The following is a 108,813-nucleotide window of genomic DNA, read 5'->3' as shown; positions in this document are numbered from 1 at the left end:
AACCGATAAAACGTGTGGCTATAACTTCATTATTGAGTCCCCCAGTTGAGACGTCCGTTCTCTCACCGCTTCAGTAGCTGAGATCTCCGTCTTCTCTCGAGTAGTACCGAGACTGATATTTCTTAGTGTCTCATGTCACGCTATGAAATTTGAATTTGCAACTGAATGAGTATGTGTTAAATTAAGTTAGATATGTCTGCTTACAGTACAGATGAATCATTGAAGATCCTCTGGGAATGATTTTGAAAACTTCAACTGTGTTTAATTTCAGTAACATTGTCAAATAAGTTCAATGTAGAGTTTGCCAGTCGAAGAGACGAAGCCTGACATCGTCCTTGGGTACGCCCTGAGTTTCCAATGGAAGTTAGATCATTCTCATTCCCACTCATCGGAGAATCTAACGTTTGTATTGAAATTATTGTCAGTGCTATATTTTAGAGAGTAATTATTCTCCTAAAAGAACATGCCAGTCACTTATCGTCCTAGTTTTTGAAGAAGTTGTAAGAGTGACGTTATCACCTGGTGTGTTTGACGTCAATTTCACTCTTGCCGTGCAAGCTCGAATACTGAATAGACTGTAAACAACAGCCTTAACATAGTTGAAAGTCTCATGTCCCAAGTGAACACTTAACCAAGGAAATTGAAAAAGTTATACAAGTTATGGTAACAGAAAATAAATAAAAATTAAGAATTATAAAGAAAACCTCTTACACATATTTATTAGATAGTTAAATAAATAAGACTTGTTTACTTCCTCCCTTACACCTGTACTCTTCTAGCTCAGTCATAAGTAAGATACAGGTGTAGAGATTGAAGTATGGATGGTACACAAATTCCTCTAAGGATCAATGTCATATGATATACTCTAAGAGTACAGCTATGTAAAAAGAACACCCAGAAATTCAAGGCGTGGGTTAGGTCAAACGATGAGCAGGACAGGAGGATGTATGCAAGAGCCAGGAACCAAGCAAAGGCAGAGTGCAGAAGGGCTGAAAGGGAGTTCCAGAGGCTGGTTATAAGTGAGGTCGGGTCAAACCCAAAGGTGTTTTACCGCTATGCAAAGTCGAAATTGAAAACGCGAGTAGGAGTATCACACCTGAGGCTTGAAGATGGTAGTTATGCAGATTCGGACCAGGATAAAGATGAGGCATTGAACAGCTTCTTTTCCTCAGTGTTCACAAGAGAGGATGCGATTAACCTTCCTGCGTCTGAGGTCAGACGGTTCGACACAGCACTGACCCACATTGTGTTTACTGAAGACGTTATAAGAAATAAACTGTCAAAGCTAAAAGTTCATAAGAGTCCCGGTCCTGACATAGTGGATCCCAGAGCGCGAAGAGAGTTGTGAAACGAGCTTACCTAGCCCCTGAAGATCCTGTTCTATAAATGCCTGGATGAACAAAAGGTCCCCAGTGATTGGAAAATGGCTCAAGGTAATGGATATTTGGACCCATATTCTGGAACAGAGAGGTTAATATCGACAATATATACAATTGCAGAGTTTCAGTTGTTTCTCTTACTTTGACAACACAACATACATACTGTATATCGTTTCTCATTCTTGATCTGTTTTTTTCGTTTTTGTATTTATTTATGGTTATTATTAATTTTATTTTATTTATTATTATTATTATTATTATTATTATTATTATTATTATTAGTATTAGTATTAGTATTATTATTATTATATTTTCGCCACCCAGGCCCTGATGTCCGTCAGTGACCTGTGCTCGGGTGGATTAATCCCCGTAAAAAAAAAAGGGGGCTCGTGACAGTGTAGCCCATAAAAGGCTGAAAATTAAACTGGAAGGGTATGAGACTCGGGGAAATGTCCCAGTGTGGATAGATGACTTTCTACATAACCGCAAGCAGTGTGTGGTGGTTAATGGCACGAAATCATCATCTGTACCCGTCACAAGCAGGCTACCACAGGGCAGTGTATTGGTCCCGCTGTTGTTTGTTTGCTTCATAAATGACATGCCTGAAGTTGTACACTCCTCCATGCAAATGTTAGCTGATGACACCAAGTTATTTCGAGAAATTAAGATCCAAGCAGACTGTGAAGAGCTGCAGAAGGATCGCTGTGAGCTCCAAGAATGGTCGAAGAAATGGCTGCTAAGATTCAATGTCACGAAGTGTAAGAGGATGCACCTGGGACATACCAACGATAAGGGGGCGTATCATATGTCCCAAAGGAATGAAAAAACTGCATTAATTGAGACTGAATGTGAAAAGAACCTAGGTGTGTATGTTGACAATGAGCTGAAGTTCTCGGGCCATTGCGAGAAGAAGGTAAATCAGGCAAATAGATTATTAGGTCTTATGAGAAGGTCGTTCAGATATCTAGACGGTCCGTCCCTCGTAACGATCTTCAAGAGTGAAGTGCTTTCCTATCTGGAGTACTGTCACCCCGGCTGGTCCTCGAGATAGACTAGGGACTGTCAGTTGATTGAAAATGTCCAAAGGAGGGCCACCAGACTGGTGCCTGCACTACGACACCTCAGCTACCCTGAGAGATTGGAGCGCCTGAACTTGCCTAGCTTATACTACAGACGGGCAAGGGGCGACCTAATTGACGTGTATAAGCATCTCGAGGGGCACTACTCAGTCGAGTGTCCTTGTCTGGAGCTGGCGGACGCTCGCCCCACAGGGGGTCACAGCTCAAGGTTGAAGAAGCCGCAAGCCCAGAAAACTGTGAGGGGTATCCTTTTCGGAGTGAGAGTTATGAACTCTTGGAATTATCTGCCAGAGAGTGTTGTGGCGGCACCGAGTGTGAGCTCTTTCAAGACCAGACTTGATCAACACTGGAGCAGGTTCAGATACATTCAGGAGCCGGTGCATGCCCGGTACTTGCCAACAGTGCGTAACAGATACGTGACCGACCGTCCAAGCGGCTAACGAGCCGATCAGTGGTGAAGAGGATAAAAGTAAAAGTGTACAAATACAAGCAAAAGATCATTATTTGTTTCAGCGCACTAATTCTACTCACACTCATCAGTTATTGTGTCACATCATTGTGCAGACATGTAATACAAGACTTCAAAAAAATAATAAATACCAGTATCATGGCTCATCACCTTGTACTTAAGTAACACAGGTACAAGTACAGGGACGGACTTGACAGGAACAATAGCCAGTCATCATCTTACAACACAGACGTACACTCGGTAAACAGTAGTATCTTTCAAGAGGGGGCCGATAAATTTGGAACTGAACCATCTTGTCTTGCTAGGGTTGTGAAACATTTCCTACCTATTATGGTAGGCCTAATTTAGTTACTTCATTCGAAATATAAAATTAATTCGTTGCATTATGATTGGTAAATAACAGTATGCCCCATGTGCCTTTATTAAAAACCTTCGTTCGTGGTGTCAATTTGTTTCACACAAGAATTATAAAGACACTTTTTTACCGAGTGTACAAGTCACTCAAAAACTATCTCTCGGTAAGGTTACCCAAATCCTACGTCAGTTGTCATATTTTTTCAACACAATTTTGTATAAATAGTTTTTGAGTGACTGTACAGTACATGTTAATTTCCTTCACATAGAAATTAAACCAGGTTATGTGGGGAGCTATATATTGTTGCGTCACACTGTCTTATCATCTTAATATTTCATCATAGTCAAGAGGTGTGTGTGTGTTTGTGTTTATCCCCAATCTGTCTAGAGGCCTGTATACTGTAGATCAAGAGACCTGTTTCATTTACTCTCCTCCCAAACACTGCAGGGAGAGGTGGCCGCCTCTCACCACATTGAGACTCATTAAGTGCTGGTCTTGGTCCCTGGCATGTTGGTGATAATTATGATATAATACACCACCGCGAAGCTCACAAATATCACGGGAAAACCAACCCGTCCCAGCTGGTTGAGTTGTGCGGCTCTCCTGGGCCTCCTGAAGCACCTACTGGCCCTCCTGCAGGTGGTGGTCGGGGTGGTGTTGGACAACCATGATTGAAAGGGGGGCTTTATGGTGTCATCAGCGGAGGTTTTCACGTTTGTCCTCATCTCTGTGGCTCCTTCAGGTAGTTTATCGTTTTGCTCCTGTAGAAGTGACAAGGATGTGTTGGCTTACATGACGCGCACACACACACACACACACACACACACACACACACACACTATATTGTGACACTCAAACTATTTTTTTTTTGTAACTAGTTAAACATGTAGATATGACTGTTGTTGTGCAAATACTTGATGTAAATGTTTGCTTGCGGAGCTGATAGTGTGTGTGTGTGTGTGTGTGTTAAGTACCCTTGCATATATCTAATTGTGTTGTAGGAGCAGGTAAAGACGTGTATAAATAGATCACTGCCCAAAGAGTGTTAAAACATAAGCACTGGCTGTCCCATGACCACATCAGCTGGAGACCCACGATGCACTCCTCTATAAAACAAGGTAATGCAGGTGACAGTTCCACGCCTCGCCGTAATTTATGTACCTTAACGGTCAGCGAGCGGTCACGTTAACTTCCTGAAGCCGAGGAAGGACAACGATTAAGGACCAGTATAAATTTGCGATATCAATTTGAACATAATTTCCATCTACTTTGTGTTATTTAGATTTATATGAATCAGATATTTTTTAATAAATTATAAACGGAACCTGGTTTGTTTATAGAAGCACCGCCACGTGCTATATACAGGTTACACCCAAAGATTAATGTCAGTGATGTAAATAAATACTAAATTACCTTTGTAAAACTTGTAATATATCATAATTACAATAGGACCTCTTACCAGCGGACTGTTTGGTGCCAATAGCCGGCGGTAATGAGAGGGTTTTCACAAGCTACACATCATATACATCTGGGGCCGTATGGGGGCAGCAATTAAAATCGAATAAGATTTAATGTAAAATATTAATCAGTAAGACGAATTAATTAAATACTGGGGGTAATTATTATCGTAATAGATGGCAGGGCAGTACAGTACTTACAATAAAAAATATGAACTTTATCTCATAGTCACCAGGTGGTGTGGGCAGCAGTCATGTGTTCTGGACCACCCTGTATGTAACCTTCCCAGCTGACCTCTTTTTGTTTTGTTTTTAGTGCCACCACAACACCACATTATGCTCCTTATTGGCTCACACTAATAACTTTATTGATCTTGCAAAAAAATGTACACAACATCTCCACGGGTAAAAGTCATATTTCTTCACAGAGCCAAACACCAGTTGGCACGGGGCACGCTGAGGGAACTTATGAAAAGGACAGACACTTACCCGACCACTCTCCCACACGGGCCAATCACCCTGAGCCTTGTAGACACACTCGGTCAGCATGCGTTGCTCAATCACAAGCTCAGGGGCGTGCTGTATAATATTAATTTTCAATGAATGAAAAAGACTTCTCACATTGCAGATTCTACCCTTAGCTCTTCCTAATGAAAGTGGATTAATGCCCGTCCGCTAGTGGAAGGTGTCAGATACACGAAGGTCCGCAAATAGGAAGTTTTATTATAAAGGAAACAAAATGTATGAGGAGCCTGAGCTCATGTGTACGTGTCCTCTTTCATCTTCCCTTGACACTCTCACCGAACCTGGAGGATAAACTAACCTTAATAAGAAGCCAGTTGATGAAGATGATGGTTATGATGATGAGGAAGAGCAGGAGGATACAGAACACATACCACACGTCCACCAACTTCACGTACGACGTCTGGGGGACGTTGTTGTTGGTCTGAGGAACCACAAGGGGAGATTATGTTGTATGTTTCTCCTTCCTCTCTTCCCTCCTACTTCTCCTAACTCCATTCCCCTCCTTTCCTACCTCCTTCCCTCCCTCTCTTCACTCCCTCACTCCTTCTCTCCTTGTGAAATGTATCCTTAATATTCCTTTTCTAACCCCCACGACGAAGACCATTCTCTCTTGGCACCTGTACTGTGTTGAGGAGACTTTATGAAATGATGTAGATTGCAGGTGAAATATTTCATACGCTTAGGAGTATTGGCGAGTCTTAGTATTTTTTGCGATAAGAAAATATTCCATAGATTTAAACTAAACATACATGGACCCCCCAAAAGTATTAATAGTCATGACTCCAAGTAGAAGAACCTTCCATCCAGCACCGCTAAGTACTCACCTGGGCAAAGAAGGTTGCCACCACCAGGAGTGTAGTGAGGCAGACCATCACCCTGTCAGAGAAGTCATCGAGAGGGAAGTAGAGAGTGAAGTAGCCGATGGTGACCAAGGTGAAGGTGGGCACGTAGGTGGAGCAGATGAAGTAGGTGGCCAGGTTGTCCAATGTTAGCGTGATCTTCAGGATACTATGGTCTTTCTGTAGGTTTAGGACAATTTTATATCTACAACAACAAGCTTGGGACATCATCTACAGCAACAGGTTTAGATGTATATATCTACATCAGAGTTAAAACACAACTTCTTTGATTCTGTAATAAATTAATTCCTGTAATTATACTATATGACGGAGGCGCCACCTACTGTTGTCATAGAGGGTTAGCTTCACCTACACCTTTAATATGTGTGACTTGATACACCTGTATGACCTCTCCCCTCGGGTATTACTGTACACTACCTGTACCATAGCTTCTGACGCACGCAGGGGCAGTGGACCGTCTTACTCAGATGATGGACCATGGTACAGTAACACCGCTTCTTGTCCGACCACCAAAGTTAAACAACGTTGGATCTGGTCAGTACTTTGACGGGTGACTGCCTGGCCCTAAGACCACCAGATGCTGCTGGTTTAAAGACTACTGGAATCAAGCCTCTCTTGACCATTTATGCTGTCTTTGGTCAAATTGGTGGGCCATGGTACTTACCCAGGGATGGTGGACCACGGTACTTACCCAGGGATAGTGGACCATGGTATTTACCCAGGGATGGTGGACCATGGTACTTACCCAAGGATGGTGGACCATACTCTCGGAGGTGAGGAAATACTGCCTGAGGCGTCTCTCACCCACGAACTTGATAGAAGAGTTGGGAGCGTCGAGGGTGACGACTGACAAGGGGACGTCAAGCAGCCCAATGGCCTGACGGGACAGACGAATGTTTACAAACAACTCAGCTCTTCTGATATTTCACGAGTTTGTTTTTAATATCTATAACTGATTAACGCTGATACATAAGGAGTTAGCTGTTGAACGTTTATACTCTACGAGTTTGTTTTTTAACATGTTAACTGATAACGTTGACACTACAGACACTCGTACCTTGTACAGCTCCATAAAACATTCCTATTAATATTTTGATCGTTCACGAAATACAGGCAACACTGTCCTACTGAAAGATCTTTTGATGAGTATTAGTACATTAGTTAGCTCTTAAGCTGTCCCCCCAACAATTAACTTGTCAAATTAATTCAAAATAAAAAGAAAGATTGAGGATGTGCTACAGTGAAAGGTTGATACAGTAATAAGATTATTCTAAATATCCGCAGTAAAGTCTGAACCCATATACAGTAACATAATTATTCACTTTAATTGGTAAATGGTGAAACAATAACATGAAACTATAATAGAAAGGAAGAGAAACAGTGAGTGAGAAATAACAGGTGAAGATAAAGAAGGTAGTGAGAGCGAGAACCTACTATCTCACACCGCTGCTGGTCGAAGGGGAAGGTGAAGAGGTTGAACTGACACAGAGAGGTGACCGTGATCTTCTTCATTAGAACCAGCGGGTTGTCCTCCCCCGAGTACATCAGCTCTGTCAGGTGTCAACACGTATGCACAACTCAATGTACATGACTGACTCTTGTTACCGTACTGTGTGTGTTACTTTAGTTGGTGTACAATGTGTGTGTGTAAGACAAGTAGAGAAATCAGTAATCGTGATGATTTTTATTTTGCCACTTACAGCGGCTAGTTTATTGTGCACCCCCTACTCATCGTGAGGTAGTATAAGGGTAGAGTAAGAGGCCCCACACTACAGGAGGTAACAAGACTGTGTAGGATCATATAACATTAATATACCTTATGATAATAGACCATGTGTGTGGAATATCGTATTTTACAAGTCTTATAAACAGGCATCGGGATCAGCAGAGACTTTACTCACACCACTATTAACTTCCAAAAAATGGCATCAACATTACACCTTAACAACTGATCTGCTGGGAGTATGTTTCTGCATCAAATGTTCACTTTAACAGCTAACCATTGTAACAAAGCACCTACCCTTCCTGGAGTTGGCTGCCTCCGGTGTTCCACACAACTGGCCACCAGTGGAGACGCGTCAACTTTCTAACACTGATCATCAGATGACATCGTAACAGAAAAACTTAGATAAATTTGTCCCTTGACATACCTCTATAAGCGTACTCCAGGTCGTCTGGGAGGGGCGGCGCGGACTTAACCACATTTATTTTACTCAAACTGGTCATCACCTCACACGATGTTCCCGCTGCACCTTGCAGTAGGAAGTTGGGCGTCCAGATTTTTTCTTCTATTCTATTGAGTTTTGAAGAGTCCTTAAGGTTTCGATATTTTAATCTTGAGTCCCTCCAACGGTATTTCATCACCATATCGACGGTGAGCTCAAATCCAGGGAGATCGACGTCTCTAATGTGTAGTATGGTTAACTCAAGAGTGACGATGAGGGCTTGGGAGGTGTCAGTGCGGGGTGGGAAGGTCATATTAGAGTACCCGCTGGGTAGGGACAGGACGCTGCATAAGGACTCGTCTGACCAGTCCTTACAGTCTGGCTTTAGGTCACACCTGTCTCTCATTTCCACACAGCTGCCGTCACTGCATGTGAACTGCATGTCTTTACACGTCGTCAATATGAGCGTGGGTGAAGATTGACCGCATACGTCGTTCTTAACAGTCCACGTGTTGAGGCCAAATGGGAAGTCCCCGGGGTACCGAGCTTTTACCGTGGCACTTGTTCCCACCATGTCAAGGCGCCTCATTTCCCATGTTCCGAAGTCGCCAGTCCGGCTGGGTGGATGCTTGATGATTTCTGAAGTTTCTTGCCCTGTGATGGTAACATTACCATTGTCATACGTGAGGTAAAAATATAAGTCGAACAAGGAATACTTGCATAGGCCCCGGACACGTATGACTGGAGCGTTTTGTAAGTGGCAGACGATGGACGAGGAGGTGTAGCAGGAGGTAGGCAGCCAGGCGCCGTTATGTCCTTGAGGGTCATGAAGCTCCGCCACCACAGACACGCACTTTTCCTTAGGGTCACTCACTTCCCACTTAGAGGAAAAGTTGGTGTATTGTAGAGGAATGTTAGAGGTGTGGTGACGCCAGGCGTGTGTGCCCTCCTCCCACACCACACCCACCCAAACGCTGCCAGACTGTTCTTCATACTGCAGCACACGATCTACTAAAGCCTTGTTGTCCAACTCGTTGGCTGGCACCTTAATGCTGCCCCCGATTTTGCCACAATGAATCACCGAGCCCCAGTAATTCACTGGACCACGAAAGGTCAGAGAAAAGGGACGGAAGCCGGAACAAAAACTCTCATCAACTTCTACTTCCTCAATGTCCACCTCGCTCACCTCAAATTGTCTGTGAATATCCGTAAACTCGATGAAGGGTTTAGCGTTGGTTACCATGGGTTTACAGGAGGTGAAGTTGACCATGGCTTCTGTGGAAAGTGTATGGTTGTACAGCCTGAGGTCCACTACTGAGCCTCGGAGACTCTTGATGGCGTTGAAGCCGCCCCCCAACCTCGTCTGTGTCTGGCCCACGTAGAGGAGCCCTCCACCGCGGATGACAGGTGTGTGGGGGGGAGGTGTTAAGTCCCCGATGTGGATGTGGCCATCCTTCACCAGCACCCAGCTGATCTTCGGTAGGTCCACCAGGAGGCATACTGAGTACATTACCCCAAGCACTACCTCCTCCAGGCTTACACTCGCCCGCACCTCCCCGGAGAAGGTCAAGATGAGTCGCGTGGGTTTAAAGGTCATCACTGAGAATGGTAAAATACGGCGTGAAAATATTTTAGAAATTTTGTTCTTGCATATGAAAACAACAGTTGTTTTATGTTCTCACACTCTTTTTCATTGTTTTTAAATTCCACAAGAAATATTTCACCATCTACTCATCAACAGGCTTCAAGAGTAATATATATATATATATATATATATATATATATATATATATATATATATATATATTTATATATTTATATTTATATTTACATATATATATATATATATATATATATATATATATATATATATATATATATATATATATATATATATATATATATATAATTTTTTTTTTCAGTAATAATAATTCTATAGTCCACCCAAGAAACAATTTACTCATTAATAACTCCTGGGGGTTTTGGTTCACGGCGTAAGAGAGGAGGGGAGTAACGCTTCTAGGCTGGATGACTCGCACCCTCAGGCAGATGGTGAGAGTGTCCAGGGCCGGGAAGGCACCGCGGTACAACAGGAAACTCTCCGTCATAGCTGGTCCCCGTCGCTGAAACGTCGACGATGTCATCTTCTGCCCGCCTGCAAACATATGGTTAGGTGAGAGCACGTACCTACCTGGTTGGTCAGGTTAGGTGAGAGCACGTACCTACCTGGTTGGTCAGGTTAGGTGAGAGCACGTACCTACCTGGTTGGTCAGGTTAGGTTAGAGCACGTACCTACCTGGTTGGTTTGGTCTAGGGTCAGGTTAGGTTAGAGCACGTACCTACCTGGTTGGTCAGGTTAGGTGAGAGCACGTACCTACCTGGTTGGTCAGGTTAGGTAGAGCACGTACCTACCTGGCTGGTCAGGTTAGGTTGGTCACCTGGGGTTGGTTAGGTAGAGCACGTACCTACCTGGTTGGTTAGGTTAGTGAGTATAATGCACCTACCTGGGTTGGTTAGGCTAGGTGAGCACGCACCTACCCTGGCTGGTCAGGCCAGTTAGAGCACGTACCTACCTGGCTGGTCAGGTTAGGTTGTATACACGTACCTACTTCCTGGTTGGTTAGGCTTAGGTGAGAGCACGTACCTACCTGGTTGGTTAGGTTAGGTGAGGAGCACGTACTACCTGGTTGGTTAGGTTAGGTGAGAGCACGTACCACCTGGCTGGTCAGGCTAGGGTTAGAGCATGTACCTACCTGGCTGGTTAGGTTAGGTGAGAGCACGTACCTACCTGGGCTGGTTGTTGTGGGGTTAGCAGGAGCACGCACCCACCTGGTTGGCTAGGTTATAAGCCAGGAGCACGTACCTACCTGGTTGGTTGTGTTGCCAGAGCACGTACCCACCTGGCTGGTCAGGTTAGGTTTTCAGAGCACGTACCTACCTGGTTGGTCAGGTTAGGTTAGAGCACGTACCTACCTGGTTGGTCAGGTTAGGTTAGAGCACGTACCTACCTGGTTGGTTAGGTTAGGTGAGAGCACGTACCTACCTGGTTGGTCAGGTTAGGTTAGAGCACGTACCTACCTGGTTGGTCAGGTTAGGTGAGAGCACGTACCTACCTGGTTGGTCAGGTTAGGTTAGAGCACGTACCTACCTGGTTGGTTCAGGTTAGGTTAGAGCACGTACCTACCTGGTTAGGTTAGGTTAGAGCACGTACCTACCTGGTTAGGTTAGGTGAGACGTACCTGGTTGGTCAGGGGTTAGAGCACGTACCTACCTGGTTGGTCAGGTTGGGGTTAATTACCTACCTGGTTGGTTAGGTTAGGTTAGAGCACGTACCTACCTGGTTGGTCAGGTTAGGGTTAGAGCACGTACCTACCTGGTTGGTTAGGTTAGGTTGGCGCTGGTCAGGTTAGGTTAGAGCACGTACCTACCTGGTTGGTTAGGTTAGGTGAGAGCACGTACCTACCTGGTTGGTCAGGTTAGGTTAGAGCACGTACCTACCTGGTTGGTCAGGTTAGGTTAGAGCACGTACCTACCTGGTTGGTTAGGTTAGGTTAGAGCACGTACCTACCTGGTTGGTCAGGTTAGGTTAGAGCACGTACCTACCTGGTTGGTCAGGTTAGGTTAGAGCACGTACCTACCTGGTTGGTTAGGTTAGGTGAGAGCACGTACCTACCTGGTTGGTTAGGTTAGGTGAGAGCACGTACCTACCTGGTTGACTGAAAGTAAAGCATAAACATAACCTGTAAATACACCATAATTACACTTAAACTTTACCTTAAGACCTCAAGGACGTAAGTTCTCTTAACACTTGTTAGAAGATGAAATTATGTTAGAGAATCCTTCCAACGATTCTCTACCTTTAAGACTCTCGAGGTGTGCTTAATATGGTAATGTGCTTAGTGAGATCAATGTTGTTGCACTTACTGAGGGAAAACGTGAGTCCAGGTGAGAGAAGGAAGAGCGTCAGGACCAGAGAGGTGAGGGCCAACAGGTGATAAGGGCTACCTGCACCCACACCTGTCACTATCACCCCCATCACATCAGCGACCACCTGAAAGACAAGGAACCTAATCAAACAACACATCAGGTGAACCTCTCAGATGAAGGAACCTAATCAAACAACACATCAGGTGAACCTCTCAGATGACTCCTATACAATGTACAAAATATTCATCCACGTGAGTCTTAGCATCACGGGTAACGGTAGAGGTTGACAGCTGATATGAAATTACGATTCACACACGCTGAGAAACAGGATGAAGCCTCCTTTAAACCCTGAAATAACCCCACCACTAACGTTTGCTCCTGGTAGTTTCTGACTTACACTCAATTTGTTTAGGTAATATTGTAGTGACATTGAGCAGTAAAACCACGAAGAAATGTGAGCTGCCTAAAGTTACTAGACGACTCTATATATTTTGTGAGGGAAATTTGAGGGACCCCGCAAGTGTGGGACCCCGGCCAGTCGACTAATTGGCCATCTCCTAAGGCTGTCCATTAGAGTGAATATATTCAAGTATGGCAAACTATGGTGTAATGGTCAGCATGCTCGATTCGCATGCGAGCAGAGCTGGGTTCGATCCCGGGATGGGCAAGTTTCTATACGCCATTTGCCTCTGTCTGCCCAGCATTAATTGGGAACCTGGATGATAATAGAGTTGCTGAGCATGTTTCGGGGTAATGCTTATCCAGTGCAGTTGGCGAGTCTTTTCGAACTATTCCTTGACACTGGTTAATGCAACTCGTTAACTTAGGGTGTGGTTGTTGTGTTGGCGACAACTTCTCCACCTTAAACAAATTTACTCCGAGATGGCACTTGGGCCGGCCATCCTCGTTACACGAGGATCACTAATTATTGCGGCTTGTGGTGTAATGATCGGTATGCTCGCCTTGCAAGAGACTGGTACCGAGTTCGATCCCCGGCAAGTTGAAACTTTTTTCTTTTCTTTTTCTTTTTTTACGGTGATTAGCCCACCCGGACACGGGTCACTGACCCACATCGGGGCCGGGGGGGGGGGGGTTAATAATAATAATAATAATAATAATAATAATAATAATAATAATAATTAGTTCATAGTAAATAAAATTTATAATAAAAAATAAAATAATAATAACAATAATAATAATTGCAACAACACTGATAATAATAAAATAATAATAATAATAATAATAATAAAATAATAATAATAATAATAATAATAATAATAATAATAATAATAATAATAATAATAATAATAATAATAATAATAAAGAACCATAAAGAAATACAAAAATGAAAAAAGATCAATAGTGAGAAACGCTATACAGTATGTACAGTATGTACAGTAATTGTGAACCTGGATGGTAATCTATTTGTGGATCGTGTTCCGAGGTAATGGTTAGCCAGTGCATTTGTCGTGCTGTTCGGTATTATTGGATTATTCCTTGAAGCTGACTGGGTCATGCAGCTTGTGGTTGTTGTGTTGGCCCTGAGGACGGCCATCCTCCAACAAGAGAGGCAACCATTATGTGTGTGTGGCGGTACGGTTCTATTGTATGAATGTAATAGTATTTCTTATATCACCAATACCAGTAATAAAATACTGTTCCTTATTTCTTAGGTGGCACAGTAAGTGTAGGTTATTGCCTCCGTAGAAGGTAATATATCATAGCTACACCAGCCGAGCTCACTATTATAACCAGGTCCTACACACATACCTGCTGCCTAACAAATTGACATTATTTACCTTATAGCCACCCCACGATTATGGATCACCTAAAGATTAGACCGAAGCTTATTTCACCATAAGATTTACTACCCTAATCCAACCTAATGTAACTTAACACCCTAAAGGTAGCTGGGGTCTAAATAATCAGATAATCCATGGCTGGAATATCTGTATCATGAAATTCTAAGATGCATTAGGCAGCTCCATGTAAACTCTTCTTGACTGACTGATTGAGAAAATAAGAATTATTCTCTCCGTCCACAGGACCTTTCTCGTGTGGGTTGTGTCTTGATGTTTATTAGCTGCCTCCTTCCTCCTTCCCTTACTCCTCCTCCACCCCTGCTCTTCCTCCTCCACCCCGACACTTTTTCCTCCTCCTCCCCCTTCCCCCTACTCCCGTGCCCCCCACTGCACTCATGGTTCGTGCCCATCAACCGTTCGTCACCAACCACAAACGCCGATAACATACGAAATCCAGACATTTATATAATAAAACCTCAATACAGTACTTACATGACACACACACCATTACAGGTCGTAGATCAGTTAAGGGTGAAGACAGAATATTGGTCATCACACCAAACACATTACATTATATCACCACCGAGTTAGATTATTGTTTGGTCGTGTTTTGTGTGAACCAGAGATGAAACTCAAGGAAATCCTTCTTTTCATACATACATACATAAATACATACACATACATACATACATAAATAGATACACACATACATACATAGAAAACTCAGTTTGTGAAAAAGATCGAGGTGTATTTGTTAGCAACGACTTGAAACCTAGAAAACAATGTATTAGCGTTCGCAACAAGGCAAACAGGATTCTTGGGTTCATATCTAGGTCTGTGAGTAACAGAACTGCTGACGTTATCTTGAAACTTTACCTAGCATTAGTGAGGCCACACATGGATTATGCGGTTCAGTTCTGGTGTCCTTATTATAGAATGGACATAGATTCTTTGAGAGAGTACAAAGAAGAATGACAAAAATGATCCATAATATTAGAAACCTTCCATATGAAGAAAGACTGAAAAGCTTAGGCTTACATTCATTAGAGAGGCGTAGAGTTAGGGGAGATATGATAGAGGTGTACAAGTGGGTAAGTGGGATTAACAAGGGTAAAATGGAAGATGTTCTGAAGCTCAGTAATAACGAAATAACTAGAACAAATGGCTTTAAATTAGATAAATTCCGATTCAGAAAGGATATAGGCAAGCACTGGTTTGGAAATAGAGTTGTGGATATGTGGAATAGACTACCGAGTGCTATAGTAGGATCGGGGACGCTAGGGAGCTTCAAGACGAAGTTGGATAGGCACATGGAAGTGCTGGGATGGGTGTGAAAGGGATCTGCCCTGTATGGGCCAGTCGGCCTCCTGCAGTATCCCACTTTCTTATGTTCTTATGTTCTTATACATACATACATACATACATAAATACATACATACATAATTATGGTTGCCCCTCGTGTAACGAGGATGGCCGGCCCAAGGGCCACCTCGGCGTGAATTTGTTTAAGATGTAGAAGCTGTCGCCAACACAACAACCACACCCTAAGTTAACGAGCTGCATGACCCAGTGTCAAGGAATAGTTCGAGAAGACCTGACAACTCGCCAACTGCTCTGGCTAACCATTACCCCGGAACACGATCCGCAAATCGATTAACATCCAGGTCCCCAATTACTGCTGAGTAGACAGAGGCAAATGGCTTAAAGAAACTTGCCCATAGTTTCACCCTGCCCGTGTGAAACATATATACATACATACTATGTGTGAGGGGATGTATTACTGTGTGTTTGTGATACATACATACATACATCCTACTGTGTGTGTGACGTACATACATACATACATACTACTGTGTGTGTGTGTGTGTGTGTGTGTGTGTCGGACATTATGATCCAGCCTTGATATAAACAGTAAATATATCACAATAATATCCCATGAATTATATATACTGTACTCTGGCTCCCTGGGTCATAGCTAAGGGAGGCGCTGAATGGTGAGCATTTTGTCCCCATTACCGACACACCTTTATTGTTCATCGTCGTCCAGGCTAAAAAAATATATCAGGTGAAGAATAGACCCCCTAGCGTCTTTCACCTTGGAGGGGTAGGTGTTTGGTTAGGATAAATTAGGTTAGGTTCAGTTAAATTAGGTTTCGTTAGGTTAGGTTAGATTAGGTTTCGTTAGGTTAGGTTAGATTAGGTATATACTGCAGGTCTGGGGGGAGGAGGTATATACTGCAGGTCTGGGGGGAGGAGGTATATACTGCAGGTCTGGGGGAGGAGGTATATACTGCAGGTCTGGGGAGGTCTGGGGGGAGGAGGTATATACTGCAGGTCTGGGGGGAGGAGGTATACTGCAGGTCTGGGGGGACTGCAGGTCTGGGGGAGGTAGGTCTGTATACTGCAGGTCTGGGGGAGGAGGTATATACTGCAGGTCTGGGGAGGTATACTGGGTAGGTATATACTGCAGGTCTGGGGGAGGAGTATATGCAGGTCTGGGGAGGTATATACTGCAGGTCTGGGGAGGAGGTATATACTGCAGGTCTGGGGAGGTATATACTGCAGGTCTGGGGGAGGAGCAGGTATATACTGCAGGTCTGGGGGGAGGTATACTACTGCAGGTCTGGGGGTCTGGGAGGAGGGTATATATACTGCAGGTCTGCAGGTCTGGGGGAGGAGGTATATACTGCAGGTCTGGGGAGGAGGTATATACTGCAGGTCTGGGGAGGAGGTATATACTGCAGGTCTGGGGGAGGAGGTATATGCAGGTCTGGGGAGGAGGTATATACTGCAGGTCTGGGGAGGAGGTATATACTGCAGGTCTGGGGGAGGAGGTATATATACTGCAGGTCTGGGGAGGTATATACTGCAGGTCTGGGGAGGAGGCATATGCACTGCAGGTCTGGGGAGGATATACTGCAGGTCTGGGGGATACTGCAGTATCTGCAGGTCTGGGGAGGAGGTATATACTGCAGGTCTGGGGAGAGGGTATATAATGCAGGTCTGGGGGAGGGCAGGTAGGTATATACTGCAGGTCTGGGGAGGAGGTATATACTGCAGGTCTGGGGAGGAGGTATATACTGCAGGTCTGGGGGAGGTCTGCAGGTCTGGGGAGGTATATACTGCAGGTCTGGGGGAGGTATATACTGCAGGTCTGGGGGAGGAGGTATATTGCAGGTCTGGGGAGGAGGTCTGGGGGAGGAGGTATATACTGCAGGTCTGGGGAGGAGGTATATACTGCAGGTCTGGGGGACTGCAGGTCTGGGGAGGAGGTATATACTGCAGGTCTGGGGAGGAGGTATATACTGCAGGTCTGGGGAGGAGGTATATAGGTCTGCTGCAGGTCTGGGGGAGGAGGTATATGCTGCAGGTCTGGGGGAGGAGGTATATACTGCAGGTCTGGGGGAGGAGGTACAGGTCTGGGGAGAGGTGCAGGTCTGGGGAGGTACTGCAGGTCTGGGGGAGGTATATACTGCAGGTCTGCAGGGGGAGGAGGGTATATACAGGTCTGCTGCAGGTCTGGGGGGTATATACTGCAGGTCTGGGGGAGTACTGCAGGTCTGGGGAGGAGGTATATACTGCAGGTCTGGGGAGGAGGTATATACTGCAGGTCTGGGGGAGGTATATACTGCAGGTCTGGGGGAGGAGGTATATACTGCAGGTCTGGGGAGGTATATACTGCAGGTCTGGGGAGGAGGTATATACTGCAGGTCTGGGGGGAGGTATATACTGCAGGTCTGGGGGGGTATATACTGCAGGTCTGGGGAGGAGGTATATACTGCAGGTCTGGGGGAGGAGGTATATACTGCAGGTCTGGGGGAGGAGGTATATACTGCAGGTCTGGGGAGGTATATACTGCAGGTCTGGGGAGGTCTGCAGGGAGGTATATACTGCAGGTCTGGGGAGGTATATACTGCAGGTCTGGGGAGTAGGTATATACTGCAGGTCTGGGGAGGAGGTATATACTGCAGGTCTGGGGGAGGAGGTATATACTGCAGGTCTGGGGAGGAGGTATATACTGCAGGTCTCTGGGTACTGCAGGTCTGAGGTATATACTGCAGGTCTGGGGAGGAGGTATATACTGCAGGTCTGGGGGAGGAGGTTATACTGCAGGTCTGGGGGAGGAGGTATATACTGCAGGTCTGGAGGGAGGAGGTATATACTGCAGGTCTGGGGGAGGTATATACTGCAGGTCTGGGGGAGGTATATACTGCAGGTAGGAGGTATATACTTGCAGGTCTGGGGGGGAGGAGGTATATACTGCAGGTCTGGGGGGAGGAGATATATACTGCAGGTCTGGAGGGAGGAGGTATATACTGCAGGTCTGGGGGGAGGAGATATATACTGCAGGTCTGGGGGGAGGAGATATACCACTGCCCATATCATCAAGCGACACACTAACAAAAATATGATAATATTTATTAATTCAACGTCTTTTTTTTAATACTTTATGTGTGTTTGAGAAGAAAACATTGAATAATTTTTAGACATTTATTCTAGATAACGTGAAGATTAGACGTCCCCATTAGGTTCCAGTCTATACTCAGCTGAAATATTTTATTGTTTATGTTTTATTATATGTAAAATGCAATTTATTTTTTCAGAATATCACAGAACAAAGTGTACAGAAGTGTGGCAAAGTACTGTACAGTCAAACAGGAAACAGTACTATCATAAAACAACAGAAAACGGTAACACTGATCTCTTGACGACAAGATTCTCACTCGACAGTAAGAACGTGACAGCAAGAATAAACTGGAAGTAAGAAACGACAGACACTAAGACAGAGAAGGTACACAGACTGTATCTTAATATCAACAACACAGACAAAACACCGAAAAGACACAACGACGAACATACTACACAGACAACAACTTAAAGGCACCACAGACACAAAAAAGACTAACCATAAACATAACACAGACACCAAGTACCGAACAGAAAGACAACCATATAGACACAGACAAGGACTGAACGACGCTAAGGACACACACAGACACACACAGACACACACACAGACACACACACAGACACGCACAGACACCAACACAGAGGGCATCACAGACCACAGACGAGGGTAATTCAACATGGGAGGTAAACCAAGTAAAAAGAAGCTGGTACCTAACAGACCGCCGCCTAAGACACCAGCGATGGGTCCTCTCCCTACCAGGATGGTGGCCAAGACCGAGAGGAACTTGGTGCCTCCTGACGGTGGATGGGGGTGGATGGTGGTACTCGGGGCTTGTATAACTGTGGTGAGTACATAGAGAGTACATAGATAGATAGATTATATCTATTATATGTCAATGAGAGAGAGAGAGAGAGAGAGAGAGAGAGAGAGAGAGAGAGAGATAATGCTCTCTTAATACGATATATTACAGGTGTGACAAATTATATTGTAAGGTAAGAGAAATATCTAAAACCTTAATGAGATAAAAGTGTGTTACTTGTTACTGAACATTATGTACGGTATTTTGTTTTAAAGGCGCTGAAGAAAGCACTGGACGTCACCCACTTAACTATGCATACAAGGTCATCTGTTAGTGAGGTCTGTTGTGTGAGACCGTCGATGTTATCCCGAGTGGAGACACGTGGAGTATAAGATCTAGGGACGTGTTTTTTTTCTTTTTCTGAGATAAAATCATCAACGGATAATAAAAAAAATAGTTTGAGCTAGTACGGAGACCTGAAGTACCTCGTAACTGATAGTGTTAGTCAGATGAAATATTGTTCATACCTACACGCACTCAGACAAGATAATCCTTAACAATAAGTCTGTAATATTGTTAGCAGTCACCATGACAAATAAATGTCATACAGAACAAAAGTTTACGATAAAGTTAACCTTCAAGCGTCAGTCTCAGTAGATTAGCTCGAGGGGCGAAATAAGTTCATGTGTGACTGATCACTTCAGTTGTTGCCACAAATAGTACTGTTGTAATCAACCTGTGATGTCCATGATGAAATCCGCCATTAATCTCTCATATCATACCAAAACCAAACACTTCAGGTATGTCACATCACTGGCGAAACTCCTCGAAAACCAGATAATTATGTTCTCTTCTCCCAGCAGATGAAAAGATAATGCAGAAACCTTGGAGAATCCTGACCATGATTAAAAATGTCTTGTATAGTTGTTATAGTTATTGGTGATTATATTATGAAGACAATATATTGTGTACTTACTTTATGTAGTAGGTAGTTGGCAGCTACCAAACAGGGAGGTACTACCGCCTGGGAAGATATTGGAAGCATAATGTGTTGTCTAATGGTAGACCCTGCTGCCATATGGCATCACGAAAATTTTGACCAAACCCCAGGTTGCTGATCTGACTTTCTGTCTCATTTACACACAATTGCAGGGTCTCAATTGTTTCTCTTATTTGACAACACAACTTACATATAGCGTTTCTCACTATTGATTTTTGTTTTCATTTTTATATTTCTTTGTAGTTTTTATTATTATTATTATTATTAGTATTAGTATTTTTTTTATTGTTATCATTATTATTTACTTTTACTTTTTATTTTAAAATTTATTTACTATGAATAATTATTACAGCCCCGGCCCCGATGCTGGTCAGTGACCTGTGCCCGTGTGGACTAATTCCAGTAAAAAAAAATATTAAATAAAATAATATTAGGGTGGTAAATCTTAATAAGGTAGGGGCTAATCTTCAGGTGATTTAATTTGTTCCCTTAACCATAAGTTCCGTGGCGAAGAAAAATATCCTAATGTAACCCAATTTAACCTTAAATAAGTTATTCTAGTTTTACTTAACCTATCTTTGTTTAACCTAATTTATCCTACGTTAATCCGATGTAACCTAACCTATCGTAAATTAACCCAATCTAACTTAATCTGTCCCAACTTAACCCAATCTAATCTCATATAACCTATTCTAGTTTAACCTAACTTAGCCTAGTTTAATCTGGTCTAGTCTAGATTAACCTAACCTATCATAACTTTACTTAATCCTAACCAGACCAAACCTAACCTTACCTTATATATCCTACCTTGATCTGTCGTAACGTTACCCAGTCTACCATAACTTGACTCTGTACTCTGAGTTCAAGAGTCGTCTTTTCTTTCTAGTGTGAGCATTTATACCCTCCCCCCCGGTGGGCGGGAATCCGACCTTCGTAGGGCGGAAGAAGTTAACCCCTGTGATAGATTACTGTGTTAGTAGTTCGTGGCCCGTAAAACGTACTTGTTGGTACTGCACGTCTGTCACTTAGTCCAGATAGACAGCAAGTACGGTTTTTCTTCTTATTTTATAGACAGCAAGAGACAGCAGACAGACAGCAAGTTCGGTCGTTCTTTGTAGACACCAAGTCCATCAATGTTTAGTCTGCAGACGGCATGTCCGGCAGTTTTAAGTTGGAAAATACTACGCCTGGCAATCCTTAAGACATTGATTTTAAACCTCAGCTATAAGTTACTGTCTAAAGGAGTGGTGCCCAACCTTTTGTAGGTTCTGGGCCACATTTATCATTGTAAATATAGTGGAGGGCGCCAAATCTAGATATACATTCAAGAAACAAATATCTCATATATACTGTACAGTTATTTGCAGTTTTACACGTCCAACTGTTGCCAGTTACATACTCTGGGACAGGACGTGTGGATTTACCCCAGTGAGATGGCTGACTTACTCTGGGCCGGTCTGGGGTAAATACACACGTCCTGTACACGACAGTTGTATCAAGTTATTATATATGTTCATTAATTTCATTCTTACAAAGATTCCCAACTAATTCACAATTATCTAATGAACTCTTGTGGGCTCCATGATATGGTTCCGCCGGTGGGACCACTGGTCTAAAGTAACCCTCATTTATGCCAACTATTCCGTTTTCTTGATTTTTTTTCGATTTTTACTATAAAATTTCATGGCCCTGTTTATTCGTGAAAAAATCCGAGATCTTCAAATATCAATTGGCACAATTCATGAAGTGCCATTAGTGATTTTCAGTTTACTTACTTTTATGTTTGTATTATGTAAACTAGTGTTAGTGAATGTGTGTTTGTCTGTGTATGTTGTGTTTGTGAACGCCTCGATGTTTAGTGTTTGTGATTGAATAAGTTTAAATTTGTTTGGTGATTGTACTTTTGTGTGTGTGTGTGTGTGTGTAACTTCAGTAACAACATCAACTTGATAAAATAGTAGAAAAGTAACTTACACACTACAGTAATTCCTCCCACGTTCAAGGATTTGCCGTATTGGACTGTGCAGAGGCAGACGGGAGGAAGGTGCAGCCAGAACTAATAAGTGTGTACAGTACAGGCAGAGTTGCACGCTTTACGCCTGAGAGTTCTTGTGCGCAAACTCAATTCAAGGTGTGATAAATTCTCCGAGGGTTTAATCTCTTAATGAACACCTTTAGAGGGGGTTCTTCCCAGATTTTTGTTTACGAATAGAGACACTTGTAACAACTTGTACAAGGTGAGGTAACATTATGAAGGATGAAGCTGTGACGATCATTATGTGTTAGTTACCAAAAACTGTATGAACAATGCGAAGTAATAAAATACACGTGATATGTTTATCTTGGTAAAATATCTAGAAACATTCAATTAGATACAGTGGAGAGGACCAGTGATCATGGTGTATAGTAGAACACAGGTTTACGTCTTAACAACCTCAGTGAGATAATGTTTCTCATCCGCTGCTTCTGGTGAGAAATGTGGCACTTTATACTTTAAACAATTTTAACGTTGGCAAAAACTGTACCATCGCATTCAAGGAAAACAATTTACCTAAAGGCACGACGTAACACACACTTGACTAAATGCTCGGCCAACTTCGTGACATCTACTTAACAAAGACTTAGCGAGGTTTTCGATGTAACCATGAGAACAATATCGGTAAAATAAAGATTAATATGACATTTTTAAGACAATCAATTTGACCCTCACCTGCTTATTTGTTTATTTTACCTAATATTATTTATTTATTTATTTTTTCAAGAAAATTACACCTAACTTTTCCTGGCCAAACCTACTACATCTACTAAGAATTTTGAAGTTAATTCAACGTATCCAAACATAACAACACTGGACTACAGAATGGATATAGAATCCCTTATAGAAAGCATTCAGAGGAGGATGGCAATACTGTACTAATCCCGGGCATTAGGAACCTTGAGTACAGAGACAGGTTAAAAGCATCTTAATTTACACACCTTCAAGAGACGTAGAGTGAGGGGCGATATGATCGAGGTGTATAAAATGGAAGTCAGGATGAAACAAAGGTGATATAACAAAGGTACTCAAACTATCTAACCAGGAGCGAACTTGTAGCAATAATTTTGATTTATACAAATTTAGATTTAGGCGCGAGATAGGTAAACATTGGTTTGGAAATAGAGTAGTGGATGAGTGGAATAAGTTACCAAACATCATCATTAACTCGAATACGCTGGATAGCTTGAAACATAGGTTGGATGGATATATGAGCGATAGGGGTTGGGTGCAGACGGGACTGCCCAGTATGGGCCAGTAGGCCTGCTGCAGTTTCCTCCATTCTTATGTTCTTATGTTGCGTATAATGAAACCATTCTACACGTGGCCTAGCAAATGAGCCGCGGCGTTTCTGCTAGGCCACTATTATTTGGGTATCTTTAGGAATTTATTATTTTATTTTATTTTATTATTATTGGTGTATTAATATTATTATTATTATTATCATCATTATTATTATTATTATTACTGGGCGAGTAGTCGAGATGAAATTTTTATACTCATGAATGATAAGATAAATTTCTAGGCTATCTTATCTTTCTGATTCTTGGTTGTTAGTGGGGCCTCTTGCGTGAGGTCAGTTGTATAATTGTAGGCTACTGAGCGTAGCCTGGTGTCATCTGTGTTCTCAAAACCAAACTGCAGTACAGGTATCAACAACCTACATCATGGGCTTCCAGGTGTGTAATCTTTAAAAAGTCACGTAAATATATAAGTTTATTTGATCCAGTGTCCAGGAATATATTTAAAAAAAAGAATTGTGACTTTGACACTGAATACTCGTAATCTATTTCAATATTCTAAAATAATATATGAGTGTTTAGTCTGTTTGTGTAGTACACTCATTTGTCCCAATTTTAGAAAATTGTGGGTGGGGGTGTTTTTTCCCATTATTTTGTTACTCCTAAATTCATTGGTGCCAGAATTAATGAAATCCAACATGTTCTAGTGGTCGCGAATCCAAATATAAAAAATGAATTTTTGCGAAAAAACGTCAAAACTCAAGCTTTTTCTCTTATAGATCAGCAATCGCGCTGCTTTTCTCTACTTAACCCTAATAGCTGGCTAGAGCAGCTATTCGGCTTTCCATTGACACCTAATTCGATTGCATGCACCTCTTAGTTGACCTTCTAGTTCAGGTCAAAGGCTTTACCTGCGTTAAGGGAACCACATTCCAAAATATTCATAGTTTTGACTTCCATTTATTCGAAAACACATATCAATATTTTGCCGTCACAGTCTTTTCCATGATATATTTCCCTCTTAAAAAAACAAACATCATTGAAATAGGTCAATAACTCTAGGAGGAGATGCAATTTGAAAGTTCAATCCCCCCTCTATTCAACTCTCACAGTTGCATCAGAGCAGACTTGCTGAAGCCACTCATCTGCTTCCTGTGCTTTTCCACAAGTTGCATGACATCCTGCAGCTGCTGCTCATCCTTCGTGACTGAACCAATGAAGTCCTGCATAAGCTTTATTCCCATTTCGGCCACGTCATTGGTTACCTTCAGGCTTCTGGAGAAATCTTTCAGCTTCATGAACTCTTCGTTTTTCTCCCAGTCTTCCACCGGTGACATCAGCCATGCTGTGCCGCACACATGATGCTCCTTGAAGATCATCCATGAAAGGTTCATCTATCAGGTCGGAAAGCCGTGTAGTCTGTTGGATGACCAAGTTGTCGTTGGCGTAGTCGTTCGTTTCTTCTAGGCAGCTCAATTTGGTCGCCATCTCCTTTTCCTCTGCCGCACTCAACTTCTCGCTGCACAGCGACAGAACGACGGTCTGTGGCCTTAGATACCACAAGTGGCGGCTCGCGACCGCCAGCGCCGCATCAGCCACCTCACAGTCCACGGCCCTGTAGCGGAGGAGTTCGTGATGCAGTTGCAGGTCATTCACAGGCCCATCCTCGGCTACTGGTGATTTCAGCCACGCCGGTGTGTACAGCAGAGACACAAAGATCGCCATCCTCTGCAGCTTGACGCACAGGTCATTGCTGAGCTCTAGCTGGTGGCTAAACATGTAGATCTTGAGGTAGTATATGATCTTCGCCATCCAGCGAGCGTGGTGACATGCGCCAGGACGCAGAAAGTGCGTGCCGCGCGGAGGATTCACACCGAGGACGAGGAGCGTTAGTTCTGCCGCTTCTCGGTAATCCTCTCTGGCCCATTCTGTGACGGTCAGCAGGTAGCTAACGGTCCTGTGTCGGAGGTGACTGAGCCAGTCAGACTCTGGTAGATTTGCAATGTCCAGCCTGAGATACTGAGAGTGATCTAGTTGACTCCACCTTTTCTTAAGAGTCTGGAAGAGAGGGTCCGTAGGGGCCGATGTTTTGCCGAAGATGTTGCTGGCAGCGGCTCTCACCACCAGTTCCATGACGTGGTGTCTGCACCCAAGCCTCAAAAGCTGTTTTTCCAGCAGCGCCTCCAGATGGACAACCGCACCTTGGACTCGCCCTGTGTTGGACGACGTTGTATCAAAGCACAGTGCCTTGACGTTTGAAGCTCAGCTCCAGTCCTCGATAGCACGAGCTGTTGCGCGTGCCTGGGTCAGGCCAGTGCCGTCCTTCACTGGCAAGACAGCAAGCAGCTTCCCTTCCTCAAAAATCTTATCGTTATCACTCATGAACGCTTTTCTTTCTCCGCGTTGGTCTTGATAGAAGGCGATGTCTTGTTGTTTGTCGGCCGGTGTAAGCAGCCGGTTCTTCTCGATGTCCTCTACGGCGTCCGGTGCTCCGATGTCCCACAACAGGTCAAGTTGAGACTTGAAGTTTTCAACCTTGTCCTTTGCAGCCCTGTCCCGACTTTTTTGTAGACTTCTCCAGTGCTCCCATAACCTTGTCAGCTTCTCCCGGCACCCCCTCTCTGAGATAGTCTTGATGCGAGCTAAATTCCAGAACGTGAGTACGTTTCTCACTGTTTCTTTAAACGTCTCCTGTCTGTCACCAGATTCATTCACTGTGTGAAAGAAGAACTTCAGGACTTGACGCATCGTCGGGAGTTTACTGCCTCTAATTGACGATGCTGGCTGGCCTACTAGATAGATTTCAGTGGCAGAATGGGTAGTGGATGATGTTGGCCTGACAGTCCCCTTAGCATTCTCCCCCGACTGCGACTCACTCTCTTCCATGATTGTATGTATATAAACAGATGAACTCTGTAAGAAAAAAACGTTTTGTAATAAAACAAAATAGGCAAACAAAATAGGGTCACATAAGAGCAATTTAATCACCTGTAGAAAATACAACATAAATAGATAACCATAAATTTACTGCCACACTATATAGCAGATTTGAGTAAATTATAAAATAACACCACAGTACCAACAACAACACAACACATGTCAAAACACTGCAAAGAAGGGCAGGGTTTTAAAGCTGCCAATGTCAACCTAGTGAATTTATAACTCCGTTAACGCAGGTAGGCTACAGCCTTTGACCTGACTTAGAAGGTCAAATAAGAGGTGCATGCAATCGAATTAGGTGTCAATGGAAAGCCGAATAGCTGCTCTAGCCAGCTATTAGGGTTAAGTAGAGAAAAGCAGCGCGATTGCTGATCTATAAGAGAAAAAGCTTGAGTTTTGACGTTTTTTCGCAAAAATTCATTTTTTATATTTGGATTCGCGACCCCTAGAACATGTTGGATTTAATTAATTCTGGCACCAATGAATTCAGGAGTAACAAAATAATGGGAAAAAACACCCCTACGCACAATTTTAAAAAAGTGTGAAAAAATGAGCAACCCTAGTGTGTACTGTATGTTTATGGTTGTAATGTACACCTGTATACAATAGGCCTATGTGTTTGTGTGTATGTTGATATTCTTTTTATGATTTGGTTGTGAGTGAAAATATCTGTGTATATGATTTTAATGATGGGGAAATAGAACGCACTGATCTTAAAATTTGACCTTCCGTATAATGCGTATTTTTATGTTTTTTATTTTTATCCTCTCCGCCACTGATCGGCTCGTTAACCGCTTTGGCGATCGGTCACGTCTCTGTTACACATTGTTGGCAAGTACTGGGCATGCACCGGCTCCTGAATGTATCTGAACCTGCTCCAGTGTTGGTCAAGTCTGGTCTTGAAACAGCTCACACTGGGTGCCGTCACAACGCTCTCTGGCAGGTTGTTCCAAGAGTTCAAAACTCTCTCTCCAAAAAAGTTTCGCCCTCACAGTTTTCTGGACTTGTGGCTTCTTCAACCTTGAGCTGTGACCCCTTGTGGGGCGAGCGTCCGCCAGCTCCAAGTAAGGACACTCGACTGAGTAGTGCCTCTTGAGATGTTTATAATATGTGAGCTACAGACTTACTTTTTGGTGTTAATACTCAAGTATAGGATCAAGGAATACAATAAAGCCAATATTTTCCATATAAGTGGTGCCAGTCATATGGCTTTACAGCATGGCCGCCATTCGTTTAAATGTTTAACCAAATTATTCTTTATTTTTTTCTGCACATGATTGGAGCAGAAACGTGTTGCAAATAACTGTTGTTGCTATCAGTGTAAAGGAACTGACCAATGACAACATAACATATGTTGTTAACCGCTGCTGTGTTGTCATGTACATTGTTTTCCTCATTTTTTCAGGTATTTATTGACTTGTTAAAAGAAGCTAGACAAGCGACTAAAATTAATGAAGGGTGAAGTGACATCTGTTGTGCCAACTAACATTGGTTGAAATAAATGTATCTTTTGCGAAGGAGAGAAGGATTTGCCATGCCCAGCTGAATATGTCGATAGATTTGGTGAAAAGGGATATAACATTAGCAAAAAACCTTGTGGAATTCCACAAATTGGATCAATTGCCAACCAGAGTGGAACTCAATTGGCTTGCCGAAGGTGATGGTCTCTAAGCAATATTCATGCGAAGACGTGCAAAGTTCTATTGACTCTGTTCTTCAAATTTCAATGATAAAAACCTCAGACGGGTGTCAAAGCGCAAAAGCAGTGAAGCTGCAGAAGTACCAGACAAATTCACCCAAACAAAAATGTCAGACGAGAGGCAAGCCATTACGCAATGCTTCCTCAATGAAAGTTCATGCACACATGAAACAATGTGCACAGAACCTACAAGATGAAAAGATAAAGACGGAGCTGAGTCAGTTAAAGGTCATAGCTCTTGAGGCTAAGTATCACTCAAAATGTCTGGTGGCCTTTTGTAATCGTGACAGACCGAGTACATCTAAAAAAAAAGAACTGATCCCACAGCTGATGATTGTAACACTGCATTTGCTGAGCTATGTTCGTACATGTGAGAAATCCTTGACAATGATGAGTCTACACCTGACTTCCAGTTATTTGCATTTAAAAATCTCTATCTGTCGAAAGTCCAGCAGCTGAGTTGCTTGAATGAGGATAAGTCACCAAGTTTCCATGCTTATAGTTTCAAGAACAGTCTAGATATCTGAACGACCTTCTCATAAGACCTAATAATTTATTTGCCTGATTTACCTTCTTCTCGCAATGGCCCGAGAACTTCAGCTCATTGTCAACATACACACCTAGGTTCTTTTCACATTCAGTCTTAATTAATGCAGTTTCTTCATTCCTTTGGGACATATGATACGCCCCCTTATCGTTGGTATGTCCCAGGTGCATCCTCTTACACTTCGTGACATTGAATCTTAGCAGCCATTTCTTCGACCATTCTTGGAGCTCACAGCGATCCTTCTGCAGCTCTTCACAGTCTGCTTGGATCTTAATTTCTCGAAATAACTTGGTGTCATCAGCTAACATTTGCATGGAGGAATGTACAATTTCAGGCATGTCATTTATGAAGCAAACAAACAACAGCGGGACCAATACACTGCCCTGTGGTAGCCCGCTTGTGACGGGTACACATGATGATTTCGTGCCTTTAATCACCACACACTGCTTGCGGTCATGTAGAAAATCTTATATCTACGCTAGAACATTTCTGCGAATCCCGTACCCTTCCAGTTTAATTTGAAGCTTTTCATGGGGTACACTGTCGAAAGCCTTGGCAAATTCTAGGTATATATTGTCGATGTTACCATCCCGTTCCAGAATATGGGTCCAAATATCCAGTACCTTGAGTAATTGTGTTAAGCAGGAGCGCCCCGGCATAAAACCGTGTTGGCAATCCTTTACAAGGTTGTTTTGTAGTAGATGTTCCATCGTGACATCTCTGATAATGCTTTACATACTATGCTGGTCAGGTTCACCGGTCTATAGTTGTTCGTGGGGTGACGATCGTCCTTCTTGAAGATAGGACTCGCATAAGCCATTTTCCAATCACTGGGGACCTTTTGTTCATCCAGGAATTTACAAAACATGATCTTCAGGGGCTCGGCAAGCTCTTTGCACAACTCTCTTAGCACTCTGGGATCCACCATGTCAGGGCCGGGACTCTTTTGAACATTTAGCTTTGACAGTTTATTTCTTATAACCTCTTCTGTGAACACAATGTGGGTCAGTGCTGTGTCGAACTGTCTGTCCTCAAACGCAGGAAGGTTAATTGCATCCTCTCTTGTGAACAGAGGAAAAGAAGCTGTTCAATGCCTCAGTTTTGTCCCGGTCAGAATCTGCGTAACTACCATCTTCAAGCCTCAGGTGTGATACTCCTACTCGCGTTTTTAATTTCGACTTTGCATAGCGGTAAAACGCCTTTCATTTTGACTTGACCTCGCTTGCAACCAGCCTTTGGAACTCCTTTTCAGCCCTTCTACACTCTGCCTTTGCTTGGTTTCTGGCTCTTGCATACATCCTCCTGTCTTGCTCATCTTTTGACCTAACCCATGCCTTGAATTTCTGGGTTTTCTTCTTAACTTTGTCGACCGCAGCATGGTTCATGTGTAGGGATCCCCTCGTATTCCTAGAGGCACTGGGTTTGGTCTTCGGTATATGTTTATCGATCAAATGGGTCACTTTACTAGCTATGATATTCAGCATAGTGTCTGCTTTCTTGTGCCTTAGTGAGTCAGGCCAGTGGATACCCCTCATTCCCTCCCTTATCCCGTCGTAATTTCCCTTGTAATATTTGCACCTTGGCCTGGCTTTGTCATGAACTAGGTAACAGATAAATCTGAATGACAACATTACATGGTGGCTGGTGCCAACGGGGGCTAGATGTTCCAGTTTGGCCACCATACCCTCCTCGTTTGTTATGATGAGGTCCAGTGCCTTGGGTGTTTGCTCCTCTCTGTAACGTGACGGGTCTTTAATATGCTGGAACAGAAAATTATCTCAGAGTTTCTACAAAAAGAGTAGCAGGGTTATTTAAGTCATTTGGCGTGAACTCGTTTTTCTAGTCGATGTCTCCACAGTTAAAGTCCCCCATGATAAGGAGGTGGCTAGGGTTGAGCATCGTTGCGTTGTCTATTAAGGCTCTTAAGTTCCTTTGATTTAGTAAGCTACAGTTTGGGGATCTGTAGATACATCCGATAATAAGTAAGTCTCCTCCATTTAATTTAATTTTACACCACTTGGATTCTTCAAAAACGTTCTCTCCCTGTACCTTCGCCTGGCTGGCTCTAAAAATGAGCTGAAGTTCTCGGGCCATTACGAGAAGAAGGTAAATCAGGCAACTAAATTATTGGGTCTCATAAGAAGGTCATTCGGATATCTAGACCAGTGGTTCTCAACCTTGTTTGCCCCATGCACCCCTTTCACCATATGTCAGAATGTCATTCCCCCCTCCTTTCCAAGATTGTCTGCCTCAAAAAGTGCATTCCAAATATTATGCATATAATACTGAAAATCCTTTATTTTTTCCATATTAGTATCAGTTTCCCCCCCCTGAAAACCTGAGGGGGGGAAATTCTCCCCTGGTTGAGAACCCCTGATCTAGACTGTCCGTCCCTCGTAACGATCTTCAAGAGTGAAGTGCTTCCCCATCTGGAGTACTGTCACCCCGTCCGGTCCCCGAGATATGCTAGGGACTGTCAGTTGGTTAAAATGTTCAAAGGAGGGCCACCAGACTGGTGCCTGCACTTCGGCACCTCAACAACCCTGAGAGATAGGAGCGCCTGAACTTTTTGTTACTTTTATCCTCTTCACCACTGATCGGCTCATTAGCCACTTGGGCGATCGGTCACGTCTCTTATTACTTTTACTTTTCTTTTTATACTACAGACGGGCAAGGGGTGACCTAATTGAGGTGTATAAGCATCTCAAGGGGCACTACTCAGTCGAATGTCCTTACTTGGAGCTGGCGGACGCTCTCCCCCAAGGGGTCACAGCTCAAGATTGAAGAAGCCGCAGCTTCAGAAAACTGTAAGGGGTAACTTTTCCGGAGTGAGAGTTGTGAACTCTACCAGAAAGTGTTGTGACGGCACCGAGTGTGAGCTCTTTCAAGACCAGACTTGACCAACACTGGAGCAGGTTCAGGTTCATTCAGGAGCCGGTGCATGCCCAGTACTAGCCAACAGTGCGTAAACGTGACCGATTTCCCAAGCGGCTAACGAGCCGATCAATTGGTGAAGAGGATAAAAGAAAAAGAAAAGTAACAGAAACGTGACCGATCGCCCAAGTGGCTAATGAGCGGATCAGTGGTGAAAATGATAAAAGTGAAAGTCAAAAAGTGACGGATTGCCCAAGCGGCTAACGAGCAAGCCGATCAGTAGTGTAGAGGATAAAAGTAAGTAAAAGCACTGTTGGCAAGTACTGGGCATGCACTGGTCTTGAAAGAGCTCACACTCGGTGCCGTCACAACACTCTCTGGCGGATTGTTCCAAGAGTTCACAACTCTCCGTAAAAGTTACCCCTCACAGTTTTCTAAACCTGCGGCTTCTTCAACCTTAAGCTGTGACCAGTTGTGGGGCGAGCGTCAGCCACCTCCAGGTAAAGATAATCGACTGAACCTTAAGCTCACAGTTTACTTCTGTTATTTTGAAATTTCTATTGTGTACTTTACATTGTTTTACACTTCTATGAATGAAAGGCAATTGAAGTGATTATATGAATCACTTGCATTGCTTTTCATTTCATATTTGCTTGGAGTTTGGGGTATTTCGGTCGACTCTGGTTGTCAACACTCGTCTGCTAGTTTGTTCACAACTGATGTGCTCGACCCGATTGTACTCTCACGTCCTCAAAAAAACGTAAAACTACACCATAACACTTCATGAAAGAGGCATTCGTTGGGTATTTTTTGTTTTCACACCACACATTCCTACCACTAATCTATTATCATATTCGAATAAGACGTCAAATTATAAGATAATTTTCATCTATTACATTACCGTCGAAAATGTATAATAACGGAGATAGCGTATCCAAAATTTTCTCTATTTTCTTCCCTTAATCTAACACCATTATCGTATACCTCACCTCCCACACTGCGGGTCTCCTTCATAAATCATCACGCCCATGCGCTCCCGTACACATCACGCGGCCAATCAAAAGAGTTTTTTCTTTTGCAATCAATTAAAATTATTTTTGGTTTAATTCGCGGTATTTTTGGCCCAATCAAAATCGATTTTTATTTTGGGTCTCATATTTCCAAATTCATATTCATTTCCGACCATGGAAGTCTGCGATGGGTGTCACTTAAATTATATGGAGCTGATTGCGAGTTTTTGGGAAAAAACGAAGAAACTTTAGCATTTATTTTATCGCATGGTGTTCAGTAAAGTGTCTTAAGTGCAAGACTGACTGTATATATTGCAAAGACCAACATATGTGGCGTTGTGTAAGAATCTCAGAATCCAACGACGAACAAGAACCAGGCCAATAAGGTAAGAAATAGGTGATTCCATCATATGGTGAGAGTCAGTTAGGTTAGGTTTGGTTTTTGGTTTTCTGGTGTTTTTGGTGTATTTTTTATTCACTTAGCCATTTTTTTTTCAGAAAACGTCCCACGAAAAAAAACCCGGCCAATTTCCGACGGAAATGAAGGTCATATTCGGTCTAAACGCACACAAATACACTAGAAAAATATATTTTTGACCGGTCCGACTAATTACCCAAATGTACCCAAATATAGCCGGAATGAAGTCAAATAATGGTCCTTGATGAATATATCGGACTGCCAATCACTTCTCGACTAGTATTTGGTGTCACGAAGTAAAAAAAAATTGGTTAACTTAATTTAATCTGAGTTAATAGATCAAGTGCATGTACCTAACCTAACCTAACCTAACCTAACCTAACCTAATCTAATCTAATCTAATCTAATCTAATCTAACCTAACCTAACCTAACCTAACCTAACCTAACCTAACCTAACCTAACCTAACCTAACCTAACCTAACCTAACCTAACCCAACCCAACCCAACCCAACCCAACACAACTCAGATTAAATTAAGTTTACCAATTTTTTTTTGACTTTATGACACCAAATAATAATCGAGAAGTGATTCACAGCCCGAATTACGCTTGTACGACCATCATTTGACTTCATTGCGGCTACATTTGGGTACATTTGGGTAATTCCTCGCTCCGTCGGTACATGCACGCGATCTATTAACTCAGATTAAAGTAAGTTTTCCAATTTTTTGTGACTTTCTGACACCAAATACTAGTCGAGAAGTGATTGGCAGTCCGATTTATTCATCTAGGACCATTATTTGACTTCATTCCGGCTATATTTGGCTACATTTGGGTAATTAGTCGGACCCTTTTTAACTTCCTAACAGAGTGTGGTGCGCTTATTTAAATTAACCATTCATTGGTACCAGATATCAAAATAAGTACATTCTGTGGTCAAATTATCGTTTCAGGGATCCAGCGATTTTTTATACATATATCTATTTTTAATTTTGTTTAGACTTTAGTTTAACAAATTTATTGACAAAGCTTGGAGTACAGTTTGCCTTTTCAGAGTAATTCAGTCGGGTCTTGACACTGAGGGTGGTATCACTTCTCACTACCACGCAGGACAGAGGTTCATACACAAAATATACATCATATTCATTGACAGTATATGTAGGTCAGATTCATGTGGGTAATGTCACTGTTCACTGCCATGCAGGACAGAGGTTCGTACACAAAGAAATACATCATATTCTTTAGCAGTATATATAGGTCAGAGTCATGTGGGTGATGTCACTGTTCGCTGCCGTGCAAGACAGTGGTCCATATACACTGTACATTGGACGTCATATTCTAATTGAAGACTAATCAGTGTGAGCTAGCAAATTTGGGATAAGCAGCAAGAATGTTCCCAAGCACCCCAATTCAATACATAGTAATTACAAAGTTCATGATAAAATAAGCCAGGTGGCCTGAAGTCTTTGACAGTGTCACATTCAATAATATAGTATTCAAGTGTATGCTTTAAAGGTTTATCACAAAGTTTACATGCTGAGTGTTCCGGTATGGGTACAGCGTTACTAACTTGCCAGATGTGTCTGTATCTTAACCTAATTCTGGCCACAACTACATCACTTTGTCTGGTTCTGTCCTTATGCTGGCCATACCGGTACCTCGCGTCACAAAATTTATCATATTTACTAGTGCTACAACTGCCAGGTCTCTCTGCATTTCTCAGTTCTTCTACTGTAGATCAGAGTTCATGATTCTGACTTAAATGTTTTTAAGTACAGCATTGGGCAGGCCAAGGTCATGGCCAACATTTTCTTTCTTACATGCCTCATTGGCATGTGTCAGCACGGTCTTGATACCTAACTCCAACATGGGACGGAATCCACACAAATTCGATACGAGAGTTGTTCTCATTGGCAGTTATCACATTTCTTTTAATATCACATACAACTTTAGACATAGAACCTGACGGGCTGTTCATTGATTTCAAAGCACTTTGAGAGTCACAGAATATCACCCCACCTCCATTTTCTTTAAGGTAGTCTGTGGCTAAGTAAATTCCAGTTAGTTCAGTTTGTGTTGTGCTGGCCCAGTTGTTCAGCCTTTGCTTGTTTGACACTCATCTCTTTTTCTTTATATACAGTACAATATTAGAATTGCACAGCCTGTTCTACCTGTGTTTGTCTGTACAGAACCATCAGTAAAAGCATAATATTCACTTGATTTAATACTTTTTATGTGTCTGTTAATAGTTTCTAGTGTGACACATCTCAGTACATCGGTGTTTAACATTTGCTTACTACCAACAGGAGTGTAATTAATAGGAACTGATATATCCAGCCAAGGAGGAATGGCATTAATGGGTTCGTCTGGGGTGATTGGGACATTCAGTTTCAAGAGATCTGCAACACTTTTATGAAGCCACGCCCCAAAGAGAGAGTTTTGTGGAAGGTTAGCGAGATAGTCGGGATTACTTAGATAGAACATCAACTCAGTTTGAGCTGTAGTTTGGGGACCATTGTTCTTCAAAACCTTGACACAAAACATGGTATTAAGTAGAGCTATCCTCTCAGATAGGGAGGGCAGTCTGAGCTCTTTCCTCATGTTTACAATTCTGGTTGATTTTGGGCTTCCTAGAATGATGCGCATGGCTTCATTTTGCACTACCCTAAGGCTGTTGAGTTGTTTAGGTGGAATAGTCACAAGATGGAGAGCATGATAGTCGACTACAGAATGAATGAAGTGAAGATAGAAAGTACGAGCATAGATGATGTTAATTCCATAGCCCTTGCCAACAAGGGTTTTGAGGGGTTTAATCCGCTGCATTAGTTTGGCACGAAGGTTGCCGACAAAGTTTGCATCATTCACACAAATTCCAAGATATTTATATGAGCTACTTAGTTCCAAGGAGATGCTGTTAATGTTAAAGTCAAGAAGCAGTGGGTGAGCAGGACGAGGATTGAGGACCCTCGTCTTGTCAACAGATATTATGAGACCACATTCCACAGTCCTTCGAGCAAATACATCCAGCTAGGCTTGGAGCCTGAGCTTGGTCTGGGTCATAATGCAGATATCATCAGCATAGCATATTACAGCCTCGTTTGGCTGAACTGGAATGTCAGCAATAAGCTTGTGCATCAGTACAGTATATTAAAGAGCATAGGACTTAACACTCCTCCCTGAGGCATGCCAAGCTCAAATGATCTCATTCTGGCACTTTTGACTCCCTTAAACAGAACACTGGCATACCTGTTGGACAGATAACCCTTTATCCATGTCAGGAGGTTACCTTGGATGCCAAAATTAGCTAGTTGCTCAAGTATAATGTCTCTTTTAGTTGCATCAAAGGTTGATTTAAGGTCTATGAAGGCTGTTTGTGTCTTATCTTTTGAGTGAACAAGATATTCTGCAACATGTTTGTGTGCTATGCCCGGGCATGAACCCATACAGATTAGGGGCCAGTTTGTCTTTGACTTGAAACATGAGACGGTTGAGAACAACTCTTTCAAGGACTTTACACATACAGGATGTGAGTGAAATTGGCCTGAAGTTTGGAGAGTTAGCTTTAGGGATTGGTACTATGTTTCCATCAGATGGGTGGGGGTAAGTTGTTCCATACCTTCACACCGTGATATTTTATGGAGGTCTGGGACTGAGAGGAGTGCATGGGGGGTGGTTTAGTAGCTCTGGGTGCCTTAAGTTGTATCTCTGATTCTTCCAGAACTGGAAATAATTATTGTCAAGCAAGTGATTGATAGATTTGTAAACAAAGAGGGCACAGCAGTAGGTGTTAATATCTTCGAATTTTAACATTTTCAATATAGCAAATTTTTCGTTTGTGTGATCTGTTTTTTCAAGTAGGTCATTGTCCATACAACTCTCTTTTGTGCAGTAACCAGAGATTGTGTTTTTGAAGAGCCAGAGGCCCATAGTGTGTGACAGTGTATCAGGTGTTGGTAAACAAGATCATGATAGATTTCTTTCATTGCTGTGAGAGTGAGTGACTGTCGAGTGTGATACATGATACCACACTGTTTATTGACTTTACTGTGAATGGCTTGTATGTGGTTTCTCCAGTTAAGTTTCTCATCAACAATAACTCCGAGGAATTTAGTATTTTGTTCACGTTTGAGGACTGTATTACCAAGGTACAGGGGGTCCAAGTCTGTGGGTAACTATATTTTATGGTAACGTACTGAGGATAACACCTCAGTATTAGTAACAATGTACTTATTTCTAATGTGGTCCTTATTATAATAATAATTGATATTCAGTCAATTTGACCAAGGGCAGCAGACAAGGCCATGAGAGTTTGTTTCCAGTGGAGTCCTTATATTGGCAGCATGTGGCATTCTTAGGTTATGGCAGTCACCCATCTAAGTACAGTCATGTACCAACATTGTTTAACTTTGCTGATTGGACAAGAAGTGGTGTTTCCAACATTGTACTATCACATGCTTCAAAATGGTTGCTGGCAGCAAGTTGAAAGAAAATAGGATACAAACAGGACTAGAAGTTAAAATTTACAAAGAACAATAATAAATTTTTACAAAGAACAATAATAAATTTTTACAAAGAACAATAATAAATTTGTGACTACAGTACAAATGTGACAAACACCTAGCATAAGACAGAATAGTGGGTCTTTTACCCAATTCAGTATATGTATACTGTACCTCAGTCATAGGTAAAAATTACAAAAAGTTGATGAGTACAGGAATTATGCATGACAGTGCAGGCACTGCAGGTATTATTTGCACCCAAAACTTAGCCTAACCTCACTTCACACATTATTTGATCCCAAAATCTAACCTAACTACACTATTTGAATCCAAAATCTAATCCAGTAGGGTTAAAGAATCCTTAGCAATGATAATGAGAATTAAATAACCAAAAGAAATTTTATGTTTTCCATGGTGATTTTAAAGAATATGACCTTTATTTTCATCACTGTTGTATATTTATGAAGATATGACATTGATTTGTGGAAAGTGGGCAAGTCTTTGAAAATGAGGGAAAATGTGGGGTTAAAACAGCAAAAAATTAAACAACCATACCTCAGAGAACCAGTGATGTTAACTCCCCAGGGTGTTGTGTGAGATCATATGGAGGAAGTTTTTAAATTACTAGCTAATGACATATTAACTGGGCTTAACTTTCTCCATGGGCCTCAGTAGACTTCTTAGTTTACAAAAACCCATTTTCTATGTCCATGTTTGAACAATGACAACTGCACGACTTGGCTAAGTTCTGCTGAGCTCAAGTGGTAATGTTGACAAAATGGAAGATTATGTGGCAGTCAAGACTTTCCTTTTTCAGTGTACCCTGAACAAGTGTCTCCTGTGAAGGATGTTCTCATTTGCTTAACTTATTCAGTTGGGTCTCTGAGTACATATTATTTAATCAGTAGACCTGCCACGTAGCTACCCTATCCCAGCTTGGTTAGAAAACAGGGTTTTGTGATCTGTTCTTATTTTGGGTGGTGAACTACTGAATGTTGTTCTACCAAGGACTTTAACAGACCCCTACTAATTTGAGCTAGTACAGTAGTCTTTTACATAAAATAAAAGTTTTTTGATTTAATTTGGGAGTTCTTGTTTTAATTTAAATGGAAAATTAAATAAATTATTAGTTGTTTTTCATTTGACTAAGTTTCTAGTGTGTGATGCATTTAGTAAAATTTCTGTTCATTACAGGGTTAAAAAATGCACAGATCATTTTGTTCTCAGCTGAAAACTTATTTCATCCAGACAAAGTGCTGTAGTCTAGGAGCAGTGTCCAACATGTCTTCAGCTCAACCAAAAGTAAGCACTGATATTGAATGAATGAAAGCCATTCTCTTTTGTCGGATCACCAGTATGGCTTTCATCAGGTGAGATCTACTGGTGATCTGCTCTCCTATTGCACCCATCTTTGGTCATCCTCTCTTAGGGATTATGGGGAAACTTTCGTCGTGGCCCTCGACATCTCCAAAGCATTTGACAGGGTATGGCACAAGTCATTGCTTTCTAAGCTTCCCTCTTATGGTTTCTCTCCCCCACTTTGTTTTCTAATCTCTAGCTTCCCTGAGAACCGATCCATGGCAGTTGTTGTCGAGGGATTGATCTCTCGCTCTTTCTCTACCAGTAGTGGTGTCCCATAGGGTTCTGTTCTTTCACCTACTCTCTTCCTTCTTTTTATCAATGATTTACTTGACACTACAATTAATTCTATCCATTCTTACGCTGATGATTCTACTCTTCACTCTTCTTCACATTTTCCCCTTCCTCCTAACTCTCAACTAGATCTGTTTCTAGAGCTGATATCATTACTTCTATCAATGCGGATCTGTGCATCATCTCTGAATGGGTAGGTAGAAACTTGGTTAAATTCAATAGTAATAAAACTCAGTATTTACCAATTACACTTTCTAAATTAGATGATCTCCCACCAATTACATTTCACAACGTTATCATTCTGCCAAATTCTGAAATAGATATGCTAGGCCTCACCATTTCCTCCAATATGTCATGAAAGTCACACATCCTTAACATAGTAAAGGTGCCTCCCGAAAGTTGGGAATGCTGTACAGATGCCGTAGCTACTTCACTCCTGAGCAGTTGCTCCAAGTATATAAGGCAATGTTCGGTGGATTTGGCATCCTGTGTACTGCCGGCAAGGCCGTGGGCTCGAAGCACACGTTTTGCCCGTGGTGGATGTTGGTCACACTAGAATAAGCCGTTATAGTACATCCTTCTTTCCTCACACAGCCAAACTTTGGAATGCTCTGCTTTCTTCTGTGTTTCCATACCTATACAATGTCTCACTTTAAAAAGCTGGTTTTCCGGCATCTTCGTGGTGTAGATTAACACAGTATAACCTTTTTCTTCTCCATTTTTAATTTCTTTCTGTTCTTATTTTTTCGCCCCCTGGGCCCCGTTGTGGGTCGTTCGACCTGTGCCCAGGTGAGCTAATTCCCGTAAAAAAATAAAATAAATAAATAAAATGATGGAGAGAGAGTTTGTTTTTGCTCTTAGTTTTGTCCACCCTGTATTTCAGCAGGAAAGGGCCTTACTGTTTGTCTCATGAAAACATATACAGTATGCATATACCCTGTACTGTATACTGAAATTTGGGTGTCATATTAAGTGAACCTTTCATTATATTTTGGCAGTTTGAAATCTTGCTTTTGCACCTACTATGTTGCTCTTTTATGTGCTGCTTTTTATGTAGAATTTTTATTGTAATTGCAATAATTGTACTAACTAAGTACATGTACTGTATTGTGGGATCTCTTGTGCCTCTGCCTCTTAATGTGATAATCTTTACCACATGTCACCTAATTTCTCATTGAGTGCTTTCACAGGTTTCTTTCAGGACATATATTATGTTCTGCCTCAATTTCTTAACGTGTAGCATTTGCTTCTTGAGTGTTTTAGGATAGTTTCTCATCAGAGCGTGGGAAATGGTCTTATCTGGAATCACTGTGGTTCAGTGTTTTCCTTGTTTGCATGAGTTAGTCATGATTATCTGATGGCATTTTTAGGGGTAAAACCGGAATGGAATGTCTCTTCCCCTCCTCAATCACCATAAACCCTGGGTGCTAACCCAGAATATGTACAGTACTGTATTAGAGAACGGAGGAAGGGTACAGGTCTGGTGACTGGATAGAGGATACCCTTCCTAACATGAATCCACAGGGTGGGAACAGCTGGCAAGGCAGGGTCACAACTCCTTGAAGTAATCAAAGACTACCTGCCCACCTCAACTATCCACTTACTGTTATATTATTTTTACACAATATAATAAACATTATACAGTATTAGGTATAACATACACCTAGTACCTTTACACCTTCCCTTGGGCAGGAAATGAGATGTCCAAGTTCAGTCCTTTATTTTATGTGTCAAATGTTTTTTAGAGAAGGATTGTGATATTTTCACTAGAGGAGAGTTTTATGTGCCTTCCTTATCTTGTCTTTTGGGGGGAGGGGGGTGTCAATAAAGGGGTTCTTAGCTCATACATATAATTATATGTTGAAGTTGTTTGAATGAATTTTGCTCCAGTGGAGGCATATGTGCTCTACAAACATAAGATTATTTTTTTTTTTTTTTTAGTTACTGAATAATGATTTTCTTAATAAGGGTGTGGAGATGGTGGTGGAGCCAGTTTCATGTCTCCATGATGAACCAGTGAGCATCAGAGTGCATGGACTTAATCCAGGCCAGGATGTTACTCTGCAAGCATCTATGAAGGATTCCAAAGGGATTAACTTCCTTTCTTATGCCCATTATAGGTATGTTACATTATGCAATTTTTTAAACCACATACAGGTATTTATGTGCAATTTTTAAGAACAGTGCGTGATAAATTGTTTGTAGTCTTTTCATCCAAAAAACAAGTATGAATTGTATTCATCATCCAAGAAGCTTCTCTGTTCCACTACTGAATTCCAGTATGAGTCAGGGCAGGTATACATTTGAATAATTTTAATGTAGTTAAAGTGCCTATTTATACCCATTGTTGTTGGCAGCAATTTTTTTTTTTTTTTTAACCAATAGATTTCATCTCTCCGGTGATTCAGAAAATGACACAACAGAGGCGTCCACAATAGCACAATCAATACCACTTTTTTTTACGGGGATTAGCCCGCCAGGGCACAGGTCACTGACCCACATCGGGGCCTGGGGAGCGAAATTGTAATAATTATTCATAGTAAATAAAAATGTTAATAAAAAGTAAAATAAAATAATAATGATAACAATAATAAAAATAACACTTATAATAATAATAAAAAAGAACTAAAAAGAAATACAAAAATGAAAGAAAAAGATCAATAGTAGTGAGAAACGATATATGTATGTTGTGTTGTCAATGGTAAGAGAAACAATTGAGACCCTGCAATTGTGTGTAAATGAGGCAGAAAGTCAGATCAGCAACCTGGGACTTGGTCATAATTTTCGTGATGCCATATGGCAGCAGGGTCTACCATTAGACAACACATTATGCTTCCAATATCTTCCTTATTTAACACTCACTCCATGGCTTATTTAACACTCACTCCATGGCTTATTTAACACTCACTCCATGGCTTATTTAAACTCACTCCATGGCTTATTTAACACTCACTCCATGGCTTATTTAACACTCACTCTATGGCTTATTTAACACTCACTCCATGGCTTATTTAACACTCATTCCATGGCTTATTTAACACTCACTCCATGACTTATTTAATCTATTAACATTTAAGCAGTGGATAAAGGTTCCCTAATCCTCCCCATATACACAAAAACTGGAATTAAAGAAGCATGGAAACATCTGTTGAGGTTGGATGCTGTTTAAAATTGAAGGTCAGCTAACATCACCAGAGGTTATTTGTTACAAAATGGCAGCTGACAACATATGAGGTTTCAACTTTTACCCCCATTTTTTTCCCTACCATCACTTATGGGAAGGGAGTTAGTGAGGGATTTAAGAGTTGATCTAACTTTTCCTCTTCAAAATTCACCTTTCTTAAAAAAAGATACTGGAGATGGTGATAACATTTGTTTAGACATTGGAGGGGTGGGGGTGTTGGTGGTACATTACATTGATAATGTGCTGATCTCTGACCTTCCAAATTATGTCATACTTTTATCCTCTTCGCCACTTAACTCCTCGTTAGCTACTTGGGCAATCGGTCACGTCTCTGTTATGCACTGTTGGCAAGTACTAGGCATGCACTGGCTCCTGGATGTATCTGAACCTGCTCCAGTGCTGGTCAAGTCTGGTCTTGAAACAGCTCACACTCGGTGCCGTTACAACTTTCTCTGGCAGGTTGTTCCATGAGTTCACAACTCTCGCTCTGAAAAAGTTCACCCTAGCAGATTTCTGGACTTGCGGCATCTTCAACCTTGAGCTGTGTCCCCTTGTGGGGCTAGCATCCGCCAACTCTAGGTCAGAACACTTGACTGAGTAGTGCCCTTTTAGATGTTTATACACCTCAATTAGGTACCCCCTTGCCCATCTGTAGTATAAGCTAGGCAATTGCTGGCACTCTAATCTCTCTGGGTAGCTGAGGTGCCGAAGTGCTGGCACCAGTCTGGTGGCCCTCTTTTGGACATTTTCAATCAGCTGACAGTCCCTAGCATATCTCGGGGATGAGACGAGGTGACAGTACTCCAGATGGGGAATCACCTCGCTCTCGAAAATCATTACGAGGGACAGACCATATAGATATCTGATTATCTGAACGACCTTATGAGACCTAATAATTTAGTTGCTTGGTTGGCCTTCTTCTCACAATGGCCCACGAACTTCAGTTCATTGTTAACATATACACCTAGGTCCTTTTAGCATTCAGTCTTAACCCCTATGCCCCTGGCTAGGGTGCCGCTGGCCGTACCCCCCACTCACGGTAAATCAAGAAAAATCAACTTTTCCAAAAATAATTTTTAACGTTTTTAAATGATAAAACAAATAAAAAGAAGTAATAAAAACTATATATTGACCCTCATATCATCCAAATATTTAAAGATCCAACAGTTTTTTAACATCTTTTTAAAAACTTTTTAATGGTACCTTGATCCATCAATTAGCACACTGGCCTAACGTTACCTGGCAAAAACACTGCCCAGATGATACAAGACCATTTTCTATCATGTGAACAGAAGCATTATCCATGACTATAATTCTCTCTCTATCTCTCTCTCTCTCTCATTTATTTATTTATTTATTTATTTTAGACTTTCCAAATTCTTTTGCAAAATCAAAGGTAGATCCTGGCAAACTTTTCCGATAATGCAGATTGATTATTATCCTAAAACTTGTTATCCAAACTAGCATGCTAGTTATGAAGATTTTTTTTTTTTAATATATAGAACCGTGAATATTATTTCCATAGTACAGGATGTAGATTAGTGTTTTCCTATTGCAAATTCATAGATGGTTTATCACAGATTTAGGAAAAATTTGAAACTGGCATGGAAAAGTCCTGGAATTTTCATACTAGATTTTTCCATTGCATGTTAAAAGTTAGTTATCTTTGTGTCACTCAAGTGCATGAGGAAGAATTTATATAAAACCTTCACCTTGTCAGGTAAGTGGTATTCATAAGTGACTGTCCTTATCCAATGGAATTTCCAAAATAATGGCCCTACGAAATTACATGTTAGTGTGTTACCAGTATTGTATTTTATTTTATTTTATTTTTTTACTAAAACATGAACATTAATTTCCATAACAATCCTGCTGTTTGTAGGGTCTAGTACAGTAAACTGCCCCTCAGTACAGCTGGGTGTGATCTTACAATTGCCCATCCCTTCCTCTACGTACTGTTGCCCTAAAAAGGAAAAATAATTAAAATGTACTTTCTAGAGGCAAAATGTTTAAGACGGTTCTTTTTACATAGTCAGTGTACACATTGTGCCAACTCTGTGAAGAATTCTTGATTTCAGCATCAATCTGCTATTTCTTATTTGGTTACCAGATGACTCAAACCTAAGGGTTATAATATATAAAGATACATAATTTAGTAATACTGGGGGTCACCGGGTAACGAACGGGTTCCGTTCCTGAGGACGCTCTTAAGTCTGATTTGTACACTCGCACCAAAAAGTATCGGTGCAGGGTGAGATCGAAGACTTCCGAAACGATACGTATACACTGTGATATGTCGGGAAGGTTGGTAAGTGTATCCTCATAACCCCCCCCCTCCACTAGGTGTTGCCATATGGCTAACAATCAGTGTGTTTGTTTCCTCTTTTCGGATTGTTGCTTTGTGTCGACTGAATGATGAGCGAGGGCTCGGTCTCGGTGAACGTGGGTATAAAACGGAGGCAATATGAAGCAGTACTACTGGCTGCAGTAGAGATCTACACATGCCAGACAACATGGAAACCTCAAAGGGAACACGAGGAGCTATTATTGCCCTTCATAACGAAGGGTTCGGCGTCACAGATATTAGCCGGAGGGTTGGTGTCCACAGGAACACCGCTGCACGATGGATTCGGCGATACCACGAAACTGGTACTACAGACGACGGGGGGGTTGAACAATTGGCAAATAAGCCTTTACCTACCGGAAATTATTATCAAAGGGCCCGTAAAGTATTACATTTTGATAACACAATGTTCAGTATACAATGACATTATGAAACGGATCAATATGTGGGTGCTTCTATACAGTGGTCCCTCGGTTAACGAACACAATCCGTTCCAGCAGGTTGTTCGTTAACCGAAACCATTGTTTCAATGGGTTTTTGGGTAATTGGTTCCAGCTCACCGAAAATTGCCTAAATTCAACAAAAATGGTAGAAAAGTTCACTTACTTTGAGGTGTGTATGTAGAAGGCTCCTGGATAATGATGATGATGATGATGGGAATTAGAATGGGGGTGGAGGAGGAGGAAGAAGAGAAGGCATTGGGGTGGAAGAGAAGTTCACCCCATGGCACCATTTCACCCATAAAATTTTAGTTCTCTTGGTGTATTTCAAGATTATTTTCTTTAAATCAACACTGCACTGCATTATATATTGTCAATATGTAAAATATATTTCAAAATGACCAATAATTTGCTTGGAAACACCGAAAAAAAGCGTTTAGTTGAAGAGAGTCTCAAGCAAGATGTTACCTCCAGTGAAAACAGAGAGAGACTAACGCCTGTTTGCTGTGTTACGAGGCTGGATGTCGCGCATTAAACTAGTCACTTTACCTTCAATTATGTTCAATAATTGTTAAAATGACTAACAAATTGAATATTAAACTTTTAAAATTATTGAATAGTATAAACTTCTTGATATTTACTAAAATAGTAAGGAATTTAAGCCCTAGAACCGATTAATGTATTGGCGGACTAATACTAAAGCTGGTTGACCGGCCAGTGCAAGCAAAAACATGTTGAGGTCGGTTCGTAAGAAATTCGTTAACTGAATTTTTTTTCGTTAACCGAATTTAAGAATCTTATGGGAGGCAGTTCGTTAACCGAGGGACCACTGTATTGATATTTGTGAGATTCGAAACTTGTGGAATGAGACAGACGAAATATATCTCCAAACATTAACGGTCGCAGCTCAGCAGGATTACAGGGTTGCCAACATACGGCTGGAAGAACTCGCCTTTCCCAAGACCTGTCGTCACTGGTCTCAAATTGTTCAAACTACAGTATGCACCGATACTTTTTGTTGCGAGTGTACATAAGTTGGAACACATTTTATGTGCATATCGTACTTACAGAACAATGTTTAAAATCCCACTGTATCAGAGCCTAAGTCCTTATATACATCTAATATCTCTTAATGTAAGACAAAAGAAGAAATAGAATAACAAAACACAGTAAACGAAAGTCAAAATTAAGTCATCGGGCAAATAAAATACCTGTAATATTAATTTTAAGATTAAACCCGTTCGTATCGGCGGGCTCTCCTAAGGCAGATGTTCGTAATTCGGGAACCCCCTGTATTTTGGAGAAATAGGGTTTATAGAATCGTAATATAGGTGACAATTATATTAATATTAATTCCAACAGAGCAGACAGCAGTGGACAAGTTGACGTGAGTAAATTGGAGTCTTTGGGTGGTCACTACAAGGGAATTTTTCCAATGGGGCTCATTGGCAGCCTTGTACCAGCACCTAATGAATACAAATATACTCGCTTCTTCAAGAGGGATGTGGAAAACCCCAACATTGTAAGTGTGAAAATTTTCCTCTAAGTAAAAGATGATTATTATAGTACAGGTTGTACCTCTCTAGTCCGGCAACCTCGGGACCTGACCGGTGCCGGACCATGGAAATTCACCCTTTTCCTGGATAGATAGTGACTTATGCTTATGCCTGGAAGCACTAGCACCACTTTCTCTGCGTCATGGTCTCTTTGAAGACATATTGAAGGGTTAAATGTCGTATAGTAGCTTCTCAAATTTCGCGAGTTTTTAATTCTTAACGTATTTTATTGGAACACACAAAAAAATAAATAAATAAAAATTTTAACGGCGGAAACTTGAATTTCGACGGGTTTGAACAGCCCGCCAACGTGCAGACGACGTGCATAATCGTGTAAACAGCGTCATTTCTCTTACAAAAGATTCATTATTGTTAATTACTGAATGTCTTTTTTATTGAATTAATGTTTGTGTGTGCAAAATGAGCAATAAAATTCATTAATAATACGTAGAATATTAAAACACACGAAGAAATGACACAACATTGTTTTCGTTGATTACAAAACCAGTGACTGACTGGTTCTACATATAAAACTGAAGAAAATAAGACCTTGGTTGTAGCTGTAGTAAAATTAATATGGTTGTTTTAAATAATGTTATTTAATGTTAATAAATGGAACAATAGAAGTAGCTAACGATAATGGTAAAGAAAAAGAGAGATCGCATATGTAAGTGCGCATGCGCACACGTGAAAACATATCGTCATTACTTTACATAAGAATATGAAAGCAACACTTATTTACTGTTCATATATATTTTAATTAATGTTTCTGAATTTGTTTTTATTGAATTAATGTACGTGTGTGCAAAATTAACAATACAATTTATTAATAATACGTGGAATATTAGAGGAGACGAGACGGCTGCCGGCATTGTTTATGTTAAAGCTTACGAAACCAGTGACTGATTGGTTCTACATATAAAACTGAAGAAAATAAGACCCTGAGTTTAGCTGTAGTAAAATTAATGTAAAAAATGAATATGGTTGCTTGAAGTACCTGTAATGTTATTTAATGTTAATAAATGGAACAATATAAGTAGCTAACCATTAATGGTAAAAAAAAAAGTGAGACTGCTCGTGTGTAAGTGCGCACATATGAAAATTTATCGTCATTACTTTACATAAGAATATGAAAGCAACACTTATTTACTGCTCATATATTTATTGAAGGGTTAAATGTTGTACTCTGTATAGACAAGCAGAGAGAGAGAGAGAGAGTGCAGCCGAACTGCCGGATGTAAACAAACCTTAATTTCCCGCGGCTATTTTTTTTTTTTAAGGGGATTAGCCCACCCGGGCATAGGTCACTGACCCACATTGGGGCCTGAGGGGCAAAAATTTAATACTCCTGTAATAATAATAATAATTCAGAGAAATAAAAAAAAAAAAAAAAAAAAAAAGCTGCCTATCTACCTATTGGACAAACTAAAATCGTTCCGGACCACGGGAGTTTCTGGACCAAAGAATGCCGGACTAGAGAGGTACAACCTGTACTGGCATACCCTGATATACAAAAGGATTACGTTTGTAATAAAGCTTTCATAGATAAATATTATGTAGATCGATGCACATTTTCACATAAACTCCCGTTACACCGGGTGTTTCGGAAATGCATTTTATTATTCTGGCGGAGTATTCCTGAGACATGCATAAGATAAATTAATTCATGACCATACTATCAATACCTCATAGTTTGGAGTTGTAACACATGACAGTTGGGGTTGAAATGTGATAAAATCTACCAAGTATAAATGAAATATCCAGTGTTGTGAGTACAATTTATTACAATCCATACGATATGATATTAATTTTACAGTAAATGTTCAAAGTTCCGGTCCAGATGACTATCATATGTGTTCGAAGACTCCAGGGGTGTTGCAAATACTTTTGGCACTGTCTTGCACTCGACGCCACAATTTCTCACGAGTTAATACCTCTGTAGCATACTTACACTTTGCTTTTAATGTGACCCCACAAGTAGAAGTCAAGGGAATTTAAGTCAGGTGATCGAGGTGGCCATGGAACAGGGCTGCCACACTGTATTCACCTGTCAGGATAACTGACGTATAGGAATTCCGTTGTTATTTTAACAAAATGAGCTGGGGCACCATCATGCATGTACCACAGTTGTTGATGTATCCTGATGAACACATCCTACAGCATCACTGGCAAAGTGTCCTCAAGAAAATGAGTGTATGTTTTACCTGTCAGTCACTAGGGTAGCAGATATGGGCCAGTAAGGTAGTCACCAATAATTCTGGCCCAAACATCGATTGCAAATTGTACCTGATGAGATGTATGTGTCATTGCATGTGGATTGTCAACAGGTCAAGTATGCATATTGTGCACATTGACTATGCCATTCCTTGCGAACGTTGCTTCATCTGTTAAAAGCACCAGAGATGGAAGTAAATGGTTTAGAGCATGCTGCCTTACCAACCATTGACAGAACTGCAGCCGCCGAGGATACGTAGTTATTTTGAATTTGAAGGTGGAAGGGATGAAGCTGATGTTTGTGTAGGGTCTTCTAAACGGTAGACACCGACACCTGCACATCAACGGCGATTTATCTATTACAGTGAACCCTCACTTTACGCGGTTAATTCAACCCACAGGGTACTGTGGAAAGTAAGAAACACGTAAAGTGAACAACATAACATATGGGATTAAATGAAATAGAGACCGGCTGACCCCCAAACTCCACTTTTTCCGACACAATACCTATGTTCTCGTAAAAATAACATCTTAATTTTATGATGGTACATGCACACAATTAATACTTAAGAGAAATAGAGAAATACAGTCGCCAAGTTAATGTCCATTCAAATAATGGACTCAACTCCCTCCCCCTCTTCTCACACTACACTCGCTGGCTCTTCCCTCTCTGAGAAATTTTGGGGGAAAACCACTAGATTTTAAGGTATAGTAATAAATAATACCTCAAACTAAAGTTAGGATAATATAATTGACATTGCTGGATTCCTTGTAAGACCAGGAATATTTTGAATATAAATGTCATATATTTTGCACAAAAGATAACATATTTACTCAGAGTAAACAAAATACTTACATTAGATCTAAAATTTGTATGTCTAATGCAAAATCTATGATGTTTATATTCAAAATGATCATCAAATTGTAAGAATTCCAGCAATGTAAATTATATTCTGGCCGGGTAATTTGTATGAATTTTATGAGCTAAAACAAATATCTTCAGTTAATAAAAAAAAAAATATTCTTAAGACACTATCTGTCAATCAAAGTACCCCACCTTGCCTCCCCCCCTCTTCCAACCGCGCCAGATGGTCGGTCGGTCCCTCCCTCCCCACCAACCCTCCCTACCAGATAAATGTGTGGGAGAAACCAGAATATTTACCTTTTTAGTAATAAATAATACCTCAGACTAAAGTTAGGATAATATAATTGACATTGCTGGATTCCTTGTAAGACCAGGAATATTTTGAATATAAATGTCATATATTTTGCACAAAAGATAACATTTACTCAGAGTAAACAAAATACTTACATTAGATCTAAAATTTGTATGTCTAATGCAAAATCTATGATGTTTATATTCAAAATGATCATCAAATTGTAAGAATTCCAGCAATGTAAATTATATTCTGGCCCGGTAATTTGTATGAATTTTATGAGCTAAAACAAATATCTTCAATAAATAAACAAAATATACTTCCGAAATACTATCTGTCAATCAAAATACCCCACCTCCTCCCCTCTTCCCACCTGCTCCCTGGGTCCCTCCCTCCCTCTCTACCCCTCACCTCCACCTTCCCTCCCTACCAGAGAAATGATTGGGTTATAACAGTATATTTACATATTTAGTAATAAATAATACCTCAGACTAAAGTTAGGATAATATAATTGACATTGCTGGATTCCTTGCAAGACCAGGAATATTTTGAATATACACTTCATATATTTTGCACAAAAGATAACATATTTGCTCTGAGTAAAGAAAATACTTGCATTAGATCTAAAATTTGTATGTCTAATGCAAAATCTATGATGCTTATATTCAAAATGATCATCAAATTGTAAGAATTCCAGCAATGTAAATTATATTCTGGCCGGATAATTTGTATGAATTTTATGAGCTAAATAAAAAAATTATACTTCACCCTCGTAAAGGGATACATGCACCGCGGAATGTGAGCATCCTGGGTTCTGGCAGGGCACCGCGTAAACGTGGGAACGCGGAATGTGGGACCGCGTAAAGCGAGGGTTGACTGTACCTGTCCCAGGATTATCCGCTCCTCTGCTTCGAGTATGTGCCTGAATTGTGGTCTCCCTCTGTCAATTGCAACTACACGAAATTAAAAGGTACCATTTTCTCGTAACCGACGATCAGGAACGAGAAACGTTGGACTTGAAGGCATCCTACAGTCTGGATATTGTTTCCTTTACAGCAATACATAAGAGCATTGAAAGTCAAATTAAAGCATTGAAATTATATTTCCACAACTTTTAAGGTTTCTTATGTAAACAAACACTGTGACAGCCTGTGCTCAGTTGAGAATTATGAATATTTGACTGAAATTTAAGAAACGGGTAATATCTGTATCTCATTAAGCGTTAATTCACTTAAATTCAGTTTAGCAATAGAAAATTTTTGATACCCTTTCTTACTTAACATAAAGTAAAAATTCAGTTTAGCAATAGCTTGACTCACTGGTCTGTGAGATGGCATGTTGCCTCTGTTACATTAATGAAATAAAAAATTGTGGGATAAGCATTGCAATACAGGTGTACCTCGATAACCGATGCATATAGGGACCTGGAAAAGTCGTTGGTTAGTGAATCAATGGTTATCGAAGCAATTAATTCCATAAGAATACCCCCTGTATAACAAATTCCGGGGTTTAGGGACCGGCCACCCTCCAAAAACTCCCATCTACCCTTCATATATCTCTACTGCACACTGTCAAGCAAGAAAATAAAGCAGACATATAAAGCAAGCATAATAAGCCTTAAATAAGCAATGTAAAGCATAAATTGAGACTTAGTTACCTATGTTGAAGATGATAGAGACAGTCTAGGGTGGCAAGTTCAAGTATCTATCGCCTGTATTATTAAATAACATCTTCCCTTGAAGAGGGTGGTCGTCTTTCAACCTGAGTTTTAAACTAAATGAGTCCTGAGGGACACCGCAGTACAGTACTTAATGGGGCGGTGTGGCGATAAAATTAACTAATTCCAATAAAATTAATTTATAATATTGGAATTAGTTAATTTTACCGCCACACCACCCCGTTAAGTACAGTAGGTTCTCAAATTTCGCGAGTTTTTAATTCGACATTTTTTATTTGGACAAAAAAACACTACACAATTTCAAATTTCGACGGCGGAAACTCAGATTGTGATTGGTTTGAGACAAGACGGCATTGTTTTCGTTAATGTTTACAAAACCAGAGAATGACTGGTTCTACATATAAAACTGAAGAAAATAAGACCCTGGTTGTAGCTGTAGTAAAATTAATGTAAAAAAATTAATATGACTGTTTTAAGTAATGTTATTTAATGTTAATAAATGGAACAATAGAAGTAGCTAACCATTAATGGTAAAGAAAAAAGTGAGACTGCGCGTATGTAAGTGCGCAAATGTGAAAACATATCGTCATTACTCTACATAAGAATATGAAAGCAGCACTTATTTACTGTTCATATATGTTTTAATTAATGTGTCTGAATTTTAAAAAAAATTCTACTCACCAGTGGTGGTAAAGTTGAAAACATAAGGACAGCCAATGTAGTTGTGTGTGTTTTTACTCGGATGACGAAGTTGCCAAGTCATAATGTTCAACTCTAGCTGAAGCTGTAGAACATAAGAACTTTTGCTGTGTTGTTTTTAGTTTGTATTTAACTTTATCTGTGTTATTTTTGTTGATTTATTAGGATGTTGCTTTATTACAGGTAATAATTTGCCAAAAAAGTAGGGTAAATAATACAAAATTTAGCCAAACATCGAAAGTACCAGATTCAAATTATTTTCTCCATAGGAAGTTGTATTTAAATTTGGAAGATTTGAATTTCGCGAGGTTTTTACAGTCTAAAATGGTGTCCAAATATGAGAGCCTACTGTACAGTACTGCGGTGTCCCTCAGGACTCATTTAGTTTAAAACTCGGGTTGAAACGCGACGACCCTCTTCAAGGGAAGATGTTTAATAATACGTACGGGTGTATCACTCTTTGCTGGTCCATCACCACTCTTATTATGTCTTATCACATCACATCAAGCTGGCCTGCACAAGAGGAACTATCACTGGGACGTTTAGGCATGACTGAGTAGCACACTAAGTCGGAAATAATGAAAAAACACGAAGAGACAAATAGTAAATGTAAACAAGAGCAAAGATGGCAGGAATGAGTTTGGGCAGTGCACATTGCCCTCTGGTGACAATAATTCACCATGCTACCGCTCGCCAAATTTAAAACAACTCTGCTGAAAGTCTGAGCTCCATTGTATAAACGAAACTTGTGGGGTATTTCCCCTAAATTTAATCAGTGGTCAACTGGAAGCCGGTTTTTGGAGTACACCTATACCCTTGTATAGCCCAAAAATAATGAAAATATATTATAAAACTATAAAATAAGAAAACTGAAGAGCATATGTGTGTATGTTTGGGAAGTGAATGTATGCATGGACTTGTGGAGGCAATGGGTTGTAACTGTATCACCAACCCACGCTCCCTTTCCCAGTGTGACATCACAGCACACACACACACACACACACACATACATACATACATACATACATGCATATACGTCTCGGAGTCAGCTGGGTGACTGCTTGGCTGAATGGTGTCGTGTCTCCTAGATTATGGTTTTAGTGTGGAAGGAGCTATTTTTTCGTACATAAAATATGTGTTATTATATTTTATGATATACTGTATATGTACTGTATCAAATTTATTTTTTATCTTAGTAAGTTTTGCTCATATTTGACGTATGTAATTTGAAATTTGTTCAAATTAGGTTTGCTTTTTGCTCACTGAGTCGTTTAACTCTGAACCACATTGTTTATATAGAAGTTTGGTGTTAAATCAATCATTTAACTTCAAAACCATTTGTAGCAAACTTATTATTATTATTAGGGAGTACAGTAATGTACTCATTTATTTGAGTAGGATGATAAATTTTCCACAACTAAAGTACCAACTGTTTGTTCGTTGTGGTATGTGCAATACCTACGACACAATTATTTTTTAAATTAGTTTATCAATGTTTTTTATTATACAGTCAACCCTCGCTTTACGCGGTCCCACTTTACGCGTTTCCACGTTTACGCGGTACCCTGCCGAAACCGGAATGCTCACTTGCCGCGGTGCGTGTACCCCTTTACGCGGAGAGCGGCTGGCGAGCCGCGCCATTTTTGGATCCAAACCTCCCGCCCTCTCCCGCCATCCGCCATGTTGTGTAAGCGGCGCGAGTAGGTTGCGCAGTGTGTGTCTTTGTTGCGTTATCACTGACGTCATATGACGTATCGGACTGTAATTGGGCCATGCATCCTTACCTCCCTCCGCTGCTAGCTATGATTGGTTTAAAGTAATATGACGTGTCCACCCGCGGGAGGGAGGGAGGAAAGACGACGCTTGACCTAGCCGCGGCAGTTTCATCCCTCCAGGCCACACCGTGTATACGTGAATCCATTGTTCTGTAAAATGGCTTCCGCCGGACCACCGCCCCCAGAGAGAAACCTTTCCTTACCTGGACCCAGCCGCCCTAAGCCAAAGAAGACACGACGTTCCATAAGCTACGAAATTAAGTATAAGATCATACAAGAGTTGGAGAAAGGAACAAGACAGGTTGATCTCGCGCGCCAGCATGGTGTTAACGAGTCTACGATCAGGACAATTAAGAAGGATGCAGCCAAGATAAAGGAGCACATGAACATCACAAAGTCTACAGGTGCTTCTATGATCAAGCATTGCCACAACCAGGTGCTTCTCAAGACAGAAAAATTACTTGTGAGCTACTTGGTGCATCAGGCGCGACGGAACTTGGCGGTGGACGCGCGCTCAGTTAAGGAGTACGCACGTGAACTGTATGCTGCAGTGTCATGAAAGATGGGAATTACAGAGCCCAAACCCTTTAATGCTTCCTCTGGGTGGTTACAGAGGTTCAAGAAGAGAAACAAGATCACCAATATCAACATTGGTGGTGAAGAAGCTAGTGCTGACCGTGTTGCGGCTAGGGAATTTCCTCTGTTTTTACGTGAGATTATGGAGGAAGGACAGTACACCGACGACCAGGTGTTTAACATGGACGAATCTGGTCTTTTTTGGAAAAAACTACCTTCCAAGACCTTCGTTGTGAAGAATGCCAGCAAGTGTCGGGGCCGGAAGTTGCAGAAGGAGCGCATCACCGTCCTGTTTACCACCAATGCCTCCGGTACCTGTAAGCTCAAGTTATCGGTGATCCACACAGCACGCAAGCCGCACGCCTACAAGAGCATGGACATGACCAAGCTAAATGTCCACTGGCTGACCGCACGTAAGGTGTGGATGTTCTCTACACTGTCCCTCTCCTGGTTTGATGACTGTTTCGTTCCCGATGTGAAGAAATTCTGTGAGCAACAGAATGTGCCATTCAAGATTTTGTTGCTGCTGGACAACGCACCAGGACACTCACCCCTACTGTTAGATCGTCACCCCAACATAAAAGTGGTCTTCCTTTCTCCCAACACTACGTCTATATTACAGCCCATGGACCAAGAGTTAATCTGTAATGTAAAAACTGCATTCTCTACTAAAAAATTCAAGCTCCTGAACGACTACACCAACACCAAGGAAGAGTTGCGTAACCTGAGTGACACCACCACCGATAGCAAGAGCGAAGACAACGAGGATCAACAGTTGGCAGAGCAAGAAGTACTTTTAAAACAATTCTGGAGAATATTCAACATCAAGAAAGCTGTGGACTTCTTGGTGGAGGCATGGGATCAGCTGTCTGTAGCAACTGTTCGTCACGCATGGAGACATGTGTTGCAAGGCATTCCGGGCGTTAGGCAGAGTCAATCTGTGACTGGTGAGGTTCAGACTGTTGCAGTAGCAGTGGACCTTGCCAGAGAAGCTGCGCAGAGTGTTACAGCTGCAGGCTTCTCCGAGACCACCAACGACGACATCCTGGAGGTGATAAGGGATCCTGATATGACTGTCGACGACATGGTAGATGATGATGACGTCAGTGAAGAGGCAGGTGGTGCGTCATCCCAAGAAGAACACCGCTTATCCCATAGTAATGATAGGGGTGCCATCGAGTGTATCGAGAAAGCCAAGCTCCTCCTTTCCGACGACCCTGACGCAAACAGGTATGAAATCTTCACTACCCAGCTGTTGCAGACTATGGAGCCCTACATCAAGGTTTATCACGACAACATAAACACCAGCCGTCAGCAAAGCATAACAGAGTTCTTCGCCCGCAACCCACCACAGCCAGCCCAAGCCAGTGATAGTGACAGAGGTAGAGACAGTGATGATGACTTTGAGGGATTTGTCAGGGAGGCACTAGTAAGTGTGGATTACACCGATGAAGACTCACCTGAGGGCCAGTAGCCTGCCCTCTGCCTCGGAACCAGCCTCCATTCCCCTACGCCGACCCATCTCTTCTACTAACATAAGTGTTAACCCCAACCTTGTTTTTTTCTAACCTAACCTTCAGTTTATTCTTCTCTTATTGACTGTTCCCTTCTATATTATGTGTGGGTGAATACCATCATAAAGTTAAGAGGTTATTTTTAGTAAAACGTAGGTATTGTGTCGGGAAAAAGTGGAGTTTCGGGGTCGGCCCGGTCTCTATTTCAATTAATCCCATATGTTATGTTGTTCACTTTACACGTTTCTCACTTTACGCGGGCCGCCGTGGGTTGAATTAACCGCGTAAAGTGAGGGTTCACTGTACAACATTTAGGTATGATATTTATGTTAATATTAGCAGCTTTACCTGGTGAGAGATTTAACTCTCAACTCAGTATTGAGAGGAACATCATTTACAAGCCCCAACCTAACCTGGCCCATTGCTTTACTATGATTTTATTATAACTGTAAAGGCAGTCCATCTTCATTATTGTTTCTATTACTGTACTGTACTGTAATGTTTAGAAGGGAACCATATGTTCAGGTAGTATCCATGCCCCTCAGTCGTCAAAGAGGCAATGATTCTATGTGGCTGAATAATCAGGAAGGATATTTTCTAAAGTTATTAAATTTATGGTTGTAGGTGAAGATGACAGTGCACAAGGGTCACCTGAGTGATGAGGCACTGTGTTCCCCTGTTGTAGGTGAACCCTTGGCCACCTTGACACACCTGCGGCATTACATGTCACCGGGGGTCCAGCGCATTCCTGTTAGATTCGGAAAGGTTCGAGGTTGCCTATTCCTGCCTCCAGGTATGTTATATAATTTTTTAAGCTCTTACTGTATATGCTGTAGTATATAGTTCTAGGATTAATCAAGATTTGTACATAATTGCAGGAAATGGTCCTTTCCCTGGAGTGATAGACATGTTTGGGTCAGCAGGCGGCTTACTGGAATATCGATCAGCACAACTTGCTTCAAGAGGCTTTGCATCCCTTGCACTTGCTTTCTTTGCATATGATGACTTGCCCAAACATCTTGAGGAATTTAATATTGCCTACTTTGAGGAAGCTGTAGAATTCTTGTTAAAACAAGAGAAGGTAAGTAACATATCTCCCTCGGTTGCTCAGATTTATGTTAAGGTTGCTCCATAAATAGCACACACCATTTCAATATTTTTAGTTGGGCATGGAACAGTATTAGTAAAGTAATTAGTTGTGTGTTGATAATTAGACAAACTTTTCAGAGGTGGATGTACTGTTAAATCAGAATAATAGTGCAAGAAAATGGATGTTAACTGATATGAATGTTAAGGAATCACTCTGTGTTCTATAAATCAGTTGGGGAAATATGTGTAGTGCATTTACAGTATATAGTACTTATTTTACCCCCCTTTTCCCCCATTTTTATTTTTCCCTATGCAGTATGTGAAGTTTCTGTGAACCTTGATCCACCCTTCACAAAAGTGGGAGAAGTACTGTATAGAGATAATGAGTAAACATAATTTTTTGTAAATAAGGATGTGAAATCTAAAATTCACAAAAACGTCAATGCTGAGCTGAAAAAAATCAAATCATCTGGTATTAACCAAATAAAATATTGAAAGTGGCATCCCTGTAGTGAAATTGCCTTTACCCATGGAAAATAAGATCCAGTTGTTTTGTTTAAGAAAGCATGTTCAGACTGACCTGACCTGATACCATGTCAGGTCACCTATTGTCGGGGTAGTGGATTAGTGGGGCTCATGACCTCAAGATGTCTTGAATAAAGGCGAAAGCTAAGGTGCTCTAGTGTTTTCCCACTTACTGAATGTACAGTATAGTATATGTAACCGTAATAACTTTTTACATTCTTAACACTATATTCTTGGCTGATTTTGTCCTGGTACAGTAATGGACAGTACTGCACAACACAATTTTTTTTTGCAAAAACAGCAACTAGCTAAGGGACAACCTTCTACATTGGCAGCAGAATATGAACTAAGCGATCCAAGGAGCTAGGCCACCCAAGCATCTGGCACGTGGGGATGCGTGAGACCATGAGGTAATTTCTAACTTTAAGAAGCTGTACACAAAGGCACTGTTTAGAAAATGTTTTGCGTCCACTTCTTCCAGTAATGTTAGTTTGAAGGAATTTTGGAAGAGTCACTTCAATATAGCAGAAGCTGTGTTTTTAATTGCGTCAGCCTGGAAAGAGGTTACTGTGAGGTGTCTTTGTGCTGCTTGGAGGCCATTGTGGCCTGAATGTGTCCTTCAAAGAGACTTTGACGGCTTCGAAGAGTTAGAGGAAGAGGCTCTTTGTACATGAAATTGTGTCTCTGGGCAATTGCATGGGCCTGGAAGTGGATGATGTTGAGGAGTTGGTGGAAGAGCACAGTAAGGAGCTGTCCACTGAGGAGCTGCTTGAGCTTCACAAAGAAGAAATGAGACACTGAAGCGGAGCTTAACTTCTGAGGAGTCAGGGGAGGATGAGGACAAGGAGGAAAGCCGCTTCATTCCAGCCAAAGATCTCAAGGATCCGTTCTTTTGCTGGAGCAAACTGTCTAAGCTTGCTGAGGATTATCATCCTGATGTTGGTTCTGTGCAAAAGGCCATCAGTGTGTTTAATGACAATGTTATGAACTACTTTTGGAAGGTCCAGAAATCAAGGTTGAAGCAGCCAACCCTGGATACCTTCTTTACAAAGGTAACAAAAGAACCTACAGACAAAGTGCCTGTGAGACAGTCACCAAAGAGGGCTAGGAAGGATGACTCCTCTCCTTCCACCTCTTCTCAATAATTCTCTCCTCCCCCCTCCTCCCCCCTCCCCCTCTGCCTCCTGTCCTGCATGCTGAACAACACTAAGGTAAAATAAAGTACCGTATTTTTTACATTTTCCACAGAATTTTTTCAGTGTTAAGTGGTTGTATTTGGGGGCCTGGAACGGATTAATCCTATAACGAATGAGCTTCTGGAACCAATTACGTTCGTTATAGCATACCCCACTGTACATAGAAAATCGAAAATGGGTGTCTCTTTTTTTCTTCTCAGCACCACAAAACTCTCACTTTTAAGCTTGCCAGCCATTTTAAAGTGAATTACAAACAAAAATTTTGTCAGTACACAGCGCAATCACTAATGTCGGGACTCGAAAATACGTAATTTGACAAAATTTTGGTACGACTGAGGTGGTCGTAAGTTGGGGAGTAGCTGTATTTGTGAGAATATTTTCCCATTATTATATATTTGTATGTGTTTTGTGTGTGTGTGTGTGTGTCTACACATACACACAGGTAAAATAAATAATTGTCTTAAGGGCAAACACATAAAGGGAATATACATTTCTTTGTACACAAGTAAAAATGTCCCCCCCTTCCCCTCCGGGTCAGCAAATGTTATTTGCGGATTTGGCGATTCACGGCCATTTTGAGAACCTAACCTAATTTGGGGGGTCCCCTGTATGTGTATATATATATATATATATATATATATACCAGTATATATATATATAGCTAACTCTAAGTCTGTTTGCAGGTGTTTGGTGATGGTGTGGGCGTAATTGGGACAAGTAAGGGTGGCGACTTGGCTCTGTCAATGGCTGCATTTATTCCTTCAGTTCATGCTTGTATTGTTATTAATTGTTGCAATACACCTAGTGTAAAAGGACTCAGAGTTAGGGATTGTTTTTATACTCCTTTAAATCATGTTTTTAGAAATGTTCGTGTATCAGATGAAGGAGTTGTTTTTGGTAAAGAAATTGCACAAGATCCACGGCTTCATCCAGAGTCAATTATCCCAATTGAAAAAAGCCAGTCAGCTTTTCTCTTTTTGGTTGGCAGTGATGACCAAAATGTTAAATCTGAATTCTTTGCACAGTTATCTTATCAAAGGTTGCGAGATCATTCATATCCCAAGCACTATGAGGTCTCATCATATCCAGGAGCTGGTCATCTGATTGAACCCCCATACTCACCACACACTCCCATTTCATTCCATAATTCTTATGCACTGCCATTGATTTGGGGTGGAACTTCAAAGCACCACACTCTTGCACAGGTGCAGGCTTGGTCCAAAGTGTTAGACTTCCTTCGGGTTCATCTTGCTAAGGGGGAATCTATATCTAAACATAAATGTGCTCTAAAGAGTCATTTATGAGGTGAATAATTCAAATGCAAAAAATTTCATGAGAAGATATGGAAGAGGTTTCAAAAGAATGTATTTGATTACAGTAATATATTTCAACACTGGTGATGGTGGGAAGGTTGAGATGTATCACAGAGTTTTGAAAGGCAGACAAAATTCCAGTTTGCAGTTCAATTTGTCAGAAGGGTTGCAGTCAGCTCTAATCAGTGAATAGGTGTGTCAGGTGCAGATCCAGGAATATCAAAGGGGGGTCCAAGAAGTTGTGGGTGGAAGAACATGGTGAGCACAGTGAGCTCACCCAGCTGGGGGGTTTCAGGGGGAAGGGGGCACTGTAAGCCCTCAGAATTTTGTTTGAAGTCTGACCAATATCATGGGCATTTTGAGGCCATTTTGAAGCCATGTGCACTTGATATTAGTAAATATTCTGGGGTCAACAGTAATTATTTTTTATGAAACAAAAATGACAATACAATTCTGCATTAAAGAAAAAGTATGTATTGGATTTTTCTGATGAAAAGGGGGGGGGTCCAAACCCCTAGGACCCTCCTGAATCCACCCCTGTGTGCACAGTGGAAACCAGCAGGAGTGCAAGTTTCTACATTGTGATCAGCTAAATTGTGTCTATATCTTTGGCAGAATGGTAGAATGACTGCAACTTGTATACTCTATTGTTCACCAGGTACACTGGGTTAAAATCAATTCAGTGCCTAAAGGGGGTATTACACTGAGCAAAATTTCCACCTTTCTTGATCAAAAACTGACTTTCCCAATCAAACACTCAACTGTGGCACCATTCACATATCACCATTGCTTGGAACAAAACTATAACAAAGATGGCTGGTCGTCCAAAAGTGTTATTGTTTTACTGTATATCTCGGCTTATAAGACGGAATTTGAACATTAAAAAAATCTGCCCAAAGTTAGGGGGTCGTCTTAATCACCAGGTATAAAATTCTTACCTCTTAAATATTGTGGTTTAGTGTGTCAAGAGTGGTGATGGAAACATCGTAAGCCACTCACAAGGTCCTACCACTAATTATTTTATACTGAAACTTACATTTGGCAAGCTGGATTCAAATTAAGATTACCGGTATATTAAAATAATAAAAATGTATTATAAACCTGTCTAACATACTGTAAAAGAACAATATACCCTGTAATAAACACAGCTATCATCACACACCCCTCCCCACGCCCCCCCAGTTTGCCAGTGAGGAGACAAGAAAGGGAAAGTGACCGCGAGATTGGGCTATTTTTAGCCGTTGTGGTGGTCAGTAATGCATATCGGTATATTTACTGATGATAACACTTATCTCCTATAAATAATTAATTTAAAATTTATTTTTTTACAAGGAATATTCAGTAAATGACTGCGTTAATTCTTGAAACTACCGACAGTTAAATACAGATGCTTAAGTGACGTCACTAGTGTTTACACTACACCAGCTGGTAACATTTGATGCCATTACTTGAAGTGAATTGGCCTTATTTTAAGTAACTAACCATAAATAAATACAAAAAGTATAAAAAAAAGATCAAAAGTGAGAAATAATATACTGTATGTATGTTGTGTTGTCAAAGTAAGAGGAACAATTGAAACTGCAATTGTGTGTAAATGAGGCAGAAAGTCAGGTCAGCGCTGAACCTGGGACTTGGTCACAATTTTCGTGATGCCATATGGCAGCAGGGTCTACCATTAGACAACACATTATGCTTCCAATATCTTCCCAGGCGGTAGTATCTACCTGTTTGGTAGCTGCCTACTACCTACACAATTTTTAGTAATATTACTTTGATACATGATAAATTAGACAAACAATAAACATCAAATTTAATTTCCAAGACGCTTCCCATTGGCAGCTGTAAGAAGAGGGGGAGATGGGCTATTTTTATCCCGTCTTTGTGTCTGAAGTGGCCAGTAATACCATATATTTACTGATCATAATACTTATCTCCTATAAATAATTAATTTAAAATTTATTTTTTACATATAATATTCAGTAAATGACTTATAAATAAATAAACAAATAATTCGGTAAATCTATTTCAAGTAAATGGAAAATAAGCAAACAAATGTTATTTACCAAGACCCTTCCCTCTGGCTCAGGGTGAGATGGAGGGGAGATAAAGAAGGCTATATATAGCCCGTCTTTGTGTCTGAAGTGACCAGTACGCTAATGCACCATAAATAATTCATTTAACATTTATTTTTTGTACATATATTTTGTTGTGTGTGTGTGTATATATATATATATATATATATATATATATATATATATATATATATATATATATATATATATATATATATATATATATATATATATATATATATATATATATATATATATATATATATATATATATATATATATATATATATATATATATATATATATATATATATATATATATATATATATATATATATAATGTATGTATGTATGTATATATATATATATATATATATATATATATATATATATATATATAATGTATGTGTATGTATATATATATATATATATATATATATATATATATATATATATATATATATATATATATATATATATATATATATATATATATATATATATATATATATATATATATATATATATATATATATATATATATATATATATATATATATATATATATATATATATATATATATATATATATGTATGTATGTATGTATGTATGTATGTATGTATGTATGTATGTATGTATGTATGTATGTATGTATGTATGTATGTATGTATGTATGTATGTATGTATGTATGTAATAATAATAATAATAATAATAATTAACGGTTTATTGAAAGAGCTTGGCAGCCAGAAGGCTGAAAATATACAGTTACATATTTGGGGAATGGGTTACGAATTACAAATAATATACAAGTGACATAAGTGACACAAATAAGACATATAGTAACTTAGATGGGGATCAGCTCAAACTACAGTTCATTTCAACATAGTGACAGTGTAGGGAGCAGTGTTTACTGGGAGTGAATACACTGATTTATTACATGTTATTGATAATTTTACAATGGTTGGGACTGGGCTGTTCTTATAGCGATCAGCGTCTGCACGTATGGGGTGTGAACCCAGAAGTATATATATATATATATATATATATATATATATATATATATATATATATATATATATATATATATATATATATATATATATATATATATATATATATATATATATATATATATATATATATATATATATATATATATATATATATATATATATATATATATATATATATATATATACAGTGACCCCTCGTTTAACGAACACCTCGGTTAACGTAATTTGATTAACGAACTGCCTTCCATCTTCAATTCGGTTAACGAAAAAAAATTCGCTTAACGAACTTCTTACGAACCGACCTCAACATGTTTTCGCTTGCACTGACCGGGCAACCAGCTTTAGTATCAGTCCGCCAATACATTAATCGGTTCTAGGGCTTAAATTCCTTACTATTTTTGTAAATATCAAGAAGTTTATACTATTCAATAATTTTAAAAGTTTAATATTCAATTTTTTAGTCATTTTAACAATTATTGAACAAAATTGAAGGTAAAGTGACTAGTTTAATGCGCGGCATCCAGCCTCTTAACACAGCAAACAGGCGTCAGTCTCTCTCTGTTTTCACTGGAGGTAACATCTTGCTTGAGACTCTTCAACTAAACGCTTTTTTTCTGTGTTTCCAAGCAAATTATTGGTCATTTTGAAATATATTTTATATATTGACAATATATAATGCAGTGCAGCGTTGATTTAAAGAAAATAATCTTGAATTAAACCAGAGAGCTAAAATTTTATGGGTGAAATGGCACCATGGGGTGACTTCTCTTCCACCCCAATGCCTTCTCTTCTTCCTTCTCCTCCACCCCCATTCTAAATCCATCATCATCATCATCCAGGAGCCTTCTACATACACACCTCAAAGTAAGTGAACTTTTCTACCAATGGTTTCGGTTAACGAACGACCTTCTGGAACGGATTGAGTTCGTTAACCGAGGGGCCACTGTATATATATATATATATATATATATATATATATATATATATATATATATATATATATATATATATATATATATATATATATATATATATATATATATATATATATATATATACATACATATACACAGTAATACCCCGCTTAACACGGTTTCGCTTAGCGCGATTTCACGTATACGCGGCGCCTCGCCAGAGCTGAACTTTCACTTAACGCGGGTTTTTTCCACGTATACGCGCAGAGTGTCCGGCTCGAGAGCTATTATTAGATTCGCCCCACCTGCCACCCTGCCTGACTGCCTGCCTGCCTGTTTTAGCTCATAAAATTCATACAAATTACCCGGCCAGAATATAATTTACATTGCTGGAATTCTTACAATATGATGATCATTTTCAATATAAACATCATAGATTTTACATTAGACATACAAATTTTAGATATAATGTTTACTCTGAGTAAATATGTTATCTTTTGTGCAAAATATATGACATTTATATTCAAAATATTCCTGGTCTTACAAGGATTCCAGCAATGTCAATTGCATTATCCTAACTTTAGTTTGAGGTATTATTTATTAAAATTTAGTGGTTTTCCCCCCAAAATTTCTCAGAGAAGGAAGAGCCAGCAGTGCAGTGTGAGAAGAGGGGGAGGGAGTTGAGTCCATTATTTGAATGGACATTAACTTGGCGACTGTATTTCTCTATTTCTCTTAAGTATTAATTGTGTGCATGTACCAGAATAAAATTAAGATGTTATTTTTACTAGAACATAGGTATTGTGTCGAAAAAAGTGGAGTTTGGGGGTCGGGCCAGTTTCTATTGGAATTAATCCCATATGTTCTGTTGTTCACTTAGCGCGGTTTTCACTTAACACGGTACCCTGTGGGTTTTATTGACCGCGTTAAGCGGGCAACTACTGTATATATATATATATATATATATATATATATATATATATATATATATATATATATATATATATATATATATATATATATATATATATATATATATATATATATATATATATATATATATATATATATATATATATATATATTTTATATATATATTTTATATATATATATATATATATATATATATATATATATATATATATATATATATATATATATATATATATATATATATATATATTTATATATATATATATATATATATATATATATATATATATATATATATATATATATATATATATATATATATATATTTATATATTTATATATATATGTTTGTGTAATAAATGTATGTAGTAAGTACATAATCTTTTTCACTCAAATCCTAATGAAACACCACAATTAGAATACGGTGGTAGCTGTTGTACAAACAGTCGGAACACAGTCCCACCACGGAGACGAGGGAACACTCCCACCACCTCTCGTGCGAAGCAAGCGTATAAATTAAAGAAAATACTTGCAGTGTGTTTAATATGTTACAGTATATTATAAATAAATAAATAAACAAATAAATTGGTAAATCCATTTCAAGTAAATGGAAAAATTTCACTTGACACCCACATTAGTTCCAGTTACCGGTAAATAGCAGACGCTTAAGTGACGTCACTAGTGTTTACACTACACCAGCGGGTAACATTTGACGACATTACTTGAAGTGAATTGGCCTTATTTTAAAAAACCAAGGATGGTTGGTAAAGGACTACTGGATCAGTGTTTAAGTGTCACATTTGGGGTACCGGTCTTATACAGCGAATAGAGCCCAAAAGCTACTTTTTAAATGGAAATTTGGGGGCCGTCTTATGCACCCCGCCGCCTTATAGGCCGAGATATACGGTAAGCTTTTCTTGAGACACAATGGATGTCTGGAATCCCACAGCACTCTGCACACTCTCACTTTATCAACAAAGGAAGTTTCAGCTCCCTTGTTCAAATACTTAATTGATGATGCTTGAGTATCCATGCTGGCTGCCCTCATTGGATGTAAACAAAAGCGAAATGAACTGTTATCTGTAATTTTCATTTATATGTATAAAAAATATTTTAATGATAATGCATTTGCATTGAAATCACTTAAAATTGTTTCCTAATATAGGTACCTGTATACCCCATAAACTGACTTCCCATTAACCGATTACATATTGGGGTAATAACCCCGCAAGTTTTATTGACCACCCCAGAGATCCGGCGATTGGGGGAGGAGCGGCAGAGCTCCTTTGAGTTTGGCGGGTGGTGACTTGGTGGGAATTCTTGCCATGAGTACGCAAATTTGTATTTCATGAATCATCAAGACTACAGTGTAGCAGTGGTTCCCAACCTTTTTTGGCTGCGACCCTAAATCTCCCAACAATACGGTGTCGTGACTTTATGATAAGTACTGTACTATATTTTTAAAATTGTCTGAGGGCCCCTCGCGACCCTACTGAGGACACCCTGCGACCCTGATTTGGGATGCAACCTGAGGTTGGGAACCACTGGTGTATACAGTATGTTGTTCATATCTCTTCTCTTCAATTTTTTGTGTTAGGTGTGTTATGCAATCATGTCTAAACGCCCCAGCGATATTTCCTCGTCTGTTTAACCCATAGACAATGGCTAGCGTTTTAAGTACTGTATACTGTATGTTGTCTTTAATGAGGATGTTGTGGTCTAATCAGATTTGATATAGGCCTAATTAGAGCTAATAGATATGAGATGACACTTGTTGTGTGGGTCTGGCCGTTGCCACAATAGCATGTTCATTTTTATTTTTATTATTATATAATATTCTCATTATCAGTATTATGGTGTATGTTTCATAATAAATAATATAACCTACAGTATTAAATAGAACAAAATACAATACAATATATGATTTGACTTCAAAATAAAAGACAAGCTGAATAACAAGGGAAAAGGTTCCCTGACCACTCACCCCTTCCTTATGTAAAGGAGGGGGGGGGGGGACTGGCTGTGCCATATTTGCCTTTCTTTTTCTTTTTTATATTATATTCTCCAATGATCAGCTTCTTGTGGTGTATGTTTCTGCATAAATAATATGATATATTCAATAATAGAAACAAAACATGATACTTAATTTGTAATATGACTTCAAAATAAAAGGACCAACTGTATCAGAAGGTAATCTCTTCCTACCCTCAAGGCCAGCTTTTGATCTGAATATTATTGATTCATTATTATTATTACTATAGTATTGTACTATGATCAGCCTCTTATGGTGTACGATGCATCATAAATAATATAAAGTCTTCAATAACGGATAAAATGTGATATATAATTTGTACAGTATTTTGACTTGAGAATAAAAAGATTGATTGTATCAAAAGTGACATCTTACTTTATCATTCTCTCCTTCCTCCCCTTCCACAACATAGTAACTTAGCAAAAAGATAATTTTGAGAGAAGCCATTTATAATGTCCACAGATGGCTGTATTTGTCCAGAAACCATATAGAACAGGTTTATAGGTATGGGATATCAACATAGTGAGGGCATGTATGTGTTGGCAGGCCTGCTGAATCTAAAAATTTTCCATTAGCTCACAGAAATTTCCACTAGCCCGTAATTGTTTTCGCAATGTGTGGGGATACAGTACAGTTAGTTCTTGACTTACGACGAGGTTAGGGACCAACGACCAGGTCGTAAGTCGAAAATGCGAAAATAATACATAGAAAATCTAAAATGGGTGTCTCTCTTTCTTCTCAGCACCACAAGAACTCTCACGTTTACGCTTGCCAGCCATTTTAAAGGGAATTACAAACGAAAATTTTGTCAGTACACAGTGCAATCACTAACGTCGGGACTCGAAAATACGTACAGTGGGGTATGCTATAACGAACGGATCCTACTACGAATATTCCTATAACGAACGGTTTTACCTATAAAATTGAGAATGCTACAACGAACGCGGATGAATACGGGACCATTTCGCCTGGCGCATGAATATTGTTGTACCGCGACCCACAACAAGAGCGTCAGGCGCCATCTTTGTCTCATTGTGTAGCCAGTGCACCACTGTTATTGTTGAAATTTCGTCTTTTGATGTGGAAATAGTTATTTGTATAAATATTTTGTTATACAAGTGTACAATTGTGACAATGAATCGTCCAAAGCGAGTGAGAAAGCTCATAACTCTTGAAACTAAGAAAGAAATCATAAAGAAACGTGAGGATGGAACAAGCATTGCGAAACTTAGTGATGAGTATGGGATGGCTAAATCGACTATATGTACGATTTTGAAGAATAAAGAGGAGTTGAAAACTGTGCAAGTGGCTAAGGGAATCTCTAGACTTAGCAAAGCAAGGTGTAATGTGATTGAGGAGATGGAAAATTTACTCTTAGTGTGGATAAAGGAGAAAGAAATGGCAGGTGATAGCATTAGTGAAGCTATAATTTGTGAGAAGGCCAGACAATTGTTTGAGGACCTTAAAGCCAAGACTCCAAGTGCAAGTGATAGTGATGTGCCAGTGTTTAGGTGTACCAAGGGGTGGTTTACTGGTTTCAGAAGGAGATATAAATTACATAGTGTTGTGAGACATGGGAATGCTGCTAGTGCAGATAAGGAAACAGCTAAGGAACACCATGACATTTTTTTGAATGTGATTAAAGAGGGAGGCTTTGTTTCTCAGCAGGTATTCAACTGCGATGAAACTGGACTTTTTTTGGGAAAAAATGCCTCCGTACATACATTACCAAGGAGGAAACTTCTGTCCCTGGCCATAAGCCAATGAAAGACAGGTTTACCCTCCTTCTTTGTGCTAATGCTTCTGGTGACTGCAAAATAAAGCCACTCCTGGTGTACCATGCAGAAAACCCCAGAGCTTTCAAAAACATTAGGAAGACCCGCCTTGGTGTTATGTGGAGGTCAAACCCAAAGGCTTGGGTGACCAGGAGTTTATTCTCTGAGTGGGTGATTGAGGTGTTTGGACCCAGTGTTCGGGAATACCTCAGGGAGAATAATCTTCCCCTGAAAGCTTTGTTGGTGATGGACAATGCACCAGCCCACCCTCCTAATTTGATGGTTGAATTGCCAGAGGAGTTCAACTTCATCACTGTGCACTTCTTGCCACCCAACACAACACCTCTCATCCAGCCCATGGATCAACAGGTAATTTCTAACTTTAAGAAGCTGTACACAAAGGCACTGTTTAGAAAATGTTTTGCGTCCACTTCTTCCAGTGATGTTAGCTTGAAGGAATTTTGGAAGAGTCACTTCAATATAGCAGACGCTGTTTTTTTAATTACCTCAGCCTGGAAAGAGGTTACTGTGAGGTGTCTTTGTGCTGCTTGGAGGCCATTGTGGCCTGAATGTGTCCTTCAAAGAGACTTTGAAGGCTTCGAAGAGTTAGAAGAAGAGGCTGTTGTTCATGAAATTGTGTCTCTGGGCAATTCCATGGGCCTGGAAGTGGATGATGATGATGTTGAGGAGTTGGTGGAAGAGCACAGTAAGGAACTGTCCACTGAGGAGCTGCTTGAGCTTCACAAAGAACAAAACGAGACACTGAAGCAGAGCTTAACTTCTGAGGAGTCAGGGGAGGAGGAGGACAAGGAGGAAAGCTGCATCATTCTAGCCAAAGATCTCAAGGATGCGTTCTTTTGCTGAAGCAAACTGTCCAAACTTGCTGAGGAATATCATCCTGATGTTGGTTCTGTGCAAAAGGCCATCAGTATGTTTAATGACAATGTTATGAACTACTTTTGGAAGGTCCAGAAATCAAGGTTAAAGCAGCCAACCCTGGATTCCTTCTTTACAAAGGTAACAAAAGAACCTACAGACAAAGTGCCTGTGAGACAGTCACCAAGGAGGGTTAGGAAGGATGACTCCTCTCCTTCCACCTCTTCTCCATAATTCTCTCCTCCGCCCTCCCCGTCTGCCTCCTGTCCTGCATGCTGAACAACACTAAGGTAAGATAACGTACCGTATTTTTTACATTTTCCACAGAATTTTTTCTGCGTTAAGTGGTTGTATTTGGGGTCCTGGAACGGATTAATCCTATAACGAAAGAGGTTCTAGAACCAATTAGATTCGTTATAGCATACCCCACTGTAATTGAAAAATATTTTTTACGATTGCGGTGGTCGTATGTCCGGGTGGTCGTAAGTCGAGTAGGTCGTAAGTCAAGGAGTACCTGTATCTTTTAAAATTCTTACTGGCAGAAACAGTGGCCAAAGCATCAGCCAGCCCTTCAGCCAGAGGGAGGATTGATGACTCGGCGTGGACTCAACGCTTCAACATAGGTAAATAACGGTCTCACTTTAAGCTTACATTCCTTAACCCTCTCAGCCTGAGGCACACATGTGCATGAAAACTTACGCTCTGCTTCGGATTTTTTATGTTTTTTTATTTTTATTTTTTTTATTTATTTATTTATTTATTTATTTATTTTTTTTTTTTTTAGGGCTCATTTCACTGCCATGGAATTGTTTTATTAATTTTAATTGGATCTCTTCTAACGTAAAATTGTATGAACCCATAAAATATTTACAATTCTTTAAATTTAATCCACTTTTTTAGAGTATAAATTGAAAAATTGGGAAAATATTTAGTAACATTTCGATTTCCAGTCACCTTTTTCCTTGTGGTATAAGGAAAAATTAATATAACGCAAAAACTCGTGGAATAATTAAAGGGCCGAGCAGCGCACCCTCCTCTCACTCTAATGGCCAGAGTGACACTGGCTTCATGCTGTGCTGCCATGCACACAATGACCAAGACCGTCTTGGGGAAGGTAATAAGGCCCACCCAAAGAAAACGACGTCTATCAAATGTGATCCAGAGTTCAGTATAGCCCAATGGACGCCACAATGATGTTGCTCGAGGCTGAGAGGGTTAATTAATGCTTATTTTGCTTGCTGTATATGTCTGCTTCTTTTTCTTGCTTGACATTCTAAATGACAAAAATATATCAAGGGTGGATGGGAGTTTTTGGGGTGGTGGCTGGTTCCTGACCTCCTGAATTTGTTATATTCTTATAGGACTAATTGCTTACAAAACCTTTGATTATCTATCCATTGACTTTTCACAGTCCACATATGCGTCATTTATTGGGGCGTACCTGTACATTAATTTGCTTTAATAAAATCGATGCTTCTTTGTTATAAATATTAAAAAAAACTCATTTGAACTTGAAGTGCAATCAAAACTTGCTTGAGAACTCCCGTATTTTATATTTTCCTCAGAGCTCAATTTTCAGGTGAAAAATCTGACTGAGAATGCCGGTCTGAGGAATGCAGAACTTGAGTTGTAAAATGTTGAGAGTAACATTATGTGTTCCAAGCATTGTTGCCATAATTATTTTATAGAGTATTTCTAATACTTTATCTGTTTCACAATTTTTGTGACTTCTTTTATGGGTTTTGTTTGAATTTTTAAAGAACATTAATGTACAGTATCAATGTTTCCAAGTTTAGTTGGAGGTTTAAAATAGTATTATATATAACACTAGCCAACGCCAATACCTGTACAGTACCTGGTTTACGTGTTAACAGGTAGTTCAGATTTTTTTGTTTTGTATTTTATTTATTTCATAGCTGCTACTACTACTTTTTTTTTTTTAAATGGCCTCCAGCCTCCCCCAATAGCCATACCTTCACCACCATTTTATTACCTTAATATTAAATATCCTAATACATAAGTAGCTGTCCTAGCTACGTTCAGTTGGTTGAGCCGCAGATCTATGCGGCATTCAGTGACTGTTGCCTCATAGTCAATGTCTGCAACTGTTGTCGGCTTTGGGGCCGATGCTCTCGTTCCCTTGAGGCAGAGCAAAGCCGACCTAAGGAGAGAGAAGGACAGTCGACATCTCATTCAGGCTGTAACATAACTTCTGGGCTACTGCTTCTGTTCGGATAGCACCTCCACGAGTCTGGCATAGAAGCATCTTGCACTTGGTCCCATCCCACCAGAGGTTGTGAATACTAGAGGAGTGAAGCTGCCTTGATCAACATTCTGAATTCTCTCCCCGTATGCCCTTGTCGTTCTCGTTCCTCCTGTGTGCAGCATCGAGAGCTAAGTTACGGTGACATGCGGCCATGGGATAAAAAATTCCTGATGTCGAAGAAGGCTCGCTGTCCCCGCGTCCAGAATCCTCGAGCACTGACGTCAACACAGGCTTCGTTGGAAGTTCTATGTTGGAAAATCTTACCGTCCAATGGAAGGAGGGTCGGTTCTACCCTGACATCACGGCAGATTTCCTTCTACTACTACTACTACAGGTTGTACCTCTCTAGTCCGGCATTGTGTGGTCCGGAAACTCCCGTGGTCCCGAACGATTTTAGTTTGCCCATGGAGAAAATTAATTTGAGTCTGGTACTTTTGATGTTTGGCTAAATTTTGCCTTATTTACCCTAATTTTTTGGCGAATTACTACCTGTAATAAAGCAACATCCTAATAAACCAACAAAAATAACACAGATAAAGTTAAATACAAACTAAAAAAACACAGAAAAAGTTCTTATGTTCTACAGCTTCAGCTAGAGTTGAACCTGATGAACTGGCAACTTCGTCATCCGAGTAAAAACACACACAACAACATTGGCTGTCCTTATGTTTTCAATTTTACCACCACTGGTGGGTAGAATTTATGTTTTAAATTCAGAAACATGAATTAAAATATACTGTATATGAACAGTAAATAAGTGTTGCTTTCATATTCTTATGTAGAGTAATGACGATATGTTTTCACATGTGGGCACTTACATATGCAATCTCACTGTTTTTCTTTACCATTATTGGTTAGCTACTTATATTGTTCTATTTATTAACATTAAATAACATTACTTCAAACAACCATATTAATTTTTTACATTAATTTTACTACAGCTACAACCAGGGTCCTGTTTTCTTCAGTTTTATATGTAGAACCAATCAGTCACTGGTTTTGTAAACATTAACAAAAACAATGCCGTCTCGTCTCCTCGTGTTTTAATATTCCACGTATTGTTAATGAATTGTATTGCTCATTTTGCACACGTAAACAATAATTCAATCAAAAAGACATTCAGTAATAAACAATAATGAGTCTTTTGTACATAAGAGAAATGACGCTGTTTACACGATCATGCACGTCGTCTGAATGTTGGCGGGCCGTTCAAACCCGTCGAAATTTGAATTTCTGCCGTCGAAATTTTAAATTGTGTAGTGTTTTTTTTTTTTTTTGTCCAAATAAAAAACGTTGTATTAAAAACTCATGAAATTTGAGAACCTACTGTACAACATTTAACCCTTCAATATGTTTTCAAAGAGACCAAGAAGCAGTGAAAGTGGTGCCAGTGCTTCCAAGAGTAAGCACAAGTCACTATCTATCCAGGAAAAGGGTGAATTTCCATGGTCCTGAAATTTCCATGGTCCGGTACCGGTCAGGTCCTGAGGTTGCCAGACTAGAGAGGTATAAGCTGTACTACTACTACAATACTACTGTCAATTTTTCTTACCTCCCCAGGCCTTGTGATGATAGCATCACTGCTGTAACAGAATGTTTTTAGAATAAATTGTCATGTTTTGAGAAAATATATAAGAGTTTAGTTTAGATAATATTCTCGCCCAAAAAGCCAGTGTAGAGGCATTCTGTACCAAGCCACGCTGGTTATATCAAGGGGTTGCCTGTGTGCCTACACCTTACCCAATCACCATGACTTGTAAGTGTGACATCAGAAGCACAGCTGAGCTGATTGGCTGAAAATTAGCATATTCTACCCAGCTACAAGTGTGTCCCATTTCCAGATGGAACAGTTTGTGTAGAGAGGTGTGGGGCATCTGTGGGTGGCAACAAGGCAGGTATTCGGGTGTAATATATTTTGTTTAGTAAATCCTTAAGTTCCCATTTGTTGCGAGATACATGCATTGAGGCAGAAGGGGGCAACTTTTAACATTTCCTTTAAGTTGTAACAAAGAGGAGTCACACTGTAGAGATCTGTGCATGAATGATTACAAAAACCTATGGGGGTTTCACTTCAAATTCACTCTCATTAATACAACATCTTAAATGTATTGTAACATGGAAACTATGCAGAATCTGACATTTTACCATAGAGACATTGTGGTTTAGAATTGTGCATGTAAACTTCTGCTTAAATAACTAAGTAACACCCCCCCCCCAACACTTGCCAGAAGTTATGTGGTATAAAAAATTCAAAATTCAGCCACTCGTCAGTTACAATCGAAAAGTGACGTTACCACAGCCTCACCCCAGTTAGAGGGACAGTTCACGGTGAGTCTTAGTCAGACTTGGTCACCATGGAGGCAGCAGTCATCCACACACTCCTCAACTGAAGGAGCTTGATAGCTACTTTGCATGCCCAGGGGATGGAATGGAGCTACTGAGGTCTTTCCTGACTAAACGTCTGTTTAGTTATGTTGGGCTTATTTAATATTTAATTAATTTTTTATACCCCAGGGGGCAACAAGCCTAGTCACAAGACTATGCGGTCAGACACTAATATATTGGTACTTGTGTCTTGCAGGGCACACTATGACTTGTGATATGGAGACAATACAGTACAGGCATCCCCGGGTTATGGAAACTCAGGTTACGGAAATTCGCTCCTACAGATTTTGTAAATTATGACCCATATATCTGGGATACGGACAAAATATTCGCCATTACGGAAATTTGGTATAAATATGATAAGTTAAATATATATATTTTTTTTTCAATACCTGTACTATGAGAAAAAATAGTCATAAATTATAAACTTTATTTGGTGTGGATTTCTTGGTGGTTGCTACAAGACTGTACAGTGGGGACGCCTTGTACCCACTCCACGCCAACCCGCTCTGTTTGAACTCGCATGCGGTCTTGTGCGCTTGATCTCGCGACACTTAAATATTTCTTTATTCAGGAATGTATTACTGTGTACCCTTATTCAAGATGAGTGGAAAGAGGCCATCAAGTTCAAGTGAAAGCAGTGGTGCTAAAAGATTTCATAAAGGAATTACACCCTGACATTAAGCTTGATGTTTTACGGAGGTTTGATGCTGGAGAAACCCTTAGCCAGATTGCAAAAACATTAGGCCTTGCTATGTCTACAGTGTGCACAATAAGTGATAATAAAGACAAAATTAGGTCAAGTGCTCAATCGGCTACTCCTTTAACTGCCCGTACGTTGTTTTTTCATAGAAGTGATGTGATGCTTAATATGGAAAGACTCTTGAGTGTGTGGATTGAAGACCAAACAAAACGGAACGTGCCGCGAAGCACAATGATCATTCAAGAGAAAGCAAAAAGTTTGTAAAGGATGGTTTGAAAGGTTTAATAATCGCCTTCATTTGCATAACATTAAGATGGTCGGTGAAGCTGCTAGTGCTGATACAGAAGCTGCACGTAAATATCCAGAAGAACTGAAGAAAATGATTGCTGAAGGCGGCTACACACCAGAACAAGTGTACAATGTGGATGAAACCGGAATTTTTTGGAAGCGCATGCCTGCTAGGACTTTCGTTTCCAAAGAAGAAAAGTCAGGCGTAGAAATAGTTCTGGTATGTCTGGGTGAAGCCCTCGTCTTTACCCACCGAGGGCGGTGTGCGAACGAGGTGCCTGTTGTGTATACCTGAAAGTTACAAGGAGTCCCATACCTGCAGGGGTGGAGTGTAACCTGTGTGTTGAGATGGTGCTACTATGTATGATAACCGACGGTGCTATATTCCATACAGGTGGAGCAGTCTGATGTGTTAAGGGATAGTGTAAGAAGGAATGACCGAGGTAAGGTGGTCACAGATTGTTATGCAATAAGTATGTGGATGACACGCCATTAATGTAAGACGTCTGGTGCCCATCTGGGTAACCAACATTTTTGTTGTTCTTCTGAGGAAGACCAATTCATTTGTATGTTTTTTTACCAGTATGCTTTATAAGGAATAAATTAATTAAGACATGTTATGGTTTCACCCTTCTTTCCCCTTATCGATCTGGTCAATGGAAAACCTAACCCAATGCCTAGTCCACTCTGCCCGCTACCTAACGAGTTACATGCTGTCCAGAGGGGCTCTGGTGGCAGCGACCCTTAGAAATTAAGACTAGAGTCAAGTATTCCCCCTTAGAATTAGTGACCCCCAGTCTGGCAGCATAACACTATGCATCATATTTGGGTCTCACAGACTTAATATAAAACAGTAGATGATGTTTTCAACATATTTGCAAAAAAATTGATGTAGAATGAAAATTTTTAATTATATTTGTCAGCAATGTATATTATGTGGAAAGACATACTGTAATCAGTACAACATAGAGCGATGACCCCTTGTAAAATATTATTTCTTGGCAGGTTCTGAAGCCAAGTGTAGGAACCATTGGAACAAGTAAAGGTGGAGATCTTGCACTGTCCCTTGCCACTTTCATCCCTGAGGTGAAGGCAGCAGTTTGGATAAATGGCTGCAATGCTAATGTGCAGTCCTACCTTCATCTGCAAGATAGAACAATCCCTCCACTCGATATTGATGTTTCACGTGTGAAGGTCCGTATACAGTACAGTACTAACCATTTGCCGACTAATGAAAGAATGTTCTACTATTACAAAAGGTAAGTCACCTTTCTGCTTTCTCACCACCAGCTCCATGGTCACCACCACTACCTCTATTATCACCACCTAAATCATAATTTCATCTTCCTCCCTCCCTTTCACCCACTGCGTCTCACCGACACTGCCTCTCTCTCTCAGCGTATTTCGGGCATTGATGCTTGTCTACATCGTTATGCAGTTGGACTAACTTGAAAAGATTGACACCTTTGTGTGTGGTGCTCCTCCAAGCGTTACGGTGTGGAGTAATCGTCTCCTATGTGAGGGGGGCCGATTTGACACTTTCAGATTTGTCTTTAGACTACCGGGCAACTGAAAAGGTATAAGGATAGACTATAAGTATAAGAAACGATATATATATACAGTGGGGTATGCTATAACGAACGGATCCTACTACGAATATTCCTATAACGAACAGTTTTACCTATAAAATTGAGAATGCTATAACGAACGCAACTCCTACAACGAACGCGGATGAATACGGGACTATTTCGCCTGGCGCATGAATATTGTTGTACCTCGACCCACAAGAAGAGCGTCAGGCGCCATCTTTGTCTCATTGTGTAGCCAGTGCACCACTGTTATTGTTGAAATTTCGTGTTTTGATGTGGAAATAGAGTTATTTGTATAAATATTTTGTTATACAAGTGTACATTTGTGACAATGAATCATCCAAAGCGAGTGAGAAAGCTCATAACTCTTGAAACTAAGAAAGAAATCATAAAGAAACGTGAGGATGGAACAAGCATTGCGAAACTTAGTGACGAGTATGGGATGGCTAAATCGACTTAGCAAAGCAAGGTGTAATGTGATTGAGGAGACGGAAAATTTACTCTTAGTGTGGATAAAGGAGAAAGAAATGGCAGGTGATAGCATTAGTGAAGCTATAATTTGTGAGAAGGCCAGACAATTGTTTGAGGACCTTAAAGCCAAGACTCCCAGTGCAAGTGATAGTGATGTGCCAGTGTTTAGGGGTACCAAGGAGTGGTTTACTGGTTTCAGAAGGAGAAATAAATTACATATTGTTGTGAGACATGGTGATGCTGCTAGCGCAGATAAGGAAGCAGCTAAGGAACACCATGACAATTTTTTTAATGTTATTAAAGAGGGAGGCTTTGTTTCTCAGCAGGTATTCAACTGTGATGAAACTGGACTTTTTTGGAAAGAAATGCCTCGCCGTACATACATTACCAAGGAGGAAACTTCTGTCCCTGGCCATAAGCCAATGAAAGACAGGCTTACCCTCCTTCTTTGTGCTAATGCTTCTGGTGACTGCAAAATAAAGCCACTCCTTGTGTACCATGCAGAAAACCCCAGAGCTTTCAAAAACATTAGGAAGACCTGCCTTGGTGTTATGTGGCGGTCAAACCCAAAGGCTTGGGTGACCAGGAATTTATTTTCTGAGTGGGTGATTGGGGTGTTTGGACCCAGTGTTCGGGAATACCTCGGGGAGAATAATCTTCCACTGAAAGCTTTGTTGGTGATGGACAATGCACCAGCCCACCCTCCTAATTTGATGGTTGAATTGCCAGAGGAGTTCAACTTCATCACTGTGCACTTCTTGCCACCCAACACAACACCTCTCATCCAGCCCATGGATCAACAGGTAATTTCTAACTTTAAGAAGCTGTACACAAAGGCACTGTTTAGAAAATGTTTTGTGTCCACTTCTTCCAGTGATGTTAGCTTGAAGGAATTTTGGAAGAGTCACTTCAATATAGCAGACGCTGTTTTTTTAATTACCTCAGCCTGGAAAGAGGTTACTGTGAGGTGTCTTTGTGCTGCTTGGAGGCCATTGTGGCCTGAATGTGTCCTTCAAAGAGACTTTGAAGGCTTCGAAGAGTTAGAAGAAGAGGCTGTTGTTCATGAAATTGTGGCTCTGGGCAATTCCATGGGCCTGGAAGTGGATGATGATGATGTTGAGGAGTTGGTGGAAGAGCACAGTAAGGAACTGTCCACTGAGGAGCTGCTTGAGCTTCACAAAGAACAAAACGAGACACTGAAGCGGAGCTTAACTTCTGAGGAGTCAGGGGAGGAGGACAAGGAGGAAAGCCGCATCATTCCAGCCAAAGATCTCAAGGATGCGTTCTTTTGCTGGAGCAAACTGTCCAAACTTGCTGAGGATTATCATCCTGATATTGGTTCTGTGCAAAAGGCCATCAGTGTGTTTAATGACAATGTCATGAACTACTTTTGGAAGGTCCAGAAATCAAGGTTGAAGCGGCCAACCCTGGATTCCTTCTTTACAAAGGTAACAAAAGAACCTACAGACAAAGTGACTGTGAGACAGTCACCAAAGAGGGCTAGGAAGGATGTCTCCTCTCCTTCCACCTCTTCTCCATAATTCTCTCCTCCCCCCTCCCCCTCTGCCTCCTGTCCTGCATGCTGAACAACACTAAGGTAAGATAAAGTACCGTATTTTTTACATTTTCCACAGAATTTTTTCAGTGTTAAGTGGTTGTATTTGGGGGCCTGGGACTGATTAATCCTATAACAAACGAATGCTATAACGAACAAGGTTCTAGAACCAATTAGATTCGCTATAACATACCCCACTGTAAATAAATAAAAATAAATATAAATATAAATATAAATAAATATATATATATATATATATATATATATATATATACTGTATATATATATATATATATATATATATATATATATATATATATATATATATATATATATATATATATATATATATATATATATATATATATATATATATATATATATATATATATATATATAGTGTTGTCAAAGTGAGAGAAATAATTGAGACCCTGCAATGTGTGTAAATGAGGCAGAAAGTCAGAATCAGCAACCTGGGACTTGGTTACAAATTTTGTGATGCCATATGGGGTCGATGCTGCTTCACTTTGGGAGGGAGCAAACATTTGACCCTGACCGTGCAGGAGCTGCCTGGCCTATGCATGGTTATGAATTGACATCTCAGAATCAGTTCCTCATTTCTAGTGAAGCTCATAACCAATCACCTTGGATACCCTACCTCTTTCCATAGGATCATTCATAGCCAGTCAGGAAACTTGATATTATTCAAGATGGTGAATTGGGCCTGGGAGCTTGGCATACATAGGTAAGTGAGTGTGTGTACTGTTGGTGGACATTTGCTATTAATTAGACTGACTTTACTTAAGAGACCGGCCTTTACACCTGATGTCCCATATTTAAGGTCGTTGGATATAACAGGTAAGGATAAGGTGACTAAGATCAGTCCCCATTCATGCTTGCACAACAATTGGAGCCACTCAGTTATGACCTTTACTAGACTATAATTTTATGTTTATTAACCCCCTGTCTTCTTATTTTCTTCTCCTCTTCTTTTATGAGGTTTGTTATGGCTACAGGTTGTACCTCTCTAGTCCAGCATTCTGTGGTCCGGAACGATTTTAGTTTGTCCAATAGGTAGATAGGCAGCTTTTTTTTTTTCTTTTTTCTTTTTTTAATAACTTATCTGAATTATTATTATTATTATTATTATTACAGGAGCATTAAATTTTCGCACCTCAGGCCCCAATGTGTGTCAGTGACCTATGCCCGGGTGGGCTAATCCCCGTAAAAAAACAACAACAAAGCCGCGGGAAATTAAGGTTTGTTTACATCCGGCAGTTCGGCTGCTCTCTCTCTCTCTCTCTCTCTCTCCCTCTCTGCTTGTCTATACAGAGTACAACATTTAACCCTTCAATATATATGAGCAGTAAATAAGTGTTGCTCTCACATTCTTATGTAGAGTAATGACGATATGTTTTCACATGTGCACACTTACATACATGCAGTCTCACTTTTTTTCTTTACCATTAATGGTTAGCTACTTACCATGTATTGTTCCATTTATTAACATTAAATAACTTTACTTCAAACAACCATATTAATATTTTTACATTAATTTTACTACAGCTACAATCAGGGTCTTATTTTCTTCAGTTTTATATGTAAAACCAATCAGCCACTGGTTTTGTAAGCATTAACGAAAACAATGCCGGCAGCCGTCTCGTCTCCTCGTGTGTTTTAATATTCCACGTATTTTTAATGAATTGTATTGTTCATTTTGCACACACAAACATTAATTCAATAAAAAAATTCAGAAACATTAATTAAAATATATATGAACGGTAAATAAGTGTTGCTTTCATATTCTTATGTAGAGTAATGACGATATGTTTTCACATGTGCGCACTTACATACGCGATCTCTCTTTTTTTCTTTACCATTATCGTTAGCTACTTCTATTGTTCCATTTATTAACATTAAATAACATTACTTAAAACAACCATATTAATTTTACTACAGCTGCAACCAGGGTCTTATTTTCTTCAGTTTTATATGTGGAACCAGTCAGTCACTGGTTTTGTAAACAATGAAAACAAAGCCATCTCGTCTCCTCGTGTGTTTAAATATTTTACGTATTATTAATGAATTGTATTGCTCATTTTGCACACAAACATTAATTCAATCAAAAAGACATTCAGTAATAAACAATAATGAATCCTTTGTACATAAGAGAAATGACGCTGTTTACACAATTGTGCACGTCTGAACGTTGGTGAACCGTTCAAACCCATCGAAATTCGAGTTTCCGCCGTCAAAATTTTTAATAGTTTTTTATGTTCCAATAAAAAACGTTGAATTAAAAACTCGCGAAATTTGAGACGCTACTGTACGACATTTAACCCTTCAATATGTCTTCAAAGAGACCATGAAGCAGAGAAAGTGGTGCTAGTGCTTCCAAGCATAAGCACAAGTCACTATCTATCCAGGAAAAGGGTGAATTTCCATGGTCCGGCACCGGTCAGGTCCCGAGGTTGCCGGACTAGAGAGGTACAACCTGTATTTGCATAAGTATTCCAAATTTCAGTTCAATCTTAAGAACTGTGGCTGCATATACAGTAGCAGCAAAACATAAAAATAGACGTGTTTTTTTAATGAGATAGTTCCATGTTTGTGATATTTCTGGGGTGCACTCACATCCATGCCAAATTACAGCTCTAGCATCAAAATTTTTTAATCGTGAATAGTGAACAACCCCACAAACAAACAGACACTTTGCTTTATACATTAGATTTTCTATAGACTCGGGTAATTAATACTAAGTTCAGCCACATAATAAGTACAGGTAGTGCTGTATTTTGCACCATGCTATAAACTGATGTAGGATGATGCTTCCCCAGCTGGTGGATGATGTTTTGGATTGTTACGAAGTATTGGAGAACCCAGAGGACCATCCAGAGACAATTATCCCTATAGAGAAAGCTGATGCTCACTTCCTGTTCCTAGTTGGGTTAGGTGACAAAAATTGGAAAAGTGAAAGTTTTGCAGATCAAGCCATTGAACGTCTTAGGAAAGCCAACTGCAACAACTACGAGGTGAGTGCCCTGTTGTTACCATCATAGATTAGGAATGATAATATTATTAGTATTTAAATTCACCAACAGTGGGTGGCAAAACTAGTACAAAAGAGTACTTGAGATATCCTTGTGGTGGTTAGTTGTTATTAATTGGTTATATAAGACACGTGATTATGGAAGTGGAGTATGATAGAGCCAGGATATATTGAGAGGGATACAGAGGTAAAAAATATTTTAGGAAGAATATATGGGTTAACATCAAGTACAAAAGACTCTCACAAGTAAATGTTAGGAAAAGTAAAGAGTGATAGCAATACATTGAAACATTATTATCATCATCATTTTGCAGCCACTTTCTTAGCTTGCATGGGTTAGCTGGTATCAGCGGATGACGGCTCTCTATGTTGCAGTCTCTCTTGTCAGTTTCCTAACTCTCATGTTATTTTTTACAACCTCCCCTCCACGTTTAGGGCCATGTTAGCAGGTCAATGGTGACTGAATTGATTAATGCAATTATGATAAGATGCACTGTGAATACTGTACTGGTACTTACAAAGGTAAAGGCAATATACACCCACCTCTCGTTTTACTCGGGGGTTACGTTCTTGAAAATCACCGTTTAATAAAAAAACCGCATAAATTAAACATAATTTATCCATAAGAATACATGTAAATGGTACAGGTTAGGGGAACCATCATATACCGCACAGTGCTCTCACTTAAACCAAGCACGAGGCCAACCTCCGACACACGCTCTCCTCTCTGAAGGCGGGTGATCACATTTAATTTCACGTCCATTGCAATTGTTTTTCGTGCATTTTAAGCTTTAGGCTCCCCAGAGGAGGCAGATGGACGTTTTCCAGACATGCTCAATGGGGAAAACAGTATTTAACACTAAAAAGGTACGTGATAAACATACAGTGCAAATGAGAGCACAGAGAAAAAGTAGTGCTGGTGTGAGCTGAGAAAGCAATAAGTGGGAAACTTGCTGGACGCCATCACAGTTGTTGTGCAGAATACTTCATTATCATCATTATCTTCATCATTAGTAGTAATAATCTTTATTATTACATTATAATAATAATTAGTATTATTATTAATAATATTAAATTTTTGATGTTGATATGACTGCGACTTTATAGTAATAACTTACAAGCACCTCACCAGGCATCACATGCGACTCCACTGCCAGGTGACCAGGCGAATACGCATGGCAATTTTAAACTATCTTGAGCGCATTATTTAAAAAATAGGTGCGCGTAAATTAGCTTTTGGTATTAATTGAACAATCGCGTTATTCGAAAAACGCTTAAATCAAGCGCACGTAAAACATGAGTTACCTGTACAGTGACCCCTCGTTTAACGAACACATCGGTTAACGTAATTTTGATTAACGAAAACTGCCTTCCATAAGGATCTTCAATTCGGTTAACGAAAAAAAATTCACTTAACGAAGTTCTTACGAACCGACCTCAACATGTTTTCGCTTGCACTGACCGGGCAACCAGCTTTAGTATCAGTCCGCCAATACATTAATCAGTTCTAGGGCTTAAATTCCTTACTATTTTAGTAAATATCAAGAAGTTTATACTATTCAATAATTTTAAAAGTTTAATATTCAATTTTTTAGTCATTTTAACAATTATTGAATATAATTGAAGGTAAAGTGACTAGTTTAACGCGCGGCATCCAGCCTCTTAACACAGAAAACAGGCTTAGTCTCTCTCTGTTTTCACTGGAGGTAACATCTTGCTTGAGACTCTCTTCAACTAAATGCTTTTTTTCTGTGTTTCCAAGCAAATCATTGGTCATTTTGAAATATATTTTACATATTGACAATATATAATGCAGTGCAGTGTTGATTTAAAGAAAATAATCTTGAATTACACGAAGAGAGCTAAAATTTTATGGGTAAAATGGCGCCATGGGGTGACTTCTCTTCCACCCCAATGCCTTCTCTTCTTCCTTCTCCTCCACCCCCATTCTAAATCCCATCATCATCATCCAGGAGCCTTCTACATACACACCTCAAAGTAAGTGAACTTTTCTACCATTTTTGTTGAATTTAGGAAATTTTCGGTGAGCTGGAACCAATTACCCAAAAACCCATTGAAACAATGGTTTCGGTTAACGAGCGACCTTCTTGAACGGATTGAGTTCGTTAACCGAGGGTTTTTTTGTACTGGCATTGTCAAATACGCTTAAAAATAGTTAAACTCGTCTAAATGGCGTTAAAACAAAATTGACAGAACGAGAGAACAGAAGTGATGTTATCACAGGTGATACTAATTTATGACTGAGCATGTGGCATGTATCCTTTTGTTTACCAATGTGAGTGGTTTTGGTGAATCACGATGTTTATCCCTCTTGCTCCCTTGAAGTTTTGGCTCAGGTGGACATGTTATCTTAGGACAAATTGTGTCCCACTTTTTTTCTTTTTTTTTTTTTTTTTTTTTTTTTTGGGGGGGGGGGAGGAATAATTTTGTCCGGTTTAAGCGGGATCCGCCTTAATAAGGTTTTACTGTATGTATCTCTCTTTTATTTAGATTCACAGATACATGTCTACAGGCCACATAATAGAACCACCTTACTCACCTTTCTGCTTTGCAACATATCATAAACTTATCAAGACTTCCATGCTGATGGGTGGGAGTCAGAAGCCTCACCTGGAGGCCCAAGTTCATGCCTGGGATTCTACATTGATCTTTCTCCACAAACACCTTTCAGTGCCTCGGGTAAAACTTTGAGGAATCAAGTGGTTAAAGAAGCCACAAGTCTGGATAACTGTGAGGGGTAATTTTTTCTGAGTAAGAGTTGTGAACTCTTGGAACAATCTGCCAGTGTGTGTGGTGACGGCACTGAGTGTGAGCTCTTTGAAGACCAGTGCATGCCCAGTATTTGCCAACAGTGCTTAACAGAGACGTGACCGATCGCCCAAGCGGCTAACGAGCCAATCAGTGGTGAAGAGGATAAAAGTAAAAAATAATAACTATTTCTGTATGTGTGCATTGGCAGTTAAATTAGCAATTTTCAGAAATACTTTGTATATTGTATTTTTTTTTCAATTAGAAGAACAGTAATATGATATTTGAATAACTGCACAATTTGTCTTGTACAATACGACACATTATTATAAACACTATACAGTCGGCCCTTAACATACGTGGGGGTTACGTAACAGAGATACCCGTGGATGTTAAAAATCCGCGTATATGTGCTGCCCCCCCCCCAAAAAAAAACCCTGGCCCCCATGTCCTTATTTACCGTATATACCTGTGTGTAGTTCGAGTTTTTAGGACCAAATTATTTGGCAAAAAATTGGTGGTCGACCTCTAAACGGGTAATAGTTTTGTTAGGTTGAAAAATATTTACCAGTAACTACCAGTAAACAATGGAAACGATGCATCAACGCATCACCAGCTGTGAGTGTCGGTACAGTTGCCAGGGCAGATCTCTTGTGTCATCATAGCAAGCCCAAAGTAGCCAAATGCATGGTATGGTATGCACAGGACGATGTAAAACATAAAGTATTCATTTATTAAAGTTTATTTATAGATACTGGACATAAATTTTTGTTCATTACATTTGAAACATCAATCTTTGTTAATTAAATTTGAAACAAAAGAAAACTACGATACCGTATTTCTAAATACCTGGTATTTTCATTAAAATATTACATCACAAGTATATTTTACCTTAACTGTGACTGAATGAATATAGGTATTCTCAGAAATAAATATGGAAATATAATATTTTTGCTGGAATGACGTACATATTACAGTGGAAAGACGAAAACAATGACTTTCGCTTTCTTTCGTTATTCAAAAGATTTTACTGTAATCGTTTTTTGAATGGTTTTCAGTTAAAAAACTGTTGTACTCGTACTGTATTACAATAATATTCTATCCTATCATTAGCCTTATAATTCCACAACTGAAAACCATTCGAAAAGCGATTACGGTAACATCTTTTGAACGAAAGAAAGAGAAAGTCATTGCTTTCGTCACAATTTTATCCCACTTTCTACTGTAATACGTACATCATTTCAGCAAAAATATTACATTTCCATGTTCTCAGAAATAAATGGTAGTTTTGTTGAAACGTAATGTACAATATTTAATATTAAAATGCAAAAATAGCTATAAAAACAATTAATACACCCGTAATGTACTGGCTGGCATCTCCACTCGTCCCTGCTCCCGCGTCCAAGGTCACCACTCCTCCCAACTCGCTCCCTCCCTCCCTCCCTCTTCTACCTCCTCCACCTCCTCTGCCTCCTCCACCCCCTCTGCCACCTCCCTGTCACTACTGCTGACAACGAACACAAATGTTTTGTGAAAAACTGCACCTCCACTTCCTATGTACAGTACTGAACTGTACTGTGCTGTGCATTTTTACAAACAATAAACATGGCAAGAAAAGCTATTAAAAAAAAAGAGATAAAAATTTCACTTTACTGTACAGTACCTATCCTCGCCGACGGGACGGGGGTCATCGGGCTCATCGTCACTCAATTCCATAACGGGTGGTGAAGTGGGGGCGACGGTGGATTTAGCTGCTTCCTCACTGCCGCCAGTGATTGATGGTGTTAAATCTCTCCTTCGGTGATCAAAGAACATGGTGATGGGGAGTTGTCGTCTCTTTCTTTCATTTCTTCCATGATGTTTTTGTATGGAGCGAAAACGTCATCCATCCCTCGCATGAATTTCAGGGCACGCACCATGGAGGGGTCCATACTATAGGCCAGGTTTTTCAGTGCCTCAATATTCCTGGTCATCTCCCCCAACTTCTCCAACGTTATTTCTTGGTGCTCTTCCTCATCCTCTTTCCCTTTCGCTTCCTCTTTCTTGCCTGAGTCTACTAATTCCTGTAGATCCTCCTCAGTCAGCTCAGTGTCATGCTCTTCAATTAGCTCCCTAATCTCGTCCTCTGCCATGTCCCGGAAGCCTTCAGCAGCCACTTTCTTTGACAGTGCCAGGGTCTTTCTGAATATTTTCGTTAAAATCCATCAAAATCATTTTCCTTGTCATCGTCTTAAGCACCAAACAGATCCTCCCAGTCTTCTCCTTGAACAGGGCTAGAGGGTACGTGTTTTTTGAATCGTTTTCAATTAAAAAAATGTTACAGCACATGTATATTTTACCTAAACTGTGCCTGAATGAATATATTCTCAGAAATAAATAGTAGTTTTGCTGAAACGTGATGTATTTCAATGTAAAATAGGATAAAATACATGACGAAAACAAAAGACTTTACCTAACCTTCCAATGTTCAAGAGATGTTACTCGTTTTTTTAATAGTTTTCGGTTAAAATACTGTTATATTACAATGATATATTCATACTGTGCTTGATATACTACATTCACGGAAATGTAATATTTTTGCTGAAATGACGTACGTATTACAGTGGAAAGTGACGAAAACAATGACTTTCGCTTTCTTTCGTTCAAAAGATGTTACCGTAATCGCTTTTCGAATGGTTTTCAGTTAAAAAAACTGTTGCATCACAAGTGAATTAGGATAGAATATTATTGTAATACAACAGTTTTTTAACTGAAAACCATTCGAAAAGCGATTACGGTAACATCTTTTGAACGAAAGAAAGCGAGTCATTGCTTTCGTCACTTTCCACTGTAATACGTACGTCATTTCAGCAAAATATTACATTTCCATATTCTCAGAAATAAATAGTAGTTTTGCTGAAACGTAATGCATTTCAATGTAAATTAGGATAAACTACATGAAAACAAAAGACTTTACCTAGCCTTCCGATGTTCAAGATATGTTACTCGTTTTTTTAGTAGTTTTCGGTTAAAATACTCTTATATTAGTGATATTCTATTCATACTGTGCTTGATATAATACATTCACGGAAATGTAATATTTTTGCAACTACAATGCTGATGTCAACACAAGCGTGGTTACAGCGAGACTGACTGAGTGAGGGAGAGCTATACATGTTTGTGTGTGAGGTTGCGGGAGCGGGTGGTGTCCCGTGTTCAGTGCCGTGTGCGAGTTGAATGGCGCGCGATTTGAATGTACTTCAATTACTTCAATGTACAGAATATTCCTCCGGCGGGGCAATCCGCGTATTTGCAAATCCGTGTATTATAAACCCGCGTATGTTAAGGGCCGACTGCACTGTATAATATTCGTTAATATAAGTGTTCACAAATGATAATAAGAGCAAAACAAATACAAGTGCTCCTCTACTTCCGAACGAGTTATGTTCCTGAGGCTTGTTTGTAAGTCCAACTTTACTCCTGTAGATACCAAACATATTGTAAAAAATGGAAAGATTATGAATATTTAGTACAGCTACAGTGGGGTATGCTATAACGAACGTAATTGGTTCCAGAACCTCGTTCGTTATAGGATTAATCCGTTCCAGGCCTCCAAATTCAACCACTTAACACTGAAAAAATTCTGTGGAAAATGTAAAAAATACGGTACTTTATCTTACCTTAGTGTTATTCAGCATGCAGGTACCCCTAAACACTGGCACAGGACTATCACTTCCACTGGGAGTCTTGGCTTTAAGGTCCTCAAACAATTGTTTAGCCTTCTCACAAATTATAGCTTCGCTAATGTTACCACCTGCCATTTCATTCTCCTTTATCCACACTAAGAGTAAATTTTCCATCTCGTCAATCACATTACACCTTGCTTTGCTAAGTCTAAAGATTCCCTTAGCCACTTGCACAGTTTTTAACTCCTCTTTATTCTTCAAAATCGTACATATAGTCGATTTAGCTATCCGGTACATCACTAAGTTTCGCAATGCTTCTTCCATTCTCACGTTTCTTTATAATTTCTTAATTAGTTTCAAGGGTTATTAGCTTTCTCACTCGCTTTGGACGATTCATTGTCACAATTGTACGTTCATTGTAGGAGTTGCCTTCGTTATAGCATTCTCAATTTTATAGGTAAAACCGTTTGTTATAGGAATATTCGTAGTAGGATCCATTCGTTATAGCATACCCCACTGTATACCCTTTAATACAGCCTTAAAACCTGGCTCACTCTTCTCCTCTTAGGTAATGTTAGGTAATTCTATCTGGAATTTTCTTCAAAATAATCCAGTCTCATCCACATTAAACACCTGTTCTGGCAGGTAACCCCCCTCAGTGATGATGTTTGTATCTCTGAAAGTTTGTAAGTTGAACGTTCTTAAGTAGAGGAGCACCTGTATAGTGGAAAGCTCAGAATTCTGTACCATTGGGGAATTATTATTATTATTTTTTTTTTATGCCTACTACCATGGAAATTTTTTACAGTTACAAGCGTGTTTCAGAAATCTGCTACAATGAGAGCATGTATATTAAGCATGTCACTTGCAAAACCAGGCTGTGGTGGAAATGTGGGAAAAGATCCAGTGGTTGCTGAATGTAGGGAAAAGTGGCACAGTTAAATGATATTAACTGTATGTATATTCTGTATGCTGTATTTATATTATGTATGTGCTCCATTTATGTACTATTTATTCAGCTTAGCTAGTAGCGTGTGGCAATATATTTAAAATGTCCCACATGCCTAATTAATGTGCCTGGCGACGTATGGAAGCTGCTAATGTCTCACTTGCCATACGTCGTCTATAGAGCAGTTGACAAGCAGACAGGTCGGAGGGCACTACTCCCCTTGTGTACATATCTCTTATCCAGTAAATCGAACCTACAAAATCTATACAGGTGTTTGTGTTCGCTCCTGTATATTGAACTTATTACCCAGAACATTGAACATTAACAACATCAATAAATTACTGAGTCGCAGTCCTGGTTTGAAATGTGGACACAGCATCAACATTCCCAGAAATAAACCGCATTTGATTCCGGTCAACTTTGCCCTTGACGGCTCTTTTGAAGCAGTGTGGTTTGTTTCCTACTGATCTCCTTGACACTTCCAGCCTCCACTTGTAAAGTAGAAGTCATTTAGCATGCCGAGATGTGCCAAGACATGGCTTCGATCAATAATGTCATCTGAACGCTTGTCTGGATTGTACAAGCTCTGCGTGCATCACTAGGTGTTAGAAAGCCTTCACTAAAGATGTGAGTGATCGTTTTGTAGCGAATACCACCTGCAGTATTTACTTAGCCATTGAAATTATGCTGCTAATGTTTTGAGTAAGTCATCATAATTTTCATTACCTTTTAGTGCTTAAGTTTAATCCAATAATAATTTTAGTGAATAATAATTTGGTGATAACACTGATGTGTGATATTGCTGATCATACATTACTGGAAATTAGGTTGATTACACTTGATCACACTTTTATATAGATGTATATACCTGTTTTGAATAAACTTATGTCAGATCTTGTCTTGTATCCCCCCCCCCCAAAATGCGGACGCCCATGATCCAAAACTATGCGTAGGGATCTGTCAGTGTATATTGTACACTTATCTAAGTATTCTGATGAAACATCGATGCACCTAAGTTGGTACATATTTCTCATATCAGTACAGTATACAGCAGTACAGGTTATTAAATAATATTCAAATCTTGCCTTGATTTGAAAAATAAAGTATTCTTACCTAGTACAACCGTATAAGGAAATATAAATGTTAAAAATTTAATAGTTAATAATCTCATGTGTGATATATATACTGTACAGTAGTGTAGACATGTATTCAATGTCACAAAATTACCAACATTTCCATTCCAACAGATTTACAGATACCCAGGTGCTGGTCATCTTCTTGAACCACCATATTCCCCCTTCTCTGAAGCATCTTACCATAAGATGATTCGTTTGCCCATGCTTTGGGGGGGTTCACCAAGGCACCACATTAGATCCCAGTCACAGGCATGGGTGACAGTGTTAAACTTTCTCCGCAGATGTGTTCATTGAGTATTGCAGTACAGTACTTATTACTTTACTTCAGAGTCAAGGTAGTGCTTTCTCTATTGTAGTGCCGAGTGTAAAGTCCAACAGTGTGTAACAGAGACGTGACCGATCGCCCAAGCAGCTAACGAGCCGATCAGTGGTGAAGAGGATAAAAGTAAAAAGTAAAGATTGATGCATAACAGTCTTTGACTTTCATGTCTAGCTAAGTGAAGGACAGATGTGGTAATTCCTCTAAACCAAACAACATCTTGAAAGAATTTAAATGGCAATAAATGACCATCCACACACTATTCTAACCATTTTAGCTTCTCAACAAAAATTATTCTTGAAATAAGGCATGTAACATGTGTGTGTATGTGTGTTTTCTTTTGTTTTTATCCAAGAACATGGGTTATGAGAATTGCCCAGGCAACCATCTCAGTTCAACCATTACTGTAGGTTATGTAATTGATGATATTTGTTATTTTGTCTGTAAAGGTAAAAACTTAAGATTAAGTTAATAAAGAAGCCTGGTAGACCAGACAACCTCAACAGAACAGAACAACAAGAGCAGAAACAAACACATGCTGATGTGAAGAAAGTCGAGTTAGCCGAGAGAATGAAGCTCATTCTTGCCAAAGACCCAGTCAATCATCGCTACAAAGTGTCTAATAACCATCTGTTGAAATGCCAGGAGCCCTACGTTCAGCTGTATCACGACCACATCAATGCTAGCTGTCAACAAAATATCACCGAGTTCTTCACCCGCCAACCATCACAGCCAGCCCAAGTCAGTGATAGTGAGGATGTGGACTTCGAGGGGTTTGAGGAGGAGGCCCTGCTAGCCTCTGTGGTGGATTGAGAGACAGGTGAGGGCTAATAATCTGCCCCTCTGCTTCGGAACCAACCCCCATCCCCATGTGCCCAGTCATCTCTTCTACTAACGTAAGTGTTAAAAAACCTAATATTATTGATATTTCTCTTATATATTAATTGTGTGTGCATACCATCATAAAATTAAGATGTTATTTTACTACATTGTACAGTATTGTGTCGGCGATAGCCAAAAAAAGGGTAGTCTGGCAGTCTGGCAGTCGGCCCAGTCTCTACTTCAATTAATCCCATAGGTTCTGTTTTTTTTACGCGTTTTGATTTATAAGCGGACCTCCATGGGTTTAATTAACCTCGTAAAACCAGATAATATATATATATATATATATATATATATATATACAGTTAACCCTCACTTTACGCGGTCCCGCATTCCGCGTTTCCACGTTTACGCGGTGCCTTGCCAGAACCTAACGTGCTCACATTACGCAGTACGTGAACCCCATTACGCGGAGAGTGTCCAGCGCGACGCTATTTTTAGATTCGCCCCACCCGCCTGCCTGCCTGTGCTCCTCGCCTCTCCCTCCTCCTCCCTCCGCTTGGGCAAGCCGCACGGTAAGGTTGCGCAGTGTGTGTCTTTGTTGCGTTATCACTGACGTCATATGACGTATCGGACTGTGATTGGCCATGCATCCCTACCGCCTCTGCTGCTAGCTGTAATTGGCTTAAAGTATTATGACGTGTCCACCCGGGGGAGGGAGGGAGGGAGGAAAGACGACGCTTGACCTAGCTGCGGCAGTTTCATCCCTCAAGGCCACACCGTGTAATCGTGCATCCATTGTTCTGTAAAATGGCTTCCGCCGGACCACCACCCCCAGAGAGAAACCTTTCCTTACCTGGACCCAGCGGCACTAAGCCAAAGAAGACACGACGTTCCTTAAGCTACGAGGTGAAGTATACCATCATCCAAGAGTTGGAGAAAGGAACAAGGCAGGTTGATTTGGCGCGCCAGCATGGTGTGAATGAATCTACGATTCGAACAATAAAGAAGGATGCAGCCAAGATAAAGGAGCACATGAAGATCACAAAGTCTACAGGTGCTTCTATGATCAAGTATTTTCACAACCAGGTGCTTCTCAAGACAGAAAAATTACTTGTGAGGTACTTGGTGCGTCAGGCGCGACGGAACATGGCGGTCGACACGCGCTCTGTTAAGGACTACGCACGTGAACTGTACATGGCAGTGGCACGAAAGATGGGAATTACAGAGCCCAAACCCTTTAATGCTTCCTCTGGGTGGTTACAGAGGTTTAAGATCCGGAACAAGATCACCAATATAAACATTGGTGGTGAAGAAGCGAGTGCTGACCGTGCTGCGGCTAGGGAATTTCCTCCGTTTTTACGTGAGATTATGGAGGAAGGACAGTACAGTGACGACCAGGTGTTTAACATGGACGAATCTGGTCTTTTCTGGAAAAAGCTACCTTCCAAGTCCTTCGTTGTAAAGAATGCCAGCAGGATTCGGGGCCGGAAGATGCAGAAGGAACGCATCACCGTCCTGTTTACCACCAATGCCTCCGGTACCTGTAAGCTCAAGTTATCGGTGATCCACACAGCACGCAAGCCGCACGCCTACAAAACCATGGACATGACCAAGCTAAATGTCCACTGGCTGACCGCACGTAAGGCGTGGATGTTCTCTACACTGTCCCTCTCCTGGTTTGATGACTGTTTTGTTCCCGATGTAAAGAAATTCTGTGAGCGACAGAATGTGCCATTCAATATTTTGTTGCTGCTGGACAACGCACCAGGACACTCGCCCCTACTGTTAGATCGTCACCCCAACGTAAAAGTGGTCTTCCTTCCTCCCAACACTATGTCTATATTACAGCCCATGGACCAAGAGTTAATCTGTAATGTAAAAGCTGCATTCTCAACAAAAAAATTCAAACTCCTGAACGACTACACCAACACCAGGGAAGAGTTGCGTAACCTGAGTGACACCACCACCGATAGCAAGAGCGAAGAAGATGAGGATCAACAGTTGGCACAGCAAAAAATACTGTTCAAACAATTCTGGAGAGTATTTAACATCAAGAAAGCTGTGGACTTCTTGGTGGAGTCATGGGATCAGCTGTCTATTGCTACAATTCGTCATGCATGGAGACATGTGTTGCATGGAATACCAGGTGAGAGGAGTCAATCTGTGACTGGTGAGGTTCAGAATGTTGCAGTAGCAGTGGACCTTGCCAGAGAAGCTGCGCAGACTGTTACAGTTCCAGGCTTCTCCGAGACCACCAACGACGACATCCTGGAGGTGATCAGAGATCCTGAAGTGACTGCCGACGAGATGTTGGAAGAAGATCACGTCAGTGAAGAGGAGGAAGAAGGTGCGTCATTCTCCGAAGAACACAGTTTAACTCATAGTGATATTAAGGGTGCCATGGAGTGTGCAGAGAAAATGAAGTCCTTCCTTTCCCGCGACAATGACGATGACCGCTATGAAGTCTTCCATACCCGGCTGGTGCAGGCTATGGAGCCGTACATCACGGTGTATCAAGACAACATAAACACCAGCCGTCAAAAAAGCATAACCGAGTTCTTCGCCCGCAACCCACCACAGCCAGCCCAAGCCAGTGATAGTGACAGTGAAGATGACTTTGAGGGATTTGTCAGGGAAGCCCTGACAACTGTAAGTGACAGTGATGGTGATTCACCTAGTAATGGTGATTCACCTGAGGGCCAGTAATCTGCCCTCTGCCTCGGAACCAGCCTCCATCCCCGTATGCCGACCCATCTCTTCTACTACCGTAAGTGTTCCACCTAACTTTTAGTTTTTCTAACCTAACCTTTATTTTTCCTATGTTAACCTTTATTTTTCCTAACCTAACCTCTTCTATATTACTTGTTTTTTCATACCATCATAAAGTTAAGATAAAATTTTTACTACAACATAGTTGTGTGTCGTCAAAAAGTGGAGTTTGGGGGTCGGCCCGGACTCTATTTCAATTAATCCCATATGTTATGTTATTCACTTTACGCGGGACCCTGCGGGTTACATTAACCGCGTAAAGTGAGGGTTAACTATATATATATATATATATATATATATATATATATATATATATATATATATATATATATATATATATATATATATTGTGCACATGTATAAACAATCACATACACAAGTCTGTATAGGAATATACAAAATGCGTATATGAACGGAGTAATATATAAACACTGATATATTCTGACACTTTATAACTTGCTCTTAACTACAGCACTACTACAGTACAGTATTGTTATATACGGCCAGAGTCAAATTTATGACAACTACCGGGTATCTAGATATTCACCAGGAATCATGAGCATGACTTGATGGCTGTCAGTGGTACAGGTGACATCCTTATAATTATTATTATCTTTATTAGCAGCCAGTTTTAAGTTTCTTATATACTCTGTTCAAAGAATATGTAAGAATTAGGTAGGGAAATCTAATTTATATACTGTTTTGTAAAAATTGTTAGACTGTTTTATATACAAGAAATCTTAGAAAAAAAGGCAACATATTACAATAGTAGCTATTAATTATAAACAGTTTTTTCTGTACCAAATAATTTACCTGAAATGTCCATAATACAACGTAAGAATCATTTACATGTATAATGATAAAACAAGATAGAGCACACAAGTTACCACTCATACATTACCATCCAATAGCACACACCCTCATTATTTCATCATTAAATGCCCATCACTATGTCACAACATATGATAATAATAACAACCTGGTCATTAATGTTAAACCATTTGGATAAGAAAATAATATTTTAAATTTTATTTCCATGTACATTAAATGATGCAAAGATGTTTACTGTAATATACAGTATACCGTACAGTACTTCCTGATCTTTTGCACTTATTGATTTTCCACTTTAATGTCAGATGAAGACTTACTTTTACTGGTAAAATTTTCCCCCAAACTAGTACTGTAATGTGTTTTGGTAAGGCCATCATATACAGTAATTCATAAAAAATTGTGTTTCATGTAAGGCCTGATATTGATGACCTCCACCAGAAAAACAATACACCATGATAATATAATTCCGAACAAAGACATCCAAAAAAAAACCAATTGGATAAAGGTAAATCGGTCTTCACATTTCTATTCAAAGTCACAAAATATTGTTGTTATATCAAATATCCAACTAAATGTATGGGAATAAAGGTTTAAATAAAACAATCACAATACAAATAGATTGGTAGACTGCTAAGATTCATTACCTATCATTCCCTTGATAAAAGAGTATTCAGGTGGAAGGATTATATTATGCAAAGAGCAGTGGAATTTATCACCACTGACCCAAGTTTAGAGGTGGATAATGACCTACTGTACCCTGAGCTGGAAAAGTGCCAAACATGTAGCCCATGGCTTCTCCTGCACTTGGTGGTTCTCTATTATCATTATTAGGCAGAATAAAATGAGGTATAGGTTCCTGGGTGGGTTGTGGAGGCCCTTGAGGTATGTGCATCACTCCACCATGGGTAGGTTCGCGGCTCAATTTTCTCCTGCGGATAATACTACTAGAAACTGTGGTTCTAGCATTGTTGACTCCACTGCCACCTTCCCCTGCAGTTATTGCTGCTGTGGGAGCATTTGCTTTAACATAGCCTTCCAAATTCTCCAAATGACCATGCTGCTTGATGTGTGAGAGCACTAGAGGCTTACGCATAAATCCTGCACCACAGAGAGTACATTCATATGGCTTTTTATCTGAATGAGTAAACATGTGGGCCCTGCAGTTATTTGATGAATTAAATGCCTTGCCACAAACTTCACACTTAAAAGGTTTTTCTCCCGTATGTATTCTCATATGTTTCTTAAAATGCTGCTGATAGACAAACCCAGCATCACAAAATTCACACTTATAAGGTCGTTCACCTGTATGAATACTCATTATATGACCATTTAATAATCTTTTCCATTTAAAGGCTTTGTCACATAATTCACATTTGTACCTTCTTTCTTGGAGATGTGTCACCCTCTTATGTGAAGATAAATTACTCTTCTGACGGAAACATGTTCCACAAATGTCACATTCAAATGGCTTCTCCCCAGTATGAGTTCTTTCATGGTCCTCTGCTTTGCTCTTAGTTGTAAACACTTTACTACACTGTCGACACTTAAACTGCTTAATGTGCGTAATGTCAAAGGCTTGACAACCTGGCTTTCGTTTCCCATTTTTCTTTTTCCCTTTGTGCAATTTCTTATGCTTAATCAAGCTATCAGTAGTCAAGAAACTTTTTTCACACATATCACATTTAGGTGTTTCACTACTAAGTCCGTGTGATTCTATATGTCCTGCCAGGAGAGTCCTAGACTGGAATACTTTTCCACATAGAGTACAGTTATGTGTTCCATTTTCATCATCTGTCTCATCTACTTCTTCTTGATCCCCCTGAATGTTATCTTCTTCATCTGATGTGATATGTTCCTCTTTCAATTCAACTTCTGGGGCTAAACTCTCATCAACACCTTTCAAAACCAGCTTACCAGACTTGACTGTTAATCTACCAGCTTTCCGTGGTCGTCCCACTTTAGGTGGCCTGCCCCTTCTGCCAGTGACTTTAGGCTTTGGACCCTTACCTGTAAAAATCAGTGCCACATAATATTTATATAAAAGCTCATTGACAATTTCATATCATTAAAATCACAGTGAAAGATAAATATTCTCCAAGCTGCAATACTGGTGGACTTAAAAATTACTGAGTGTAAAATGTAAATTTCCAGTTGGATCCCTTGATCTAGCCAAGGTTTTTTTTTATACAAATACAGTACACTGTACCAATTCAAAGCCAGAGAAGCCAAAGGCTTTTAAATAGCAACCCTGACTGACCATTTTCTATTTTTAATTGATCATAGAAGATAGTACTTCAGGAATTCACCACCTGCAGCTCTACACAAATCTAACCACTTCTGTCCTATACCACAGGGAAGTGGGTGGGTAGCTAGCTGGGCCTTCAATCAAATAAATGGATTTCAGGATCCATCCCTCATTTAAAATCTACAAACTATATGCGGATAGTCCAAGATGCAAATGCCAGTTATATTATGGAAAGAGGAGGATATTGGTCATATGTATAGCAACCCTAAAGAAGCTCGGAAGTTATAAGGTTAAATTTACTCCATGTGGTCCATCCCTTCATTCCTATTTTGTAATACAGTACTAAGGAAGTGGACAGTCTCACACAAAGAATAATGAAGCTGTGATTCCTCTGAGGTCATGTGCTGGCTTGAGACATGTACTTGTAATAATTCTCAAGATTACTATATCCTTTAGAGCTTTATATACTGTATATACCTCAGATTCAAGATGAGATGCTTTGTAATTTATGGATATGAGTGAATGGTGATATTTGTCTTTTCTGGTCTGTAAACAGGAAACTATTCGAACTTGGTCTACAGTCTAAACCTAAGGATGATCATGACATGACAGCTTCCCTTTCGTGGATGAATTCCAGAAACCCTAGCTCTCCCTCCATCAATACCTCAATCACCCTCTTGTGATCTGTTGTGTAGAAAGGCCTTGAGCTCGAGGATATGGTAGTAGGAGGGGTGGATGATAACTTTTAACTGCGACTGTACATGTATAATCATGTAATGTTGTATACTATCTGCAAATGTGCAAAGTTATGGGAATTAATTGATTATATTTTTTCATCATTTTCAAACTACAGCCAAGTATATTTGTTTAATGGACAAATGGTTTATCAGTCAATTCATCATCTTAACAATTTTCCTTATTACTTTTCATGTATCTATGTACAGTGGTCCCTCGATTAACGAACGGTTCAATTAACGAAATTTCGGTTAACGAATTAGCTCCCATAAGGTTTTTCGGTTCCATTAACGAACAAAACTTCTATTAACGACAGCCTTATGAGAAACACGCCTTGATGTGCGCATCAGCTATCGGCTAGTCCGCCAATACAGTAATTGGTTTACGTTTACATTCGTTTCCAATGGAGTAAATATCAAGAAAGTTGTTCTCTTGAATATTTTTGCATTTTTTATATTAAAATTATTGGTCATTCTGAAATTTAGTTAACATATTGATAATATAGACAGCACAGGGAACAGTTTTTGTGTGCCCTTCAGCTGATCGAATCACCCACCAACGCTTCTCAGTTTAACTTTGTTTACAGTGGAGTGATAATATACAGTGCAGAAATTATTATGAAACATGAAGGCATTGGAACCAATGCACTCTGTAAAGAATATGGCATGTCATCATCGACTGCCTTTACAATCAGCTGTTTGATATGTAAACAAAGCTGCCAGGAATTAGACACACACCTCAAGGTAAGTTAAAATATAGTATTCTATTGTTTTTTATTTATTATTATATACAGTATACTGTACAGTACAGTACTGTATTTAGTTTATATTTGATGTTTTGTTAATTCTATTACCAATATACAGTACTTTGTATGTATACTTTTTCTGTGAGTTGGAACCAATTACTTAATATCCCATTGAAATAATAGATTCAGTTAACGAATGACTCTGTGGAACCAATTGTGTTGGTTAATCGAGGGACCACTGTACTGAGACTTTGCTCTGACACAGAAGGTAAAACACAGTTCCATTTGCTGTCACAGATATATTGTCCATAGAGGCACAATAAAAATAGATAGATTTATTTTAAAATCCCATGTTATAACAGCACATATTAGGCAACTCAATTACAGTCCATTGTTTATGAGACTGAAAAAGCCAGGTCTCAGGACCCCTGATAAAAGTGGACCTGAGCTGTATTTTCCCATGTGCAACATCCAACAAAAATCCTAAAGTTATCAAAGAGAATCAAATATTTAACAAAAAATTGGTGGATAATGTCATAACACAATACACAAAGCAAAACTGTAGAAGCATGAAATGTTGCCACAACAATAGCAACTAAACATATACTGGTATATGTAGCCTCAGCAAGATATTGAATATTATAGAGGGAAACAAAAAGTATATGTTGAGTCATGTTACACTATTAAATGACATAAAAACTACACATATACACACCTGTACTGTTCTTGTGGGATTATTGGGAATACAATATTAAGATATGTCAGTGCAAGATGTTACGTGATACTTGGTCCCTCTTCAGTATGATTCAAGAAACCTATCCTATTTTTAACTCGACAAAATAATCCCTATCAACTATTACCTGTTGAGGGAGGTTTCATAGGCTTCTTTGGTTTCGGGGGAGGAGGAGTAGGCTGTTTGGAAGGTTCTTCCAAAACAGCTTTCCCAACAAGTCCTTTTTTTACCAAAGCCAATGTCATTGTGTACTTACTAGACACTACCTGAAAAAAAACTTAGTATAGTAAGATTAATAAAAAAAAAATCACCTGCATCACTCGTAGCTCAGCAAACAGTAATACAATGGGGAAAATTTTTTTTTGCAAAAACAAGGTATATAATTTTCTCTAACACTATGTAAGATACAGCTAACAGCACAGTATCATCCACAAACAATAAATACAATACAAAGCTTTCACTCTGTGTCATGATGTATGTTTCACCCCAATCATCTATTCTTATTTTCATATTGTGCATTAATGAAAGCATGAAGACATCAAGTATCCAGGGTGATATCACACACACTTCATACAATCCTTCTGTTACTTCAACCGTTCACTCACCGACTAACATTAATTATCCTACATGCACCAGTTCCATACTCCTAAGCCTTCAACAAGCTTCTGTATACCTGTTCAACATTTCCCAAAGGGCTTTTCCAATAGGCCTTATCATATGTGTTGCTAAATCTGTGAATGCATCATATACTGTTCCTGGCCTATGAGCATTTCTGTAATACTTCTTAAATAATCAATTACAGTACTATCTTCCCATATACTTTACCATACACTTGTTCTTACTACCCTTGCCTTTACACAATGAGTCAAAAACCACCTTCCAGTTACACAATGGGTCATAAACCACCTTCCAGTTACACAATGAGTCAAAAACCACCTTCCAGTTACACAATGAGTCAAAAACCACCTTCCAGTTACACAATGGGTCATAAACCACCTTCCCTTTCCACAATGGGTCATAAACAACCTTCCTTCAATCATGTGGCACAGTACTTCCTTTCTCTCCCACCTTTATCATCTACTTTTCTTAAATGTTTTATCACCATCTCTTTCTCAACTGTATCTTATCTTATCTGTCTTCTTAAGTTTTAGTCTTGTTGTAATTACTGTACTATATTTAATTCTCCTTTGTCTTTCATCCATCTTAAATCACAATAAAATACACTATCTAGTTTTCCTTTTCTCAGCTTGATAACACATATATTAGTAACATGCACACATTAATAACCAGAACTTAATTACTGGTAATGCTATACAGTATAATGAAACCAGGCTTTAAAATGCTGAGCTGAGAAATGGTGTTTTTAATCTAATTATCTAACAATGAACTCGGTAATTTTCATTGATAGTTTCTGTATGGTTAATGTTAATCTGCATTTTTCTGTACCATAATACAGTGCCTTTTACCAGATTTTTACAATACTGTCGGATACAGAATCTTTTGCTGATCATTAAACATTTAGTAACTGAGAAAGCTATTCCTTACCCGTTTCATGCTGACCAGTTGACCTTCCAAAGCATCAATGTCATCCAGAAGTTTGAAACACTTCTTACAAACAATGCTGGAGTGAACAGTAGCAGCATTCAGTTCCTGGTTTATGATGGAGCCCAGGACATTATGAATTTGCATCTTACCTAAGGATGTGATGACCTGTTCAAAAAGAGTAACAGAATGAGTTAAATTTCAAAATCAATGTCCTCTTGATCAAGATAAACTGACTGAGGTTCAGAGTAATACATTTCTACATGACCACAGAGGATGTACGTTATTTAGGAAATCTGAGTATCAAGATGCAGGATTTACATGACAATGATTAAATATTAGGTTACACAATGAGCTCTCTTTCTACAATATAAAGTACACTACAGTAGAGTCAACCCAATCCGTAAGGGACTTCTCAATAAAAGATATTGCCAAAAAGGGACATCTTTTTATCTGGTAAAACTAGTGAACTAAGCCAGTAAGATCCAGTAATGGGAACATTGTCCACTACTGACAAAGTGTACTGCTCTTAAAATGTCTCAAAACAACACAAAAGTGATGGTACTGACTTCAGTAGTGCAAAAAGAAAACAGTGATTTGTATCAAAGGGATATGGAAACTCTCCAAAAACTTGATACAGAAAGTCTGTGACCAATCATTTTGGATTCCTGATACTCAAGTGTGCCAAATAAGATGAATATTTTGATGATTGGGAATTATAGGTGAAATATTTATTGTCTTATTTTATATATACATTAAGAAAATGCCAACCTTCCCATTTAGGGAATCCTTCCAATAAGTGACATGGTTTGAACATATTACAGTAGTCTGGTGTTGGAAGGGTTCATCTTACAGAATACAACAGTATATTTAATCATGGTACAGTACAGTATACCTTTTCTGAGAAGACTTCCATACCACCCTTGGCAAACATGCCAAGGTGGACATTACACACAAGACAGTGTGGAGTTGCTGACCCTCCAGTTCTGCTTATTTTAGGAGCTACTTGTGGGATAGGTGGTGGTGGAGGGTGGAGCTGCTGAGGCATTTGTTGTGGCTGTGGTTGTTGAGGTTGTGGCTGCTGTTGCTGTGGTGGTGGAGGTGGTGGCTGTGGATGCTGTTGTTGTTGTTGCTGCTGCTGTTGTTGCTGTTGCTGCTGTTGGTGTGCTTGTAACTGGTGTTGCTGTTGCAGTTGTTGCTGCTGAATCTGCTGCATCTGTTGCAGGTCAAACGGTTGCCATTTTTGCAAAATTTGCTGGCGATTGTTCCAATCCATCTGTGTGAAAACGTTTACATTATTAATTTTAAATACTACACCTCAAGTTATAGGAAATAAAAAAGTGTCATGTACCACTACTGTATACAGTGCTATACAGTATTATCAGACGTAAGAAATCCCAAGCTGCATAAACTATCTAATGATATAATATATGATGGTAGGCCGAGTGGTTCCAAAATCATCACTGCTACACAGTTGCATTCTTCCAGTCACTAAATAATACAAGGTTATGGTCACTTTCATCTCTGGGGTTAGAGCCTTATTCCTCCCAGTTCTACTTTATAGTGATTCCCTCACTAAATCAGTCACTGCCATGTTACCTGCACAGTTCAGTCGGTATTGCATGAGTTCAGAATCACTATATTCATTAAATATATCTCTCCTTTCCCGAAAAGTGCATTGTCGCCACTGATGATGATGTTGGTTCACCAGGGTATCAACTAATAGACGACTATTACGAGACTTAAAAGTGCTCCCGAGGTCTTTTAACTTGACAACTATTAAGGCCCTTAAAAGTTTTGTGTATGTACTATTAGTGCTTAACAGGAAAATGTCAACCTTAACAACTGTTTGTTAGCACTTAAAAGTTTTGTGTATACCAGCCCTGGTATCCAGGAAGATAACAAAACTTAAGAACCAAAACATGAGGATTGGACTTAAAAAAAAATAAAAATTAAAATTAAAAAGATGAGACAAAATGACAGGAAGGTATTTTTCTTTTCTTTCTTTTTTACTGAAAGTTTAACCTTTAAAAAATGTAGACACACTATAAAGCAATATTTTGTTTCTTTTTTGTTCCTAAATTAGTGATATACACTACAGTATTTCTTAAAAGCTTTCCTCCATGTATTGTGTGAAGTGTGTCAGCAGTGAAGAACATATTATTTCTCCTCTTTAAACTCGAGTGATTTAAAAATTTGCAATTTAATAAAAATGGTGACATAACCAGTATATAATTTACAACTTTAATAAAAAAAAATATCACCTCATTATTCATTAACATTCTGCACTACAAATTTATTTGTCTACAGCCGAGTTTCCTTTAAATTATTGGTACCTTAATCCAAGTACAACTTGGCATAAAAATAAACTTCATAGTTTCCTAAAAGATTTGCTTGTGATAATTGTATAATTAAAATAAAAAAGATCCTTCTGAAAAAGAAAAGGTTTGGATAAAATTAAGACATTCAAATATTAAGAGTTGATTATAAGAAGAAACATCTTTGCAAAACAAAACCACCTCAAAATTAAATAATGGATAAGGAAGTAAACTTGCGAATATGAAATAAAAAGGAAATATATAAAATACATTGGTGTACCATAAGTAACTCAACCTTCTTACTGAATATTCCCTCAAAATCAAAGTTTAAGCAATTTTCTGTTCTTTTTCAGCTGGCAATTATAAGGTGAATAAAATATCAGGCAAACTGTTGTTGTACAGTACAACAAAAATACACTTGTACGAAATCTGAGATCAATGTTATTAAATTAATTCTCATATCTACAACGATTCAGCTTCAAAATAATAATCACCTTGACATATAAGCTCTGACATTACAATTCTGTTGAGTGACAAACACTAACATGAATGCTAGAGCCAAATACAAGGAATTATAAAGCAGTGTCTCAGGCGTCAGTGCTACCAAGGATTTGCTGTGAAGCCTCAGCGCGCCATCACTCGCACCGCTATATTTAAACCCAAAATCCCTTACTAGCTGTTACTCGCGAGTTTATTAAATAGCGAAGGAAAGATGCTTGATATTATAGTGTAGTGTACCTTGAGTTTGTGCAGTGACAAGTGAGGATAATGTTAGGCTGGGGTCATCTCTCAGGGGTCCGGCAGCGACGCCAATAACGACGGGGAGTGGGCGCTTGTTTTGTTCCAATATTCCTGCCATGATGCTACCTCATTATTGTGTCAACTTGTTCTCCAAAATATATCTAGACACCAATTCTAATGTAAATACTCTTATTAAGTAAAGATAACAAAATTATTTATTACATTATCAAAATACCAATTATTTATTGTGCTATTCGAAGGAACGCATTTAGTGAAGTAAAAATATAAAGAAGTTTCTTAATGAGTGATGGAAGGTAGATATATAAACCAAAAAGATAAGATAAACTATCGCGCCTCATCTCGGAAACAGAAATGACTAGCGTAGTGTATGTGGCCAGTTGTCTAATTTCTCTTTGTGTTTGTCTATTTTGTCTTTGTTAGGCTTGTAGGGGTATGCGATATTGGTTCACACTCAGGATGGGATGGAGAAAGGAAACTCACAATGTGCTCACTGTATACATATTGTATTGGATGTACAATGCAGCTTGTTGCTGGGTAGGTAGCATGGTAATAAGAGTTGAGTAGAGAGAGCTGGGTGGTGAGGGTGCCCAGAGTGAGGGCACGCGGCTTGAGGGACGCCAAGGTCGCTGGCGGGAGCGGCAGCCACCAGGCTGGCGCGGAGGAGGAGGTGTTGCTTGCTGGTGGCACTGGGTAGAAAAGAGAGCTGGTCACAGCGGTGTCAGGCCTTATAAGGCGGGGGTAGGCGTGGGTAGATAGTTGACCCCCGCTCTGTGGGCGGCGCTGGAGGCGTAGGCTGGGGAATTCGAGAAGGTTCGGTGCTTGTAGGGGAGGAATCCACTACAATACTCCCCTTCCCCTCCGGGCGCGGCTGGAGGTTGGCAGAGTTGCGTGCCACATGTGGGACATAACGGCGAGGGCGTGGATGAGTCGGCCGCAAGGGGGGGGGGGGGCAACTCTGTCTAGATACACGGGTTCTGTGGGAGAAGGAGGGTTGTGGAGGCGATGAATGTTGTGCTACCCTCGCGACAGGTACAGAGTCGTCAGATGCGCCTGTTGGGGTGTGTGGGCCTGGGTCAGGAGCAGGGGCTGCGTCAGGAAGTGTGTCCATGACAGCAGCAGGGTGCATGACAGCAGCAGTGTCCACGACAGCAGCAGGGTGCAGGACAGTAGCAGGGGGTACCTGAGGGAGAAAAGAGGGGTGTGTGGGTCCGCGGCAGGGGATACTGCTGGGCCGGGGTCGGCGTCTGAGGCAGGACGGGTGTGTTGGGGTCGGTAGGACGTGGTGCTTGGGGCAGGAAGAGGAGCTGGTGTCTGCTTAGAGTAGCAGAGCTGCTCTAGGGTGTCTAACCTGCGGTGTAGAGACAGTAGATGTAGAGCCGATGAGAGCTGCTTCTGTGTGGATAAGCCAGTCTTCCATGTTGCTTGAAGACTGGGAGAGTGATCAGTTTCTCCTCCATCCTGTGTGACTGCGAATCTCCGGGGGTCACCATTTGTAGGGGTATGCGATATTGGTTCACACTCAGGATGGGATGGAGAAAGGAAACTCACAATGTGTTCACTGTATACATATTGTATTGGATGTACAATGCAGCTTGTTGCTGGGTAGGTAGCATGGTAATAAGAGTTGAGTAGAGAGAGCTGGGTGGTGAGGGCACGCGGCTTGAGGGACGCCAAGGTCGCTGGTGGGAGCGGCAGCTGCACGGCTGGCGCGGAGGAGGTGTTGCTTGCTGGTGGCACTGGGTAGAAAAGAGAGCTGGTCACAGTGGTGTCAGGCCTTATAAGGCGTGGGTAGATAGTTGACCCCCGCTCCGTGGGCGGCGCTGGAGGCGTAGGCTGGGGAATTCGAGAAGGTTCGGTGCTTGTAGGGGAGGAATCCACTACAGACTCGCATATACATACGTACATGTAGGAGATCTCGCACTAAAAGGATGGAGATGAGAAAGGGAACTCACAAAGGGGTGAGGAGCTTTTTTTGAGGAGGCCTTCTCTGCTTATAAGCGTGGTGCTGTCTGACCTTCGAATCGAATCGATGGGTGAAGTAAAGTGTGAAGAGATCTTGATGCGGGTGCGTATATTGGTGGTACGGGAACTGGAATTGAAGAATGAAGGTGGAGTTTGGAAGGAATTGGGGTTGGTGGATAGTGCAAGAAGAAAGGCGAGGAAATTGGAAAGTAGTGGTAGGGTGCAAGGTCTTGGGGCTCAACCCAAGTGCTTCTATTTTCTCATCACTTTTACTTTTATCCTCTTCACCACTCATCGGCTCGTTAGCTGCCTGGGCGATCGGTCACGTCTCTGTTACGCACTGTTGGCAAGTACTGGGCATGCACCTGCTCCTCAATGTACCTGAACCCGCTCCAGTGTTGGTCAAGTCTTGTCTTGAAAGAGCTCACATTTGGTGCCGTCACAACACTTTCTTGTAGATTGTTCCAAGAGTTCACAACTCTCACTCCGAAAAAGTTTGCCCTCACAGTTTTCTGGACTTGCGGCTTCTTCAATCTTGAGCTGTGACCCCTTGTGGGGCGAGCGTCCGCCAGCTCCAAGTAAGGACACTCGACTGAGTAGTGCCCTTTGAGATGCTTATACACCTCAATTGGGTCACCCCTTGCCGTCTGTAGTATAAGTTAGGCAAGTTCAGGCGCTCCAATCTCACAGGGTAGCTGAGGTGCCGAAGGGCAGGCGCCAGTCTGGTGGCCCTCCTTTGAACATTTTCATCCAACTGATAGTCCCTAGCATATATCGGGGACCAGACGGGGTGACAGTACTCCAGATGGGGAAGCACTTCACTCTTGAAGATCGTTACGAGAGACTGACCGTCTAGATATCTGGACGACCTTCTTATAAGACCCAATAATTTATTTGCCTGATTTTCCTTCTTCTCGCTCATTGTCAACATACACACCGAGGTGTTTTAGATAAAACAATATTTGTTCTATTAATGATTCTGAAACGTTTGTCAAGACCAATTTGATAATTTTTGAGGTTGTTAGACATAATTCAACATCATATTATTCCTACAATAACATTTTAACTGGTATACTGCAGCCGATCTTTTGGTGAAGAGGATAAATGAAAGGAAAAGTAATCAGAGACGTGATCTATCGCCCAACCGGCTAACGAGCCGATCAGTGGCGAAGAGGATACAAGTAAAAAAAAAAAGATTGTGCGTGCCATTTTCCGTTCGTACCTCCTGGGTTTGAGCCCGAGGTCGAGGATAGATAAAGAAAGATGTTCCCTAATGCATAAACGTTTTTAACACAGCTGTATATGTATTGATGTATGAGTAGGTTAAATAAATTCTAGATTATTATAAATAGTCTAGCATAATATATAGGCCATTAAAGCACGTTTTAAGCCTTATTAATATAGGGTAAAATGCGATAAAGGTAAAGGAACTGCGCACGCTCAGAAACCAGAATATTAATTAGTAAACAAACAAATGAGCCTGGTAGTGAAGCTGTCACCTTTGCCAGTTATAAATTATACACAATTACAACGCCACGTTACCTGTGTATGGGAAACAGCAGGCGCAGGTATGTGCTTATTTTAATTCTAGTAACCAATTTTCTAAATGTAATAAAGCAGCAAAGGCAAATATACGGCTGGTGACCGTCAGTGGTGAAGTAATTAGGAGTTTTTTTTTATGAGAGTTTTGGACAATACCCCTATTAGTTGAGCAATGTGTTTTCCGATTGTTTAGACAGTTTTAAGACACTTTTCTTCTATAATGATTCCGTCATATTTAAGTAATTTGCGAGGGATACGTTATAAAAGAAGTGTCTTAAAATTGTCTAGTCTAAACAATGGGAAAACACATTTGCTCAACTCGAGATCCATATTGTCCGAAACTGCAGTTATACCACAGTTTTGTACACTGATTATGCTTTTCCTTCTATTAATTTTCTTGTGCAAATACTTAGTTTTCTAGATATAGGCGAGTTAAGATATAGGTTAGGTTAGGTCAGGCTAGGTTAGGTTAGCACATGATCTCACCCATTTTAATATTTTTTTCCAACATAATACAGTATTCCCTTATATAATTAGTGAAAATTGGGGGAAATTTTAGTCATGCACCGGTTTTTCTCTCGCTGTTAGTAATGTTTTCTCGTAATGTTTAGATAATTCTAAGACATTTTTTCTTCTATGG

At 39.9% G+C, this 108,813-nt stretch overlaps 2 protein-coding genes across 9 annotated transcripts; one reads left to right on the top strand and one right to left on the bottom strand.

The window, feature by feature from the left end:
- Positions 1 to 23,857: 23,857 nt before the first annotated feature.
- LOC121863985 (acyl-coenzyme A thioesterase 1-like) lies at positions 23,858 to 92,112 on the top strand. 8 transcript variants are annotated; one of them, XM_042362855.1, is made up of 9 exons: positions 32,005 to 32,064; positions 38,685 to 38,792; positions 41,112 to 41,263; positions 46,474 to 46,633; positions 56,905 to 57,073; positions 57,141 to 57,361; positions 76,668 to 76,856; positions 82,115 to 82,309; positions 90,957 to 92,112. In XM_042362855.1, the coding sequence occupies exons 2-9, from the start codon at positions 38,694 to 38,696 to the stop codon at positions 91,137 to 91,139; spliced, it is 1,368 nt and encodes a 455-aa protein (XP_042218789.1). In that variant the 5' UTR covers positions 32,005 to 32,064; positions 38,685 to 38,693; the 3' UTR covers positions 91,140 to 92,112. The 8 variants fall into 8 exon arrangements, with proteins under 8 accessions (XP_042218785.1, XP_042218790.1, XP_042218789.1 ...); XM_042362854.1 differs by lacking the exon at positions 90,957 to 92,112 and adding an exon at positions 84,838 to 85,507; XM_042362851.1 differs by lacking the exons at positions 32,005 to 32,064; positions 76,668 to 76,856; positions 82,115 to 82,309; positions 90,957 to 92,112 and adding exons at positions 23,858 to 23,942; positions 59,774 to 61,363.
- A 3,081-nt stretch (positions 92,113 to 95,193) lies between these two features.
- LOC121863984 (zinc finger protein 37-like) lies at positions 95,194 to 104,749 on the bottom strand. The gene is made up of 5 exons (XM_042362848.1): positions 104,646 to 104,749; positions 102,485 to 102,865; positions 101,593 to 101,757; positions 100,175 to 100,313; positions 95,194 to 97,596 (listed from the first exon to the last, which is right to left on the bottom strand). Exons 2-5 carry the CDS (start codon positions 102,863 to 102,865, stop codon positions 96,302 to 96,304), a joined length of 1,980 nt encoding a protein of 659 aa, XP_042218782.1. The 5' UTR covers positions 104,646 to 104,749; the 3' UTR covers positions 95,194 to 96,301.
- Positions 104,750 to 108,813: the final 4,064 nt, after the last annotated feature.

This window comes from Homarus americanus, unplaced genomic scaffold (genome assembly GCF_018991925.1).
Source record: "Homarus americanus isolate GMGI-L3 unplaced genomic scaffold, GMGI_Hamer_2.0 scaffold11187, whole genome shotgun sequence".
Taxonomy (NCBI): domain Eukaryota; kingdom Metazoa; phylum Arthropoda; class Malacostraca; order Decapoda; family Nephropidae; genus Homarus; species Homarus americanus.
The sequence above is the reverse complement of the archived record's forward strand: the minus strand, read 5'-3'. Positions and strand labels throughout refer to the sequence as shown.

Coding starts and splice junctions, on each gene's coding strand:
- LOC121863985 (XM_042362851.1), top strand. CDS start 38,694: ATGCACAGATCATTTTGTTCTCAGCTGAAAACTTATTTCATCCAGACA. Junction 41,264..46,473: donor CTTTCTTATGCCCATTATAG/GTATGTTACATT, acceptor TAATTCCAACAG/AGCAGACAGCAGTGGACAAG. Junction 57,074..57,140: donor TTGCCTATTCCTGCCTCCAG/GTATGTTATATA, acceptor GGATTAATCAAG/ATTTGTACATAATTGCAGGA.
- LOC121863984 (XM_042362848.1), bottom strand. CDS start 102,865: ATGGATTGGAACAATCGCCAGCAAATTTTGCAAAAATGGCAACCGTTT. Junction 100,314..101,592: donor AACTGGTCAGCATGAAACGG/GTAAGGAATAGC, acceptor GTTTTTTTTCAG/GTAGTGTCTAGTAAGTACAC. Junction 97,597..100,174: donor TATGAAACCTCCCTCAACAG/GTAATAGTTGAT, acceptor TGATTTTTACAG/GTAAGGGTCCAAAGCCTAAA.